Raw genomic sequence first — 142,114 nt, 5'->3', positions numbered from 1 at the left:
ATGTGGGAAAGAAGAGGAGAGGGTGGGCCATCTGAGAGCAGCGCTGTGCTAATCTCTGCACTGTGTGCGCCCAGTGCTGGCCTCTAGGAGTGCATGTGGGTGAGGCTGGAGAGCTGGGAGAGAGGACAAGGACAGCTGAGAGGTGAGCATGGGCGTCAGGGGCAGGAGAGAGTCAATGCTGGAGAGAGGCCTGTCTGGGAGTCAGAGGGCCAGGTATTCAGCCCCACCTTGGCCATGACTGTCCAGGTGGACAAGGTAAAATCACTTCCTTTTTTGGGGTTTCCAGTTCCTCATCTCTAAGATGGGAATACCATTTATAAAAGCATCACCTGTGTGACATTCAACATCACTTTTCAGTCCATCTCATTTTACATCCCTTTATCTGTGTGTGTGTGTGTGTGTGTGTGTGTGTGTGTGTGTGCTTTAATAAATTTTTATTGATTTCAAAGAGGAAGGGAGAGGGACAGGGAGATGGAAAGGAAACATCGATGACAGAGAATCACTGATTGTCTGCCTCATGCACACCCCCTACTGGGGATCATGCCCTGACCAGGGATCGAACAATTATCTCCTGGTTCATAGGTCAATGCTAAACCACTGGGCCACGCTGGCCGGGCTCATTTTCCATCCCTTTGACTTCTGGGTCTGTGCATAGAAGTCTTCAGGGCTCCTGAGAGGGCTGTGCTCCAGCTCAAAAGGGCTGGTGAGGAGCCCAGGCTGCACCCAGATTCACTGTGACCCTTCCACAAGGGTTCAGGGGGCAGACACTCCACAGGCTCAGGTGGGCACCCAGAGCGCCCTGGACAGGAGTTCATCTGCCGTTCACTACATGCACCCGGGTGGGTCTGTGTGTGCATACATGAATATGGCCACGTGTCCATGTGAAGGTACATGGGAGCACTGGAGGTCCACCTGTGTGTGTGTGAATATGCGTGTGTGCTTGTGGGTGTAGATGTCATGAGGTGAGTGATGGCATGCATGTAATACACACATATGTGGCAGGTCATCATGAATTCTCTTTTGCATCAGTGTGTATGTAAGGGAGTGAACACATGTGCATGTTTGTGGAGAGAGGGAACATACTAAATGATTGAAACCTCACCCTTGGTACGTGGGTACTCAGTGGCCTTAGGTAGGTAGGAGCCAACCCTATGTCTCACCCCTGTGTACTCTCCTCCTTCAGAAATTCCTCTTTGGATCAATGAGATTTGCTGAATGATTTGAGCTCAAAGCTGACATGGGGAAAGCGGGGAGGAGGGGGGGAATTAGGGACTGAGGTGGAGATGCCCACAGGCACAGCCACTGGGCTGCGCTCCTGGAGCCTCTGACTCCTCAGCACCCAGGTTAGGGGAGAGTCTCCACCATGAACACCCAGGGAGGAGGGGAGAGCCCAGCACTGGCAGAGCCCAGAGGCAGCCTGCCCCCTGCCGGACCCAGGATCTGTCTCAGGTGAGTCTCTCAATGGCCACATGCCAAGGTCAGACCCTCACAGCCTTGAATGCAAGCACAGCATCCCAGCCCCAACTCTCAGGACAGTGTCAGGAGTCACTGCTGCTGTGACCTGGGCAGCAACATCTTAAGGGGTTTGGACACCTAGCCCCATAGAGATAAGAAATGCATCCTGGGTAGCGGGGTGTCCAGGGACCAGCACAGGTTAGCAGTAGGGAAGGTCTGAACTGCACTGGGCTTGGGGCATTGATCTGGGTCGGGTCACAGGTGGCTGTGATATTGGGGGCTGGAGCCTGGTAGCCTTGACCATGCTACCGCCAGCCCAATGAGCTGGTGTCAGGCCTACTCCCTGCTCCGTGTCCCTGGCATCTGCTTCCAGGTGCTGGACCATGTGGCTGCACTGCTCTGCCCCACCCTATCCTTAGCCCCAGGTCCTGCCCCAGTCCCAGGTCCAGCCCATCGTCCAAACCCACTAGCATCCTAGAGCCCACAGTCCTACAACCAGGCCTGCCTCAGAGTGCCAGGGAACAAACAAACTCACAAACTCCAAACCCAAACACAGACCCCACCTGGGCCTGCCCTTGGCGACTGGCTCAGGTTCAGGTCCAGGTCCAGAACTCACCTTTCTTATACTGAAGGAAGACTCCCTGAAGGTGTCCTACCTGCCCCTGCAAGGCCTCCACCTGCTGCCTCAGAGCAGCATTGTCTGCAGGAGAGAGAGGCTCAGTGAAGACCAGTCCTTCACAGCCAGGGATCGGCTCAGAGTTCGGGTTCCAAGGGAAGAGGGCTCAGTGACAGGCTTTCCTGGGGGAGGGTAAGGAGCTGGTCCCCAGGAAGCCCACAGCCGCTGACACAGCTGGCCCCTGCTGCCCACAAGTCCCTGAGGTTCTGTTGTGAGCACACTGTGCCCTGAGCTGTTCCTGCCTCAGTCCCAGGTCCAGCCCATCGTCCAAACCCACTAGCATCCTAGAGCCCATAGTCCTACAACCAGGTCTGCCTCAGGCCCGGCCAACTCCAAACCCAAACACAGACCCCGCTTGGGGCCTGCCCTTGGCGACTGGCTCAGGTTCAGGTCCAGGTCCAGTACTCACCTTTCTTATACTGAAGGAAGTCTCTCTGAAGGCGTCCTACCTGCCCCTGCAAGGCCTCCACCTGCTGCCTCAGAGCAGCGTTGTCTGCAGGAGAGAGAGGCACAGTGAAGACCAGTACCTCACATCCAGGGATTGGCTCAGAGTCCGTGTCCCAAGGGAAGGGGGACAGGCTTTCCTGGGGGAGGGTAAGGAGCTGGTCCCCAGGAAGCCCACAGCCACTGTCACAGTTGCCCCTGCTGCCTTCTCTGAGGCTCTGTAGTGAGCACACTGTGCCCTGAGCAGGTCCTGGCACCCGACTAATTCTGATCCAGATGACATTTCACAGCAAATTCTGAGAGTCTGGGAGCACATTCCTGAAAGGGGAGTGGATTGCACGTCCCTCAGGTACTCCCCATCCCTGGGTTATTTGGTGCTCACAGCTCTCTCATGAACTGGGAAGAGAGCTGAGCTGTCCCAGTGATCAGATGGGAAGCTGCTCAGGCTGTCCCTTCCCTGAGTACTGAGTCTAAGCCAGAGCCTCATCTTCCTACCTTCAGCCAGACAGCCTTTCCCAGTTTTTCACCCGGCCACCCCTACAATGGGCTGACCACTGAGCAGTGAGCCTCCTCCCTCTGCAATCTAGTGGGGCACCCAGAGCTAAGGAAGTCGACCTTACCTGGAAGCCCACTCTCTCCCTTTGGTCCTCTCTCCCCAGGAGCACCTCTGTCCCCCTTCAGTCCTCGGGAGCCCCTGGCGCTTGGAGGTCCCTGTGGGCCTGAATGTCCTGCAGGCTCAGAGATCAGACAAGAAGAGGAGGGTGAGCTCAGTACACATTTTCCCCCATTTTCCCCCTCCCAGCATATGGACTGTGCTATTGTCCAGCAATACACCCTCCCACGTACAGTCTGTCCCAAAGCCAGCCACACACCCTCTCTGTACAGTACAGTCCCATCACCCAGCACCCAGCCTTCCCAGGATGCAGACTGTCCCTGCTGCTCACACCGCACTCTCCCCAGTTACAAAGCTCAAGCCCAGCGAGGCACCTCCTTGCACAGACACCCCATGACCAGTGTTGCAGCTCTGAGCTGGCGGGGTGATGGGGGAGGGACAGGCATCTGCAGCTTCAGGTGAACACAGGAGGACCAGAGGCCCGCCCCAGCTTTTCCCATCACTCACCTGCTGCCCCTGCAAGCCCAGGGTCTCCACACTCACCAGGGGCACCTTTCTCTCCTTTGGGACCTGGGGGGCCTCTTGTCCCTGCAGAACCCTGCATGCCTGGGGCACCCACTTCTCCTGAGGAAGGAACAGATTGGGACAAAGGCTGCTGAGAGTGTGTGCAGCCTGGATCATTTCCTCGGCTCCACGAGGAGAAGGAAAACTGGGGGGCTGTGCACCCCCCTGTCTGGTCCTCCAGATGTGGGGCTTGGGGGGCAGGGATCACAGCAAGGCCTGCCAGTGGTGATGGCCTGGCTTTCCTGGCACGCTGAGCATCTTTAGGTCACATCATGGGTTGCCACTGTCACTCCTCCCTCTCCCTAGAGCTGAACACCAGTCTCTAAAGACCAACCTCCTACCTTTGGACCCAGGCTCTCCTTTGGGGCCTGGTTCACCTTGGGGTCCCACATTCCCCTGCATTCCTGAGGGACCCTCTGGTCCAGCCGGCCCGGGAACACCTGCAGGTCCCAGAGGTCCTGGGGAAAGGACCAGCCAGTCAGTGCATTGAGTCTTCTCAGAAGGGGGAGAGCATGAGAAGGTGAGAGCAGTCATAGAGGTCAGAGAACAGCACCATCCTACAGACGCCGCCCAGCAGTATTACAGCCTTCCCTGCGTGAACCCAGCACCACCCGCAGGGCACCCTCCTTCCTGGGATGGGTATGTGCATCCTCCAGCATGGCCTAGTGGCAGGCATTGCAGTCCACGCCCACTGCTCACCACGTGGCCCCGAGTCTCCCTTCGGTCCAGGTTCTCCAGCAGAACTCTTGTCCCCTTTGGGGATATCCAGCATCCCCATTTGCCCTGTAGCTCCTGGTGAACCTGTAGCAGGAGAAGAAATGGACATAAACCTGGCCCTGGGCCTAGGAGGAGCAGCACCTGCAGGTCAGCCCTGCATTCCTTCAGGTTCCGCAGGTGTAGACATTCCACCTCCACACTCCTCAGTCCAGTGGTGACCCAGGAGAGGGGTGTGCACATCCCCGTTTCACAGGTGAGGAAACAGGCCTGCCAGAGCTGTTACGGGGACATGAAGCCAAGAACTGTCTTGTTTCCATGCAGTGCACCCTCCATGCCCAGAGGCTGCAGGATTACAGCAGGGGATCTGCTAGCTTTTCTCCTGGATCATGGACTCCTTGCTTTCCCCTTCCAAGGACCAAACTTTATATCAGAAATGATCCCTGACATGAGTCACCAGGGAAATGCAAATTAAACCCACGAGATATCATCTCACCCCTCCTAGAATGGCAACTGTAAGAAACACAAAAGATCTCAAGTGTTGGTGAGGATGAGGAGAAGAAGAACCTTTTGCACTGTTGGTGGGATTGTAAATTGGTGCAGCCACTGTGGAGACCAATATGGAGTTTCCTTAAGACATTAAAAATATAATTTCTTTAAAAAGTATGATCCAGCAATACCACTTCTGGGTTTTATCCAAAGGAAATAAAACACTAATTTGAAAAGATGTCTGTACCCTCAAGTTCATTCCAACATTTTTTACAGTAGCCAACAGATGAAAACAACCGAACAGTGTCCACAATGGATGAATGAATAAAAATGTCTCACACACACACACACTCTGGAATATTATTCAGCCATAAAAAAATCCTACCCTTTGCCACAACATGAATGGATCTTGAAGAAATTATGCTAAGTGCCATAAGTCATACAAATTAGGACAGAGACAGTGTTATCTCACTTATATCTGGATTCTAAGAAACAAAACAAAGAATCTCAACTCATAAATGTGGCTATCAGATTATCGGTGGTTGCGTAAGATGGGAGCTGGGTGGTGGGCAAAATGGGTGAAGGTCAAAAGCTACAAATGTCCAGTTATAAAATATGAGCTCCCTTTCTTCCTCTCTGTAGTGCATTTAGGGAAATCCTTTTGATCAGGCCTGAGTGTAGGGCCACAGGGCCTCATCTTTGCCCACCTCTCATGCAGTAGAATTTAGTTAGATATTAACACACTGCACAGAAATCATTCAACCACAATGAACAATTATAAGTGCCGCAGCTTGGTTCTAGAGGGCCCCGAAGACCAGGCATTTACCCACAATTTGCTCATTCTGGGGTGAGAAGAATCAGAAGATCCTAGGGGAGGAATCCTGACAGCTAGGGAGGGGGAATAACACCTCCGGGTTCAGGGCAGCCTGTCATTTGCCAACTGGTAACAAGGTGTTTTAATGGACTGAATGTCTAGGGGACTTCTTCCCAAGGAGGTGGGCTTCCATTTCCAGGGCTTTCACGGCAGAACATCCAGAGTTGCTGAGTTGGTTACAATTCAAGTGCCCACCCATGCCCACCAGGACAAGCCCACGGTCCCAGCTCTACCTGGATCCCCCTTCTCGCCTCGGGGGCCCTTTTTCCCATCTCGTCCATCATGACCAGGCAGGCCTTTCTCCACAGGGTTACACATCACCAGGGTGCAGTCATCAATCAAAGGTTTCTTGGAAAGGCTCTTCACCTCTGCTCCCCATGACCTTGAAGCCTGTGTGAGCAGGACCAGCATGGAGAGGAGAAGCAGGGCCTTCAGGGGTGGACAGAAAGAGAAAGAACGTGTCTTCGTTCCAGAACATGGACTATTACTTAACCCAGCGCCCAGAAGTCAGAGAGGCACTTTCCTACCACCTCACCCCTTCTGTGGGATCAGGAGCAGCAGGACTCCGAAAGCAATTTAGGACAAGGCGGCCATACAGTCTGGCCTGGGAGGACATGAGTTACCCAGCTGAACTCTGACATGGTTATCAGCAACATCTACCTCTTCTCAGATGCCCCGTTTTGTCCCTTCTAGTGACTTCACTTTCACTGCCATCGGCATGGCTGGGATGTGAACTCCTCACTGAGGCCACCTGTCACATCAGGAAGGACTCATGAAGTGCCTTTGGGCAGGACAGTTCCCCTCTTTGAACCTCCGTCTCCCTGTCTGTGTCAGCAAGGTGGCTGGGCAATCCCATTTCCTGTCACTTGTAGCCTTGGATGGACCAGCACTGGTGGTTTCAGTGCTTGTCTGGAAAGGAGCCAGAATGCTCAGTGACATGTGTCCTAACACAAGATGGGCACATGGCTACATGTTTGCCAGGTGGCCTGCCATTTCTGGACTAGATACTGTCTCCATGAAGAAAGTTCCAGATGGAACCCAGAAAAAGTTCTCAGAATAGCTGGAGAGACCCTGGGACGCATAGAGTGCTGCCCCTCCACCTGGGACGACTTGGGAGAGGGGCCTCGTGGAGGAGGGCATGTGAGGTGAGCTCCATCAGGGAAAGGGTGGCTTTAGGTGGATTAAAAACAGATGTTCAATAGGGTGTCCAGTGACATGTGAGAGGGACTCCGCAGCTAAGTGAGGTCAGGGTGGGTGCAGGGCCTGGTCACTCCCAATGGTGGGCTTCTTTCCTCTTGAGAGAAACCTTAAAGTTAGGAGCCAGGAAAGCGCACACGGGAGATGCAGAGGCTGAGAACAAGCCTGAGGGACAGAGCAAAGGAGAAGGGATGGCCAGGCAGCCTGAGGGGGAGGCAGTGGAGGGCCTTCCTAACCACAGAAGTGCTTTCTTCTCCACCTGCTGGTGGTTCTGGGCTGCGGAGGACCCTGTTGGCACCAGTTCTTTCTCATTCTGAGTTTACCACTTCCTCGGGCATCATGGGAGTCTCTAAACACCAGGCAAGCTCACAGTCCAGCAGCGTGGCACTTGCTGGGCAGAGGCTCGGCCAGGAACACCAAAGGCTCCAGCCAGAGCCAGGGCATTGCCCCCTGGTGTGCAGTTGCCACAATTCAAGGGCCCTGTGCCCACATCTGGGGAAGATTGAAAAGACACAGGCATTCTGCCCAACAGCTCAAGGTGGCACAGAAGGCACCACAGCTCATTGTAGCAGAAAGGGGCCTGGGCAGGAGCCCCCTCACAGGGTTGGAGACCTAGGCCTGGGATGAGGCCTCTTCGCTGGGCCTATAGCGGTATTGGGCAGAGCCACATCCCCTTAAACCACATAGTGTTCCCTTTATGCCTCAATGTCAGACTAAAGTATTATTGAAAAATGACTCCTCTAAAAATTGATTGTAAATCAGTAAACTCGTCCAGTGGGTGTATTTTTAAAACAAACATTTGAAGCTAAGAGAAATCCATGTTTATCCATGTAAAATGGGCAGTTGGCACCAGGATCAACTTTGACCTGAGCCTGGGAATGCCAGGGCTGTTTCTCCTCATCCACCTTCCTTTCTGAAGAAATCAGGGGTGGAGAGAACCAAGCGAGAAGTTGAAATTTCATGCCCACCTGAGGCTTCCTGATAGTAGCATCTGGGGTCCGGGTGGGTGTCATATTCCACTCACCCACCCTCCCCCAGCCCAGAAGGCTAATCTCCCACTGAGTAAAGGAAGCAGAGTGAGGGGCCAAAGAATGGTCCTTCTTCCCCCCACTATGCTGCCCTCTCATACCCACACCCACACCCACACCCACACCCACACCTCCCCGAGCAGAAGAGCTACATAGACCCTGTCTTCCTCAACACCAGTACATTAGAGCACCCCAAATGGACCGGGGGACATTCACTGGACACAGAGAAAACAAAAAGAGAGGCCGGCGCAGACACTCACCATTGCGTCCTCCAGTGCCCAGGCAATGAGCGCTTCCTTGGCTCACAGGCTCGGGCTATTTATGCTGCCCTGCAATCTGAGCCACCTGGTGTTGGTCTTTTAAGAACTTCTTTGGACAATTTTCTTCCTTGTTGACTCACTCACACTCACCCCATCTGGGTTCTGGAAACTTTCCTAACACCACACACATGTCACCTTAGAGTTTACAGAGCACCCTCAGTGGATGACCTCATCTGCATCTCACTGATCCCTGTGAGTTCAGCGGCATCATCAATGTCTGGGTTTTACAGATCTCCACGAATATGAGTTCCTGAGAAAACCAAAGCCAGGAAAGCAGAGTGAGGAGCAGATGAGGAAGCAAGTTCACAATAACCTACAACTATTGTAAAAGCATACGCATTTGTGTATTTCAACAGACAGGGCTTGCTGTACCAACTTCTCTTTGTCCTTCACCTCAACATTACTGCCCAGATAGTGGGAAAGAGCTGGGAGCTTCTTGGCATTTCTGGGCAGGGGTGGAGGAGCTAGAGGGGTTGCAGAGGCTGCAGCATTCTGTGAGGACAGTGGCAGGGGAGCTGCCACCTGCAGGGGTCACTCCTTAGCTTCCTGGTCTAGATGTTGGAGAGCCCTCACTTGCTTTCTATGGGATGGATGTCCTTACATCCTTGCCTTCATCTCTCCACTTCCTTAGCTGGTGTTTCCTCTGTGTATTGCTCTAGGAAGCAGTTTGGACCCCTGAGACCATGATACTCTACTGCTGGCATCCCCCAGGAAACTCTCAGTCCCAGTGGCCATGGAGCAGTTGCCTGCCCTACTGCTGTTGCTGTCATCTCTGCTTCCGTCTAGATCCCTGTGGCTTCACCTCTTGCATCAATCCTTTGCCTAGGTCAGTGATGGCGAACCTATGACACGCGTGTCAGAGGTGACACGCGAACTCATTTTTTTGGTTGATTTTTCTTTGTTAAATGGCTTTTAAATATATAAAATAAATATCAAATATATAAATCTTTGTTTTACTATGGTTGCAAATATCAAAAAAATTTCTATATGTGACACAGCACCAGAGTTAAGTTAGGGTTTTTCAAAATGCTGACACGTGGAGCTCAAAAGGTTCGCCATCCCTGGCCGAGGTCCACACACCAGCTGCCCAATGCCTGCAGTGCTCTCCTTTGGCCACTCCATTGGTGCTGCCAATTGCTCCTGGGTATTGTTGCTGCTGTGGCATCTCCTTGTGTATTGTAGAAGCTATAATGCCAGTTTCCTCAGCTGGTAGGAGAGGATTTTGTTTCCCATAATGCAATTTTCTGAAGGAGGATCTCATAGTAGAGCCACTTGTGCTCCAAATGATAAAATTATTTCATTATTAACATCCTCATTTTAAGATTTTTGTGTGCTTCCCAGAGATCTGGATCAGCCTGCAGGCTGAACTGAACCATTGCTCTCCACTCCCCACAGAGCTTCCTGACAAGTCGTATCCTCATAGCTCGACAAACTCCTATTTACGGTGACTTTTATTTCAGAAGCCCTATATGTTTTCTGTGTTTGCAACTTAGCTTCTATTAACTGCTAGCTCTTAGCCTATTAAGTACTCCATCTCAATGCCCTGGGATCCCGCTGTAACATAAACTATAGAGTTTCCTTTGTCTAACTCCACATTACAACCGACTCTAATTTTATTTATGACCCAACCCAGACACTCCTGTTACAATGATAACCTTTGCCTTCCTCAGTTACACCAACAGAGGTGAGAAGAGTCAGATCTCAAATGATGATGACAATGGCTTTCATGCAGATGACCATGAACCTCCCTGTGTGAAAGATGAGGTCTAGGAAGATCACACGGTTTCTTAGGTTGCTGGGCACTGAGGCTATGCTGCAGCCTCAGCAATACCTGCAGCCCCTCATGGACGTCAGTAGCTGCACTTTTGTCAGAGCTGAGCTGCAGCCTTGATGTTTGGTTTCCCAGGTGCTTGCCCACATCATTGCTGAAACTGCAGCTCAGCAGACCTGTTACCTTTCTTATCAGTGCTAGACTGTAGGGCAGTGGTTCTCAACCTTCTGGCCCATTAAATACAGTTCCTCATGTTGTGACCCAACCATAAAATTATTTTCGTTGCTGCTTCATAACTGTAATGTTGCTACTGTTATGAATCGTAACGTAAATATCTGATATGCAGGATGGTCTTAGGCGACCCCTGTGAAAGGGTCATTCGATTGCCAAATGGGTTGCGACCCACAGTTTGAGAACCGCTGCTGTAAGGCAAGCATGTCAAACTCATGGCCTGCAGGCTGCAGGCCTCTTTTAATAAGTAAACCAGGTATGTAACATGTCAGCCATGAGTTTGACATGCTTGCTATAGGGCAGCAACTGTCAAACAGTGCACTGCAAGAACTTTTAAAACATTCAATACCTTGAGTCAGGGGCGCTGACCTCTTTTCCGTCGGATTATCAAACAAGCAAATGAGAGCAGCTGGGATTCCAGGATAACTGCAGAGTAGCTGGAAGCTGTGTCACTTGCTTCCAGAGTCAGACTGGATTTACAGCTAAATTACAGAGCAATCCACTTGAAAAACAAACTAAACTACAGCTGAGCTGAAATAGTAGAACCAAGGAGCACAGGAAAAGCCAGGTAGAGACTGGTAAGAGGGGTGGAGATGCCGAAACGGAGATCCCCCTCATGCGGGGACAGCTGAGAAGCCTCAGGGACAGCACAGCTGCAAAACTCCCTCCCCCTAGGAATGTGGGGTCTCATCCCCATGCAGGGATCCCAAACCCAGAGCAACAGAGACAGGAGTGGAGCCCATGTACAGCAGGTGGTGGGAATCATGGGGATCCTGTCCACCTGGGAGACGCCGACCGCCCATCCTAGGGAAGGAGCGCTCCCATTGCTGCAGCACCAGCCTGGAGTTTGCTCTGGACTCGGCCATACTTGGGTTTCACACTCAGCAGTGACTTTGAGGGGCCCTCTGTTCTCTGGAAAGGCTTTAAGGAAAGACCCTGTCCGTGATTAAACTCTGTGGGCTGGTGGTGAGGAATGGTCTCTCCCACCTCACGCACAGAGTTGGCACCCCTTCCCCAACCTGTTGAGCTCCTAGGCCTGCCCTGTCCTGTTGGGTGCAGAGGCACAGGGAACTAGCTCAGGACCGGGACTTTTCGGCCCATACTGCTGGTAAGATGGTGCAGGAGAGCTGAAATGTCAGCCTGTCCAGCTGGGTTAGGAGCTGAACGTAGCTGAGAATTTCAGCCCTGCCCTGCTGAGACAGATGCATGGAGAAACCTGAGTGCTGTGCAAAGCTGATTTTCACTCCTCCTTCTTGGCCTGGTGGTGCAAGGGCTCCAGGGAGCTGCACAGAGCTGGGATTTTTGGATTGTCTCCCTAGGAGGCTTCTGTCTAGGAGCCAAATGAGAGCGAGGGCTGGTCTCAGAGGCTGCTTTGCAGGGAAGCAAATCTGAGCTCCGCTAATGACCCAGGACGAAGGAGTGCCTGCCCCGTCTCCTACAGGTTGCCAGCATCATCACCAATGGGAGACTGGATGAGCCCTGCCAAGTCCCAAATATGCCCAATGGATACAATTCTGTGGGGGGAGAGTGGCTCAGAGGGGAGGATATTGAAAGTGTGAGACCCTAGGCTGCTATTGCCTGGGACCAGGAAGAAGTGCTTAGCCCATCCCTGCAGGCTGGGCCAGTATCATCCTCAATGGGAGACTCCTTTGGTCTGTACCCCTAGCCAAGGGTAGTTGAACTTGCTCTTGAAGAGGAGACAGCTGGCTACACCCAACCTGAACCTACAGCAGGCCCTTCTAGGGGGAACTAGTGTTGGAGACTCTGGAAGAAACTGAGGGGTTTGGCTTTGAAACAGGTACTAATTTCCCCTCATTGATGAAAACTCAGGGGTGGGGGTGGAGGGGTCAGAAGAGCTGACTGTTGGAGATAGATCAGTCAGCAGCTCTAAGCTGGGAGAAGCTGAACTTTTTACACAAATCGGCCCCTCCCACACACATGCAGGTCTAGCTCACAAAGACACAAACGGTGACTGATGGCAACCTGCACATGACACCCACCCCAGTGGACCCGGAACCAACACAATCAGGGAAGGCCTTCAGACCTCACTAGAGCTCATCACAACTAGCCACACAAGTGGCTCACCCAAAGGGGGATCCCAGCGGGCACCAGATTCTGCCGGAAACAGCACTGCCTGAGAGGGCAGCCCCTGCAGACCATCTCATACCTGGTGATTGAGCTTCACCCCTATAGTCACCCAGCCTGGAGGCTTAACTCAAATGGGCCAACTTAACCCACACAAGGGACATTCCTAGAGCACCCAACTTGAGAGAACAAAGAGACCAGCACTGGGCCCCACAGACACCTACTTCATAAGGCCACCCCACGAGGATGGGGCGTCACAGCAGCTCTATCTCATGTTAACGAGGATGGGGCGTCACAGCAGCTCTATCTCATGTTAACGTAAAAAACCATTGAAACCTGTAAAGAATTTTTGTGAGTTTATTTGAGCCAAACTGTCGACATATGGCAGGAAACAGAACCTCAATGAATTGAGATAATGCTCCAGAGAATGGGGAGTTCACACCTTGTTTTTCTAAATTTCCATCAAAAGGAAAATGCGTAAGTGGGTTCCATGAAATTCATTGGTGATAGATTAAGGAGGTGGGAGAAAGCAAAGGGAGGAAATCGCTGGGATAGGATAAAAAGAGAAATGATGGACATGTGCTTCTTTTACACAGATGGATACAGGATAGTTTAACGTAGTTAACAGTTGTCGATTAACTTGATAACAATGACAATGAGGGGAAGCCCTGGTGCCATTTGTTGTGCCCTGATGGGTCTGGAAAACAAAAGGGAGGTTACTAGTACAAGTTACCCAGACATTTCACAGATATGTTATCTTAGATGCAAAAAACCAAAGGGCTCAGTAAAGATCTAAGTTGATCTTTGTCAGGCCTAGGACATGACCACCCACTATAACCTATTTTTTAGTTAAAGTTTAATTTCAGAGCATCCTTTGTGGTTACTCTAGGTCTCTGATTTTGCAGGCCTTCCCTGAGCTTCTCAGTTAGGATGTGGCCCCTTTTGTCCACCCTCATACAAGGAAACAAACACAAAGAGACAGCCAAAATGAGGAGACAAGGAAACAGAATCCAAATGAAAAAAAGGAGGAGTCTCCAGAAAAAAAACAGCTAAATGAAATGTATGCAAGCAATTTATCAGATATAGAGTTCAAAGCAATGGTTATAAGGATGCTCAGGAACTTAATAAGAACTACAGCAGCATGAAAAAAAAGACCACAGAACTTAAGAGGGGGGGGCAGTGGAGGTGGGGAAACAGAAATGAAGAACGATATCAAGAATACACTGGAAGGAATGAAAAGTAGATTAGATAAAGCAGAGGATCAAATCAGTGATTTGGAAGACAAGGTAGAAAGAAATACCCCATAAGAGCATCAAAAAGAAAGAAGAATTAAAAAGCATGAGGATAGCTTAAGGTAACTCTGGGACAACCTGAAAGGTAACAACATCCACATCATAGAGCAGTGATGGCGAACCTATGACACATGTGTCAGAGGTGACACGTGAACTCATTTTGGATGACACGCATCGACAGAGACAAAAAATTGCATAATTCAAATATTTGTCTCTCGCGACAGCCAGAGTTGGGCATCACTCGAGTAATATTATTACTCACGTTACTCATGATCAATAATGCAATTCTAAAGCTGGATGTAAACATATACATCAGTGTTGCGTAGCAAAGATACATAGTGAAAACATCCAAGATACATTGTTCCAATATTGACATTAATATACAAAGGTTAAGAATGGCACTATAAAGAGATTAATCTTTACTCATGACATTTTATTTTTATTTTTTTAAATATATTTTTATTGATTTTTTACAGAGAAGAAGGGGGAGGGATAGAGAGTTAGAAACATCGATGAGAGACATTGATCAGCTGCCTCCTGCACACCTGCCACTGGGGATGTGCCCACAACCAAGGTGCATGTCCTTGACTGGAATCGAACCTGGGACCCTTCAGTCCACAGGCCAACGCTCTATCCAGTGAGCCAAACCAGTTAGGGTGACATTTTATTTTTACTCGAGTGACAAAATGCCCAATTCTGGAAACGGCCTCGTTATTGTCAACATGTGCCTCAGGTAAGCTTCCCGTGCGTTTGGGTGCATTCGGCAAATGGACACACTTGATCGCCATGTTCGTTAGGAGACAGGAGTGGGAGGGTTAGAAGAAAAAGATATACAGTGCAACAGTGCTCAATGAGACATTCTGCGTGTCGGATAATTGATTACAGCACCATATATTTGTTGGTTATACATGCTATCTTTGAATTGTTTTGCACCAGGAGTCAGTGCAACAACACTGCAAAAAGTTAATAGGTAAGAAACCTATCAACCTTTTATTAAAAAAATGCTGTGATTTATATTTATTTATTTTTGCAGCCTTGTGATGGAGAATCAAAAAAATAAAAAAGCAAGATTGAATGATAAAGGAAGTGGAAGTAGCAGTAGCTGACCCTTTCAAGACATATGGACCGAGATGTACGGGATTGTCGACAGAAACAACAGATCATTGTGCATACTGTGCAATGAAACTGTAGTAAGCAGAACGTGGGATACAAAGAGACATTTTGAAACTAATCATTGTCAGCTCTTGAAAAAAAGTATCAATGAAAGGAAGGAATACATTTCTAGGCAGCTACACCTCTATAAAAGTCAATCAAAGTCCATCATTAAGTTTGTAAGATGCTCTACAAATTTAACATCAGCAAGTTACTGTATTGCTCACTCCATAGCTCAGCATGGAAAAGCCCTCAGTGATGGAGAATTTATAAAGGAAACATTTCTAAGATGTGCACCAGAAAAAAAAAGATGTGCACCAGCTCTATTTCATGTTATGAAAAATAAAGATGATATTATTAAAAGAATTTCTGAGTTACCACTCAGTAGAAATACTATCAAAGACAGAATAATAGATCTTAACAAAAATGTACGACATCAATTTAAAAAAGACTTAAATAGTTGTAAATATTTTTCGATTTCTCTTGATGAAACTACTGATGTCACATCAAATGCTCGGTTGGCCATTATTGCTAGATATTCTGATGGTCTCACAATGAGAGAAGAGTTGATAAAGTTAGAATCAATGCCAATAAGTACATCAGGAAATGAAATATGTAAGTTTGTATAAAAACATTCAGTGACCTAAACATTGATATCTCTAAAAAATTGTGTCAGTCACGACAGATGGGGCACCAAATATGGTGGGGAAAAATGTGGGATTCCTGAAATTGTTTATGGAAGCTATTAGACATCCACTTGTACCTTTTCGTTGCATTATCCATCAGGAGGTATTGTGTGCCAAATCGGGATTCTCAGAATTGAATGATTTAATATCAGTTGTAACAAAAATTGGGAATTTTATAGCTTCTCGACCCCTTCACAAGTGAGAATTTTCTGCACTTTTACAGGAAGTTGATTCAACCTACAGTGGACTACTGATGTTCAATAATGTGAGATGGCTGAGTCGAGGTAAAGTACTTGAGCGATTTGTGGAGTGCTTTGAAGAAAGTACGATATTTATTGAGAATAAGGATCTGGCAAACTTTCCTCAGATCAATGATCATAAGTGGGTCAGCAATTTGATGTTCTTTACAGATCTCTCTGTTCATATGAATGAACTAAACTTAAAATTACAAGGTTTTGGCAAAAGTATTGACATTATGTTTGGATACATCAAATCTTTTGAAAGTAAACTTAAAATTTTCAAGCGAGATGTTGAAACTAAAACTTATAAGTATTTTCCTCGGATAAAAAAGTATTTTGAGAAGGCCACTACAACGAGTGTAATGGAGTCCATACTTATGTAGTGAACTCCTTATTTGAAGAGTTCAGCGAAAGATTCGACCAATTTAGAAGCCTAGTGTTATGCCCAGATTTCAAGATCCCCGCAGACCAACAGGGAGCCATGTTCGATGCAAAAGCAAAGGATCCTTTATTGAGCTAGCTCGCCTCCCCTTCCTGGCCGATGCAGCAACCGGAAGCAGAGTGAAACCGCCTGGGAAAAACAGGGTTTTAATAGGGGGTGGACTGAGGGGACTGTGGGCCCTGCCAATTGCCAGGCGCAAGCCAGGTCTTGTTACATAGGATGCGGTAATTCTTATGGCATGCACACCCCTCAACCGTCATTGGTTAGTTTAAAGAAATCCCAGGCGTGGTCAGCAGAGGCCTGGGCTTCCAGGAAGAAGGGGGTCTGAGCACATGGCTCCTAACCCAACATGGAGAATACGGGGCAAGATGGAGGGCATAGCCCTCACCCTTTCACCTAGAACAGACCACTAAAATAAATAAGTATCCGGATGTACTTGTTTACAGTTCTTTGGAATTAAAGGATTTCCAATGGATGCAAATTGACGATTTAGAAATGCAACTTGCAGATTTTCAAGGTAGCATTTGGACTCATGTGTTTGTCGGCTTAAGGTCGAAACTTGAAAATCTGGAACGAAATCGTTTGAATAATGAAGAAGAGTGCAACTACGAACAAGAAATTTTGAGTGCTTGGAACAGAGTACCTGACACTTTTAACGACATAAAAACATCTAGCGATGGCTTTGCTAATAATTTTTTCATCAACATATTTTTGTGAGACTTTGTTCTCAGCATTAAATAACATTAAAATGAACAAAAGAAACTGGCTAACAGATGAAGTTAGTGACACTTGCTTGGCCTTGAAGTGCACCAAGTATGAACCTGCAATTGAAGAATTAGAAGACAAACTTCAGCCCCCAAAAAAGTCACTAATTTCTAGTTTTCGTACCATTTGATTATCATTGTTTTTATGATTATTTTTTCCTAAATGTACATTGCTTTTCTGTTTTTGTTCATTTTATACATATTTTTTGGTGGATTTTTCTTTGTTAAATGGCATTTAAATATATAAAATAAATATCAACAATATAAAAATTTTTTTACTATGGTTGCAAATATGAAAAAAAAAATTATGAGTATTTCTATATGTGACACGGCACCAGAATTAAGTTAGGGTTTTTCAAAATTTTGACACGCCGAGCTCAAAAGTTTTGCCATCACTGTCATAGAGGTACCAGCAGGAGAAAGTAAGCAAGGGATAGAGAACCTGCTTGAAAAAATAGTAACAGAAAACTTCCTTAACCTGGTGAAGAAAAAAGACACACAAATTCAGGAAGCCCATAGAGTCCCAATCGAGATGAACCAAAAGAAACCCTGCCACATCATAATTACAATGGCAAAATCTTAAAGGCAGCAAGATGGAGACGGTTGGTTACCTACAAGGGATTTCCCATAAGGCTGTCAGCTGATCCATCAACAAAAACACTTCAGCCCAGAAGTGAATGGCAACAAGTATTCAAAGTAATGAAAAGCAAGAATCTGAAACCAAGACTACTCTATCCAGCAAGGCGATCATTTAAAATTGAAGGTGGGCTCTAGCCGGTTTTGATCAGTGGTTAGGGTGTCAGCCTGCAGACCGAGGGTCTCGGTTTCGATTCCAATCAAGGGCATGTACCTTGGTTGCAGGCTCCTCCCCGGGCTGGGCCCTGGTCAGGGCATGTGCCAGAGGCAACCAATCAATGTGTTCCTCTCACATCAATATTTTCTCTCTGTCTTTTCCTCTCTCTTCCACTCTCTCTAAAAAAATCAATGGAAAAATATCCTTGGGTGAGGATAAAAATAAATGAGTAAATAAATAAATAAAATTGAAGATAAAATAAAGAGCTTCCCAGACCAAAGAAAGAAAAAGCAGTTTTTACCACCAAACCAACATTGGGAGAAACGTTAAAAGGCTGCTTTAAGAAGAAAAAGAAATAGAGAGATAGAGAGAACCATAGGTATAAAGTGGGAAAAAAGCCAAGGGTTTCAAGATGGTGGCAGGGTAGGTGTATTTTTCTTGTACCTCCTCCCAAAATAAATTGGGGGACATTACCCTGAATTACCAACTGAAGACTAGCTGAAGAGAAGACTCTTAAGGAAAGGCACAAACCACCTTAAGACTGGTAGAAAGGGCAGGGTCATGAGAGGAATGGTCCAGTTCCCACAGGTGCCAGGCCAATGGTGTGGAGTGATCTCTTGGCTGTGGGGGTCTCCTCCTGAGAGGAGTGAGGCCTGCACCCAGGTTGGGCTCCCCAGTCCAAAGCACCAGAGCTGGGAACAGCTGCCATGTAGCATCTAGTGGTGAAAAATGGTGAGGCTTATATTCACCAGGAAGAGACGGGGCCTGCTAGAGACAAAACCACTTCTTTTCAAAGGATCAGAGCACAGGATTTTCATTTGTAGTGACTCACCCTGGGCTCCAGCAGAGGGAGGGTGGTGTGGACTAGGCTCACCTTGCCATGACCTGTGTGGCGGGGTTCAGGATCTGAAGGAGGGGCTGACACACAAATGAAAATACTATACAAGAAATATGAATTTAGAAGGCATTGGGGGCCAGGGGAGCCTCTTTCTTGAAGAGACACATGGAGACTGGGTCCCTTTTGCTTTTTATTTACTCTCAAAACACATTTGCCCTTTAGCAATGCATACAGGCAGATCAAAGGTCAGGTTTGGTGATCAAAGGTAAAGTTTGGTGATCAAAAGCAAAGTTTGGTAAACAATGTAAAGATTATCAGGTGGGGAAATTGCCTTGAGCGGCTGCCAGGACACCTGTGCTTGGTTATCTCACCCCCCACTCATATCATAGCAGCCATTTTTCCTGAGAAATGAAAGCCCCTCCCCACAGCAGCAGCCTGCGGAAAGGCAATTACCCCACACTCTAGACCAGCCGTGGGCAAACTACGGCCCGCAGGCCGGATCCAGCCCATTTGAAATGAATAAAACTAAAAAAAAAAAGACCGTACCCTTTTATGTAATGATGTTTACTTTGAATTTATATTAGTTCACACAAACACTCCATCCATGCTTTTGTTCTGGCCCTCCAGTCCAGTTTAAGAACCCATTGTGGCCCTCGAGTCAAAAAGTTTGCCCACCCCTGCTCTAGATAAAACTTGCCCCACCTTCTAGAATCCTGCTCACCCTGTTGTATCATCAATCAGCGAGCTAGACAAGATGAGCCTTAACGAGCCAATTAGATAGGAGTCATCTTTATTGTGTGCAGGTTCAGAGCAGAATACCTCTGTCAAATTCCGAACAAACAAAGGAAGAAGCATTCGTTTTTTATATCCTTCTATGTCAGCGGTTCTCAACCTGCGGGTCGCGAAAAATGAAAATACATCCTGCATATCAGATATTTACATTACGATTCATAACAGTAGCAAAATTACAGTTATGAAGTAGCAACGAAAATAATTTTATGGTTGGGGGTCACCACAACATGAGGAACTGTATTAAAGGGTCGCAGCATTAGGAAGGTTGAGAACCACTGTTCTAGGTCTTTGTGTAAGTTATTTTTGCAAACATCTTGTAACCTTGAGTATATATCATATCTAACAAACACCTGTCATATCTATACAGACAACTTGTAACCTTGAGTACATATCTATACAGGCACCTTGCATGGGAATATTATCAGTATCAGCATATCAGCCCCTTATGTTAGATGGCTAGCTTCCAAGGTCAGACAGTTAAGTTTATCTTTTCTATTATTCAAGCTAAAAAACAAAGTTATTTTTACAGAATAAGAGACAATCTAAAAATAACAGAGTTGACTTATGGAACAAGGGAGTAGCAAGAAATAGCAGAAAACTTCAAAACAGCAGTTTCAAACAGCAGTTTTCCCAAAGGAGGGATCATTACTATGCTTCAACCTCACCCTGTATCTTGACCCTGGCTGAGGAGGCAGCAGCAGAGGCCATGCCTGGGCAGTCTCAAGGAGCATTAGTGACTGGCTTTGGGGTAGGGCCACTTACCCCACTTTCCCTGGACCCTGACTGTCCCTTCCCCCTCACGAGAGAGCTGATAGAAACTCCCACCTTCCAGCAGACCCCACTGCCCTGCCTAAGAGGGCCTCTGCCCTGCCAAGGTCAGGGAAATATTCTAGTACAGACTCAAGCATGTGGCTCTGGGAGGGGGACACAACCAGGATCTACCCTGAAGTCTTAATGGCTCCTCCCTCTCACAGGAGATCCAGTGGTCCCATCATCCTGATTCTGCCAAAAGCCCTTTCAGAAACAGCCTTTTCAGTGACTAAGTTTGACAGCTGCCTGGCAGGCGGGACGGGCAAAGGTGGGAGGAAGAGGGCAGAGGCGGATCCCAAGGTGCCCTGGGATATTTGCTGGCCTTCCTCTGGGCTCTGTGGTGCTAAATAGCCATCCTTGGAGCATGGTGTAGTCTTTCCCATGTGCAGGCAAGCACAATGGAGGCAGCCACAACTGTGCATCATTTGAAGCTTTGAATAAGTTGCCAAGAGTCCCGTGTGGACAGCTTCTGACATTGGCTAGCACCAGGAACTGGCATACAAAACTATCAGTCTTAGACAACATAAGAGCAGGATGCAAAGGGAGATCCAAGCAGGCACTAAACTCTGCCATGTCAAACTCCACTTTTTTTCTCATTATGTTTTTTTATTGTTTTGTTATTATTTTTTCTTTCATTTCTCTTATTTTTCTCTTTTAGTTGCTTACTTTATTTTTTCTTTCACTTCTTTTTTTTCCCTTTCATAATTCTTTTCCTTTTTTCAACCATTTTCCATTTTGTATATTTTATTCTTATTTTTCTCTCCCTTATTTCCATTCATATTATTTTTCTTCCTTATTCTCGTTTTTTTTTAAATTTAATTGTATTTTATTCTTGTTCTCTTTCCTAATTCTGTCTTCTTTGTGATTGATTTAGCTGTTGTTGTTTGATTTCTTTGCATGTCTTTGCTTGGTTTCTTTTTTAAAAACTTTTTGTTTGTTTGTTTCTTACTTTTTTTTTCAAATTAAATCTTTATTGTTCAGATTATTACAGGTGTTCCTCTTTTTTTTTCCCCATAGCTCTCCTCCACCCAGTTCCCACCCCACCCTCTGCCCTTACCCCTCCCACTGTCCTCATCCATAGGTATACAATTTTTGTCCAGTCTCTTCCTGCACCCCCACACCCCTTTCGCCCCAAGAATTGTCAGTCCACTCCCTTTCCATGCCCCTGGTTCTATTATAGTAACCAGTTTACTCTGTTCATCAGATTTTTTATTCACTTGATTTTTAGATTCACTTGTTGATAGATATGTATTTGCTGTTCATAATTTTTATCTTTACCTTTTCTTCTTCCTCTTCTTAAAGAATACCTTTCAGCGTTTCATATAATACTGGTTTGGTGGTGATGAACTCCTTTAGCTTTTTCTTACCTGTGAAGCTCTTTATCTGATCTTCTGTTCTGAATGATAGCTTTGCTGGATAAAGTAATCTTGGTTGTAGGTTCTTGCTATTCATCACTTTGAATATTTCTTGCCACTCTCTTCTGGCCTGCATAGTTTCTGTTGAGAAATCAGCTGACAGTCGTATGGGTACTCCCTTGTAGGTAACTGACTTTCTTTCTCTTGCTGCTTTTAAGATTCTCTCTTTGTCTTTTGCTCTTGGCATTTTAATTATGATGTGTCTTGGTGTGGTCCTCTTTGGATTCCTTTTGTTTGGGGTTCTCTGTGCTTCCTGGACTTGTAAGCCTATTTCTTTCACCAGGTAGGGGAAGTTCTCTGTCATTATTTCTTCAAATAGGTTTTCAATATCTTGCCCTCTCTCTTCTTCTGGCACCCCTATAATTCTGATGTTGGTACGCTTGAAGTTGTCCCAGAGGCTCCTTACACTACCTTCATATTTTTGGATTCTTTTTTCTTTTTGCTTTTCCGGTTGGGTATTTTTTGTTTCTTCATATTTCAAATCTTTGACTTGATTCTTTGGATCCTCTTGTCTGCTGTTGGATCTCTGTATATTATTCTTTATTTCAGTCAGTGTATGCTTAATTTCTAGTTGGTCTTTTTCATATCCTCCAGGGTCTCACTAAATTTATTGGCGGTCTCCATAAAATTCTTGAAAAACCTTAAAAGTGTGGTTTTAAACTCTATATCCAGTCATTTGCTTTCCTCCATTTCTGTCATTTGTGACCTGTTTCTTTGTCTCCACATTTTTTTATGCTTCCCTGTGTTGGTAAAGCGGCTTTGTGTGCTAGGTGTCCTATAGGGCCCAGTGGCTCAGCCTCCCCAATTACCTGAGGTGGACACTCTTGGTGAACCCCCTTGTGGGCTTTGTGCACAGTCTTGTTGTAGTTAAGCCTTGATTGTTGTAGGTATCAATGGTAGGAATTGTCCTCCAGGCCAATTGGCTGTGAGAATCAGCTCTGTCTGCAGTGGGAGAACTTCTGTGCTGAAAACACCCTTATGGGGCAAGACTTGCTTCAGTAGGGCTTTGGTGCTCATTGCGTCTGCCCCCTGAGTGTGTGCCTTATGAATCTGAGGAGTTGTAATCTGGATGGTCCCACTCTGACCACTGGGTACACTGGCTCTTGGTTCTAAGGAGGTGCTAATTTAGCCTCTTTCTAAGGCTACCCAGCAGGAGCTACGAAGAGATCTGCAAATTCCCCTTCCTTTTTGGGGGGGTTTGGAGGTGCCCAGATGAGGCCCAGCTGTGAAGCAATGCAAGCTGCTGTGGGGCCTTGGGCCTTCTCTTGGAAGTTCTGGGTCTGTCTGGCCCAGCTGTAGTTTGTTAGGTACTTTTTAGATTGCAAAGGGCCAGGGCATTCATATGCAAAAGCTTCTGCCGCAGCCTGGGTGGGGCGGGGTCTTGGAATCAACAGGGCAGAGCAAGCAGCTATGGCTGATCCTCAGCCCTGCCCTAAGGGGCCCCGAGTCTCAGCATCCCGGTAATTGCTGTAAGCACCTCTGAGGAAAAGCTGCCTCAAGTTCCGAGTTCTGCCTGCTGCCAGACAGTTCAGTTTATCCCCATATGAGTCCTGAGTTCCCAGAGACCTCCCAGAACTGGAGTTCAGAGCAGTCGGGAGCTAGTGATTCCCTCCCGATTCAAAAAGCCACGTCCTCAGGTGCCCGCCCCTTTCTGAGTGCGCTCGAGCCTCCGTACGTCTGCACTTTACTTCCGCAGCTCCTCTGAGTCTCAGTGTGCTTTTCTCTTTCTCTCTAGTTGTAGAATTTCCACTCAGCCAGCCTTCCTGTAATTCTGGATGATGTCCGTTTTGTCTTTTCGTTGTATTTTTGAAGTTGTTGTCAGAGGCAGCGATTTCCCGTGTTTACCTATGGCGCCATCTTGGTTTCTCTTCTTCTAATAGTTTTTCTGTTTCATACTTTTTTAAAAAAAATCTTTATTGTTTAAAGTATTACATACTGTGTTACATATGTCATATGTCTCCTTTTTCCCCCATTGATCTCTACCCAACTCCCCTCCTCCCCCCAGTTGTTTGGTTTCTTGTTTGGTTTAGTTCTGTCAGTAAACAGCCTGCACAATGTGGTCAGGGTTAAGCCTCACAGTCAGCCAACCCGAGGGAAGATCCCACCAATAAAAGGAAGAACAACAATCAAGACCCAATTACAACCCTGTCCGGTTTGGCTCAGTAGTTAGAGTGTTGGCCCATGAACCAAAGGGTGACTGGCCTGATTCCCAGTCAAGGGCATGTACCTGTGTTACAGGTTTGATCCCCAGCCCCTGCTGGGGCATGTGGAGAGGCAAACAATCAATTGTGTCTCTCTTGCATCAATGTTTCTCTCTCTCCCTCCCTCCCACTCTTTCAAAAAATTAATGCAAAAAATATTCTCAGGTGAGGATTAATAACAACAACAACAAAGACCCAATTATATCAGGACAGCTCAAATAACCCACACAAGAAACATTCCTAGAGCATCCAGCTCAGGAGATCAAAGAGACTGCACCACTGGGTCCCACAGGACACTTACTACATAAAACCATCCCACAAAGACTTGGAGTCATAGCAGTTCCTTCTAATAATAGAAACAAATACAAAGAGACAATTAAAAGGGGGAGGCAAAGAAACAAATCCCAAATTAAAGAAAAGAAGGAATCTCCAGAAAAAGATCCAAATGAAAGGGGGCAAGGCATTTATCAGACATAGAGTTCAAAGTAATAGTTATAAGGATGTTAAAAGGAACTTAGTGAGAATTATAAGGACCTTAATGGCAACTACAAAATACTTAGTGGAAACTACATTCGCATGAAAAATGACACAGAAAATATGAATGAGAACCAGTCAGAAATAAAGATTGCCATAGCTGACATCAAGAATACACTGAAAAAAATTTTGAAGTAGGCTGGATGAAGCAGAGGATAGAATCAGTGATTTAAAAGACAATGTAGGAAAAACACTCAATCAGAGTAACAAAAACTGCCAGGAGCCGGTCCATCCTTGCTGCTTGACACAGTCGCTGCAGGGAAGAAACATCTGCACAGCATATGTTTCAAGGGACCTGGCGTATATGGCATACTGTTCTTAATATGTTTGCTCCCCTTCTTGGCGCTATGTGTTTTAACCAAGGTCACCTCTCCGAGAAAGGTTGTTTACCCAGGTAGGTATTTTTCCCTGAAGTTAGGGAGGGAATAAAACCCCTTCACTAAGTGCCAGGTGGGTAGTTAATCACTTTAAGTAAGAACAATCACCCTTAAGCTACATAATCTTTACTCCATGGAATGGAGATAAGAAACACCCTAACCTTTGGAATAGAAATTGACAGGATTAAAATCAACTGGTATAAATACAGATGTAACAAGACAACAGGAGACAGAATCTAGGCACAGAACCTAGAGACAGAACCTACACAGAACATGGCAGGAGAACCTGGATAGATCCTGGCTAGAGATCCTGGCAAGAGAGCCTCCCAGCAGAACCTGGCTGAAGAACCTAGAGATAGAACCTGGCGACCGAACCTGGCTGGAGAACCTAGCAAGAGAACATGGCTAAAGATTCTGGACAGAAACTGGCTAGAGAACCTGGTGATCGAACCTGGCTGGAGAACCTGGAGAACCTGGCTGGAGAACCTGACCAGAACTTTGCTGGAGGTCCTGACCAGAACTTCGCTGGAGAACCACCAGAACTTCACTAGAGATCCTAACCAGAACTTGGCCAGAACTCCAGCAGAACTTGGCTGGAGATCCTAGAGGGAGAACCTCGCTATGCTGATGAACTGAACCCAGTCTCCATGTCATTCCTTCTTTGCCGACTCTGTCCACACCTTTGGGGACCCCTGGACCTGCTGGGGTTGGACCCCAGCAAAAAACAAAAAAGAATTAAAAAAAAAAAAACAAGGATAGTGTATGGGAACTTTGGGACAACATGAAACGTAACAATACCCACAAATTGGGGTACCAGAGGGAGAAAGAACCTGTTTGAAGAAATAATGAAAGGGAACTTCCTAACCTGGAGAATAAAAATGTCATACAAGCTCAGAAAGTCCCAATAAACATGATGACAAAGAGACCCACATCAAGATACATCATAATTAAAATGGCAAACTTTAAAGACAAAGACAGAATCTTAAGGGCAGAAAAAGAAAGATAGTCAGTTACCTACAAGTGAGCTCCCATAAAGCTGTCAGCTGATTTCTCAACAGAAACACTATAAGCCAGAAGTGAATGGCATGAAGTATTCAAAGTCATGAAAACGAAGGATCTGAATCCAATACTACTCTATCCAGCAAAGCTATCATTCACAATTGAAGGTGAAATAAAAAGCTTCCCAGACACACACACAAAAACACAAAAAGCTAAAGGACTTTATTGCCACCCAACAAGCATTGCAAGAAATGCTGAAGAGACTGTTGTAAGAAGAAAAAGAAAGAAAAGGAAGGGAACATAGGCATAAAGACTACAAATGGCAATAAATACAATAAATAAGTACCTATCTGTATAAATAAAAGCCTAAGCAACTGGCCGACCAGACACTGACCATCAGGGGGCAGACGCTCAATGCAGGAACTGCTGATCAACGGCAACTTTGCACAGTGCCCTCTCACACTCCAGGACCCCTCAGAGATGTCAGAGAGCCGGTTTTGGCCGATCCCTGTAGGCCAGTCTGAGGGACCCCACTGGTGCGTGAATCCATGCACCAGACCTCTAGTCAATTATAACCTTAAATATAAGTGGACTAAGTGCTTCAATCAAAAGACATAGAGTATCTGAATGGATTTAAAAAAAAAAGAAAAAAAAAAAAAAAAGCATGTCCCATATATATGCTGTCTACAACATACCCACCTCAGAACAAAAGACTCACACAGGATGAAACTGAAGGGATGGAAAAAATTCTCCAAGCACATGGAAATGAAAAAATAGCGGGGTAGCAATACTTATATCTGACAAAATAGATTCCAAAACAAAGATTATAACAAGAACCAAAGAAGGTCACTACATACTACTAAAGGGATCATTCCAATAAGAGAATATAAACCTGGCACACATATATCCAGCCAATTTAGAAGCACCAAAATACATTTAAAAAAAAACAACTCTTAGAGGACTTTAAGGGAGAGATTGACATTAATACAGTCTTAGTAGGGGATTTTAATACCCCAATGACATCACTGGAGAGATCTTCCAGACAAAAATTCAACCCAAAATCAGTTGAAGAAAGGAAATAATAAAAATTAGAGCAGAATTGAATAAAATAAAGAGCAAAAAGACTATACAAAAAATTAATACAAAGTGCTGGTTCTTTGAAAAGATGAAGCAAGTTGACAAACCCTGGCTACACTCACTAAGGAAAAAAGAGAAAAGACTCAAATAAACAAAATCAGAAATGAAAGAGAGGGAGTTACCACAGACATCACAGATATACAAAGGATCACACTAGAATACTATGGAAGACTATATGCCACATAATCAAGAATAGATGCATATGCTTCTAGGAATATGTAACCTTCCTAAAGTGAACATGAAGAATTGGAAACTCTAAATACACTGGTAAACAGTGAGGAAATCGAAAGGACCATCAAAAACCATGCAAAAAATGAAAGTACAGCACCAGATGGCTTCACTAGTAAATGCTACCAAATATTCAGATATTTAATGCCTATTCTTCTGAAAATCTTCCAAAAAATTGAAGAAGAAGCAATACTTTCTAACACATTTTATAAGGCCAACCTAAACCTCATACCAAAACCTACCAAGAATAACACAGAAAAAGAAAACTACAGACCAATATCCCTGACAAATGAAGATGCAAAAATCCTAAAAAAAAAACAAAAAAAAACAAAACTAGGAAATGGAATGCAATCATACATTTAAAAATAATACATCATGATTAAGTGGAGTCCATTCTAAGGGCACAAGGATAGCTCAGCATATACAATCAATCAGGGTAACACACCACAGTAACAAAATAGAGGATAAAAAGTCATATGATCTTATCAGTAGATGCAGAAAAAGCATTTGATAAGATACAACATCCAGTTATGATTAAAATACTCAATAAATGAGGGTGGGGATAAGGGGGAGAGATCAACCAAAGGACTTGTATGCATGCATATAAGCCTAACCAATGGACACAGACTACAGGGGGGTGAAGGCATGAGTGGGGGTTATGGGAAGGTAATGGGGGGATAAGGACACATATGTATTACCTTAATTAATAAAGAAATTTTAAAAATATAAATAAATAAATAAATAAATAAATAAATAAATAAAAATAAAAAATAAAATAAAATATTCAATAAAAGGGGTATAGAAGGAAAGTACCTCAACATCATAAAGACCATATATGACAAACTTCCAGCCTATATCATACACAATGGTGTAAAACTGAAAGTTGCAGGATATAAAATCAATGTAAAAATTCCACTGCTTTCCTATATACTAACAATAAAACCTAAAAATAAATGAAAAAAAAAGTCCTTTCGCAATTTCAACCATAAAAATAAAATACCTTGGAATAAACTGAACAACGGATGTGAAAGACCTGTGTACTGAAAACTACAAAGCATGATTAAAAGACATTGAAAAAGACACAATGAAATGAAAAGATAATCCATATTCATGAATTGGAAGAATCAATATAGCTAAAATGGCCATATTACCCAAAATAATATATACATTTAATGTGAGCCTTGTCAAAATCCAAAGTCATTTTTTTAAACAAACAGAACCAAAAACTTCAACTTTGTATAGAACAACAAAGCCCCCCTAATACCCAGAGAAATCCTGAGAAAAAGAATGAAGCCAGAGGTATCACACTACCTGGCTTCAAATTATACTACAGAGCTATCATAATCCAAACAGCACGACATTAGCAGAAAAACGAACACACAGACCAATGCAACACAATTGAGAGCCCAGAAATAAAACCACATGTATATGGGCAAATAATTTTTGACAGAGGAGCCCAAAACACCATAAGGAGAAAAGAAAGTCTCTTCAATAAATGGCACTGGGAAAATTGGAAAGCCAGGTGCAAAAGAATGAAATTAGATTACATTTGTCCCCAGGTACAAAAATTAATACAAAGTGGATCAAAGACCTAAATATAAGATCTCAAACAATAAATTGCATAGAAGAAAACATGGGTCCTAAACATAAGGACCTTGGTTGTAGAGAACATTTTATGAATTTGACCACGAAGGAAAGAAAAGGAAAAAATAAATGACATGAACTATATCAAACTAAAAAGCTCTGTGCAGCAAAAGAAACTGACAACAAAACAAAAAGACAACCAACTGAATGGGAGATGATATTTGAAAACAACAGCTCCAACAAGGGGCTAATATCCAAAATACATAAAGAACTCAGACAACACAGAGCAAACAAACAATCCGATTAAGAAATGGGCAGAAGACCTAAACAAGCAGCTCTCCCAAGAAGACATAGAGTCAACAGAATATGAAAACATGTTAAACTTCACTAGCTACTTGAGAAATGCAAATAAAAACTACAATGTGATACCACATCACACCTGTTAGAATGGCTATTATCAACAAGACAGGTAATAACAAGTGTTAGAGAGGTTGTGAAGAAAAAGGAACACTCGTTCACTGCTGGTGGGAATGTAAACTGGTACAGCCATTATGGAAAACAGTATGGATGATTCTCAAAAAATTAAGAAGAGAGTTATCATAGAATCCAACAGTCCCTCTTCTGAGTGTCTACCCCCAAGCTCAAAAACATTTATTCACAGAGATATATATACCCCTGTGTTCATTGAAGCATTATTCACAGTGGCCAAGAATTGCAGACAACTCAAGTGTCCTTTGATAGAGGACTGGATAAAGATGTGGTGGATACATACTATGCATACTGCTCAGCCATAAGAAAAAATGAAATACCGCCATTTGTGATAACATGAATTGACCTTGAGAATATTATCCTATGCAAAAAATGTCAGTCAGGTCCCGCCGGCATGGCTCAGTGGTTAAGTGTTGACCTATCAACCAGGAGGTCACGATTCAATTCTCAGTCAGGGCACGTGCCCAGGTTGCAGGCTCAATCCTTAGAGTGGGGTGTGTAAGACACAGCCGATCAATGATTCTCTCTCATCATTAATGTTTCTATCTCTTTCTCTTCCTCTCCCTACCTCTCTGAAATCAATAAAAATACATTAAAAAAGAAAAAATGGCCCTAACCGGTTTGGCTCAGTGGTTAGAGCGTCAGCCTGTGGACTGAATGGTCCCAGGTTCGATTCCAGTCAAGGGCATGTACCTTGGTTGCGGGCACATCCCCAGTGGGAGGTGTGCAGGAGGCAGCTGATCAATGTTTCTCTCATCGGTGTTTCTAACTCTCTATCCCTCTCCCTTCCACTCTGTAAAAAATCAATAAAATATATTTTAAAAAAAGAAAAAATGTCAGTCAGAGAAATGTAAGAATAATATGATTTAATTCATATGTGAGATATAAAACTGAAACTGATAGACACAGACAACACTATGGTGGTTACCAGACAAAAGGAGGTCGAGGGTAGTAGAGGGGAAAAAATAAAAGCCAAATGTATTGACAAAGGGTTGTGGGCACACATGCAATGTAAAGATCATGTATCATAGAAATATACATTTGAAACCTACATGATTCTATTAACCAATGTTACCCCAATAAATTTAATACAATAAATAAATAGATAAATTTCAAAAGAAAGAAAAGAATTAAATCATTTCATTCTAGTTGCCAAAATAATAGGGGCATTGAAATCACAAGGGTCTTGGCTCCCTGAGGACACTGAAGCACAGAGATTAACTTGCCTGAGGTCCAACTCTAAGAAGAGGAATATGCCCAGAGGAACACAAAGCAGGTGAAAGTACGATTTTTAATTGGGGAAGTCAATGGCTGAGGTGCAGGCGGAGGGAGTTTCTGACTAGATTCCAGCATAGATCATGCCTCCCCAACCAAAATGAAGGATAAGCACCAGGAACAGACTTGATGGGCAGATGACCTCATGGAGGCCTGTGAGTCCTGCCTGCAGATGGGTCCTGGCTGCTGCTGGGAGTTAGAGGCCCTGAGAGCTCAGCCAGTGCATCTGGGCAGCACTGGGTGTTCTGAGGCAGGAGAGGCGACATGTGCGAAGCTGGAAGTGTTGAAGGAGTTTGGAGACTAAGAGAGCAAACCAAAGTAAGGTTCAGCCTAAACTAATTTATCTGGCTGCTTTTTTCCCTCCCCAATAATCCAGAGTTCACATGAGCTTTTTTTTGGTTTTATTCTTTCTCTCAGTACCTTGAATTCACACCAGGTGGCACCCTTCCCTGTGCCTCCTCTATCAAGCTGCTTCCAAAAAACATTTCCAGCAGACTTTCAATTCCTTGCTTTAATTCTTTTCTCAACTCCAGTCACTAGTGCCTCTGTGCCTACTCCATTATTTCAATCTCATTGGCAAAGGTCAACAAAGGCCCTAAGTTGCCCAGCCTTATGGTTAATCTTCCTCCCTCAGTCATCAAAACTTTTTTTAAAAAAACTCTCTTACTTCAGATTCTTATTTTAAGCTTAGCTTCTTGGCATATCCACCGAGTCCTTTATGCTTTTGGAAATATCCCATAACATATACCAGTGTATGGTATGTGAGCCTCGCACCCTGTGGGACTCTGAGGAAGGCCATCTGGAAGTGGACTGTGGGACCTTGGGAGCCTGGTGAGTGTGTGAGCCCAGACTGCAAACTGCAGGGAAACAGCTGGCATTTTGATCTCACACAGTTTGCACACAGGTACACCCCACCCCTGCCCATACCTGCTTGCTTTGTTTTCTGGACTCTCTATAACCATGAACTGTGAAAGCCTGTGATGCGGAAACCTTCACCAGCAGGCCCCACCGGTGTCCACATAAGTCTAATAAACCCAGGTCCTTCACAGCCAGTCCTCTGGTTTATTTCTTTAAAACCAGCAGGCAAGCCCTAGCCGGTTTGGCTCAGTGGATAGAGCTTAGGTCCCAGGCTCGATTCCCAGTCAGGGCACATGCCCGGGTTGTGGGCTGGATCCCCAGTACGAGGTGTGCAAGACGCAGCCAATCAATAATTCTCTCTCATCATTGATGTTTCTATCTCTCTCCCTTGCTCTCTGAAATCATAAAAAAAATAATTAGCAAGCAACACACTGATGTTTTTCTCAGACCTCAGCTCTTTATAGAACAAGTCGCATAGTCCAGTTGGTGGAGGCAGGATGGGAGGTGGTGTGAATGCAGGGGGAAATCCTAGTTGGCAACCCTGATTGACAATATGAAAAACACCAATAGGTGTGGGGCGCGGTTACGGTGTTTTGGCCAGGTTCAAGCCTCGGACTAATGAAAGGACAGGGTCCTCTCATTGCCATGTGCAAGTCCCAGCTGGAGGTCAGGTCCCTCCCAGCACAATTATAGCCAACGGCTGTGGTTGTAAGCTTGAACCTATAGTCCAAACACGTAGCCCCACGTGCCTTGTGCTATAGTTCAGGTGCATGAAGTTGAGTAGGGTTGGAACTCAGGAGAATGCTGTAAACAATGTGATCACGCCCCTGCTTTGCCTCGTGGCATCTGCTATAAAATAAAGACATGGCTTGTGGGCGCTGTCGTTGTCTCCTCATCAGGGAGGCAGCGTCCCACCGAGACCCAGCTATTACTCTCTTATCTGTCTTTCCTTAATCCTTTCACCTCCCACCCCCCCTACTCAGTTTACCTTTGGCCGCAACATATGGCCTCTGACCAGAGACTGAGTTCTGGGACCAGGGAGCGCCAGAGCAGGCCCTTTGGCCGCAACATATGGCTCTCGACCAGGGGCTGAGTTCCGGGGAGATAAAAAAGGTGGTCAGGTGAAAGGAGGCTCCAAGGCGCACGCAGAGAGTAAGCTTAAAGAAACAAAAATAAGAAAATAAGAAGTTATGCTAAAAGCAGAAAGTTAAGCTAAAAAGCAGAAAGTTAAGCTAAAAGCAGAAAAGTTAAGCTAAAAGCACAAAGAAGCTAACAACTGAAGCCCAGCAAATAGCAGAAAAGCAAGGAGTGGAAGCTACTCCTTCAGCCATGTTTATGGCTATGTTAGCATTAGTTAGCTGTCAGTCCTCTACAAAATCTTGTGCAGCCAAAACCAAAGACTAAGTTTGGTTTTGCTGTGTTCATAGGTTTAAGAAATAAGTTGTAGAAATAGTGAGATAAATACGAAAGTAAGCAGTAGAAAATAAGCCGTAGAAATAGAGAATAGGAAATAAGTTGTAGGAATAGAGAAATAAGCGGGGGGTTGCAACCCAGGAAGGTTTAGGCAGGGGTAGCCAAGCCCACCTATAGTTCATAGTTTAGAGATAGAAATAAGTAGTAGAAATGTAGAAATAAGCGGTAGAAATAAGTAGTAGAAATAAGTAGAAAATAAGCAGTAGAAAATAAGAAGTAATTAGGAAATATAAAATAAGGTAGAAATCGCCTAGGTTTTGTTTAAACCACTGTAAAGCAGAAGATGTCTGTGGTGGTTGATGTTTAAGGAAGTAATTTTTATTTTAGACCTAGATTGTAAGCTCTTGCAGCAGTTGCATTGTTTCTAGGCTTTGGTTATCTTTGCATTTGCGACCTGATAGCTTCCTGGGACTTTGGGTCTGTGTGAAACGCCAGACTCAGAGTTGGAAGTCTCCAGCTCTGTAGGACCGAGGACTGCTCATTTCCATGCAGCAGCGGCTAAAGAAAGAAGCTGAGAAGGGACCAGACTTCCAACTGCATGGACGAGGCTGATTTGACTGGGACTGGTTCGGACTCAGTGTCGAGGTCAACCGTCCAAACAGCGTGATCCAGAGGACTAGTTTTGCATCAACGACATCTTTGCATCAGCGACATCTTACTACGCTAGTGACCAAGGTATCAGCATGGAGTCAGCTGAAGAAGATGGCGACTAAGGCCAAGCAAATGTTAAGAAAGCAAGTGGAAGCTATGCTAGCATTGGTGAACTGTCAGTTTTCTGTGAAATCTTGCAGAGCTAAAATCTAAGGACTTTGAGTAAGATATTTTGCGTTGGTATTGCTTTGTTATTAGCCAGAATTTTGTTCTCATTACTGTTTATGGTTTTGTTAATAACCAGGGGTTTGTTTTGATGTTTTGATTATGTTGAATAATTTATTTAGAGTTTTTTGGATAATGTAGATAGGCGTATTTAAAAACAAAAGTAAAGGGGGAGATGTGGGGCGCGGTTACGGTGTTTTGGCCAGGTTCAAGCCTCGGACTAATGAAAGAACAGGGTCCTCTCATTGCCACGTGCAAGTCCCAGCTGGAGGGCAGGGTCCTCCCAGCACAATTATAGCCAACGGCTGTGGTTGTAAGCTTGAACCTATAGTCCAAACACGTAGCCCCACGTGCCTTGTGCTAGAGTTCAGGTGCATGTAGTTGAGTAGGGTTGGAACTCAGGAGAATGCTGTAAACAATGTGATCACGCCCCTGCTTTGCCTCGTGGCATCTGCTATAAAATAAAGACATGGCTTGTGGGCGCTGTCGTTGTCTCCTCATCAGGGAGGCAGCGTCCCACCGAGACCCAGCTTTCATTCTGTTGTCTGTCTTTTCCTTAATCCTTTCACCCCCCCACCCCCCCACTCAGTTTATCTTTGGCTGCAACAATAGGACTATTTTTGGTCCTGGAATCAGTGGTGTGATTCTGGCAAATGAAAGGAAAATAAAGAAAATGTGTCTCTTGCCTGGCCAGCGTGGCTCAGTTGGTTGAGCATCATCCCATGAACTGAAAGATCACCAGTTCAGTTCCTGATGAGGGCACATGCCTGGGTTGCAGGCTCCATCCCCAGTAGTATTTATCTCCCTTTCCCTTCCACTCTCTCTCTAAAATCAATAAAAACATATTTTAAAAAGTAAATGGGTCTTTTAAGCACCCTAAATTCTTCTGGAGGCCCTGAGAATGCTGTGGTCCCGGGGACAGGGCAGGAATTGGTGCCTCCCCCAAACTGTGTGGGCAGCAGGAGCAGTAGGGGTGACTGCCCCACCCCACTGTGAGAGGCAAAAACTGACACTTTTAAAACTGAAGTGGTGGAAGTTGTCCAAGCCTAATACCCTCCCTCATCTCCAGCATTTTTAAAAGTTGGCAAGGACACTAAAGGAATGCAATAATCACCAAGAATTCAAATGGTGGTTTAAGGTTAGTGAAGGTCTTTCAAAGTTATTAACATAAAATACCTGTTTGTTTTGCCTGAGTTTACAAAACAAAGTTCATGTTATTTATCTCTGTTACAAAATTTGTCAATAAAATGGCTTGGGTAATAATTAACTTTAAAATCTCATACAGTTAATAAGAACAAATAAATTTGAATCTGTGAATTAATATATTTTGTACTTTATTTGAAGTATGTCTCTTGAAAATGTGAATCTATTTGCCAATGAAAAACACTTGTTTCTAGAAGTTATGAAATGTATACATGAATCTGCCCATCTAAAAAATGCTAATTACTTGCTTTTAGATGTCACTACAAGTTAAATTTTCTAAGAATTAAGAATTCTAATTCAGTTGGTAATGGAATGTATAAGTTATGGTAATATATACATATTTTTTTGTCTCAACAAGTGTCACCACCAGCTTTATTTACATAAAGAAAATGTTCAACAATAGCTTCATTCCATACCTCCATGAGTATTTTTAAAACCAAACCCTCAAAGACATTTAGACTTGGTGCCTGATAACTTGATGACCATCAGAGTCCTGGGAAAAGAGCAAATCGGGCAGCAGGTTTAACTGGGAGCCTATCCTGGCACTGAGCCCAAGGGCTGTTAGGAGCCTGCCCTAAACCCTGGTTATGGCTCAGAAAGGAACTCTAGAGTTGTGAGCAATGACCCGCTGGCCCTGAGAATCCTCAGTGAAAAGCAGACTCCCAGAGTCCATGTCTTTCTTTTCACTGGAACAGGAACAGGACAAGACCTTTGTCTCACTGCTTCTGTGTTTTCTGCACTCCAGGACTCCCGGTGTGTGAGAACGAGGACAGGGGCCTGCCTATTCTCTCTGGCAGACACTTTCCCCATGTAGGCTTGTCCCAGGGCTGTTGGCCCTTGCCCCCAGGTGGTTTACTGCATCTCACCATACTCTGTCGTTCTTTCTCTTGATCCATGAAGCCATTCCCTTTTCCAGGAAGAATCCTTCTCCCCCTCCTTTTGGTCCAGCAAGCAAGAACTTTCCAAGTCCTGGGCGAAGGAACAAGCCAGTGAGTCTTGACTCTCTCCAGCACAGACTAAGTTAGTCTCAGGCTGAAACAAAGACAACACGGTCAAGAATGGGGTTCCCAGTCTGTGGTGGCCAGAAGCCTGGAGGGACTGAGGAGAAAGTCCAGCTTCCTGGACGTCTGTAGGGGTTGAAGTGGCTAAGGGGGTGCCACGCAATCATCCCCCAAGCCCCCTGGATCAGATGGTCTAGCTGTGTTGCATCTTTCTTAGACTCTCTGTTGGTCTGACTTGCTGTATATGATGAAACACTCCCCTGATCACCCCCATCTCTCTTTCCTGACTGCAAGGTGAGGAAGGAGGCAATGCTGGCTGCCGAATGCCTGCAGGTGGCGTTCTTTGAGTCAAAGAGATCTTAGCCTTTCTCTCTCCAGGAAAGAGTGTTAGCCTTTTGGTGCTTGACTTGATTAAATGTGTCCTGTAAGGATGCCCTAAACAATCCAATCTCAAAGAACATATGCCCTCCATCCCAAAGAGTCTCTAGTTCTTTGGTATAACGCATTCATGGCCCCATCAAGTTTTCTTTCTGAGTGGTGGAAGGACAAACCGACTTCCTATAATGACTGAGCTCCTACTCTTGTATTACAAGGATCCTCCATGATATCTTCCTACAGAGTGTGATGCTTTTTTTCGGCTGCAAATCATCCCAAATGTGTGATCTTTTCTTATACTCCACAAAGTATCGAAGCAGATTTGGGATCATATACTTCACTCCTGTTATCATTAGAAAATGTTTCATTCTTCCACAGCATTTAAATTCAGTTTAGCCATCATTCGATCTTTTTCTCTTCTGATTATTTACCTGTAGCTTGTCTTCAAGTTCTGCTTTCAAACCAGTTGAATTCCTTTCTCTATGATTCATGTGGCCTTCAGTACAAGTCTAATACACAATTTGATCCAACTTTCTTTTCTATAATAATCACTCTGGTCTTGAATTTATGGACGAAGTCTCACTGTACCTATAAACTAACATAGCTGCACTTTCTGCCTCTTCGAAGCCACATCCATGCCACAGGCCTCCTCCTTGGGATGAGCACCTCATGGCCACTGAGGAGGCCTAGCCACTCTCCTGTGGGGTCGGGCTCCAGCCGCCTCTATGGTAACAGATTTTTAAAGACATAAGAAAAATGGGTTATTGTAAAGTTGGTTATTTCTGAGTGAGTCCAAGAACAGGTCAAGCTGGGAAGGGACATTACACCATCCTCTCTCTCTGATTCTGGTATGTGTAAGTCTTTTGTTATTCCTTTGCTGTATGCTATATAGTTGCTGTAGAAACAGATGCAATGGCTCACCCATTCTCCTTCCTCCCCAGGATATATGCGGAAGATGTAAGGAAGAGATGGTACGGGAGTGAAGAAAGAAGGTACCCGTGTTGGGTGGAGTGAATAGTATGTGAGAACATGGGCCCCTTCCCAAGCTCTGACTCCCCCTCCCAAACTGTGGGAATCTGATGAAGGCCGCCTGTAAGTGAACTGTGAGACCTGGGGAGCCTGGCCAGCTCCTCGGCACATTCAGAAAGAAGCTGTTCTAGATGTGAGGCCAGACTGTAAACAACTACAGAGAAACAGCTAGCGTTTGATCTCACACAGCTTACACACACACATACACCCCAACCACCACCCCCCTCCCCCCCCCCCCCCCCCCGCCACATACACACCCCACCTGTGCCATTGCTTTGTTTTCTGAATTCTATTGAAGCATCGGCACTCCATCTTGTTCCTGTAACCTCAATGTTGTAAAAACTTCTGTTTGACATTTTCCACTAAACATAGTTGGTCCTTTGTTCTCTGAATTAACTCTGCTATTCTTGGCTTCTGTAAACACCCGTGCTCAAATAATAGGGAAAATAAGCTCAATTATCTGGCCTTGTGGGTCTGGTCTGTCCCTGGTTACTCCCATGCCAGGTGTCTTTTAGTTTCCTGAATTATGTTGTGCTCACGGTTACTGAATTGTGCTGTGCTCAAGGCTACAAGCTTCCTGCAAAATATCTCCCAGTACATAGGGCTCTTTGTAAAGCCTACAAAGAAATCGGGAGGGTATAAAGGGAAAACTTCCTCCATGTCGCTTTGCTTAGACTCTGGAGATAACTCCTCTGAGATCGCCGGCGTAATAAAGACTCCAAATTTGGCTTACTGATTGATTAAGGCGTCCTCTGTTTGGCTCGCTGATTTCCAATATAACACTATATAACCCTGACCTCGGAAAGCCTGTGCTGTGGAAAACTTCACCAGCCGGCCGCCACTGGTGGACACATAAGTCATAATAAAACTCTCCTTCATGGCCAGTCCTCTGGCTTGTTTCTTTGGAATCAGCAAGAAAAAGCTGACGTTTTCTTGGACCTTAGCTCTTTGCATAACACCAGATATATATTGAGCCCTGTGAATGCAGTCTCTGCTCTCAGCAAACCAACATTCAGTAAACTTTCACTCCCAATCATCATCAGCAAGGGGAAGTCATAACTCACTACTGTGCCTAAGAGGGAGTTTCAGGACTTGCCCACTACTTCCCTTTCAGCCTCACCTTGGAAACTCTGTGGCATCCTGCTTGTTATGCCCAGATTTCAAGATCCCCAATAGAACACACCAGGGAGCCAGCTGAGTCCGATGCAAAAGCAGAGAGTCTTTTATTCGAGCTAGCTCAGCTCCCTGACCACAATCACCGATGCAGCAGCAAGCCAAGTGGCAGAGAGAGCAAACTCTGTGTGGAGAGAGGTTTTATAGGGGGTTGGAGTAAGGGAAGGAGAAAGGACTGTGGGCCCTGCCGATTGGCCAGGCACAAGTTGGTGTCTTGTTACACAGGATGTGGTCATATCTATGGTGCGCACGTGCCTTGATTGTCATTGGTTAGTTTAAAGAAGTCCTGGGTGTGGCTAGCAGAGGCTTAGGCTTTTGGGAAGAAGCTCCTTGCCGAGCACATGGCTGCCCAAAGATGGAGGACACAGGGTAAGATGGAGGGCGTAGTCCTCGCCATTTCATTCCCCCCTTTGTCTTGGAACTTCCGGCTCAATCATGAGACGGACTGCATTTCTATTTCACCGTTGCTAGAGGCCCGTACTGGGCACACAGAACTATCAACTGAACTATCCCTATATGCTTAACAAATGGTCCTGTGGAAGGGAAAGAAACCATTTTAGCTTTAACAACTTCTATTGAAATAGGATTTTTCTTCTTAAAATTCCTCCATGGCTATCAAAAAGCCAAATCAAGATTAATTTATTTACTGTATTTAATTTGGCCTGATGTTTGCATAAACACACAAGAATGGTAACTGATCACCTTTGCTGGAATCTCATGGTTGAATCTTAATGTGCCCCGTAGGGCCAGGAAGCCAAATCATCCAGCTGCCATCAGGTCTGCCTGCAGTATCTGCTGAGTTAGGTGAATCTCTCACCTATAGCAACTCCACCTGAGCCCACGCTCCAGGCTTTAAGGCCCATCTCAGTAGCCCTCCTACCCATTGCGGTCCAGTGTGTGTGGGGGTTCCGCAGGGATGCAGAGGCATCCTTATTGCTCCCCTTCTACTCTTACCAACCGCCAGTGATGGTACGGCATGGGCCTGACACTCCAGCGCCAGCCATCTTCAGGGCTTCCAAGCAGGATACCAGGCTTTCTTTGTGGCATTCTTACTGGCTTCAAGTCTTTAGAGCTCAGACAGGGCTCTTTAAAACATGATACTCCAGTCAAAGTTTTCCGTTAATAAAACCACTATTAGGAACCAGTCTTATTGAATCTATGCAAAGAAATGTATTGCCATGACTTATTTAGCATTGCCAGATTTCGGAGGAATTACATAAGGAGAAAAACATATTGATCTACTCTAAGATTTTCTGACTTTCCTTGCCAATTCCTTTTCATGGATTTATAACAAAACAGTAACTGTTTTTGTTTTTTTTAAATCTTTATTGTTCAGATTATTACATTTGTTCCTCTTTTTTCCCCCCATAACTCCCCTCCTTCCAGCTCCCACCCCACCCTCCACCCTCACTCCCCACCCACTGTGTTCATCCATAGGTGCATGATTTTTGTCCAGTCACTTCCCGCATCTCCCACACCCCTTTTCCCCCCAAGAATAGTCAGTCCATTCCCTTTCTATGTCCCTGATTCTATTATAATCACCAGTTCATTCTGTACATCAGGTTATTTATTCACTTGATTCTTAGATTCATTTGTTGATAGATGCATATTTGTTGTTCATAATTTGTATCTTTACCTTTTTCTTCTTCTTCCTCTTCTTAAAGGATACCTTTCAGCATTTCATATAATACTGGTTTGGCGGTGGTGAACTCCTTTAGCTTTTCCTTATCTGTGAAGCTCTTTATCTGACCTTCAATTCTGAATGATAGCTTTGCTGGATAAAGTAATCTTGGTTGTAGGTTCTTGCTATTCAGCACTTTGAATATTTCTTGCCATTCCCTTCTGGCCTGCAAAGTTTCTGTTGAGAAATCAGCTGACAGTCGTATGGGTATTCCCTTGTAGGTAATTGAGCCTCTTTCTCTTGCTGCTTTTAAGATTTTCTCTTTGTCTTTTGCTCTTGGCATTTTAATGATGATGTGTCTTGGTGTGGTCCTCTTTGGATTCCTTTTGTTTGGGGTTCTCTGCGCTTCTTGGACCTGTAAGTCCATTTCTTTCTCCAGGTGGGGGAAGTTTTCTGCCATTATTTCTTGAAATAGGTTTTCAATATGTTGCTGTCTCTCATCTTCTGGCACTCCAATAATTCTGATATTAGACCGCTTAAAGCTGTCCCAGAGGCTCCTTACACTATCTTCACACTTTCGGATTCTTTTTTCATTTTGCTTTTCCAATTGGGTGTTTTTTGTCAAATCTTTGGTTTGATTCTTGAGCTCCTCTGGTCTGCTATTGGGTATAATATTCTTTATTTCAGTCCGTGTATGCTTACTTTCTAATTTCTTTATCGTAGCATCGAGGGTCTCATTAGTTTTCGTGAGGCTCTGCACAAATTTATGGCAAGCCCTCAAAATTGCGATTCTTAGCTCCATATCCTCCATTTCTGTCATGTTTTTTTGTCTCCGCATCTTTTATGCTTTCTTGGTGCACCCCCTTGTGGTCTCTGTGCGCAGTCTTGTTCTAGCCAAGCCTTAATTGTTGTAGTTAACACTAGAGGGATTTGACCACCAGGCCGACTGGCTGTAGGAATCAGCTGAGCGGAAAACGTCTGTCTTCTCAAAACAGTAACTGTTGGCATAAAACCTTCTTTCTATGCATAACCATGCCTCAGACCTTCTATTCCAAACAGGCCTTTCCCAGCTTTACTACCCCTGACATGGGCATGGTTACGCAGGCTTGCAAGACAGTATACAGGCTGCCAACCGTTAACTGTCTCTCAACAGAGACCAAAACCTGATGGGCACCCTTCCCTGCCCAGTTGGGCACCTGCCCTCTTGGCAGCTAGACACCCTTTACTTTTGGAGTTCACCCCACACAGTCCCCTTCCAGGACAGCCAGCATACATTCAAACCTGCAAAAGAATCAAAGGTCAATATAACATATCAACACAATGAAACATAATATTGGCATCATGGCTGCTTCAGGCAGCCAAATCTTCTGCTACTAAACATGTGATACTAAAGTCTATTCTTGACCTTCCTATGAATTGTCCTTGTCTCTTTGGAGCCATGTTCATGAAGATGCAGGTGTTATCTAAGTCTATTCAATGTTACCAGCATCAGGCAAGTAGAGCACGCCGTAGCTTGAGCTTGAGCGGGTTGCATTGATCTCGATCGACGCTCCATTTGGTGACAAAGTCTTCCTGGATCATGGATGGGTCCGCTGACTGGACGTGAGTGTGATGGACCCAGGTCATGACGCCGTCTACCTTGAGAGCGGTGGGGTTCGTCAGCACCACAGTGTAGGGACCCTTCCAACATGGCTCGAGAGTCTCCCAGCGGTGCCTTCTGACGTAGACCCAATCTCCTGGTCTGTGCTGATGAGGAGTTGGGGTTGGGCCGGTCTTGTAGATGGCGCGGAGGCGCAGCCAAATGTCCTCATGCGCCCTCTGGAGCCCTCTCAAGGAAAGAGATAGTTCTTGCAGCAAAAAAGTCAGCTTTAAGGTTAGGAATGATAGGGGGTGGCCTGCCAAACATGATAGGAGAGCCACCCAGTCCCCGCCAGTTTCCATGGTTCCTTTCTACCTGCCCTGAACTCTGGGGCCTATAAGCACAATGTAATTTCCAATTTGCCCCAAAAGCCCTGGTTACTACCTGCGTTATTTGTGAAATAAAGGCTGGTCCATTGTTGGATCCTATCATAGCCTCCGGTTCTCCCAACCCAATGAGGTTTTGGCCAGTCTCCGAGTCAGATTCCTCCTCTCTTGGAGAACTTCAAAGTAACCCTGTTTATTAGTTACAGCACTCTGCTTTCTTGCCTTTCTACCAGTTCCCTTTGTGGCAGAGCAGCAACCAGGACTCTTTCAAGGGAGTATGCTAGAATGGGATATCAGCCCCTCCTTTGCTAGCAGCAACAGGTGCCAAACCCTTTCAGTATATTTGACCAGCTTCATTCCCGCCCACCTTTACAGATTCCAAGGCTCATTGTCTTCCTTTAACCAGCAAGCCAAATGACACTGGCCTGTATTATTTAATTCAGCACAGGCAGGGGGGCCCATAAAATCTCTGCCCTGAGGAACTGTGAGCCCCACCCCTAAATGTCCCAATCAGACTAGAAAAGCCACAAATACCTTTTAAATCTACCCCAGAATTCCAAAATCCCAACCCAGCACAGAATATCACATAGCAAATCAAAGTTCCCAGCAAACAAACAGACAGAGATGTTTACTAGTTAGGCTGGCCAATTCCACCTCTGACAGAGAGCAAGCGCCCTTGGGGAAAGCCACTCGGGGCACTTGCTATTGGTCAGAGCACTCAGCCTCAAAGAAATCAAGTGTGTGGTGTGTGTTTTTTCGCAGACTTCCACACTTACATGAACAAATAATTATACCCAAGTAGACATACAAACATCAAATAAACATTTACACTTACACCCTTTCAGTGAACAAGTACTTTTACAGTCTTGGGATCTTGAGCAGATAACAGGAACACTGCCCAGGTCCCCTGATGGGGGCCTGACAGGAACAGATGTGGGGGCCTCCCTTTCCCACATCCCAGGACAGGATTCTTGACCTATATCTCATCCAGATAGAAACAGTACTCATCACAAACAAACAAACAAATCCAAAACCAAAAACCAAGAAAACCAAGGCCAGAAGTACCCTCTGACATTTCAGGGGTACCAAGGAAGGAGAAGTTAAGCCGTGTCCAGCCCTTCTCACAATCCACCACCAGTGACCAGTCCCAGCTCACTGGCCTACCATTCATTCAACATTTTTTTTCCCTCCCATCACACCAAAGCCATGCTTTCCAGTTAGTTAGAACTCTTAGCCTTAATTTTTAGGTGACATGTAAATAATTAACATTCCTCAGATTAGCAATACATTCAAAAAAAATTTTTAAGAGACACAGATACATATTTAAGCAATAAGGACAGATCAATTTACAGAAGCAGAGACAGCATGCAATCTAAACCACAGCTTTGGGTAAACACATTATCTAGAACCTAGGTTAAACTTAGGCATGTCCTGGGTCTCCCGAACACTGAGTTGGCAAGTTAACTGGAGCCCTCCTGACCCTGGGACAGCTGCACTGTCCCTCCCAGGCAAAGGAAAAATGTGCCCTTTAAGATCAGTATGAAACCACAGTTTCTACCTGACTTTAGAAATTGGATTACTGCTATCAGCCCCTTTTAAAGACTTTGACATAACCTTTAATTGTTCTTAGTTTAAGGAAAGCAGGGTTTTCTAGATTTAAGAGATTAGCTTAAAAATAAATCCGAGAGGCAAGCACACTTCCTGCCCCATCCACATTTCTGCAGCAAAACTCCACCTTAAAGCTCCACCCCTGACTAAATCAGAGGGAGGGGCCTTTGCTGTTTCAATATGGCAGCCCCCAGGGTAGCGGCAAGTCATGTGGCTGTATTGTAGATAAACAGAAATCTTATTAACTGTTTATATCTTTTATAATCATTTTAAAGAATATCAATTAAATTTAAACTGGTCCTTGCATCAAAAATCTTCAGTTGAGGTTACAAAATCAATCCTCTCTTCTCAATCAGACCAATAAGCAAAGGCATTTAGTTATAGTCTTGCAAAACAGGTTCTGGCCTACCTGGTCTTTTCAGATGTAAATTGACCACATTCTTCCTTGGGAAGCCAGCCTTAACATTCTTCCTTAGCATTTAAAAACTGTTCTTTATTATGGAAATGCCAATCCTGCTGCTAGAATTTAGCTAGCATCTTTTTTCCCTGGGTAAATGATCAGTCTTGGGCTCGATCCTGCACATGTGTAAGGAGACTCCAGCTCAAAACTCTATCCAAAATCGGATGGTGTGCACATTAGTTTTAAGCCAGCTTTTCTCTCTACACATGCACAGAAATCCCAGATGCATTTACTTGGGGAGGGGGTGACCTGTTTTCACAGATCCTTACTCAGATGCCCACCTGACCGAAGTCCTGGAGCCACACAAAGGAGGGGAGAGGGCAGGCCCCCTCCCTGCACACTCACATACTTTCACCAGACATTCATTCAGAGTTTAAACAATAACAACTTCCCAACTCCTGAGGGAGCTTTAAAGCCTCCCCCAATCTCCTTGAAATGATCAATCACAATACCCAAAGGAGCAATCTGAGTCCGTCATAACATCCGTCCAGCAAGTCCACAAAATAAAACCGAAAAAAAAAAACACCACAAACACAAACAACTAAAGGGCCTGAAAATACAGTCTTCCAACTCCATGGAAGCAAAACCAAAACAGTCTTCCAACTCCATGGAAGCCAAACCCGAAAGCTAGACGATGGCCTTACCCCAAACCAGCGGGAGCAACCCGCCTCATCTCAAATCTGTGAGGGGAAACCACATCCCTCATGAGGGGAATACGCATCCCTCCTGGGGGGCAGAACGTCTTCCAACTCTCCCCCGCCCATGGTCCTTCCACAGTGCATCCACCTAGACCGTTCAGGCAATTACAGATTTCAGAAGTGAGCTCACACAGGACAGATACAGAACAAGTCCCTGAAAACAGAAGCAGTAGAAAACTGCCTAGGAATGCTTCTCTTCTACCTTTTTTAAAAGATAGGCCAGATTCGAACCTTAGTCAGTCCGAGTTTTGACTTCCCTCCGGAAGTCCCAGAGACGGTGAATACCATCTAGAAGCCATTCCTCCAGATACAGGACAAGTCCCTTCGAGATAACATATATCACACAGAACAGAATACACAACACACAGACACTTACCGCGGTCAGTCAGTCAGACTCTCCGGATCGGGGGTCCCTCGAGGGTCTTGGGGATCCCGGCGAGCCCCCAAATGTTATGCCCAGATTTCAAGATCCCCAATAGACCACACCAGGGAGACAGCCGAGTCCGATGCAAAAGCAGAGAGTCTTTTATTCGAGCTAGCTCGGTTCCCCGACCACACTCACCGACGCAGCGGCAAGCCAAGTGGCAGAGAGAGCGAACTCTGTGTGGAGAGAGGTTTTATAGGAGGTTGGAGTAAGGGAAGGAGAAAGGACTGTGGGCCCTGCCGATTGGCCAGGCACAAGTCGATGTCTTGTTACACAGGATGTGGTCATATCTATGGTGTGCACGTGCCTTGATTGTCATTGGTTAGTTTAAAGAAGTCCTGGGTGTGGCTAGCAGAGGCTTAGGCTTTCGGGAAGAAGCTCCTTGCCGAGCACATGGCTGCCCAAAGATGGAGGACACAGGGTAAGATGGAGGGCGTAGTCCTCGCCCTTTCACTGCTAAGGCTCAGCTCTCTAATCAAGCTGGGCTATTTCCAGGTGCTGAGATATTTCCTGGCCTATACATCTGCTTCAGGTGCTACAAAGACCAGTTCCAGGTCACCTTAGAAAAAAAGACTTAAGTCAAAAGCAAGTTGATGAACATGCAATTTGATTAAAATGATCATCTAGTTAAAAAGAAAAAGGCAACAACAGCAACCAGTGACTTTAAGACTTTGGTGTTCCGTAGAGCAGCTTTGTTTTCCTTAAGTGTTTTTCTCCCAGATCTCCTCACTCCAAGAATCTGGAAACACATTCTCCACTTTTTTGGGTCCCAAGAATTTTTAAAATTCATTTTCCACATTGCCGGAGACCAATTCCAGCAAGTCATAATTTCAAGAGTTTCATCAAAAGGTTGTGAGACTTGGGGACTCAACAGGGTTGAGTCACACATGTAGTCACCTGTTGGGAATGGCTAAAGGCATTTCCCCAAACCTGAATAGGAAATTGATTGTGGATGCCAGACAGTTAAAGGGCATCTTAATCTACATGTTATTGCCTCCTACTGGCCAAACACCTGAACAGCTGTAGGCTAATTCCCCCATTCTGACAATGGACTCCTTACCAAGCCCTGACCCTTTGAAGTGTATATCTCTGCCTCGCCTCAGGACAAGTTGTGTTTTGAAAAAAGCTTGGGGTCCTGGAGACAAGGAGAACCTAAGACCTTAGACCAGTGGTTCTCAACCTTCCTAATGCCGCGATCCTTTAATACAGTTCCTCATGTTGTGGTGCCCCCCAATTTCATTGTTACAAATTGAACATAATTAAAGCATAGTGATTAATCACAAAAACAATATGTAATTATATATGTGTTTTCTGATGGTCTTAGGCAACCCCTGTGAAAGGGTTGTTCGACCCCCAAAGGGGTCACGACCCACAGGTTGAGAACCGCTGCCTTAGACTTAAGATCTTGGATCTTAGCTCCTTTAGCTAAGCTCTCTGACCCCCAGTGCCTTTCAAAATTATATTTTGTGTCCAGATTCTTTATTAGTCTCTGGATTCCTATTAAATCTATGCACAGCCCATTCTCCAGATTCCTGAACCCTTCTTGATGCTGGGACAAGAACTCTGGCACCGCATTATTTTTGTGATGTTAAAAATTAAACTTAGCCCTAACCGGTTTGGCTCAGTGGATAGGGCGTCGGCCTGCGGACTCAAGGGTTGCAGGTTCGATTCCGGTCAAGGGCATGTACCTTGGTTGTGGGCACATCCCCAGTGGGGAGTGTGCAGGAAGCAGCTGATTAATGTTTCTAACTCTCTATCCCTCTCCCTTTCTCTCTATAAAAAATCAATAAAATATATCTTTTAAAAAAATTAAACTTAAATGACCAAAACTCTGGTTAGTCCCTCAAGTTTGTCTAATTAAAAAAATGTAACATTTTCCTTCTATATATGTAGATATTTGAAACAGTATTTCATCCATTCATTTATTCAATAAATATTTCTGAGCTTCTACTGTGTTCCACAATTGCTGTATGCACATCCCAAATTGCCCTACAGTTGAACACCTTTTCGTGTTTGTCATACCCAAATTTGGGTCATTTTGTCTTTGTTTTTTATTTTTTTATTTTTACAAAGATGTTACATTTGCCTCCAGGTGATACTCTTTTCTCTCTTCATATATGTGTTCAAAGGGAAATTATTAAGCATTTTCACTTCCTTCCACTCCTACCCTATCTTGAAATACTGTTTATTCATGAGAAGTTGAGCTCTGTCAAATTGCAAGCAATGTGCAGCAATATTCCACAAGAAAGAGTAACATTATTAACCAGGAGTGAGGATGCCGGGTAGTAGTAAACTGGGAACAGGCCGAAGGGCCCTGTGGGAGTCCCAGTACTGGAAGTCAACATCTGGATTTGTGGAAGAAAAAATAAGGGCTTACTTTCTCACAGCCATATCTACTTCTAACTAATACAATATACCACCTGAGAAAATGCCTAAAAAAAACCCCACACCTTTAAATATTCTAAAGGTCAGTAAAACAAGAAATGACATGTTAAAGGATTCACAAAATATTCCTATAAACAGAAAGTTGCTCCATGACCAAGAGTAAACATGTCTGACAAAGCTATTTAACATCCCTATTAAAGTATTAGAGCCACACTCCATAAATCTGATGAATTTCGAAAACTGACAATTCAGCAAATTGGCTTTGAGCACATCGAGTTTGGTTGAGATGATTTTGTGTAAATTGCCTGTTCATTGAATTGTATTTTCTCAGAGTGAATTTTAGCCATTTGCTTGCCTCATCCTCCCTTATCACTGCACTTATTTCATTAAAGTGTAACAGTAGTAAAAAGAATAGCTAACATTTATTAAAATTGTACTTTATGCCTCCTCCAAACTAACCACTTCAAAGGGCGTATTTTTAAAAAATCAGTGTTCCATAGGCCAACATCCTGCATAAAACCTAATCACCACCATCACCATCATCATCAATCATCATTATTTGAATTTGAACATTTTAGGCAAGCACACACTAGTTTTACCACACACACTACCAGATTACCTCTGCCCCTTCATTCATGTGTCGATTTAATGCCCTGAGGATATTTTTCTCTGTAACCGCTAAATGCAAGATCTCATACTTGAAGGTCAAAGTGGTCAATGTATTAAAACATTGTTATGCTGCCTCTAGTAAATCCCTATTGGTTTGCTTGTCATCAGACCTACACTGTATCCACCCTGACACCTAGACTGCATTGGTCTCATTCATTTCATCTTGTTTATCTCTACAGCCTAGCAGCAAGCCTGACCCTAAACAGATCCTTGGGAATATTTTTTGAATATCTGAATGAATAACGTAACCTTTTCTCCACTCCCATAATTTTACTTTATCAGCCCTTCATCTTCCTTGCTTCCAATTTTACTTCCATCCAATGAACACCAAACATTTTCACTCCACTGATGTAAAACAAAACCAAAACCAAAAAATACTGGTCACTGACTCACCTTGGCTAAGGGATCAAATCAAAACTCCTTAGTTTGACAACGAATGCCATTAATGACCAGGACCCTACCACCTGCCTTTTCAGCCTCCCCTCAAATGCACATTTTCCCTCTTGCAACAATAAATTGCTAATTCTCTGGACACACACTGCTATCCATATTTCCGTAAGTTTGCTTAGATCGCTCTCGCCTTCCATGATCCTGGGACAATGTGGGTGTTTTTTTTTTCTGTATCGGCACATGCTCATCCCACTCTACATCAGAACTTCCCTAGAGGGACTATTATCTCTGTACCTCATGTGACTGCATTATTTGCATTTCTCTGTTGGGTTGAGGGTAGAGTCTTAAATATTTTTCCCAAATAGATAACCAATCATCCAAAAATAGTTTAATGAATAATCATTCTTTCATCCTTTATTTGAAATGTCAGCTTTATCCTAAAATAAATGTCAGATCTATCTCTGGAGTATCATTTTCCACTGACTTGTGTGTCAAATACCAGATGCTTTTTACTATAGTTCTTTGTAGTGTGTCTTGATACCTTGTAGGCCAGTCCTATTGGGGAGGGGGAGAGTAGATGGTATCTTATTTTTGCTTTGTTTTGCACATCCCAAATTGCCCTACAGTTGAGCACCTTTTCGTGTTTCTTGGCCATTCGTGTTTTCTCTGTTAAGGAGGTCCCATTCATATCCTTCACTCATCTGTCTAGTAGTATATATATTGAAGAATTCCTTCTCCCAGGTCTTTCAACTTGATGGTGCCTTTCATAAGAATGAAGTTTTAAAATTTAGATGCCATTACATTTTCAATCTTTCCCCCTACGGCTTTTAATTTTAACAACTTGCTCAAAAGTTGTAAAACTGTTCTCCATATTTCCCGCACTATTTTCAATGTTTAGGTCATTGATCCATCCAGAGGGGAGAGAGCTAAATGATCACGGGGCGAGAGATGAGAGTTATGATGGGGATGGCGACACAGGATCCTGGAGGATGAAATCCTAGCCACGCCTATCACCTGTGGAGAGGGCGAGTTAGAAGTTAAATGGAGGCACAGAAGGGTTAGTCTAAGCTTCCGCAAAAAGTCAGTGGCAGAGCCGCGGCTTAAACCCAGTAGTATATATATACTCCACAGCCTGCTCATAGCTGCTGTGCCCTGAGGTTTCAGACATCGAACGACAAGGAAGAGCATTGCTTCCCACAGGGCACGGCCAAGCTGAAGTTCCAATATGAGGCTCCTGGTTAGTATTCTACGTAAAGCACCACCTAGTTCCACACTTTATCTTAAACGCGGGAACGTGACTCTGAGAGAGGGGTCTACCCTGCAGGTGAGGGCCAGCCACCGGGCCAGACTCCAGCAACAATCGCCCTTGGCGTTTCCGAACCCGCAGAATCTGCTCCCGAGAGGGAGGAGGGAGGGGCGCTGGCCGAGGCCCCGCCCCCGGCCCCGCCCCCGGCCCGCCTCCGAGCGAGCGGGGCCCTGCGCGCTCCCGGGGGCGAGCTGCCGCGATGGGGAAGGCGGCCGGCGACGAGGCGTACTTCCAGAGGGGCAACCTGTTCTGGTTCGCGGTCATCACCCTCTCCTTTGGCTATTACACGGTAAAGGCAGCGAGGGGAGCGAACGAGCGCCCCATTGAACGCGGGGCCCGCGCCTGCGGGAGGGGCAGGCGGTCGCGCAGGCGCAATTGGGCTCCGCTGCTCTCGGAGCCGCGGGAGAGACTAGCCCGGAAGGAGACGCAGGCGCACTGGTCGGCCCGCGCCCCTCGCCGGCGCTCCCGGCCCTGAGACCGGCTACGCAGGCTTTCCCGGTATGGGGCTGGGGCGGGGGCGGGGCGGCTCTCCACACCACGGCTCAGTGTCAAGATGGTGGTGGCGAAGTCGGAGGGCGGCAGGGCGGCCACCGCCTACTTCCGCGCAGCCAGACCCTTGCCCTCGCTGGCCACAGCCCTGGCGCTGGGATATTTCGCGGTGAGGCGTGGAGGGGCGGGGCACCTGCTTCCGCCCGGCGGGCTCTCCTAGGGCGAGGGGCTCCTAGGGAGCGCGGTTCTGCGCCTGCGCTCCGGGCGGTTGCCTAGGTTACTGGAGTAAGCGGAAGTTATTGGGTCACAGGCCTGTTTCTACTCAGGAGGGTTCCTGCCGTGGCGTTCCCTCCGCTCCAAGGTTACTGCGATTTACCGGAGTCTCAGAACTCACCCAGGAAGCCCGATTACGGCCTACCAAGTCAGAGTAGGGCTTCCGAAGCAGAATGTTGGGGCAGTTAAAATTGCTTAGAAAACGGAGATAAAGCTAAAGGATGGGTGAGACTTAATTGGTAAGAAGGGATAGAGAGGATGTAAATGTTATGGTGTAGATGTGGAACCAAGGCAGATGATCTCTGATGAGAAGAGGGGCGATTTTTGTTTTGACAGTTCGTTTATAAAAGATAACGGGGAAAACTTCTGGAAAAATAAGTTGGGGACTGAATTGGTATAATTTTGAATGGAGGCAAGACTATTTGGATATTGCCCGGTAGATCCTGGAGATTGGAGATTAAAAGTGCGTCTGTTGTGTCCACAGTGTGTGTTGTGAAACCGGACCACCTTTATCCTGATTTCCCCATATGAACTGAAAAATTTCAAAGGCGCATTTCTGTCCTATGATTCTGCATCTCTGATTAGTTAGAATATTGATGGAGGAAAGCTTTGATGGCCTCAAATTGGGTTATTGTGGATAGGTACTGCCCCTCCCATTCCCCTTGGTTTGGGAGAATGGAGTGCTGTTTTATGCTTTATTTAAATTTTAGGTGTGTAACAACATAACTGGAGAGGTAGTACTGCTCTTGGCTGAATATGAATGGGACAATAAATTTGGACCTATTGGGACTTAATTATTCTCAAAAGCTTAAGGTGACAGAGGTTATAACACAGAGACTGAGGGAAAATGGTTACGATTACAAAAACCTTATGTGATTAAGTGGTTGCTATTAGCACATCACGAACCTGATCTCACTTATTTTCCAATTCTGTGCAGTGGATCAGTCCCAGTTTTAGATATAGGAAAAGTGAAAGGAGGCCATGGGATTATAAATTAAATGGAGATCTGCCTCAAGCCATAGTTTCTGCGGCAAAGAAAAGAAACTAGTCAGGGCACATAAACTCTTAAAATTCGTTAATAACCTGTGTAAAATCATGTTTTAATGGAATTCATTAAGAATAGAAGCCACCCACCCTGAGCACTGAGTCTGATAACCACATAGTTTCCTCGGAATAAATCTCCCACTAGAACAGTGTTTAGAAAATAGAAGTCCAAGAGTGGCACCTCAGATGTCTTAGTGCACAGTTACTTTGGTCTGTTCTTACTGTAGAATCAGGATTATTTCCTAGCTTCTCTCAAGAATAAACATTTGCTGGTTTCAGTGACCTAACAGGTATTCTGTGCCTCTGGTTCTCTTTCAGTGGGTTGTCTTCTGGCCTCAGAGTATTCCTTACCAGAGCCTCGGGCCCCTGGGCCCCTTCACTCAGTATTTGGTGGACCATCATCACGCCCTCCTGCGCAATGGGTAAGGAGGGCTGCGGAAGTGGGACGCGGACACTGCAATTCTAGTCCCACTGTAGACTGGGAGGCCTGCAGTGGCCTTTAGCTATCTGAGTGGTGCTAGTTCACAGTAAAGCACTTTTTTTTATGAAGGTTTCTGGGTTAGATTTCATCAGCAGATAACCATCACCTTAAACCTGGCTAACTTTTGTTCCAGATACTGGCTTGCCTGGCTGATTCACGTGGGAGAGTCCTTGTATGCCATGGTATTGTGCAAGTAAGTGTTTGTAGTAGGTATTTGTTGCTTTGCTCTTGGTATCTAATTTGAGAGGAGCCACATTTAAATAATTCATGGACTTGTAGACTGAGAGCATTCTCCGGGTAGAGTTGAATCCCCACACCTAATACTGGGCCTCGCCCAGAGGGAGTACTCAATAAATATTTAATGAATGAATTTATTTCATTTGTGATAGCTAATCAGTTATTTAGTTACTTAATTTAGATGATTTTTCTTATTTTTTATAGAAATGTCTGTATGATCCCCTGAAAAAAGAGCTTAGTCCCTGACCAGGGCTGATGATTCTCAGTCCTAGTTTTACAACTGAGTCACCTGAGGAGCTTTTTCAAAATACACAAGCCTGGTTTCCAGACCCACAAGATCCTGGTTTGCTCAGCCTTGCTTCAGACATGGGAATGTTATTTTTACAAGCCCCACAAATAATTCTGGGGTGCAATGCAAGCTAAAAGCCCCTGGATTAAACGTCACTCAGTGTATGCCAGTGTAGGCTACTACTGTGTGAAAGTACTAGAAAAGATTCTCTTTACATTTGTACTTCATGTAGCATATACAGAAAGGATGCTGTAATGAAAGAGGTGGTTATAGTGATGCCAAATTGCTTTGCAGTTGATTTTCTTTCTAGTCAAGATTAACAGTCACCTCTATTATTGCTGTATTATTTCTAAAAGTGGAAAATGTAGTACTTTATTACTACTGTGTTTTAATAATAAAAATAATATTTCTTGGGTACACACTTGCTCTGAAGCCATCGCAGTGCTATTTAACCCATCCACTCATCAAAATCATGTGAGAAACAGTTTTGTGATACAGCTCTAGGCAGTAGCCAGGCTGCTTCTCAGGGAAGAGTGTACCGTCCTCACTGCACAAGGAAAATGAAAATAAATGAACTAACCATTCGAGGTAAGAAGCTGGAAGAAAGGGCAAGATAAACCCAATGAAAGTAGATAGAAGAGTACGTTTTTTAAAAATAGAAGAGAATAACTATGAAACCATAATATTAAAATTGTTTCTTCTTCTTTTAAGGTCTAAAGGCATCACGAATGGTCGGGCTCAACTGCTCTGGTTCCTGCAGACATTCCTCTTTGGGATAGCCTCCCTCTCCATCTTGATCGCTTATAGACCAAAACGCCAAAAGCAAACTTAAAGGACATCTCCAACCCTTTCCCTGCACTGACATCCAGCCTCACTCTTGTCTGAGGATGGCGTGTTTACTCCACCTTTCTGTTTTCTGGAAAGTTACGACCCTCTAGTCAGTCATTATCTCATATTCTCTGGTTGGACTTGAGTAGATAATAGGAAAAGGTTTTATCTTTCCAATTCTGAAGACTAACCTATTTGGCAGAGTATTTCCAGCTACCTCTCTCTCTGCCACCTGGTTTAAGCCACGCACTAAATTTGCTTGTTGGTATACCTGTGCTCCCACCTTTTGACTAAAACACCTTATCCAACCAACCTCCATCTTAGCTGATGAGGGGTTGCTTTTTGGTAAGGTAAAATATTTCAGAGTTAATGGATGGAAATCCAACTCAGATTCTGTAAAAGCATGGTCCTCTCCAAGGGAAATAATGACAGTAGTATTAAGGGTGCCGGGAACAATATGGTGCATTATTGAATGAAATGGATTAAGGAATAAAATGCTGTGAATTATCTCTCCATTCAAATGCTGTATTTATATGTCAGTTTTGATATGTTGTCACACATTTCATCCTACCTTTTCTCAAATAGACTCTATTATAGAACTGTCCGGCCAGTTCAGATAGCAGGGGCATTTTTCCCACTGAGAAAGAAATGCAGAAAGCCCTGGTTGTGGTTCGCATGCTCCTCATTATGCTTAGAGAGCTGCCCACAGCCCACTTATAACTTCTCCACACACACTGAGCCACAGGCTGGCATGAGAGTCTCCTTTTATTGCAGGATTATTCTCTAGTTTCCATTAACACTTAATTTAGCTTATGATACAATCTACACAGCAAGTGAGAGGAGTATTCTGACTTCCTTTTTTTATTGTTGACAGTATTGCAGATGTCTCCCATTTTCTCCCTTTTTGCCCCCCTTCAACCAGCCCCCACCCTATACTATTGCCTGTGTCCATAGATTATGCATATATGTTCTTTGGTTAATCTCTTCCTGTCCCCTTCCACTGCCCCCACCCCTGAGATCTGATATTCTGTTCCATTCATCCAAACCTCTGACTTTTCTGGTTTTTTAAATGCCAAAAGTCTAAAATCCTGTAATCTTATTTGGGGCATTATCATGGTTTGTAGCACAAAAGGATCTTAGTGGACAAATGGTGCCGGTCATTCATTTTACAGACCCATAGATGCATCCCACCCAGGTGAGGTAACCATCGCGCACAGAGGCCGGGCTCTCACTGGGCCTTGTGTTTCTCCCCTCCCCACAGCACAGGTGCTTAGAAGTAAGTCTGTGAAGCAAAAAATAAACAAACATGGAGACATCTTGGCTTTGAATGGCAGTCATAGTGGTGATACAGAGAAACATCTTTATGATGAGTTTGGATGAGAAAAGGCTAGAGGCATTTTGGTGAAAGTGGCAGGATAGTAAGAAGCCAGGCAAATTTCTTGACAAGTGGAATAAAGGAACAGATGAAATAATTAAACAAGGCCAGACAATTTGAGCAATTTACAGCCAGCTAATGAGTCACAAGGTTTTATCTCCCCTAACCAAAGACACTTAGAAGCAAATGGTTTACACATTCCAGACCATCCTGGTCCTGATTCCTCTTTAATAACCTTCTTTAAAAATAAAGCTAATCAGTCCAGCTGGTATGGCTCAATGGTTGAGCATGGACCTATGAACCGGAGGTCACGGTTTGATTCCTGGTTGGTTTGGGGCTCAATCCCCGGTGTGGGGCATGCAGGAGGCAGCCGATCAATGATTCACCGTTGATGTTTCTAACTCTTTCCCTTCCTCTCTGAAATGAATAAAAATATATTAAAAACCTCAAGCAGCTATTTTAATATATTAAAAATAAAAACCTCAAGCCTGGTATCTCCCCCGCCTCTTCAGCCTTGTAAAAGGCATCAAGGACAGTAGGCAATGAAATAGCTCACTTTTGAGCCCACTAAAGAAATGCAGTAATCACTAAGAATCCAAATAGATCATTTAAGTTAATATCTTTTAAAGTTATTAGCATAAAACATGTTTGTTTTGACTGGGTTTACCGAAAAAGTTCATGTTATCTCTCATACCTCTTAAAAATAAGTATTTTCCAATGCAAAAAACAAAAACAAATCCTGTTTCTAAGAGTTATGAAATGTATTCATAAATTTGCCAATCTAAAAATACTAATTACTTTTTGTTGTCACTAAAAATTAAGGTATCTAAGAATTAAGAATTCTGATTAAGTTAGAAAAAAACTATATGGCTTTGATAATTAAAGGTGTAGGTTATGGCAATATATTTGTAAGGAAATAGAAAAAAGATAGTTATTTCTAACTCCAACTAAAAGGAACTAGGAAAGTCGCAGAAGGATTGTGTACATCACAGAACCATTCCAGACCATCCCAGGCCAGACAGGCCTTGGTTTTAGTCCCTGTTTAATGACATTCTTGATTTTTTTTTTTTTAAGAGGAAAGGGAAGGAAAGAGAGACATCGAAGTAAGAGAGAAACATAGATTGCCTCCCATACACTCCCCCTAGTGGGGATCAAACACACAACCTGGATATGAACCCTGACTGAGAATCAAACCCTCCACCTTTTGGTGTGCAGGACAATGCTCCAACCAGCTGAGCCACACTGGGCAGGGCATGACATTCTTTAAAAATAAAACTAACCAGCCTAGTCAGTTTGGCTCAGTGGATGGAGCATCAGCCTGTGGACTGAAGGGTCCAGGATTCAATTCCAGTCAAGGGCACATGCTAGGTTGCCAGCTTGATCCCTAGTGGGGGGCGTGCAGGAGGCAGCCAGTCAATGATTCTCTCTCATCATCGATGTTTCAATCTCTACCTCTCCCTTCCTCTCTGAAATCAATAAAAATATTTTTTTAAAGTTAATAAAACTAACCAGAAAATAACCCTGACCTCTCTCTGCACACATTTTGATAAATTAGCATATTAAAGGACACGCCTAAAAAGCTAATTATTCTGTTAAGACCTTCCCCTGAGTTCTCCCCTAGGATTTCCACCAGCCAAAGAAAGAAAAAAAGCCCTCAAGACAAAGGACCCACAGCAGGCTCTCACTAGAGCACACCCATGCCTTGTATCTGCTGTATTTCTCCTCAACTCTGTGGGTCCCCATGAGACTTACAACCAGGGGATTAGTGGGCAGCAGCAGCGAATTCTGGGCCTACCTCCTGAACCTGTCTCCAAGGCTGCCGTGTTCTCTGACTCCTGTTGCTTCTTCTAAAACCTTTCCTTTGTTGCACTCTAATAAACGTACTCTCAAGATCACCTGGACTCGTTTTGTGAAATCTTTCCTACATGAAGTCAAGAACCCACACACTACCAGTGGGCCCAAGGCAGACCCTCTCCGGCCCCAGACCTTGTCTGGAAACAGAAGCAGCCATGGAGGCCAAACTAAACCGTTTTCTTACCCACTTCCTCCTCCCACCCCAAAATAATTGTCAAGAGCTTGTAGAGTTTGGAAGAACAAGAAAGGATCAATAGAAAAAAACACTCAAAAAGCCAATGACCTCACAACTTAAACAGCAACAGGCCAGATTAGTAAACTAACACTATTTCCTACATTCACAAAGTTTATTATTCGGCAATCCAAATCTAAATGTGTTTTATAAATCATGGTTTTAAAATGAGTCTTGGTTTTTTTAAGAGGTTATGTTTCTATTTTAAAGGTTATATATTTTGCTAAAGAGGTCTTTAGCAAAACACCTTACCATCTGAGATCCTGTATGTATTTACATGGAGAGTCTGAAAACACAGATATTAGATAACTCGCCATTGAGGTCAGAGTACAGAGAGCAATCATATTTTTATCTTTGACCCAGCCCTTCCTGGAGCCTCCTTAATTATTTATTTAGATGCTCAAATTTGGCCAGTGGGAACCCCTTCAAGGTGGTTCCGTGTCCTTTTGAAATGCCCTCATCAGTTTTTTTAGTATTTTCAACAAGTTGTCATTTTCCTACCCTAGTCCTAGAATTAGCCATTTTTCCAAGCAGTTTGGCTTCCTTTTATTGGAGAAAAGTATTTTAAAACAACATCTGTTGTGTACGAAATTCGTGCCTGGGTGGAGTTCCTAGGCCTGGCTGGTGATTAGGGCCAATCAGGGCCTTCCGGCTGCCGGCCAGGGCCTTCCTTCATTCTGTGCTGCCCCCTGGTGGTCAGTGCACATCATAGTGAGAGATCAAACTCCAGGTCTCCCGGTCAAACTCTCAAGGGGACAATTTGCAAATTAGGCTTTTATATATATAGATACTGACACCTTGTAATTCCAATTCTTCCCACAAGAGAGCATTCTTCCTCTCCTGTGTCTCCTCCCACAGGGAGAACTGTAGTTGGAACAATGTCAGTGTATTTATTTAATCACTCAATCCTACAGCAAGCACAGAATAGTTTCCAAATATCTCAGTTTGCTAGCCAATAATACTATGAACAGCAAACTTTCTTTGAAGTTTTTTCCATTTTTACAATATATGTCATAGGAGTTATAGTTTTTTTCTTTTTGTGAATATGCTGTTAACTGGTATTAGGTTTTAGATTCATTTGCTAATTTGTATTCAATTTTAGGGTTTTCTTTTCCCTCCATCCTTGATAATTTTCTCTTATATCCTTTAACATGGTTCTTACATCCATCAAGAAGGTTCAAAAGGCAACACTATATAAAAAGACATCAGAGAAGTCTATTCCCTCCTCTGTCCTGTCAGCTCATTCACACCCACCACCTACAGATAACTGTATTTTAAAATCTCCTGCTAACCCAGAAAATCCTCTCCGCAAATGTAATAAAGAAAGAACAGTTTTATTATTGAATAAGCATTAAACCAGACTGTAATATGTGTCACAGGCAATCAGTCTGCTAATGAGATTGCAATGACAGAAAGAAATATCACCCTCTATATGGCCAAGCAAATACCAACCATTACATACATGTTCTCAAGACAAATGGTAGAGCCCTGGCTGGTGTGGCTCCATTGACTGAATGTTGCCCTGTGCACCAAGAGGTCACTAGTTCAATTCCCAGTCAGGGCACATGCCTGGTTGTGGGCTTGATCTCCAGTAGGGAATGTGCAGGAGGCAGTTGATCAATGTTTCTCTCTTATTAATGTCTCGCTCTCCCTTTCTCTCTCTAAAAGCAATAAACATATATTCTCTTTTAAAAAAATAAAAAAGATAAATGGTAGCTAGTCCTCCTGTGGAGTACTTGGTAGCATCATTTTCTGTACATTCTTTCGTAATTGCTCCTAAAGTCCCCTGGTAATTGGGTGTCATCTGTATTAATTGCCTCCATCTTCTTGTAGTTACAGCTTCAAGCAAGGCTAAACTTTCACCATGGCAGGGCGATTAGAGAGCTATCTTCCTTGGTATTTACATTTCAAGGAAAACATTCCTGGGTGGCAATGCTGTTAAGAGACTTATTTAGCTTTTACATGTTTTATATGCATGTTAAAGGGATAGGGAAATGACTTATAAATATGGTTTATTCATAAATACAATTATATTGTTTAATATGTTCTATTAGTTATATATTTTAATATGTTATTAATATATCTTGTTGTATATAATGTTTATTATATTATATTAACTAGAGGCCCAGTGCATAAATTCGTGCACAAGTGGGGTCCCTTGGCCTGGCCAGCGATCAGGGCCAATTGGGGAGGGGGAGCGGGGTGGCTGGCCTGGGGGAAGGGCCACGGGAGGTTGGCTGTGAGAGTGCACTGACCACCAGGGGGCAGCTACATTGAGTGTCTGCCCCCTGGTGGTCAGTGCGTGTCATAGCAACCAGTCGACCGGTCATCAGTCATTCAATCGCTTAGGCTTTTATATATATAGATAGATTATAGACTCATAAATATAATTTCTCAAGGAAATGCTCTAAAAAAAGAGAAGGGGGAAAAGATCTTTCCCTTTTAGCAATAGGGAAAATTCAATCCTATTTTCATTTACCTTACATAACAAATATCATTCATTTCTACTTTATTTTTCCTGTGTGAAATTTTGCAAAGCAAACACATATGAATGTTCTTATTTTGCCTTTTTCCTAGGTGTCAATTCCTGTACTAGATGCCACCATAGTGTAGATTCCCCAGACAAACATAGGCAGAGGCTGTTTCACCAAACACCTGCCATGGTATTTTGAGTATTCATCCCTGGGAGAATGGTATACCAGATTAAGAAATAAATTTTGAAAAACTTTCCACTTTCTAACCCTCTAGAGTCCTCATGTTCTCAAAATAAATGGTAGAGCCCTGGCCAGGTGACTCAGTTGGTGGGAGCATTATCCCATACACCAAAAGGTTGCAGGTTTGATTCCTGATTTGGGCACATACGTAGGCTGCAGGTTTGAAAACCGGTGGGGCATGTGTGGGAGACAACTGATCAATGTTTTTCTCTCATATCAATGTTTCTCTCTCTTCTCTTTTTCTCTCTAAAATCAATTTTTAAAAAAGTCCTAGTGGTACATACAAAAAAAAAGGAGAAAGAAATAAAGAAAAAGACAGCAGAATATAATGGAATAGGGTCCTTGGCTTTTGAATGACAGCTCCATTCAAATTGTTACCCACTATTCACTAGCTACATCATCTTGGGTAAATTTTATCCTCTTTTTGAGTCTCAGAATCTACTTCCCTCTTGATTTATTTCCTTTTATCATCATTTTCCTCCTGCCCTCACTCCCAGGCAATGATTCCAATGTGTTTGCTGTGCATGTATTCTTGCAAAATGTACACTGTTGTTTTGTGAGCATGTGTTTTTAATTAACAGTGTTTTAAATAAACAGTGTTGTGATAAGACCCAATCATGTTGTCATCCAGAGTGGGGCAATAGTAGGTTTACCATTGTTCCTTTGGAAAATAATACAATAATTATAAAGTTATACAAGAATAAACGAAGTGTTTCCCATATTCACAATTGTAAACCTGCTTTTGCCCCACCCTGAATGTCAACTGCTGCTGAACTCTGACATCTTGAGAACTCTGAGGACAGTGTGAGTTTGGTTACTTCATCTGATTTTCATTTAATTCTTGACAAGTTGCCAACAAGAGCTGAGTTGCCCACATTCCATGTTGCTCCCTTGGCGGAGGGAAAAAAATCTGTCTCCAAAACAGTGTGAGAGCCAAGTGGGACCCACGAGGTTTGAGAACAAGACAGATAACAACAGAAAAAGAAAACCCAGGCTGGCCGAGTAGCACAGCTCATCCTGGATGCCTCCGGAAATCTATCTTCATTTTGCTCGGCTTCACCAGAATCGTATTAAACTACACAGGATGTGAGATAAAACCACACTATGGCCACTTGTAATCAGGATGCTGGAAGGGACTGCAGCAAACTTCAGCTAGACCCCCTCACTCGACACGGGGAGAAACCGAGGGCCTAGGAAGCAAGGTAACCAACCAATGTCACACAGCCAATTTGGCGGCAGGCCTCGGTCCCTGACTCCTCAATATTTCACCAAGCTGCCTGTCAGCAGTGTTGGATGAAACATCCAAAGATATTTTCTCAACAGCATGCCTCACCTCCCAAATATTTTACAAATATTATCCAAGAATGACCCATTAAGAGTGAGAATACTTTCCATCGTTGTTAGCTGCCCTAAACCCCTACATCCTGTTCATGTTCCTGGCGCCTGCCTCTGATACTGTATCCATAGCAATGGACAAATACCATAAACACTCTGCAGAGCCAGAGGTTTCTTAAGGTGCAGCAATAACACGTTGCACATGCACACAGAATAGAGGTATCTGTAGCATTGATGAAGCTGTGATATCTGCACAGCTACAGAGCTTGCTGGGTTTTCAGAGGATTACAGAGTATTTCCTAGGAAACTCAAAATAAATATATTAAAAAATTTCAATTTCAATGTGTCACTAATATTGTCCTGGCAGCCTGGCGTGCCGGTTGCAAAACACACTGTTGGCCAGAGGCAGGAATTCCTTATGTACTCTCATCATATCCTTTGAAGCTGCAGGAATCCCACAGAATGTCCTCTTTACTAACAGTAAAAAGAACAAACACTAACAGAACACGCACTGTGTGCCAAGCATTATGCTTGGCCATTTTCCAGTTAGAAAGTTGAGGCCTAATGAAACTGAGTAGCTTGTTAGCAATCAGAGCTAGCGCGTGGCCGAAGCAGGGTCAAATCTAGATCCCTGTGTCTCCGAAGGCTATGTTTGTAACATCTGTGTGCTCATGGGCTATCGGTTGTAAATTACAGGTATAGCCATAGCATCTAAAATCACTCCCTGGCAACCATATTTTTACAGTGAAACATGCGGCTCTGTGAAATACGTATTTAAAATGGACTCCACCATCTAATTTCTTATGTAGAAATTATTTCATTTCTATTTCAAGCAGGGGATCCAGTTGAAATGTCTATTTGAAAGGGTATCTAGTAGGAAAAGACGTTTCCATCGGAACCTGAGTCTGAGCAAGGATTGGCTAGAGCTGCCTGCTGGGGCCATTGGGAAACAGTGCCAAAGAAGCCCAGGCCCTGTAAAAGATGGCAGTGGCGCTTCCTGATTTCTCACCACAAGGAGTTAATTCAAGCGAAGGAGGAGGGGCCACTCAGGAGCACAGAGCCAGCCATGAAGCATGATCCAAGGGCATGTCAGTGACACTGAGGGCTGCTGGGATAGGTGTGGCCAGGCCCCAGTTCTGAGCAGGTACCAAGCCTTTCTTCCATGATCACCGAGGGGGAGAGATCCCCAAGCAGGTCAGCGATACCCGCTGTATCTGGACTAATGGAGGGGTAGGTAAATGAACATTAGCCTCCAGGGCCTCAGAGACCAGGCAGCTTCAAGCAGAGTCAAGGTCAAGATTAAGGTCAAGGTGGGACTAGTGGGGGCTAGGCACTCAAAATGTTACATCCAGGAACAGAGAGGAGCTGAATCAACCCTGTGACCCTGAGATAGGCTGGGAGAGGATTGTCCTGCAGAATGTAGAAAGAAGAACCTGGACTTCATTGTCCAGCAGTTCTGAAATAGAGGCTCTTATCCTGGGTCCATGGGTGGGTGAGTGAACTTTTGATATTGTCTAGATTAGAATCCAAATAGGCCCAGCAAACAGATAGTTCCTCTTCCTTTTCTCTTTTGGATCTTTTCCCCGTGGTTGTGTTTTTCTAAATCAACTTTAAAATCAGCATATCCTATCTAATAAAAGACAAAAAGGGTAATTAACCGTACCTTCTCTACACTTCCCATTGGCTAATCAGGGCGATATGCAAATTAACTGCCAACAAAGATGGCGGCAGGCAGCCACGCAGCTGAAGCGAACAGGAGGCTTGCTTGCTCCAGTGATGGAGGAAACCAAGGTTCCCCGTGCAGCCCAGCTCTGAGCTCCGGAAGCAACAATGTTTCAATTATAGAAGCTAAACAAACCCCAGATACCTTCTTTCAGCAGGCCAGGGCCCCAGAGCTGGGAGCACCAGTGACAGCAACAATGTTTCAATTATAGAAGGTAAATAAATCCCAGAATAAAAAAGAAAAGAAAAAAAGGAGAGGCTGGGAGCTTCAGTTGCACGCCAGCCTGAAAACGGCCCTCAGCCCCTCACCCAGACTGGCCAGGCACTCCAGTGGAGACCCCCACCCTAAAGGGGGTGTGGCTAACCTGAAAACAGCCATCAGCCTATCATCCAGGCTGGCCAGGCACCCCAGTGGGGACCCCCACCCTGAAGGGGGTGTGACCAGCTGCAAACAGCCATCAGCCCCTCACCCAGGCTGGCCAGGCACCCTAGCGGGACCCCCACCCTGATCTGGGACACCCTTCAAGGCAAACCAGCCGGCCCCCACCCATGCACCAGCCTCTATCCTATATAGTAAAAGGGTAATATGCAAACTGACCCTAACAGCAGAAAGACTGGGAATGACTGGTCACTATGACACACACTGACCACCAGGGGGCAGACGCTCAATGCAGGAGCTGCCCTCTGGTGGTCAGTGCGCTCTCACATGGGGGAGCTCTGCTCAGCCACAAGCCAGGCTGATGGCTGCCAGTACAGCGGTGGTGGTGGGAGCCTCTCCTGCCTCCTCAGCAGTGCTAAAGATGTCTGACTGCAGCTTAGTTCTGCTCCCCACTGGCAAGTGGACATCTCCTGAGGGCTGCCAGGCTGCCAGAGGGATGTCTGATTGCCATCTTAGGCCCAATCCCCCGGGGAGCAGGCCTAAGCCAGCAAGTGGTCATCTCCCGAGGGGTCCCAGACTGCGAGAGGGCACAGGCTGGGCTGAGGGATTCCACCCCCCCCCCCCAGCCCCAGTGCACAAATTTTTGTGCACCAGGCCTCTAGTATGATAATAAAAGGATTCCATTTATATTTCATGCTGGGGTCCAACCCCAGCGGGTCCAGGGGTCCCCAAAGGTGTGGAAGGAGTTGGCGAAGAAGGAATGACACGAAGACAGCCTTTAGTTGATCAGCAGCCTAGTCGGGACCTCTAGCCAGGATCTCCAGCCAAAGTTCTGGTCGGAGTTCTGGTTAGGAGCTGATGAGGATCTGATGAGGATCTGATGTTTATTGTCTTGTTACATCCGTATTTATACCAGCCGATTTTAATCCTGTCAATTTCTATTACAAAAGTTAGGGCATTTCTTATCTCCATTCCAGGGAGTAAAGATTATGTAGCTTAACTACCCGCCTGGCACTTAATTAAGGGGTTGTATCCCCTCCCTAACCTCAGGGAAAGATCCCCACCTGGGGAAACAACCTTTCTCGGAGAGGTGACCTTGGTTAAAACACATGGCGCTAAAGGGAGCAAACATATTAAGAACAGTATGCTATATATGCCAGGTCCCTTGAAACATATGCTGTGCAGATGTTTCTTTCCTGCAGCAACTGTGTCAAGCAGCAAGGATGGACTGGCTTCCGGCAATTTCATTTGTGGCTTATTCACATTATAGAATGACTTAGGGGAAATTGACATCTCCATGATCATGATTCTTCCTATCCAAGAACATGGTACATCTTTTCATTCGTTCTAGTCTTTTTTTGTATCTGCCATTAGCATTTCCAAGTTTTCGTCATGGAGATTGTATCAGTTAGGTCTTGTTTTTATAATAAATCATCCCCAAATTTGATAATTTTAAACAATAGCCATTATTTAGCTCATGAGTCTGCACATTATCAATTCGGGCTGGGCTCAGCTGGGTGGTTTTTCTGCTGATCTTCGCTGATCTCAGATGGACTCACTTGAAAACCTGTTTGGGAGGACTAGAACGACTTAGGATTCTACATGGTATCTCATCCTCTAGAAGGTTAGTTTGGGCTTGTACTCGATGTCTCATGCACTGAGATTGTTCAGGAGGTCTTTGAAATTATACGCAAAGGTGCTGTGCTTATGTGTGAGTGTAGGTACTCAGGGCACAAGTCCTCTGCTTTTATTAAATCCTAAAAGGGATCCGTGTTCCAAAAGAGATTAAGAAGCAAAGGCTGTGATCCTCCTGCACCTACTTCAGGAAGCAGAGTCAGCTGCTGGCTTTTAACTTGGCCAGTAGCTGACTTTTCTGACTCCTTGGAAACCTTGAACTTCTTCCAAGGGCCTCCAGAGGCCTGTTAGGCACTCCTCACACCCTTTCTACCCTCAGGAAACTCCCAACCTGCGAATAAATAAGGTAAGGAAACAGCGATGCTCAGGAAAGCTGGAAAAGCAGGTCAGAGGCAAGCCAGGGAATTCACATTTTCCACTGGGACGTAGTTGTTATTGTCATACCTCTTTGCTGGTGAGGAGATTGAAGCTCAGAGGAGGGAGATGACCTGCCTACAGCTACCCAGCAGTAAGGACAGAGTCAGGGTTTAAAGCCTCCCCTTCCTGAGGGATTCTAGTGGAAATGCTTTGAGTAGTCAGGAGGCAAACCAAGTTCTCAGACAGTTGACATTTTACCCAACTCCACCCTAAAGGGGCAAAATGAGATGCTCCTAGAGAGCCCTGCAAACAAGGCATAATGAATGCCTAGGGGACATGCCACCCATCTCCCTAACCCCCAAGCACACAGAGGATCCTGGAATTGTGGATTAACTGAATTGCCATGAGCAATGTGAATCTGTGCAAAAATATCTCCAAGCCAAGAAGGTACAACCCCATTACACCATCTTTAAATGTGGATTCATCACTTCAAAGCACACTGTTGGGAAACTGCTATTGCCAAACTCTGGAGTTACCACAGAACCCACCTCGTACAGTGAGTAGTCCCAAATTAACCGAGAAATGAAGCACATGGTGCTTTGACCAGGGCTTGACACACACTCAGAATCGATGAACGTGGGCTGTTAGGCCTGTGACTACTGATATTATAATCATTAAGAATACACCTCTCCCCTCCTTCCTCACTTCACTTCTGCCTGGACCCAGCAGATTTTCCCTACCTGTGAGGAGTCAGGCCTACACACACACACACACACACACACACACACACACACACTTCTTAAATCTCAACATGTCAAGCCCCCCTTCTTTTTATTCCCCCAATAGAGACATTCATACCCACACCCCACTGGTTCTACTTCGACCATGATGTGTGTGGCCCTGGGCCCCGGCATCTATGTGGGGAGGCAGAGGCCTGGCCCACAGGGCTGAGGGTCTCCTGGCCCCAGTCTTGCCTGAGCCAAGACGGGAGACAAGGAGGCTTTGTGCAGCTCCCACCTCCCGGCACCAAGGCCCTTTCACTCGGCTGTCCCTCACCCGCCTCCACCCTGACAGGAATGGCCAGCCCCTATTTCCTGTCTCCCTGGCCCCCTGCCAGACTCCCCACATTGGTGCCCTCAGCACTGCCAGGCTGGGAGGCCCGTGGGCATCCTGTGCCATTGCCTCTGAAGGCATAGGTGCCCTGGGAATGCACCCTCACATTTCTACATGGGCACCTCCCAACTTCTCCAACCTCACACTGTGCTCACTGTGGACCCTGACGCTGCCTGCCAGGGTGACAGGAGCCTATGGCACTTCCTTTATGCAGGAGGCTGTGGGTGGGCTCCCCCTAACTGCTAAGAACTTGCTACTCTGAGCCCACAAAGGCCCCATTTGCCCTCTTCTCCTTTCCACATCTCTCCGATTCCCTCACTACCTGGCTACTCCCCTGGGGCCCGACAGTGAGCAGGCCTGATAATGCTTAAGAGCATGGGTTTTAGAATCAGATCTACCTGCTTGCAATCTTGGATCTGCCACCCTCTGACCTTCATCAAATAGATCATATTTGAAAAATGGAGATAAGGATACCTACCTTATAGGTTTAATGGTGCGAGGATTACATGAGCTAACACAAGTACAGCCTAGCACAATACCAGGTTCAAAGAAGTTTAGCAAATAACAGAATAGTGATACATAATGATACTTATTGCCATTAATCCCAGCTGGCCATCAACTTGCTTTGAGGCCTGGCATATGGGTGGCATATTTCCCAAGTTGCTGGCACTGATGCCAGTTTCCATTGGTCATTTCTAGAGAATGTTGGAAGGAGGACATCAGCAAACTGAGTCCTTACTGTCATCTTGCCCAGAAGTGTTCCTTCATGGGTTTAGGCTGCTTTCCGTTGGCGTGAGGAAATAAATGATTTCCCAACATTATCTCAGTTCTTTTAGTTCTACTGAATTTTCTAAAAAGCAACAGAATCTTCCACTATCACCAATATTTTGTGTCCTTTGGAATTCCTCTTCTTTTAGTTTGTGCTTCATTGGTCAGACCACGGCTAATTAATAGTGGTGATGGTGGCATTTTTACCTTGTGCCTGGCTTAATAAGAATGCCTTCTCTCCTTCCTCCTTGCATGTACATGTAAACTCTTTGTTTAAGATAAAATAGCTATCTTGTTAAGGAAATGCCCCTTTATTTCCGTTATTTCTGCCTCTTAGAGTTTGTTGTTGTTTTTAAGTCTGGGTGGCTGTTTAATTTCATCAAATAATAGTTTCAGTATTTATTAAAATGATAAGCTTTTACTTTAGCTTCCTTGACCTCATGATAGACATGATGGCTAGAGATGTTCTGGAACTCCACTTAGGGATGAACAGCTAACCAACAATTTATTTTATATTTAAATTAGTGGCTAAAGGATGAACTATGCAATAAAGAGCATTAGGATTTTAAATGTCCATTCAGGAAAAAAATTAAGTTTGAATCTTTTTTTACAACCAATACAAATTCTAAATGGACTAGAGATTATGCCTTTAAAAAAAAAACACACACACAAAAAAACCCTTTTAAACTATTTGAAGGAAATATTGGAAAATATTTTTATAGTCTTGGTATAAGGAATCATAAACAAGTTGTAAGACCTAGAAGCCATAAAAGGAAATAGAGAGATAGGACTACCTAAATATAGAAATCTTCTGTATGATGAAAGACACCACAAAGAAAGTTAAAGACAATGGGAGGATGGAAAGAACATTGCCAACATACACAACAGACACTGATTTAATACTCAGAATATGTGAAAGAAAGGCGGGGGGAGTACTTGAATTGGCAAATAAAGCTCAACTTCACTCATAATAAATAGCATATAAATAAACTTTTTTCATCATCAAATTGCCTATATTTTAAAACCTATATATCCAGTGTTGGAGTATGTACAAGGCTACTAGATCTACAACTTTAGGTCTCCCCACTACAGAATTCTTTTATGTAAATAGCGCCCCCTGCAGCACAACTCCCACACAGAACAAGATTAATTGGGGACCCTGGAGAGTAGCTCTCAGTGCCAGTCCCTTGCAATGGGCTTGGTGAGAATTTTTGGCATATCCAGCAAAATATAAAAGGCCCTCTGACTCAATGATTCCTCTTCCAGGGACCTAGCCTTTCAGAAATACATGAGTACATGACATGTACATAAAGGTATACACAAAAGTATGTTCCCTGGAGCACAGGGGGGAAGAGAAACAAACCACATGTCCATCAGTAGAGGACTGTCTGGACAAATAATGGTGCATACATTCATGAGATATTCTGCAAGTCTTCAAAGGAATGAAGTGGATTTGTGTGAACTAACATAGAATGATCTTCAAGATTTGATGCTATGAGTGAGATAAACATGAATGTGAAAGCAAGTTCCAAACATATCTATTTTTCAATCCCAGGCACATGCTTGTGTGTGTGTGAATATACATTAGGTAGATAGGGCGTGCACACACAGGAATGGGAAGAGTCCGCCACGCCGAGGGGATGGACTAGAATCACTGTGTAGGGGCGCTAGTGCCAGGGAGGAGTTTCACATTGTCCTCTGCCTGCTGTTCTACTCTGTGACTCACCACAAGAAAGCATTGCATGTGTGTCAGTTTCATTGCAAATTCAAATATTAGGTAGGTAACCCACTGATTCTGGGCCATTCTTTTGACAATTTCTCACCTGACTAACCTACCCAGGAAAGTCCTACTAACAAGTGTGAGGCTTTCTTGGCATTCTTGAAAGAAACCCCTCTGAGCAGCTCATCTGGTTATCCTAATCCCCATGAGAGCATCTTAAAAACTAGATCCACGTCTCTGTCCAAGACCTGCTGCTTCAGAACTGGAATTTCTGTGCCTAAGGCTATTATCTGGGGGAGGAAGTGAGCAGTGAGGGCTGCTGGGTAGTGTGGTGACTGAATTGGAGACCTGCACGGCCACAATTGGGAATGAGAAGACAGAGACCTGCCTTGTCTGCAAGGACTCCCATTAACCCTGACGGGGCCCTGGCTGGAGATACAGTTTCCTGAGCTTGGTGATGAAGGCGCTCCACTGACACCAGGCTGTGCGCGCCAGGCTCTGCAGCGCAGATGTCAGGGCTGCTGCAGCTTTGGCTTTTGTTTTCACTAAAACTTGGGTTATTTTGCACTTGTTGTGGGGTCGGGGGGGGGGGGGGGGGGGCTGTCCCATGAATGAGGCTTTGACTGTTGTGTTCTAACCTGGAGGAAGGTGGATTTGAAGTTCACTGGAAAAGCCACCCAGCTCCTGCTCTGGCTTGCTTACATGAAGAAAGACAACTTAGTTCTCAGGAATGCTGTGAATATTATTATCTAAGGCAGTGATTTTCAACCCGTGTGCCATGACACACTGGTGTGCCACATTTTAAAACATGCAACACCTGACTATTCAGACAGGGGCACTGACCTGTTTTCCTTTAGATCAGTGGTTCTCAACCTGTGGGTCGCGACCCCTTTGGGGGTCGAACGACCCTTTCACAGGGGTCGCCTAAGACCATTGGAAAACACATATATAATTACATATTGTTTTTGTGATTAATCACTATGCTTTAATTATGTTCAATTTGTAACAATGAAAATATATCCTGCATATCAAATATTTACATTATGATTCATAACAGTAGCAAAATTACAGTTATGAAGTAACAACGAAAATAATTTTATGGTTGGGGGTCACCACAACATGAGGAACTGTATTAAAGGGTCACGGCATTAGGAAGGTTGAGAACCACTGCTTTAGATTGTCAAATAAAAATGTCAACAGCCAACACAACAATAGCCATCCAATATGAATGAGTAAAAAATATACCTATTTTATTTTTATTTGGTATACCTATTTATTTATTATCAGATCGGCAAAAAAAGAGATAATTTTTGATGTGCCACAGAATTTCAGTAGTTTACTTGTGCTATGAGATGAAAAGGTTGAAAATCGCTAGTCTAAAGGCTGGCCTGCAGAGACAGCAGGACTGGATTCAAACCCTGAATCCAGCCGGGTGATGTCGGCAAGGAGATATCAGGCGGGCAACTATGGGCAAGGTGATACCAGCTGGGTGACTGGGCAAGGAGATACCAGCCGGGCCACTGTCGGCAGGGAGATACCAGCCGGGTGACTGTCGGCATGGAGATACCAGCCGGGCTCCTGTAGGGAGATACCAGCCGGGCGACTGTCGGCAAGGTTCTTAACATTTCTGGGTCTCAGTTTCCTGGGTTGAAGAATGGACGTAATGATGGGGTTGCAGTGAAGAGCAGAGAGAGGGTGTATGGAGAGGTTAGTCGATCAAAGCTCAGCTACTGTTTATTAATATTATGGTGGTTACTAGGCCGTTAGCTCCTGGAGGACAGACATACGTGAACGAGAAGTCTTTCATCCAAGTCTACCTACCACTGAATCAGAATCAGTGCTCAAAAACAGAGCTGAACACCAATTCTGATTCTAGTAGGGCTCCGGGCCTTTCATTCCTTTAAGCTGTTTAACGAGTCTGTAAGTCATAGATAGGAATGCAAAGTAATGTTTGCCCAAATGTATGTAAACTATTCCTGTGATGGGCTCAGTTAATTCTCCCCAGGGTGTGGACGAAGCCAGTTTTATCTATTTGCACATTCATATCCATATTCCAGATCTGTGTCTGTCCTTTGGCTGGTTGTCACCTCTTACTGAGTCCCTCATTCATGAGTTAAATAAAATCTTCAGCACATGCTCGTTTTTCACCTGTCATGATTTTACGTTTTTTTGAAAATTATCTTCTATTACTATGACTCCTTTAGCAGAACAGCACTTTTCTATAGAAGGCAGATACCCTCAGGGCCATGTAATGAGAGCGAATGACTTGTTCGTATGGGGCAGAGAGCAGCTCCCACACTCCGTGCAGATCCTGCGCCAGGGCTGCGGGTGACTCGGAGGATGAAGGCACTGCTCTCCGCTTCGGTTGGCCGACCAGGCTGTATAACCGACTCATAACGAATGCGGGGTCGGGAGCGGGCCCTCACCCTGACCCCCTCGCCATTCTCCCTCTCCTCTGCGCCCGGGCCCCCGGAGGCGCGGGGATGGAGGGCAGCCCCTCCCCGGGCAGGCGCCCAGGCTGGCACGTCCGCCCTCCGCCCTCGGGGTCTCTGGGCTCCGCGCGGCCCGCGGGTGCAGAGGGGCCTCTGGAGGGGGCGGGTTCGCTCGAGCCAGAAAGCCCGGAGCCGCCCAGGAATCTTGGCTGGGACTGCGAGCATTTCCTCCCGAGCGAGCGAGCAAGCGGGCGGGCGGCGCGATCCCGGGGAGGCGGCGGGCAGTCGGCACCATGCGGCCCCTGCTGTGCGCTCTGGCTGCGCTCGCCCTGCTCCGCGCCGCGGGCGCCGACCGTGAGTGGGGCCCGGACGGGCGGGGACCCGGAGAGACGCACTGGGCGCGACAGATGGAGGAGGGAGGGACAAGGAAACAGCCAGATGGAGAGAGAGAGATGGAGAGAGAGGGGGAGATGGTGAGAGAAAACGGAGAGAGAACGATAGGAAAGGGCAGGGAAATAAAGGCAGACGGTTAGAGAGAGGACAGCGGGAAGAAGAGAGAGAGAAAGGTAGGGACTGAGACAGGGACTACGGAGATAACGGGTGGGTGTGAACTGTGAGCTATGAACCACGATGGAAAGAAAAAGGAGTTTGAGAGGCAAATGGAACAAGAGGGAAAGAAATAGAGGAGCTAACATGGCAAGAGAAGTGGGTGGGGGAGAATCTAGAGGAAAAGAGGAAGATTTGAGACCAAAGGGAAGAGAGATTGTGGGGAAACCCCAGGTCTGAAGGAGAGAGCGGAGGCGACAGGGGTCACAGGGTGGGAGGCCAGCCTGCAGGTGGGGCAGCCCCCCTCATCCCTCCGCCCCAGGGTCAACAGAGGCTCCTGGCCTGGCTCAACACGCCCATGACCCAGCCGGGCAGGGGGACAGGGCGGGGCAGGCCGGCCCAGGAGGAAGGCCCCTGCTTCACCTGTCAGGTGGCCTGAGGGGGCTGGTAGCTGGGGTGAGGCAGCCAGTCCCCAGGCTGCAGGAGAGGTCCCTGAGAGCCTGGGGAGGGTGTGGGAGGGAGAAGCCTGTGGGTGCTCTGCTGGCTGGTGCTTTGTCTTGCTCTGTCCCCTCTGCCCTTCTCAGGTGAGGCTCAGGTCAGGTGGCTGCAAGTGCATTTATTTTTGTACACACAGACACTCTGCCTATTGTACTGTATGTTGCAGTTTACAAGCCACATTCCCATTTTCCGACGTCTCATGAAGGCCTCGGCCAGGGCAGCTGGTGCCCATCCCAGTTGTCCAGGTGAGGGGAAGGCTCAGGTCTCACCAAGGTGCCAAGGCAGAGCCCTCACGAAGCACCCAGCCTCCTGCCCCAGGCCAGGCTGCTCCCTCATCAACCTGGAGTCAGTGGGTGTTGAGTCACCCAGACCAAGTGCTCTGCACCAGGATGGAAGGCCCAGCCCCAGGCCCCCTCGGGGTACAGCGAGCTGTGGGGGTACACACCAGGGGAAGAATCGGGCCAGTCCTGAACCTGGGCAGCCCTGGCTGAGTAGCCCTGGGTAAGTCACTCCACCCCTCTGAGGCTGTAGGGGAGAAAGGTACCCACCCCATAGAGTTGACTGCGGGGATTGGAGGAAAGAGGAAGTGCCAGATGTATCAGCACACATTGGCTCCTCCCGTCCCCTCAGCAGCCCCACTGCTCCCTCTGAGCCTCAGTTTCTTCACCTGTTAGGAGGACCTCACAGGCTGTGTAAGGAGTGGCTCAGCACAGTCCTTCTGCCCCCGCTCCCCACAGCCCCCTCCTCCTGGAGCTGAGGAGACAAAGAGGGTCTGTGTCCCCAGAAAGAGGAGTTGGCCACCTGCCCACTAATGGCTGACGTACGGTGGCCCCTTTAGCCACAACTGGTATAGAGCCTTTAACGTAAAACCACTTCAAAAACATTATTTTCTTCCTGGTTATGCATGCTCATTGCTACAGATTAAGTAAGAAAAAGGATAGTAATGAAAAAAAATAAAATAAAGAAAAAATATTAAAATTTAAAAATAGAAAGGAGGAAAGTATAAGTGCAATTTCACACTGAGTTCACACATTTTTGTGTATAACCTTTCAAACTTCAGACAATGTACCATTGTTTTTCTTAACTTTTAATTGTGGAATCATTGGGTATAAAGGCATACCTCAGAGAGATTGTGGGCTCGGTTCCAGACCACCACAATACAGTGACTATTGTAAAAGAGTGAGTCACATAATTTTTTTTGGTTTCCCAATATATATAAAAATTATATTTATACTATGTCTTAGTTTATTAAATGTACAATAGCATTATGTCTAAAACCCCAATAATTTAAAAATATTTTATTGCTAAAAAAAATGCTAACCATTATCCAAGCTGTCACTGAGTCATAATCTTTTTGCTGGTGGGGGCTCTTGCCTTCAACCTGTAAGAAACGCAATATCTTCAAAGTGAAATAAATCAAGGTATGCCTGTAAAACAGAATAGTACAATTAACCCCATGTACCTATCACCCAGCTTGAAGAAAATTCCAGATATCATATATATATATGATATATATGAAATCAATATATATATATTGATTTCATAGAGGAAGGGAGAGGGAGACAGAAACATCAATGATGAGAATCATTGATTGGCTGCCTCCTGCACCCCCCTCAGCCCGCAACCGGGCTTGTACCCTGACAGGGAATCAAACTGTGACCTCCTGGTTCATTGATCCAAACTCAACCACTGAGCCACACTGGCCAGGTTATTTTTATTTCTAAAGATTTTCTGATGTATCTCTAAAAGATAAGTAACCTTTTAATAAACATAAGTATGATACCATTATCATAACATAAAAATGGACAAAAATCCCTTATTATCATCAAATATTCAATCAGGGTTCAAATGTCCCTGATTATGTCATGTTTTTCTATTTGGTTTGTTTGGTCCAAATAAGGTCATACATTGCTTTTGGTTGAGATGTCTGATGAGTTTCTTTAAATATGTAAGTTCTCTTCTCCTATTTGGTTGTTGTTGTTTTTTCTTAAAATTTATTCATTGAAGAAACTGGGTTGTTTGTCCAGTAGCTTTCCACATACAGATTTTAGCTGGTTGCATCCCCCAGGTGTCATTTAAATGTTCTTTTCACCCCTGTATTGTCTTTAAACTAGTAGTTAGATCTAGAAACTTGATCTAATTCCAGTTAGAATTTTCCCCCCAAGAATACTTTAAGACAGTCATATATATATACTAGAGGCCCGGTGCACAAAAATTTGTGCACTCGGGGGGGGAAGGGGGGTCCCTCAGCCCGTCCTGTGCCCTTTCGCAGTCTGGGACCCCTCGGGAGATAACGACCTGCTGGCTTAGGCCTGCCCCCGGGTGGCAGAGGGCAGGCCCAATCCCTAGGTGCAGCCCCTGGTCACGCTCAGGATAGGGCCGATTGGGAGTTGGGGCACCACCCCCTGTCACACTCAAGGCAGGGTTGATGGGGAGGTTGCGGTGCCACCCACTGTCACGCACAGAGCAGGGCCCATCAGGGGGGTTGGGGCTCCGTACCCTGTCACGCACAGAGCAGGGCCCATCAGGGGGTTGGGGAGCTCCCCCCTGTCATGCACAGAGCAGGGCCCATTAGGAGGTTGGGGAGCTCCCCCCTGTCACGCACAGAGTAGGGCCGATAGGGGAGTTAGGGCACTGCCCTCTGTCACACACAGAGCAGGGCGGATCAGGGGGTTGGGGCGCCACACCCTGTCACACACAGAGCAGGGCGGATCAGGGGGTTGGGGCGCCACCCCCTGTCACACACAGAGCAGGGCGGATCAGGGGGTTGGGGCGCCGCCACTGTCACACACAGAGCCGCAGGGCGATCAGGGGGTTTGGGCACTGCCCCCTGTCACGCTGATCCGGTGCCAGGAGGCCTCCCAGCTCCGCTGATCCCGGTGCTGGGAGGCATATTACCCTTTTACTATGTAGGATAGAGGCCTGGTGCATGGGTGGGGGCTGGCTGGTTTGCCCTGAAGGGTGTCCTGGATCAGGGTGGGGGTCCCCACTGGGGTGCCTGGCCAGTCTGGGTGAGGGGCTGAGGGCTGCCTTCAGGCTGGTGATTGACCGAATCTCCCAACCGCTCCTTTTTTTCTTTTTTTTTATTCTGGGCCAGCTTTAGCTCTGGCTCTAGCTCTGAGGCCTCCGCTGCTGGTTTGTTTGCTGTTCTATAAACGAAACAATGTATAACTTCAGCTCTGAGATCCCAGCCGGCTATATTTGTTACAAAGTTTCAAACTGTCGGCTGAGAGTTGGAGTCTGCAGTCCCTGCAGCAAGCAAGCCTCATGTTCACTTCCAGCTGCCTGGCTGCCGGCCGCCATCTTGGCTGACAGTTAATTTGCATAAGGATATGCTGATTAGCCAATGGGAAGGGTAGCGGTCGTACGCCAATTACCATGTTTCTCTTTTATTAGTGTAGATATACATATATATATATATATATATGTGTGTGTGTGTTTATTTTATTTCAGAGAGTAAGGAAGAGGGAGAGAGAGATACAAACATCAGTGATGAGAGAATCATCAATCAGCTGCCTCCTGCATGCCCCACACTGGGGATCAAGCCCGCAACCCAGGATAGGATGACGGTCAACCACTGAACCACACTGGCCGGGCTAAGACAGTTTTTACTGCTTTCATTTGCATTTCTTTGATTAACTACCAAGATTGGACTTTTTCCTCAAATACATATCGGGCATTTCTACTAAATCATTTTTTACCTTTTCAGTCATGGTGTTGGGATAGTTCATATTGGTCTGTGAAAGCTCTTTATGTATTGAGTGAGGCAAACTGTTTTGTGTCACTTGTAGAGAATTTTTTTAGGTTCAGGCTTGGCTGAGTTCCTCTCCTGTTTTGCTCTCAGAGGGATCTGCAGTCCCAGAGGCTGGTCCTTTTGGCCAGCATCCCCCTTGTCACCCGTGCCTCGGGGCCCATCAGGGAAGCTCCCACTCTCCACCACCGGCCACTCCAGGTCCCTGTGGGCATCTGCCTTCCCTGGGAGCCTGCTTTTTGCTGTGGGTGGAAGAGGAAGGTACCGAAGGGCTGTGGTGAGGATCCCAGCATTTCTTCTTACAAAAATAGATGTTGTGGGGAGGGAAGCACTCAAGACAGTGGGGTCCAAAGCACCAACACATGTGGGCTCTTTTGGGGCTTAAGACAGCTGCAAAGGTGTCAGGTGTATAGGCCCCCACACCCGCCCAGCCCTTCATTTTATAGAAGAGACACCTGAGGCCCCAAGTGGGAGGCCTTTGACTTACACAAGGTCACACCACTGTCAAGGCACAGTATAGACAGTGTCAGACAGGTTGAATCCAAATCCTGTCCTCACCACTTACTGGCTGTGTAATCTGGGCATCAACATCTTTGATCTTGGTTTTCTAAACTGTAAAAAAGAGATGTAAGAGTTCTGAGCTCACCGCTAGAATTAAATGAGATAATGCATTTAAGAAATCACCTAACCTTGGCACATAGTAAGTGATCACAAGTCAGGAGTAGCTTCGAGGAGCCCATCAGTGTGGCTCAGTGGTTGAGCATCGACCTTTTAGTCAGGTGGTCACGGCTCAATTCCCAGTCAGGGCACATAACCGGGTTGCAGGCTCAGTCCCCAGTAGGGGGAGTGCAGGAGGCAGCTGATCAATGATTCTCTCTCATCATTGATGTTTCTATCTCTCTCTCCCTCTCCCTTCCTCTCTGAAATGAAATATATATATATTTAAAAGAGTAGCTTTGAGGAGGTCAAAGGGGGGAGGAATGGGGGGGCATCTATAATAGTGTCAACAGAAAAAAAAAAGAGTAGCTTTGAATAGAGAGTATGCTTATGTCCATTCTAAAGGTGAAGAAACCAAAGATCCAACAATGGGATTGGCTTAAAGGAGCCCAGGGAGCTGGGTCAGCCCTGAGCCCTTGGGTGCTTGTTGGAGAAGCCCCTCCCAAACATCCTTTGGGCCCCTGCTTGGGTTTAGGTCTCGGGCAGATGCCGCCCCACCATGAGGAGAGCTGGTTGGAGTGATCTAACCAAGAGCACTGACCCAGGCAGAGGGGCAGCCATGGGGGCTCTCACCGACCCGCTCACTCTTCAGCTCACCTGGGCAATGCCCTGCGTGGCATCTGTACATCACTTGGCAGTTCCGAGGCACCTTCAAGTACAGGATCCCCTGTGACCCACACAGTCATCCCACAATGTGGAAGAGCAGGACAGTTCCCTTGCAGACAAGGAAGACAGTGAGAGGCAGGGCACAGTCAGTGAGCAGGGGAGGGGCACTGCGTCTCCAACCCCCAGCCTTGCATGCTTTCCACAGCACGCGGAGAGAGGTTAGATATCCAGGACAGCTTCTTAGACCTGCTCCACATTACAGGGGTTTGGGAATGTTCTAGCACATTACAACCAGGTGGATTAAGAAGCGCAGTATTCCCAGGTAGAAGAAATCTTGGGTTCTGTATGGCCTCAGGGAGCAGAGCCGCCTGCCAGCCTTGACCACAAGTCAGTCTACCTCTGAACTGATACATGAGAAAGACATTAACTCGTGTGTAAATGAGGGGGGCTCTTTGTTACAGCAGCCTAGCTTGAATCCTCAGCAAAATACTAACTTAACCAGGTAGTGAAGGTATTGGAATGGCATTGCTAAGCTCTCAGAGTGGTTGGCAAAGCTCCAGCCACATCTGGAAAGTGACCAGAGACCAAGGGAGCAGCGCATGTCTCGCCCAAATGAAAACAAAACTAAACTAAACAAGAATGTTCCTCAGAATCTGACCTCGCTCTCTCCGGGGACCTTTGGGTCCCTCTCCTGTTTCAGCCAGAGCAGTTCCACAGATTGGAGTTCTTCACATAACTATTTGGAAATAATGTTCTTCTGGCTTTAAAAAATCAAAAACCACTGATGGCTTTAAATGGATCACACATTTTAATACAAATATCAAATGTGACAAGATGTATTATTCTATTATATTTAATGTGGTCAAATAGAATTAACCCACAGTGACAAGAGCTGCTGGTCAAGCAGAGTGTCTCTGATGACTCAGGAGGCTCCCCAGCACCTGCCAGTGTCACCCCCTGGCACGGCAGAAATCATTTGTGTCCTGGGCACTTCCTTAGCGTTTGGGACCCACATAACAAAGGTCTCCTCTGTTTGCAAGTGGAGGGGCCATACTTCCTGCCCCGAGGGGGACCCAGTGGCCAGGCCCCTTTAACGGAGCAGTTAGCCCTGCGCCTCCGCCTGGGCTTCTGGCCTCTACTGCAGCGTGTTCTCACCAGCGCGCGACATTCCACCCCTGGCCACCGTCCAGGGTCCAGGGCCCACAGAGGCCCGAGCAGGAGCCAGGCCAGGGAAAACAGCCCGGCGTCCAAGAAGGTCCGTTTCCCAACTGGCCGCGCAGGGCGGGCGGGCAGAGGAAGGAAGGGAAGACGGAACCCCAGCCTTGGCTCCTCAGGGTCCATCATGGCAATCCTTCCGCCTCCCCCACGCCTTCCCTTTCTGGAAGCCCCGTGAACCAGGCCTGATGGTGAGCCCCTTTCCACTGATGAGGTACCCGAGGCTCCGAGGTGTGTGTGTGTGTGTGTGTGTGTGTGTGTGTGTATGTACAAGCTAAAAAAAAAGAAGAAAAGAAGGCACCCAGGTCTTGCCTTGCTGGAGGGTCTGGTCCAGGAAGCCACTTGGCCTTGACTCCTCTGGGCAGGCTCTGGAAGACCCACCAGGGCAAGGATGAGCTGTATCTGGGCGGCAGTGCCTCGAGGGGCCACCCCACCCGTGTTGCAGGGGCAGCTGCAGAGGCTCAGGGAGGAGGGAAGTTTCCCACAGGCCCACAGCAGCGCATGGCCAAGCTCGGCCAAGAACGCGGGGTCCGGGGTGTTTTCTGCCGTCATGCGTTGAGCTCAGTGCCGTGGGACCCCGCTACGATGAACCGGTCGGGAGGCCTGGCTGAGCTCATGGGCAGTTGGGCGGTGGAGCCCGGACGAAGCTCTGTCCAGATGTGAGAGATTAGCGTTGTGCGCCGTGGAGAGCAGCTCGGGCCAGCCTTCTCCCCGGACGGATTTGGAGCCAAGTGAGATCTCATCACAGACACGTAAAGAACAGTGGGTTTTAGGCCAAGGGGAGGAGCATGTCCGTGCTGTTCGTGACTTACAGGGCTGGCAGGGCCCCATGGCCCCCAGGGTCACAGTGCTTCCTCTTGGCCTGAGCTGGGGGAGGGGAGGGGGAGAGGAGGGGAGGGCCTGGGAGAGGGCAGGCGAGGCTCAGGGGGGAAATTTGGCCAAAGGGCCCTGGACAGACCTGCACAGGGTGGGTGTGGACACAGACCCACGCTGAGTCAGCCACCTCTTCCCCAACAGCCCTCGCTGTGGGAGGAACAGCTCCTCCCGCCCCTCCAAGCCTTTCCTCTCCAGGCTGAGCAGCCCCATTCCTCCAGCTGAGATAAATGAATCCAAATGTGGGTCCCTGCATCCTGGCACAGCTAGGCCTCCCTAGGGCGCGGCTAGGCCACCCTAGGGCGTGCGGCCCAGATGGGGTCTCAGACCACCCCTCTCTCATCAGGAACATTTCACACCAATGCATGCCGCCCACCGTGGCTTCTGTGCTTTGCTAAAAACCTATCAGACAACTGGCTTTTCTTATGGAAAATTTCAAACCATACACACACACACACACACACACACACACACACACAAAAGTAGAGAGAAGAGTGCGGTGAACTCCCATGTTCCCATCACCCAATTTCAACAATTACTAATCTTGTTTGCTCTATACTCCCGCCCATGCCTCCTCCACTCCCAGGCCTGGGTTATTTTGAAATAAATCCAAGACATCATAGCATTTCATCTGTAAATATTTTAGTGTAGATCTTGAAAAGCGTCCCTTTAAAGAAGTAACCAAAGCTCCATTATAACACACACACCCCCAAAGGCAACAAGAAGCCCATTGTCTTATGAAGAGGCTTTTGTGGGTTCCATGGAGGGAAACAGTGGAGTGGAGAATGTAAGACACAAATTGTTCGCCACAAAAGATGCTCAGAGTGGAAGGAAGTTTTGTCCCTGCTGGTGGTCCTGGCCCCCGAGGGGAAGAGCTGGGGTCCAGACGGAGTTGGGACCAGAGAGTCTCAGGGGGGGCGCTCTGGCAGAGCTCCCAAAGGCCAGCCTGCTGAGGGGGGTCAGGAGAAGGCCGGTGCTTGGGGTCCAGTCATTTGCTGACTGTGTGACCTCGAGCCAGTCACTCAACCTCTCACGGTGGCATTCATCACCAGCAAAATGACTTAGCAGCCCCATTCTTAACTCAAGACCTGCCGACTTCTGGGCAATTAAATGTCCCCTTGGACAACCCAACCCACACCGAGGCCTCGCAGTCCCAGGAGCTCTGCACCTGCAGAGACCAGTGCGGTATCCCGTACCCCCTGCTTCAGGGTCCCATCCATGGCCACGCCCGCATATTGTCACTGCTCCGCCCATACCGCCTGCTCCTGTCTCTCCATCATCACATCAAGGCCTCCAGTCCCTTCGCCCCTCCATCTCCCAGTTGCTGTGCTTGTTGGCCTCTTTTCTTCCCTGTCCAAGCCAGACTCCAGAGCTCATTCCCTCCGCCCCTTGCTGGTCAAACCCTCACTTCCTTTGCTCTCTTGCCTTCGTTCTCTGCTCTCGCCACACGCATCCTGCAGACTCCCAGGTTCAGCTCCATCCAGCCACCCATCTTTGCTGCTCTGCACCAGCCTGCGGGCCGCTGGGGGAGGGCTGGTGCTTCCAGAGTTGCTCCCTGAGGTCGGGCCAACCTGCAGGCCTCCTGCGCTGCCTCCAGGTTTCCTCCTCTCCTTCGGGACCCCCCCCTTCATGCGAGCCCTCTACCCAATGGCACGTGGTCAGTGCTCTCATGGGGCTTCTATTTTAGTGGCTGTTTAACAACCCACTCACAGAATTCCTGAACAGTCACCACTGCCTCTCCCCTTCTCTAACCCCACCCGAGTTTCAGCAAATGATTCTCCTCTTACTTTACAAAGCGAGCAGAGGCCATCAGGTGGGAAGTCACTCAACTTTCTAGCCCGCTAAGTAGAACTTTTTCACCCATTTTTGCTGCATCCCCTCTCTCTTCCCTCATGGGTTGCCACTACCTGTCAGCCGCCCCCCCCCTCCCCCACCACTTTCTGGATTCCATGACCTCTCTCAAATGGGTTCCTTCAGTTCTCCTTTCTTCTTGTTCCTCGGGCTCTAAGCCTGGTGTGTTTCTCCAGTGCGTAAAAAAGTGGAAGGGACAACAATACACTTTCTCTAGACCTGTGATCTGCTCTTTTTCCTTCAGCCACACTTCCTGAAAACAGTTCCCAGGATCTAGGTCCCCCTCTGACCTCTCCTTCCCTTCTCATCCCACCGCAGCCTAAACCCTGCTCGGCCTCAGCCAGCACCAGGAAGGGCAGGGGTGGGATCTAGCAGTGACTGCTCTGTTTTTCTCCCTGTTCTTGCTCGGCCTCTGGCTGCTTTAGGTCTCACTGGCCGCTTCCCCTCCCTAAAGCTCTTTGCTTCTCTTAGTTTCTGGAACGGTATCCTCCCTCGTGAAGGCCGGGTTCTTCCAGGTTCCAGCCACTCCGATGGGCCCAGGCATCTCAGAGCCACCAGCTCTGACACCTGAGCTAGGACCAGGGTCTGAGACCTCCATACGAGGGTTGGTGGTGCCAAGAGGAACCAAGGAGGAATCAACATTGGGGAGAAAAATGACGAATCAGGGGTTGAACGGGTTGAACCTCAAATCTTCCACTTACCAGCGGTGTGACCTCGGACAGATCATGTCACCCGTCTGTGCACACATTTCCTGTGTGTATGTTAAGGACAATAACAGGTTGTTGTGGGATTGACTGAGTTACTACATTTGTTTAGCACTGTGTGTGCATGTAAGCACTCCTGGGTGCCAACTGCTCACCAATGTCAATGCTACTACTCAAATATCTCCACTCATTTTCTTTTTAAAAATATATATTTTATTTATTTCAGAGAGGAAGGGAGACAGAGAGAGAGATAGAAACATCAATGATGAGAGAGAATCTGTGTTTGGCTGCCTCCTACACACCCCACACTGGGGATCGAACCCACAACCTGGGCATGTGCCATGACCGAAATTGACCATGATCTCCTGGTTCATAGGTCGATGCTCAACCATTGAGCCACGCTGGTCGGGCTCTCCACTCATTTTCTTCCTTTCAGTTCCTACTACTACTGCCCCTTGCCTCACCTCTTACCCTGATTACTGCAAAGACAAATCCCTCCAATCCCGTCTCTGTATTTTAAAAATTCATCTGTGGCTATGTGACCCTTGTGTTAAACCCCCAAGCAAGCACCGTGACTGGGTTGTTAGGGCCTCTGGCTTGGTTTCTCTGACCCACCTCTCCAGCCTCCTCTCCCAGCCACCCTCTACTCCGCTCTAACTGCCAGGGCTTGTGCGCTGAGCCATGCTATGCACGCTTCCCTGTCTTTGCACACGCCATTCTCCCTGGTGGACGCCCACCCTCCCTTCCTTGTTCAGGCAGCGCCTCGAGGAAGCCTGCCTGGACTGTAGGTGAGCCTCTAGAGACAAGTGAGTGATGGGGGCAGCCCCTCTCTTGCCCTGACCCCACTGAGGCTGCCTTCGCTTCTCTCTGTGACTGTGTTCAGGGCCCACCCCACTGAACCCAGGGCTTTACAGGGAAACGGGGACCCGTAGTGACAGGACCTGTCTTCCACAGCCGCTGACCCCTCCATCCCCTCCAGAGGAGACCCAGCTCGGAGCACAGGGTGTGACACACATGTGGCTGTCCTCGGCCGCTTGGACGTCATAGAGGAGGTAATAAGGGTGACCTGGGAGGACATGCACCTTCGGGACCACCTGTGGGGCTGCTGGCTTTATGGGGCTCGGCCAACCTTGCTTTGGAAAATTAGGGAAATCCAGGCCAGTCCTGCTCCCTTGCCCTACCTGGGCTATCAGGCTGACCAGCTCCTTGCCCTACCCGGGCTGTTGGGCTGACCAGCCCCCTGCCCTATCTGGGCTGTCAGGCTGACCAGCTGCAGGGCACTCTGCCGCCCCTGGGGCTCAGCCAGAAATCTCCACAGAATCACCAGGTGAAAAGATAGAAATTTGATCACTGTGTTTTGTTATACAGCCAGTTTGTAACCTGGGTATACTTTATTTTCAAAAACCTTAGCATTCACATTTATTATAAACTAGAGGCCTGGTGCATGAAATTCGTGCACTGGGGGGGGGGGGGGGTCCCTCAGCCTGGCCTGTGACCTCTCGAAGTCCTAGAGCCCTCAGGGAATGCCCGAATGCCGGCTTAGGCAGGGAGTGGGCCTAAGCCATCAGTTGGACAACTTTAGTGCTGCTGCGGAGGTGAGAGAGGCTCCTACCACCGATGCTGCACTCTCCAGCCATGAGCCTGACTTAATGAAGCATCTGCCCCCTGGTGGTCAGTGTGCATCATAGCGACTGGTCATTCTGCTGTCGAGCCAAAACTGGCTCTCTGACATCCCCCGAGGGGTCCTGGATTGCGAGAAGGCGCAGGCCAGGCTGAGGGACCCCACCGGTGCACAATCAGGGCTGGGAGGGGAGGGATATGGGAGGTTGGCCAGCTGTGGAGGGACTGCAGGAGGGCTCCAGGGCGTGTCCAGCCTGTCTTGCTCAGCCCTGATTGGCTGGACCCCAACAGCAAGCTAACCTACCAGTCGGAGCGTCTGTCCCCTGATGGTCAGTGCAGGACATAGCGAGTGGTTGAATGGCCTTAGTATATCATTAGCATTTTACGCTTTGATTCGTTGAATGGCTGACCAGACAACTGGACACTTAGCATATTAGGCTTTTATTATATAGGATACAATAAACCATAGTAGTATTATCAGTATAAATAGCACTGTGATTTTTGTCATCAATAGAAATCAGGTATTTTCATCCCCTTACAATTGTTTCAAACATCTCAACATATCACTCAGTTTAATCCATATTTCAAAATTGCAGTAGTTATTAGACTTTATGGTGGATCATGTTGTTTAGTGAGGTAATAAAAACAAATTTTTACATCAAAAATTTAATTTTGAATACTTGAATGACATGTTAATGAAATTGGGGTCCTTGGAAATACTATATGTTTTATTATTTTTTCAATTAGATCATTTTTCTAAGATGGAGTCTGTAAGTTTCACCAGACTGTTAATGGGATTCATTCATGAAAAAAGTTAACACTGAATAAAGAAAATTTCAAAATCCCAAACTTGTCATTTGGCAGAGTTGCCACCAGGGGGCGAGGCAACCAAAGGAATGTGAGCTTCTGTGATGAAGTCCTTGAACGAAGTGGAATCTTGGTCACTCCAAACATATGACAGAGAAAAACCCATGCCAGGAGCAGCCCCAGAGAGGGGACCCCTAAGATTTTGTCATCTAGGGAACCCGGAGGCGGGCAGGGCAGAGACTGAACAAGAAGGGCCCAGATCCCCTGGCAGCCAGTTCTCTCCCCGCTGCACACCAGGTGCTCCTGACGAAGCAGGACTGCGCACCACTCGTGTCCTCTGCTCCTCTGCCCCACCCCACCCTGTTCCCATCTCTCTTGCTTAGACGGTGGAGAAGACGGTGGAGCACCTGGAGGCCGAAGTGAAAGGCCTGCTGAGCCAGCTGGAGGGGCTGGCCTGGAACCTGCCCCCGGGGCCCTTCAGCCCAACCCCCGACCTCCTGGGAGATGGTAAGCGCCTCAGGTGGCAGAGATGACAGCCCTGGGGCTGGGCAAGCAGGGTAGGATGGTGCTCTGGTGTAGCCTGGACAGGAGGCCTCCAGCTCCTCCGGACAGAAGTGGGCAGGCATTTCCCCAGCTCACTCCAAGTGTTCTCAGCCCCCACCCCGGGTGGCTGCAGGCCAACGTCCAGTCAGGGCTCCTGGGACACACTCCTCCGATCCTCTCATCTCCCTTCCAAGGACCACCCCTGTGCCACCAGGAACCCTTTCAAGAAAGACTGGCGTCCCTCTGACTGGGCAGTGGAGGGATTGCACCTGCTCCCTCCTTTCCTTGAGCCCTGTGATCCCCGGCACAGTTCCCGGGACCCAGGGGTGGGGCAGGGTGCCTTCAGCACCCCTCACTCTGAGCCACCCTTTCTTCCAGATCGTTAGTGAGTCGGGAGATGGAGTCGCCCAGCAGCTGGAAGTAATACACCTGCCCGACAGCTCTCCTCTGAGCCTTGCACCTGGCCTTCCTCCCTCTGCTTTGTGCAAATAAAGCCACTCCTCTGACCCCGCTGACAGAGTGGACCCTACAGCGGCTGCCCTTCTCCACCTACCCGCATGCCCTGAGGCCCACTTCCCAGCTGTGCTTCAGCCCTCCTTACAAGGCGGGCAGGGCAGGGTTGGCTCACAGAGGTGAGGCACCTGAAGCTGAGAATCGTAAGATGACTCAGTGGAAGGGCCTTTGGGGAGCCTGGCTACTCAAAGTATGGGCTCACCTGGGAGTTTGTCAGAAATGCAGAATTTGGGGCCCCAATCACACCTCCTGAATCAGAATTTACATTTTAATGAGATCCACCAGGGGATTTGTGTGCCCATTAAGGTTTTAAAATAGATTTCTATTGAGGTAAAATTCACTTAGTACAAAATTCAAAATTGTAACCATTTTAAACTGCACTAGTTCAGTGGCTTCACAACATTGTGTAGTCAGCGCCACTCACTGATTCCAGGACATTTTGATCAGCCCAAAAGGACGCCCTGCCCCTACGAAGCATCACTTCCCGTTTCCCCTCCCACCGTCCCTTGGAAAGCACTGACATTCTGTCTCTATGGACTTGCCTGTTCTGGACATTTCCTATAAACGGAATCATACAATATGTGATCTTTTGTGTCTTTCTTCCTCCCACTTATCATGTTTTCAAGGTTCATCCATGTTGTAACATGTGTCAGTCCTTCACTCTCTTTCATGTGGACGTATGCTTTCATTTCTATTGGGTCTATACTAGGGATGGAATTGCTGATTCAAATAGTAACTCTGTCTAAAGTTTTGAAGAATCACCAAGCGTTTTCGCATCGCAGCTGGACCAATTCACCTTCCCGCCAGCAATGTTTGTGTAAGAGTTTCAACCCTTCTGTATCCTCGCCACGTCTTTTTTGTTACAGCCACCATGCTAGGTGTGCAGTGGTATTTCGTGGTTTTAGGTTGCATTAACCTAATGACTAGTGATGCTGAGCATCTTTTCATGTGTTTGTTGACTATTTTTATGTGTTTTTGTGTTCTTGTTGTTTTTGTTTTTTTCATTTTTTGCAGCAAAAAGCTTTATTGTTTCATTTGGCCCAATTCATGGGAGAGGGTTTCAGGGTGGTTAAAAGAATGGCTAGTAGTTCCGGGAAGAGGCTCAGGCAAAAGCCAGACTCCAGGGGGTTGCAGAGGGGCCCTCAAAGGCCTCTGGGCTCCAAAGGCTCCTAGTCCTGCTTGAGGGTGAGCCTTTCGAAGAGATACTCGCCCAGCCCAGCCTGGGGGCCGCCAGCCTGCGGAGGTGAGTCAGGTACCGCCCATCTTCTAGATGAGTTTCACCTGCTCACCCAGGCAGTAGTTCTCCAGGAAGTCACAGAGCTGAGGTCTGTGCGGGTAGAACCCGGGCCTGCAGCTCCAAAGGGCCTGGTTCAGGTTCTTCTCCAAGGCCACGGCGGCTTCCATGGCGTCCTGAGTGTTACCCACTCATCTGTGGAAGGCCCTGCACGTCCTGGAGGAGAATGCGGCCACCGCGCAGGTTTTGCATCTTTAAGAGACGCTCAGCACCCTCGAGCTTCTGTACCAACCAGGGAAGAAGTGCCCATGCCCTCCAGAGCCACATGTCGTGGTCAAAGTAGAAGCCCAGAGAGAGGTAGGTGGGGAGGCCCGCAGGTGCAGGCCAGCTGTCCAGCTGTTGACCACAGCCCGCACCTCCGTGGAATAATTCTGATGAATTTGAGAGCTCATGGTTGCTCGGCAATGAGTTAAGGTAGAAAAAAAGAAAAAGCGGTATGTTGGCTGGTCTCGGAGGTGGTTCTGAAGGTGGTGACTGGATAAGACGCAGGAGAGTGGCCGGAGGCTGGAAGAAGGGGTGTCCCTGGGTCTGTTCCATCCAAACACTGTTGAAGCAAGAGACAGATCAGGGACGCCGAGGGCACTGCCTTTATGTGTGTGATTTTAAATGGCTATTCAAGTATTTGCCCATTTTAAAAATTGGATTGCCTTTTGTTAGAATTCTCTATGTGTTGTGGATACTAGGCTTTTATCAGATATGTAATTTGCAAGTATTTCCTCCTATTCTGTGGGCGGTCTTTTTACTTTGATAGTGTTCTTTATCAAAAGTTTTAATTTTGATAAAATCCAATTTGCTGTTGTTGCTTGTGCTTTGGGTGTCATGTTTAAGAATCCAGTGCCAAATCCAAGGTCACGGATATTGTTTTCTTCTAAGATTTTTATAGTTTTAGGTCTTACATTTAGTTCTTTGATCTATTTTGAATTAATTTTTGTTTATGATGTGAGGTAGGGATTCAACTTCATTCCTTTGCTTGGGATACCTAGTTGTCCCAGCACTGTTTGCTGAAGGTAATATTCTTTCCCCAATGAATGGTTCTGGGACCCTTATCAAAATCAATTGAGCAGAGATGTTTAGGTTGATTTTTCAATTCTATCTCATTGACTTTGTGCCTATCTTTATGCCACTATCATACTATATAAATTACTGTAGATTTGCATTAAGTTTTGAAATTAAGATGTATGGGTTCCCTGACTTTGTTGTTCTTTTCCAATACGGTTCTGGCTATTTGGGGACCAGTCCTTTGCAATTCCATAGGAATTTTAGGATCAGCTTATCCATTCCTGCAAAAAGGCAATTGGAATTTGATAGGGATTGGACTGAATCTGTAGATCAACTTGCAGAGTACTGCCATGTCAACAATACTGTCTTCCAACCAATGAGCACAGGATGTTTTATGTTTTTGTATTTTTCAGTGTACAAACCTTACACCACATTGGTTAAATTTACCCTTAAATATTTTATTCTTTTTGATATTACTGTAAATGGGATTGTTTTCATTTCATTTTCAGATTGTTCATTGCTAATGTTTAGAAATACAAGGGATTTTTGTATGTTCATCATGTATCTTACCCTGCAACTTTGTTGAATCCCTTTATTAACTCTAGTAGTTTTAGTGTGGATATTTTAGGATTTTCTATATATACAATCATGTCATCTGTTACTTTCCAATTTAGATGCCTGTTATTTCTTTTTCTTGCCTAATTACCCTGCTGGCTAAAACTTCATTCTTTCATCATGAAGTACATCAACTGTTTTTTCACAGATGCCCTTTATTTCAGTTTGATAAATATCCCTTCTATTCTTAGTTTCTTGGGTTTTTTAATCATTAAATGTTGTTGGGTTTTCTCAAATGCTTTTTCTGCATGGCGATGATCGTGTAGTTATTTCCTGTTAATAATAATGTATTACATTGATTGATTTTTGAATATTGAATGATTTTTGTATTCCTTTGATTTATCCCACTTGGTCATAGTAAATCTTTTAACCTGCTGCTAGATGCAGTTTGCTAGTATTTCATTGAGGATTTTGGCACTTTTCTTGTGATGTCTTTGTCTGGCTTTGGTATCTGCTAACACTGGTCTCAGACTGAATTAGGAAGTGTTACTTCTATATTTTGAAATAGTTTGAGAAAGATTGATGTTACATCTTTAAACATTTGATAGAATGCATCAGTCGACTTTTTCTTTATTGGGAGTTTTTTAAATTACGGATTCAATCTCATTATAGGTCTATTCAGATTTTTTATTTCTTCTTGAGTCAGATTTGAGAATTTGTATGTTCCTAAGAATCTTCTAGTATTTCCTCTAGGTTACCTAATATGTTGACATACAATTGTTAACAGTATTTTCTTGTAATCCTTTATTTGTATAGAGTTATTAGTAATATCCCTTTCATTTCTGATTTTAGTAATTGAATCATCTCTCCTCCATCTAACTAAAGGTTTGTCAATTTTGTTTCATTGATTCTATTGTTTTTTCTTCTACTCTCTATTTTATCTGCACTCTAATATTTATTTCCTTCCTTTTGGTTGCTTTGGGTTTAGTTTGCTCTTCTTTTTCTAATTCCTTAAGATGGAAAATTAGGTTATTGGTTTGAGATCTTTTTCCTTTTTTTAAGGTAGGCATTTACAGCTGTTTCCCTCTGAGCACTGCTTCCACTGCATCCCACCTTTTGGTATATTGTTTTCATTTTCATTAATCTCAAAGCATTTCCTAATTTCTCTTGTAATTTATTCTTTAACTCGTTTGGGTTATTTTTTTAAGAGTATGTTACTCAGCCCTGGCCAGTTTGGCTCAGTGGGTAGAGCGTCGGCCTGTGGACTGAAGGGTCCCGGGTTCGATTCCGGCAAGGGCACATGCCCGGTTGCGGGCTCGATCCCCAGTGTGGGGCGTGCAGGAGGCAGCCAATCAATGATTCTCCTCATCATTGATGTTTCTATCTCTCTCTCCCTCTCCCTTCCTCTCTGAAATCAATAAAAATATATATTTTTTAAAAAGAGTATGTTACTCAGTTTCCATATATTTCTAAAATTTCCAGATCTCCTCCTGGGTATTTCCCATGTGCATTTGAGAATGTATATTCTATTGTTGGGTACGCCGTTCTATATGTCTGTTAGGTCTCGGTAGTTTGTAGGGTTCAAGTATAGTTTCCCTTTTTCCTTGCCTAATTGTTCTAATAGAGAAAGTGGGATGTTGAAGTCTCCAACTCTAATTGTTGAACTATTATTTCCTGTCAGTTGTCTTTCAAACTTTCCTGGGGCTCTTCATTTTCCAAAGGGGCAAGAGGCCCAAAGAGGGGAAGTGACCTTTCCAGGATCACACAGCAAATCGGTGGCTCAGCTGAGATCAGAACAGGGATGCTGATTCCCGGGCCAGCGCTTTCTACTTCAGGACTAGCTCAGCTCTGGTTGTTGGGAAGGAACCAGGTTCAGGGTGGACCCCAGGATTAGGCAAAGGAGAGCTTTCCAAGGAGCCAGGGCTGAGGGTAAGAGCCCCTCGCAGAGTTGGGGGCCTGACTGATTGGATCCTTTGCTGAGAGGGAGCCCTGTATGTGGCCAGGTGGAGGACTGGTAATGACCCGTCTCTCAGAGGAGCACAGGTGGTAGGTGTGGTGGGTGAAAATGTAAGCTATCTTCCTGGGGAGATGGTTTAGGTTGATTTCTGTTTCTAGGTCTGACGCCACGTCATATCAGCCAGGGTAAGAAGCTGACAGTAGAAATAGGGTCAAATCGCAGGCTAGGATTAAAACTCCCCATCAAAGTAAGAGAATGGGCATGGTGTGGCCATCCAGCTGTTGCTTGGACCAGGGGTATCTGCAAAAGTTCACCTCTCAGATCCTTCTTCCCAAAGCTGGGAGCGGACATGTTCCATCTCCCATTACCTAACTGGATTCCAAACACCCTGCCACCTGTACAAATACCCTCTGTGTGAACACATCGTTCTCAGAAGTTCTCTGTCTCAGTGCTTAGATGGGCATTAGAATCTCAAGGCAAACAGGTAACAGATGCAGGTCCTGGGCCCCATGCCGGCTCTGAATCTGAGGGTGGGGCCCAGGACCTGCATCTTTAATAAGCTCCTCAGATGATCCTGATGCACACTCAGGTATTTACTATCTTTATCTGATTCAGTGACACAGAAACACGTATCAGACAGATCAGTGTTTAAAAGGCTCACATCTGATAGATAATTCCACACCTCCCTTTGTCTCCGTTGCAGGGACATTGTTTCTGCAGCTTCCTCATACATGAAAGCACTGTCAAAATTATTGTGGTTAAGCCGTGACTCGGTTTGGCACCGTCCCCTGCACCAAAAGGTTGCCGGTTTGCGATGCAGTCAGGGCACAACGTGTCCAGGTTGCAGGCTTGATCCCTGGTGGGGGCAGGAGGTGGCTGATAGATATACCCCTCTCAATCAATGTTTCTCTCTCTTCCTCTCTAAAAATCAATCAATATATATATATATATTTAAATTTGTGGTTAGCCCAGCTGGCATGACCCAGTGGTTGAGCATCAACCTATGAACTAGGAGGTCAGGGGTTAATTCCTGGTCAGGGCATATGCCCAGGTTGCAGGCTCAATTCCCCATGGGGTGTGCAGGAGGCAGCCAATCAATGATTCTCTCTCCCGCTTCCTCTGAAATCAATAAAAATATATTAAAAAGAAAAAAAAGACTGTAATTAAGAAGGTGGTGAATATAGAGCTGGAGTTTTACCTCCCCTTTTGCTTCATTTTTCATTCTATTTTCAAATCTGAAGTGCTCAGAACCAACCTTGGTACAGGCCTCCACTTGGACAATTACAGCTCGATGGAAATATTGAATGGGCTTTGGTGGAGACAGAAGTATTCTCAAAGTATTATCCATGGAGTTGATGGTGTTTAACAGTGGAGGCTACCTGCTGGGTCTCTCCCGCCCCCTGCCCCCCCCCCGCCCCCCCACTTCTATTGTCTGGGCTACCCAGTTCAAGCCTCAGTTCATTGGGTCCCATTACAGCATATTGAGTCCCTGACTCTGCAATAGAACTGCTTTTTCTTTTTTTAAAATGTTCCTAGTTCCTTTCCTCGGTATTTTATGTCACACTAAGGTTTAAGAACAACCACGTCAGGGCCATTTCCCCAGAAATACAAAGTGTGCATTCCAAGGTTCCTTCCCTAAATGTTACAGCCGAGAAGAGTGACTCACTTGCCGCACCCTAGTCCCAGTGCTACCCTTAGCACAGTGTTCCTTCCGGGGCCCCACCGCTGTTGAAAACTTACTAAGGGCTCAATTCACCTGGAGCCACATCCTCTATTCTGGAAGTGACATTAGACGTGAACCATGGACTGGCCTTGACCAACAACCCAACAGGCTGCAGAAAACCCTGTGTAGTCCTCTCCCAAAATGATGATCTGTAAGGTCAAATGCCTCCCTCCCCATCTTTTTTTGTTCTGAGAATAATCACTGTTAACAACCTCCCACTGACCTTAAAAGCCAGGTACCTTGGCCCCTGGAGAGATCTATGAGTTCACAGCCCTCCAGCCCAAACTTACTATGGATTGGGTCCCCTGGACATGAGCAAGAAGGCAGCCAGAGGGACAGGAAGGCAAGGGGAACCAGGACCAGGATGAGCACAGGTGTCCCAAGTGCAAAAACTAGGGTCTCAAATTCAAAGGCCTGCAGGGGCCAAATAGGTAACATGTGATGGTGGAGCACATTAGGGAGTGGTGGGTCCTATAGCGAAATGAAGAGTATATGCCTAAAGGGGGCAACAGCAATTTGGCTCCAGCAGCATCTGCTGTGCAGGAATGCTAGGCCAATACTGCCAGAATTTTTGGTTTTTCAAGAGAAGCCAGGAATGCCCTGGCCGGTGTGGTTGTTGGTTGAGCTTCCTCCCGTATTCCCGTCAGGGCACATACCCAGGTTTAGGGTTTGATCCCTGGTCAGGGCGTGTGTGGAAGGCAGCAGATCGATTTTTCTGTCTCTCCCTCTCCCTTCCTCTCTCTCAAATCAATTTTTTTAAAAAGAAAGAAAACAGCATCAATTTTCTTCCTTTATTTTAAAAAGTCTAAACTTGTGTAAACATGAAATCTTTCAGTACTTAAATGTTGGTAACAAGTTCAAATATCTAAAAACTCATTGGAGACCAAAGTCAATGCATGTGCAGTTAGACAGCGCCTGCTGGGCACCAGGCTGGAACCCTGGTGTAGACAACCGGGCAGGCATGTCACAGACATCAGCAGTCAATCGGAGCAGACCGAACCCAGGCACCCAGCTCTGAGGCGGCTGGGTCAGCCTGAGTTCACGGCAACTTGGGCAATGCCAAGCGGTCCATCCCGCCAGGCAGGGCACACCTCCACCCAAGGGCAGGGGCCTGCCCTAGGGAAGGAACACCTCAGCCAAGCATACTGGGTCTTGGGCAAGAGGCTCCAGCACGGAAACTGAGGCAGAGCTGGCGTGACAGGAGGGCCTGCCACCGGTGCCAGTGCCCACACCAGTCTCCTCTGGCTGGGGAAGGCAGGTCTAGGTAGACCAGGCTCCTGTCCTGCTATGGCTGCTCCATGCCCCTTGGGCGATCCCCTCCTCTCACCATGTCCAAGGGGCAGTGAGGAGGTCTCCCCAAGCCTTCACAGTCTCGGGATTCTCTCCTTTCTACACTCTCCACATAGGAGGTCAGAAAGGGAGTGAATGGAGACCAGCAAGCTCTGGGTTCTGGACAGGACAGTGACTTCTGGACACTCTGCCCCTTCTGGACTTGCCCTATCCTCACACCATCAACCAGGGGGCAAGGAGCCTGCCAGGGCCACAGCCAGGACCACCCGCTCAGAGGGTCCTCAGGGAACCTGGCAGTAAGGCCTGCCCAGGAGGCACGCAGAGGCTCCTTCCCGTGTGCCTCCTTCGGACCTGAGCAGCCCCCCCGCCCCCCCGGCTCTCATGTGACCCAAATCTCTGCGCCTTCGCAGTGCCTGGGCCCCGCATGGATTTCAGAAGCATCCTTACAACCTGGGTCCCTGTGAACTGCTCATGCCCAGGTCCCTGAGCACAAGCTTCTGTGTAAAGCCACATACATTTCACTGGCTAATAATGTTGGAACCCCTGGGGACAGGGCAGAATCACGAAGCAGAAGAAAAGAGGCTGGCACCAGGGGACCGTTTCCAGAATGTTCCAGAGCTGGCTGGCTTTAATTTAGAAACAGCTTTGGCCATCAGCATCCAGGTGTAAGGCACATTCTCCATTACAAAGAGCCCTGTAACAGGGGGTTGGCTCTGTTCCCTGCTTTTACATGAAGAAGGAACAGATGACTTTCTGGCATTTTTTTTTTGTTTTTTCTTCTCTAAAAAGCAGTGAGTTTGGCAATAACAAAGCTCATGACATATCCTCACCAGATTCAAAAATTGCCCTGAAAGGTCCTCCCTTTTCCTCCTCAGTGAGGACATGGCACTGCCCCCCGACCGCTCGCACCCGAAATGTGTGGCAGCGGAGTAGACGCACCTGCCTGGCAATGACTATAAAAATGCCTCCAAAAAACATTAAAAATCATGTGACTAAAATGAAGCCGAGTGTCTCAGCTACAAGCAAAGTGGAATGGCTGCATGAGTCAGAGATAAAACATCTACTTTAGCAGCAAGAGGCTGTGAGGGAGGTGGAGGGAAGGAGACGGTGTCCTGAGCAACCAGGCCAACCAGGCCCATGGGCATGACCAGGAGGGGCAGGTGGGCACGGTCAGGAGGGGCAGGTGGGCACGGTCAGGAGGGGCGGGTGGGCACGGTCAGGAGGGGCAGGTGGGCATGACCAGGAGGGGCGGGTGGGCATGGTCAGGAGGGGCAGGTGGGCACGGTCAGGAGGGGCAGGTGGGCATGACCAGGAGGGGCGGGTGGGCATGGTCAGGAGGGGCAGGTGGGCACGGTCAGGAGGGGCAGGTGGGGGACAGGGCCAAGGCTCCACGGGTTGTTGGCTCTGGGGTTGGGGGCTATTTTGTGGGTTTGGTAGAAATAGACATTCTTTTGGCCTTTTCCTAGCATCACTGCTGCTGGCAGGTGGACAGAGTGGGCCACTGGTCACCGCTCAGTCGTTGCCACCACAGATCTTCAGCAGAATCTTCCGGTAATCCCCCGAGGTGTCCCCCTGTCAGAGAAATGGGTGCATCAGTCGAGGGAGACGTAGCCAGTCTGGGCCTCCTGGCTCCTCATTTTCTTCTGCCCCAAGTGCCCTTACAGAGCGGCAGGCCCATCCCAGGGAAGTGCCCCGCCACGCAGGTGCCAGAGTGGCCAAGACTCCCCCACTCGGCAGCTAGGGCCTTGGCCATGCCGTTGGCCTCCCCCAGCCCCCTTAAAAAAACAGAAAGCTACAATCACCCCAATGTCAAAGTCAGAATCTGAGAAATAAACCCACACAAATTTTAAATGGTCAGACACACCACCCAGGGCTAACTAATGGCGCCACTTTCCCGCGCATTTTTGTTGCGCCCGATGGGGTTTATACTGTAACAGTGGTGTGTCCCACTCAGGAAATGTGCCAGACTGACAGTGGGAGGCGCTGTATTAACTGGGCACCCAGTTCACACTGCTGTCTCCTCCCCCCGAGCCCACGGGACTGACCTCAAAGTGCAGCCTCGCTTAGCTAATGTGTAATCAGTTCCTTCCTTAAAGGCAAGGCCTGTGGGGCCTTGCAGATGCCCACAGCCGCTGGCACAGAAAATGATACTTTGTGGCTAATTACTAATTCTCTTCTACAGAGAGCATCATCGTTATAGCCAGGGCAATGGAGTTAGCTTCTCCCAGCGACACTCCCAATAGTACATGCTAATGGTTTGAAATCGGGACTTGGTCATGGTGACTGCAAGGCTCACACGAGTTCGGAATTTAACTGTCAGGCCACGCAGACAGTACGCCTGTCACACAGCTCCGCACACGGTGACTGTCAGACCCGTACGCGTGTCACTCGATATGCTTTATAGGGGCCTCGTTCAAGTTCACCACTCCCAGGGGAGCACAGCCCCTTGCCTTTCGATGGGGGGTGGGTTTTGAGGGTTAAGGTAGCTGCTCAATCACACAGATCTCCAGCGCCAGGGCTGGGCTCCGCGCTGCAGGACTGACCCGAGCCCTCTGCACCGTCCTCCCTACTGCTGAGGACGCGGGGTGGGGTGGCAGCAGGGAGGACCTGTTTGGGGCAACTGGATGCAGAAGTAAAAGCTGAGAGAGAAAGTACAAGGTCCACAAACAAGACCCGGCAGAGGCCGAGGCCGAGCCGTGGGAGCTGAGGGAGGTAAAGGAGGCAGTGAGGGGGCAGGGTGCCTGCAGGCCAGCGGGCGGCCCAGCTACCCTGAGGCCCGTACCGTGATGTCGTGGTACAGCGACTTGCCGTACAGCCGCTTGTACTCCGTTCTGATGTCCAGGAGGTCAATCTCGCTGCGAGACACCATGATGCGAATCAGGGTCCGGTCCTTTGTTCCTGCTCCCTAGAGAGTCCACCGAGGGTGTGAGCAACGGGCCTCACCACCCCACCTTCCCGGGTCCTTGGTGCCCTCCTGCCTGGGGCCCTCGTCCTCTTGGCTGAGGGGTAGCTCTCCCCATGCCTTCTACCAGGAGCATTGGTCCCAGCCAGAGGTGAGGCTGACCCGCCACCCCCCGCCCCTCCAGGGGAAGTTGCATACCCTCATGGCCTTGTTGAGCCTTTCAGCAAAGAAGGCAGGGGTGTTCTTGAGACATTTCACTGGAAGAGAGAAACACAGCATAACTCGCTCTGCAGGGAACAGTCCAGGGGGCCACCTCCTCCCCCTTCTCCTCCAGGTTCAGTCAATCAGCCACGGTCTCAGCTGCAGTTCTTTGGAAACATGCAGGGCCTGGACAGCACCCCGGCCTCTTTCCTGGCACCAGCAGGGCGAGGAGCCGAGTAGGGAAGACACGGGAGGAGCGGTGTAGGGCGACCCCCGAGGTGCTGCTCAGGTGGGAGGGGCAAACTGGAGAAGCCGAGAGAACCTCGTGGAGAAAGGATGGCCGAGGGGGATGTCTCCCCAGAGTTCTCAGGCCACGAGGCCTACCGTAGGGGACACACAGAAAAGCAGGAGGGTTCGTCACCTCTCCCATCAGAAGCTCCAAGAAAAGCCAAGCAGAAGATGGACAAACCATGAGTTTCCCGAGTGGGTTTAAAGAGGGGCCAGCCCTGAGGGGCGGGACCTGGAACACTGGCTTCAGAGGGCAGGGGGCGGGCCTGCCAGGCGCACACCGTCGCCCGGGCGCTGGGCCAGCTCTCCTCCAGCGAGGCTGGTGTTGCTGTTGCAACCACGTGTTTCCATCACAAACATCTGACAACTGCCTGCAGGGATGTATTTTTAGAGGAAACTTGGCAGGACGTGAGTCATCTCTCCCAGCAGGGCAGCTGGTTGCTCTCCCCCTAATGCCCACACTGCACGCCCTTCCCAGAGCTGCGCTTGAAATAGAAACAAGACACCTCCAGGCGGCTGGGGCGCAACCACACGGTGACGGGGGAGCAGGGCGACCTCCCACATGTAGCCACTGGACTTGGCAATCTTGGGTCCTGTGGTTCTTTCACTGCTCTGCCTGCCCTCGATAGAGGATGGTGAGCACCCTGAGAGCTTACAGTGCATGCCAGTCCTGGCGGACACGCAGGCCCAGGACACCTACCCACGGCCAGCATGCCCTGCTCCAGGTCCCCGGACATCTCCCGGCAGATGCTCTTCTCAATGTCTCGGCCTGTCATTCGCTGATACTCGTTGAAAACTAGTGAGAAGAGAGAAGGAACACGTTGTGGGGTGAATTCTGTCCTCCCTAAATTCCTATGAAGTGCTAGCCCCCAGTATCTCAGAATGCGGCTGTAGTTGGAGAGACCAAGGTACCTTTAAAGGAGTAATTAAGTTTGCCCTGGCCGGGTGGCTCAGTTGGGTGGCTCACATACACCACCTTGGGGAAGTTGCGTACCCTCATGGCCTTGTTGAGCCTTTCAGCAAACAAGGCTGGGACCAGGGCTCTGGGTAGAAGGCATGGGGAGTCACACCTCCTGAGTGGACCTCTTGCCATCCCAGAACCTCAAACACTTCTTTTTTAAAAAAAAAAAAAATGTTTTTTATTGACTTCAGAGGACCCCGGCCCGAAATAACTACAAAGCTGAGCCTTGTGGGTTATGGTACTGTCTCCTTGTCTATCTTTTTTTTTTTTAAAAAAAAAATACATCTTTATTGATTTCAGAAAGGAAGGGAGAGGAAGAGATAAAAACATTAATGATGAGGAAGAACCATTGATTGACTGCCTCCTACACATCCCCTACTGGGGATTGAGCCCAGAACCCTGGCATGTGCCCTGACCAGAAATCAATCGCTCAACCACTGAGCCACACCCGCTGAGCCCATTGGCTGATTCTTGCATGTGCCCTAACTAGGGATCGAACCTGCAAGCTTGGGGCATTGGGACAATGCTCCAACCAACTGAACTATCCAGCCAGGGCCAAATCTCTTTTTCAGTTGGAGATCACCTGGCCATAGTCACATAGATCCAGACAGGATGTAGGAAGAGATTTGTAATCCACTTTAAAGGTGAAGTGAAATGTTTTGCTCATTGTTTGCCCGAAATCTTGGCTTACCTTAATATTGCATTGTGTGCCCACCACCCAAAGTCAAATCATCTCCGTCACCATATACTTGGCCCCCTTTACCCGTCACTACGAGGAGGCGAAAGCCCCATGCAGAGGAGCTGCTGTTGTACCTTGTCTGCCCTGGTTACCTGGCCCCGGGAGGTCTGGGACTGCCTTACCTGCCACCAGGTGGGCCCGGCTCCGGGCGCACAGGATTGCATTGAACTTGGACTCATCTGTTCCCAGGCGGTTCTCCCCAGCTGCGTACAGATCCTGGACAGACAGAGGGGAAGATGGGCATGCCATGCAGGCTCAACCAGACACCAGGCCCAGGTCACCTACCGGAGCTGGGCAGAGACTCCGGGCCCCACAGGCCCAGAGGGGAAGGGAACAGGGCCAGTGACCCTGCTGTGCTCCATTCACTGTGCAGAACCAGACACCATCCGCACCTCCCTTCCCTGGCAACATCTCGGATCCTGAAGCTGGGGAACACAGACCCAGGAGAACCAAGGCCGACGGGAGCCAGGATGGGGCAGGAACTGCTTTAACCCAACCAAGGGCGCAGCAGCACCCAGGATAAAAGAACGAGGGGCCTGGGCCCGAGTCCTCGCTCACAGCCAACTTGCCGCGAGGCTCTAGGCAGGCCACTGGCCCTCTCAGAGGCTCGTTTCCTCATCTCTACAATGTGAACGTTGGATTAGGTTTGGGGTCACAAACCCAAAAGCCCAAAGGGCCAGCTAGGTCACCTGAGGATACAGGGCCAGAGAGAGGTGGGGACCAAGGCTAACCACAGAGGGCGGCTACTTCTCAGCACCAGCCAAGTCCAGCGACCGAGCAATGCAGGCTCACTCTGCCAGGCTCACTCTGCCAGGCCCACTGCACACGAGCAGCCAGATGCTGATTTCTAAGTGAAGTTCCCAGTTTTTCAGAGGAACATGTGAGATAAGTATGACAACAACTGTTAAGTCAGTGACAGATGTGGGATTCATATGCGAGGCACTTCCCTGTGGTTGCATTGCCATTATGTTTGCAAATGGGCAGAATTTGCATTTGCCTGTTAAGCTTTTGAAAGTGCAAGTCCAAAATATTTGCCAATTTGCAACCCCTGCAACAGATGGCTCAAAATCATGGATAATAAAGACCATTACAAACTTTTGAACAATAATAGATACAGAGGCAGAGCTGCCTCAAACTGATTGTCAAACTGCAGTGGGAAGGCCAGAGAGAGTTGGGGGGCAGGAGGGAGGGGAGTAAGAGATCAACCGAAGGACTTGTATGCATGCATATAAGCATAACTAATGGACATAAGACACTGGGGGGTAAGGGAGGGTAGTGGTTTGTCAAGGGCGGGGGGGGAGGGGGAAAGGATACTTATGTAATACCCTTTGTAATACTTTAAGAGGAAAATAAAAAAAAAACAAACAAAAAAAAAAAAACACAAAATATTTGCCAATTTGCAACCCCTGCAACAGATGGCTCAAAAGTGCCTTCCAGACTCAGGTAACAGCTTTTAGATCTAGAGGCACCAACATGCAGGGGAGAGGGTGGCCATCAGGGGCTCCAAGACCCCAGCTCAAGGGAAGGCAGGAGCAGGTCCAGGCCATGAAGGCAGAGCAGCAGGCACAGACCTTGAGACTGAGGCCACTCCCGCATCAGCTGGGAAACAGTTCACACAGGAAACAGGAAAAAGGAATATTCCCACCGAGACCAGAACCAGAGCCCGGAGCTTTGAAACTGTCCGAGTCTAGAAATGGGGATGGGTGTCCCCAGCAGGGGGATGTTACGGCAGACCCTCAGGAGGGCATCTGGGACCAGGGGTCAGTGCTCCCTGCAGAAACAGAGCCAGGAGCTGGGCCCTTGTCCAGGCTCTGCCTCCACGTTTCTCTAGGCACAATGTCAACCTTTCTTAGTCTCAGAAAGCAAAATGGACCAGACTGTAAGAGTGGCTCTCTTCCGACCCTAACAAGAGGGCACTCCACAGAGGTGCTCTTCAACCTGACCGCTGGGGGAGACGGGAGACCACGGCAGTGCCGGGGATGCTTGCCGAGGTGGCAGGGGCAGTGACGAGGGAGAGGGATGGCCGCTCCGTCCACCAGGGAGCTGGGCTCTCTCCAGACTGGATGCTCTGAATTCGTTCGTGGGCAACCCAAACTCCTGCAGAGGGGCACTCAGATGCCTGGACCAAGAGAGAAATGGGGACTTGCCCCCTCTGTTCTGCAGTTCACACCAGACTGGGGACAGGACAGAATTCTAAGGCTGCACAAATAACGTGACAGCTAGTTTCCAGGCTCAAACCTTCAAAAGCTTCACAAGCAAGTGTGGACTCTGCCCATTTGCAAACATCATGCATATGCAACCAACAGAAGAGCCAGCTCACACGAAGTCCCAGCTTCGTAACCGTGACCTACCAACTGCTCTGACGGTCCCCGCGGTAGCTCCCTCTACAGGCAGGGAAACAAGCCCCGGTGGGGACCTGCTCAAGGCCGCACCGCTGATGAGCAGCAGGGCCTCTGAAAGCCACAGCATCGGGACCCACTCCTGTCGGTTCTCGTTCCATCCCAGACCCCCTCCCTCAGGAAGCAAGGAAGTGGCCCCCCACCAGCTCAGGAAGCCCAGGCAGGTGCCTGATTGGCCACCACACTCACCTGGACATCTCTCTGGACGAGCGACATGTCCACATTTGTGCTTTCATCCCTGTTTCCCTGAAAAGAAACAGGCTGTGTGGTCCAGGCCACTCCCTGGAGTTGCCCCTCGCTCCCCATCCTTTCCCTCCCTGCCCAGGGAGGCCCCTCTCTGCTGCGTGGGAAAGGTACCTGAGAGAGAGAGATGAGGAGCCGCTGGAAGTGTCCTGACGTGTCGCTTCGAATGGCCTCCTCCAGGGTCTTTCTGAATTCTGGGGGACACACAAAGGCCCACCTTGTAGCCCGGTGGACAGAGCTGCCCACTGCAGACAGTCAACAGTGGGCACTGGCAAGAGAAGAGCCGGGAGTCCTGGGCTCGAGGAGGCAGGTGGCCCACGTGGCTCTCCAGGGACACACATTGGGAAATCCTGGGGGGCTGTGAACGCCAGGCTGACCTGGCCTCTCTCCAGGCTTGGCCCAAACCATGCCCAAGAGGTTTCTCAGCCCTCGCTTCCTTTAGTCACCTGTCCTGTGTGCAAACAGCAGGCAGGGTTGGGTCTTGGACCAAAGCCCCATGTGCTGGTTGTGGCTGGGGAGTGAGGTGATGAGAATCCAGGAAGGAACAGAGGCCCTGGGAGAGGGTGTGGCCAGGCCTGGATCACACCGGGATCTGCGGAGGGCATGGGGCCTGGGGCCTGGGGCAGCCTACCTGCTTGGTAGGCTCTGCTCAGTTCCCGGATGTGGTCATTGTTGCGGGAGGCGAGGATCTCGATCAGACAGGCTTCGTCTGTGCCAGCCCCCTGCAGAAGGCACAGCAAACCGCAGGTTTGTTACGCTCCCTCACTGGCACCCAGGAAAGAGCAGGCGCCGTGCCACTGCCCTGCTCCCCAGGGTACAAATCCCAGCAACAGAAGTCACAGAGCCCCTGGTGCTGCTGACCCTCTGAGAGCAGCCATGCCATCCTCCGCAGCCCCAGGGCGGCACCAGGTGACAGCGACGTGATGATGAGGGGACCACACGGAGGATCGTCCCCCTTTTACCCACCGGGAACCTGAGAATCAGAGGGGTAGTGACTTGTCCTAGGCAAAGTGGGTTGAGATGGGGACTCAGAATGTGTTATCCCAAGTTCAGCGCGTGAATGAGATGAGAAACAACTGAGAGTGGGCATGTGGGAAAACGAGCCTCAGAATGGACCGTGGGCATCGGCAGACGTCCAGGGAAAGGCAGCAACAGTGAGGCGGGAAGACGGCAGGGACAGTGAGGGCGAAGGACAGGGCACCAGCCTGGCTTCTGTCGGTCTGAGTCCCAGCCCTACTGCTGACTAGCTGTGTAACTGTACACACGCCACTCAGACCCTCTGGGCCTCAGCTCACCGGTCCATACAATGGGCAGCCACAGTTCCATTTCACACATGGTCAAGGACACACAGCTAGTCAGTGACAGCTGACCCCACACCTGGTTGTTTCCAGCACCCCAAACCACCACCACCTCATGAATGGCTGGAGCGGGGGCTGGGCAGGGGTCTAGGGGGCTACTCCCAGGTGCCCTCCCCAATGCCTCCTGACCCCTCAGTAGAAGAAAGCACACGGAGTGTTTCAGGGGAGGCCTCTCCCTTCCAGCTCCACACCGAGTGCTCTCCCTCTCCTCCTGGGGGCAGGCAAGGTCACTGCGCCTCCCCGCCTCGCCTCTCCGCCACGGAGGAAATGTTAGATTCCTCCCAAAGCACCCCTCTGTGGGCTGCCCTGCCATCCACAGGGATCCCCACTGTGGGTCTGGGATCCCCTGGGGTGTACAGTATGCAGAGGATTCTCCGCTTGGTCACAACTGAGAGGCTGGGCAGACACTAAACCAAACCGAGACATTCACAATCTGGACTCAGGAGCCACTGGCTTCTGTGGCTGGATCTCTGCCGGGCAAATGGACAGGGACCCTCGCCGAGCAGACGAGGAGGGAGCAGGAAGCAGATGGAAGCACAGAGTGGACTCAAAAGCAGCGGCGAGAGCTCCCGCCTGGTGCCTGTGTGTGACATCCCTGTCCCATGCCAGGCTGTTCCTCTCTGTGCTCATAACCGATGCCTCTCTGTTCTGCTTTAAGTGCTCCGGTGCTTCTGTCATTTGCTAATGAATGAGGATGAGCCACCTGTGCCTCATGCCCCTCTACAGCCCCAGCTCCCGCCACGCCGTGAAGATGGAGACACTTGGACGTTCCCTGACCATGAATGGCACTCGGCTTTCCTCTTGGGGAGTCCCCGGAAGGTCCCCTTCCAGAGCACTTGGCGTCCAGCCCGAGGGGCTGTCGGAGCCAAAATGACAACAGTAGCTAGTGAGCGGCTAAGACATACCATGTGGTCCAGGCCCCCCCTGGGCTGTGTCCACAGTGTGAACACGCACACACGCACGCTTACACACCTTGATGGCTTCCTTTATCTCGTAAACATCAAAGAGGATTGGGGTCTTCATCAGAGCCAAGATAGTCTTCTCGAAGTTTCCTGACAGTTCAGATTTCAGATCTTTGATCAGATCCTGATTGGATATTCAAACAAACAACAACCCTACTTAGAGACTCCACAGGTGACAAACAGGGACAACTTCACAGATGTGAGGAGGGAGCATTGGCAGAAAAGCCGACTCTCCACCCCAGCCCAGCCCTGAAGAACCGGAGCTGCATCTGAGCCCGTCCCCGGGGGCCGTGGCACACTGATACTAGTCTACTCAATACTTACCCAGGTTTCACCTTCCAAAGATTCAAAGGTCAAAATATGCCCCTTGCATCTGTTCAGTCCTGAAAGCCTTTTCCTTCAAGCCCTTCTACCAGCCAAGCCTCCAGGGTGGCCATGAAGAGGGCAGGACAGCAGCCAGGTTCCCAGGAGGGGACCAGGCCAGGGGGAGGGAATACTTTGCTTAGGGGCTCAGTGATCATGGCAGCGCCGGGGCGAGAACCCCGATCTCTGGCGCCTGTCATCAAATCTCCGTTCCCTGTGGACTCCGGTTTCTCCCTCAGAGCATCGTTCACCCCTAGAAAGTGCCATCAGCCAAGGCCACTGGCTGGATGGGCAGCAGGAACACCCTAATATGCCTCACTGCCCCAGGGAAGAGCAGGGCTGTGCTGGAGGACGCCTCATTTGGGGGACCAGCCTCCCTGGCCCCTCCCCGGCACCCTCACCTTCCCATACGCTGTCTTGAAGGACAGGAGGATCTGCTGCCGCTGCTTGTTGGAGCGACTCCCCAGGCAGTCGATGATGGCCTGCTCGTCAGTCCCTGGAGGAAGAAGAGGTGGGAGTGGGCAGGGCTGGGGTCGTGGGATGCTCTGCAGCTGGTGACTCCCTAGGCCTGGCGCCTCCCCTTCTTCTGGGCACCCCAATGCACCCCCACATTCATCTTTCTCCACTGCCACTAGGGCCAAGCTGCCTTGACCCCGCGACCCCAGCCCACAGAGCCACTGGGTAACTGCTTGGGGTATGGGGGTGAGGGATGGGTATGCATTTGAGCCACTGGGACCACTCACCAAAGCCTTTCATAGCTTTCCGCAGAACCTCGGCATCTCGCAAGGGGTCAAAACCAGGAGCATCGGTGATGGTACCTCGCTTCCCAAACTGCTGGGACAAACAGACTTAGGTAAGAGGCTGCATCCCCAGGTGCGACTGCCCCACCCAACTCTGGGAATGACCTTTTCTCTGAAAGGTGGGGTAGCTGAAGGAGCTCACAATTAAGAGCACAGAGGAACCCACTGAGTGGTCCTATGTGGCCATTATCTGTCCTGCGTCCTGGTACTGACGCTCTGCCTGGCTCCCGTGGCTAGGAGCCCATCTCCAGCTGAGTCCTGATGCTGAAAATCGGCCCTACACCCAGGTCCTGGGGGCTGGCCTGGGCTCCTGCTGAAGGGGAGGCCTCAGGCACAGGAGCACTGGCTTCTCCTCGATGCCTTACCACCAAAGCATCATCTAATGGCTGGTCCATGGAGCACCTCTGTGCAAATTAGAAAAAGGTGACTCCTCTGGGGGGATGCTGGTGCCCACCCTTCACGATGGTTCAGCAGCCTGACTACCTCCTGGACCAGCACCAGCTCCTGGCACCTCTTCTAAACTCTACAACCTGCTGCTGCCGCCTCACTTCTTCCTGACACTGGCAGCCGTGCTCCCAGCACACTTGAATTTCCCTGCCTCAGCCGTCTCATGGTGGGCTATCTTCTGTGGCTAATGCAGACTGATTTTAACAGTTAAGGAGATAAACTCAGAGTTAAAGAGATAAACTCAAGAGAAGAGATGAGGTGGAAGGGAGGAAGGGAGGGAGGGAGGGAGGGAGGGAGAGCAGGGCAGGGGTGGGGGAATGTGAGGGGCAGGGAAGAGAGGGGACCGCCGTCTGAAAATAGTCATCAAGCACATAGCACTAGCATTGCACTTTGCTGGGGTGGCCATGTAACCATGACAATGAACTCTAGGTTCTGCAAACACAAACTGCTCTCCCAGAGGAGCCAAGAGCAACTCTGAAGGAAAGGCCAACCATCTTCCCTACACGGAGGTTTTACAAATCCTCTCAAGTGAGTGGGATGGGAGGTGGGAACCATCCAGGAGCTGAAGACTCAGAGCTGTTGGGCATAAAACCCAGGCAGTAAGTAAACAACACAGAGGAATGAAGAGCACCCCGGACACTCACACCAACTCGCACTCAGAACATCTAACCAAACCGGGAGACAGGGCAGCTCCCTGCTCTTCAGGAATTCAAACCAGGGCTGGGGAGTCTGAGAAAGTGACACTGTTAAAACAAGAAGTAGTTACAGCCCTAGTCGTGTTGGCTCAGTGGATAGAGCGTCAGCCTGGGGACCAAAGGGTCCCGGGTTCGATTCCGGTCAAGGGCACGTTCCTCGGTTGCAGGCTCCTCCCCAGCCCTGGTTGGGGCACGTGCAGAAGGCAACCAATCGATGTGTTGTTTCTCTCACAACGATATTTCTCCGTCTTTTCCTCTCTCTTCCACTCTCTCTAAAATCGATGGAACAATAGCCTCAGGTGAGGATTAAGATAAGACGTTACAGGGGGAGGACTGAGCCTCGCTGGCAGGACACTGGGCCACCCATCTTGGGCCTTTGGAGCCAGGCTGGGACTGAGGGTAGCACAGGGCTGGCACTCACCTGAGATGGGGGCACCGCAGGGGTGACGGTCCCGGACCCTTGATATGCTGGGTAGCTTGGCACCGGCTGCTGGTGCTGCCCAGGAGGCGGCATTGGTGACTGCCCAGGGTAGGTCATTGGCGGCTGCCCAGGGTAGGCTCCTGGGTGCTGCTGTCCGGGAGGTGGCATGGGCTGGCCTGGCACAGGGGCCCCTGGGTATGCCGGGTATGAAGGCATCCCAGAGGGTGGGTTTCCGCCAGGGGGCGGGTACATTCCATACGGAGGAACAGGCTGCTGGGTGGAAGGGGGCTGCCCAAAACCCCCAGGGGGCAGAGGAGGGTAACCGCCCCCAGGGGCCCCAGGGGCGCCAGGGTACGGGTTTGGCACGTTGGCTCCTCCGAACGTCCCGGACATGTTGGCTGCCTGAAAGTCCACAAAGCAGAGAAGAGCCTAAGACTAACGAGGAGGCCAAGCAGGGCCCAGGACAAACCTGCAGACCACACAGAAACACCCAGGGGACAAAGTCCAACCAGCCCCCTGTCTGGGGAGAGGGAGCCCTCCCTCCTCCCTTCCCGCCCTGAGCCTGCAGACCCCCGGCGCTGCCCTCGGAGGCCGAGCACCTGACATCGTCCCACCACACCCCACCTGCACTGCTGACCCCCACCTGCTCTTGTGCCCAAAGCCCCCACACTGGCTCTAGCACCGCATGGTTACCATGGCAACTGCCCATCTATTCCCAGTGGTAATCAGTACTCCAGGGCTAAGGCTGTGGTGTATTTCATCCACATATCCCAGTACCCAGGATGGGCCTGGCACATATTAGACTGCCCACTGGTTACACTATTTACATGGAGCATACATTTGCTTAGATTACAAAGTATACGATTTTAAAAGCAAATCAACAAGGAAAAGTAGCACGTTACCAGGAACCCACTCCCAGGCCCAAGCAGAACAGCCACCCACACATACGTACACACACTCACATTCACACACACACACTCACACATACACACAAAGATGGACATTTGTACACGGCACATACAAATACCCACCCTCCACCTCCCTGCCGGCCCTATTCTGAGCTCATACAAAAGGCTCTCAACACATTTGAAAAGGGCACCACCCTACCCAACCCCGAAGAGCCGGAAAGGACCTAACAGACTGTGCGCCCAGCGCGTTCCCCTCCCTGCTTTTACAGCTGGGCAGATGTAGAGGCAGAGAGGGACGGTGAGCAGGTGAGAGCCCTGACAAAAGCCCCTATGTCCTAAGATACCCCTCAGTATACTCAGCATCACGATAACACACAGCCCCCTTGACACCCTGGAAGCCAGCAGCCTCACGCCCTGGCCATGCAGGAGTGGGCCTAGGCAGCCCAGCAGGAGGGCTGGACTCACCATTCCCGAGAGGTAGTCCTGGTTGAACTGCCCTGCGTAGTTGGCCACGTTATCCAGCCCAATAGGGGGCATGTTGGGCTGCGGGTAGCCAGCACCTCCCCAGGCACCGCCACCTAAAAGCAACACCAAGCCCGTTAGCCCCTGGTCAGCCCCCCAACAGGGAAAGGCAGAGACGGCAAGCTCCCAGGTGGCCCAGGGGCAGGTCAAGCAGGGTCTCGGAGACGGCACTACAGACCACACAGAACCCCCAGGCAAGCAAGTCTAGCCCGGTCCCACTGCCGGAGGAAGGGAAGAGGGGGCCTTCCTCTCCGTCCAGGGAGGGAAGGAGCGGTTCAGCAACACTCCCAAGCCCTCTGTGGGGTCCTGAGGATGCAGGAGGTCAAGGGCAGATCTGCCCCCCACCCCCACCCCAGGCTCCCATCGTAGAGCAAGATTGCAGACACAAGGACAGGTCATTTTAGGACAATGTGCTGAGTCCATGACAGCAGGAGCTCAGGGAGCACCGAGAATCCAGGGAGATGCAAACGCATGGTGGAGGGGGAGGCTGCCACTGTGGCTGTTTGCTATGGCAAGTCTGCAAGAGGCAGGGAGGAGCAGGTTGGAGGAGGAAAGCAGATGGGCCTGAGTCACGTTAAACAGACACCGTCCTTGTGGGGACAATGGGGGACATCAGTGAAAAGCCCAGCTCTGGAACCAGCAGAACCAGGGACTGTGTCCTGGGGCGGGGCACCCACCACCGAAGTTCCGTTTCCTCTGGGGACAAGGGGGGATAATAACTAGTGTTTGCTTCAAGTTGCCGTGCTGAGGCCGTTAATGCCCATGCAGGGCCTAACTGGGTGCCCAGGGCACTATGGTACCGCTGTCACTGACAGGCAGCACGCAGCTCAGCTGGCGTCATCATGCCGGCTGCTGGCCTGTTAGATGCATTTCTGTTCTCAGCAGCAAAAGGGCCCTGGGGCCTCCAGTTTGGCTTTTGCGCTGCAGAGCTCCAGACACTCAGGACAGAGCCTTCCCGAGTCACCTGCCTGCTCTCCTGCTGCTCAGACGATAGGATTCCTACTAGAGAGGGACTCAGGCCAGCGCTGGCAAATCAGGACAAGGGCTTGCTCGGAGCGCAATGGCCCAGCTCCACCGATGAGCCAGAGGCTGAGGCCTGACCTTCACCAGGTGATGAGGGAGTGAGTCCAAATGGCCTGTAGGGCCCTCAGTGCTCAAACTCCAGAGCCTCAGCTCTAGAGAAATGAATGTGCCCAGGGATGAGGGGCATCACAGCTGAGGCCACTGCAGGATGACCAGCCTGGAATGGTCCCTTCTCCCCCCTTGTCCCAGGAGCCCTCATGTTTCCCTCCTACCCTGGGGGCCAGGCCAGAGAAGATGACCTCTAGGTATGCAGAGCAGCACTGTGGCTAGTGCAGTCGCAGGACACCTGTCCCTCAAAGACCGCCTTCACCGCCCCCCCCTCCCCAACCCCGCAGGGGGACCCTGCACTGCAGGACCCTGCGCCCGGAGCGCAGAAGTGACAAGTCACCTGACAGCTCCGAGGACACCATGCCAGATGCTTTAGCTGGCTCTCTTGTTAGCATCTGGGACAGCCCAGTGGGAGAGATCCGTGAAGCCATTTGTAAAGGAGAAGCCTTTGCCCACCGCTATCAGCTAACAAGTCACGAGACCTGGTCCTGGCCTCCCAGAGGCAGCTTCAAACCCAGGCTCTCCTGCCTCAGGTTCCCTGCCCTCCTCCAGCCGCCACCCCACCTGGCTACACTGTGGGGGACAATCTTATTCCTCCCCTCCCCACACACATGCTTACCTGGTGCAACTGGAGGGTAGCCACCTGCGGGCGGGGGGTAGCCTGGGTAGCTCATGGTCAAATCTGAAGGGAAGAAAAAAACCGCTCAGGCTCTGCCGGGAGCTCCCACCAGCCTAACCAGAAACTTGTCGGGAAGCCACAAGCCAGGCCCCTGCAGGAGAAATTGCATCAGTCTGGACTGTGGCAACCAGTTTACCCTCTACCTGCCAGGGCCTCCAGCTCAGGCACAGGCACACCCACACCCACACCCACACCCACACTCACACCCACACTATAGACTCGCCACCCACGAGCCGTGGGCTTCCCTGAAAACCCCTTTCACCTAAGCTTCACTCCCACCTCTCTCTCTGTCTCCATCTTCCAGTGCCCTTATCACCATCCATCCAGCAGGGGGCCAGAGCCCATCTCCCAGTGCCCAACCTGCGAAGCTCTTGTGGCAGCCCACCCCCCCAATCAGCCCCAGGCTACACTCTCATTCTCCAACCTCGGGTTCATCCCTCAAGGGAACCTGGCAGGAACCATTGTTCCAGAAACAAGGAGGGAGCTCAGGAGCTCACCTGATCCAGGAGGGGGAATCAGGCAAGTGAGGCAGCACCATGCGGCTCCTAAGATGAGGCCTGGAGCTCAGCAAGGGTAAGCGACTTGCAGATCAGAAGTAAAAGGAGGACACAGGCCTAGAAGCCAGGCCGCTGTGAATACAGACCCCTCTGCCGTGCCCCGTGCCAATTAAACTGCCCAGGAGCGACACCGATCTGCCGTGATATCAGCCACTCTTGCTAGTCAGTGGCTGCTGCGGTTTGCAGAGAGTGTGACGAAACCTGTAGGCCCCTAACAATCACACCTGCTGGCCCAGTGAGCTGCTCCTTCCATGCTGGGCCCCACTGGCTCCCAAATTGCAGGGCACCAGAACCACCTGGAGGGCTTGTTTAACACAACAGTGGGCTCCACCTACAAAGTCTGCATTTCTCACAAGTTCCCAGGTGATGCTGCCTGCTGGTCCAGGGCCCCACTTTGAGAAACTGCTACCTACCTATGAGATTCTAGTTACTCTTCTTAGCTGTGTTGGAGAGCTGGGAATGCATTTTCATGGGGGCTGCAGGCCTTTCTTACAGTACTACCAGTCCCCACAGGGTGGGCCTGGTTCTTAGCCCGATGGCTGAGGTCATTTGTTTTGGACTATGGGCCCAGCGGTGACCGTAGGCAAAGCAATCTTGAGGCCAGACAATGGCTAAGTGACCTTGGAGAGAGCTAGAACCCGCTACCTGCAGCGTGGACCACAGACCCCCTTCCTTGTATACAGTGGTCTGAATGTCAAGACCCCAATGGGGCTGCCCTAAGGCTGCTTCATCTCCCTGTGGCTGGTGAGTGGTCAACACAAAGCCCTCCAGGTCCTGCCCTCAGCCTGACCCTCTGCCAGGACCTCAGACCTTGCTGGTGTGGAGGTCCCGGGGATCTGAGGGATGGGTGAGCCGGGAACCTTCTGATGGGAGGAAGAGAGAACAGGCGAGCTGCAGCTGTGTCCTGACATCCTTCTCTCTGGAGACCATCACTATGCAGAAGCTTTGGGCGCCAAAGACCCCTGTCCACTTCTCGTCTCCTCCCAGAGCAATGAAGCCAAAGGGCCACAGCCACAGCATGGTGGCAGAAAAAATCCACCACGAAATCAAGAAACTACCGTTCCATACCCCAAATAAAATTCAGCCAGATCAAAGATTTCAATGCAAGAAGTGGCCCCAAACCCCAAAAATATAAAAGTAATGTTCTGCATGATAAGAAACAAATAAGGACAACAACATAAAGACAAGCGAGCCGAGCCAGTGTGGCTCTGTGGCTGGACACCGACCTATGAACCAGGAAAGTCATGGTGAGATCCCAGGTTGCGGGTTTGATCCCCAGTAGGGGGCGTGCAGGAAGTACCCGATCAATGATTCTCTCTCATCATTAATGTTTCTGTTTCTATCCCTCTCTCCCTCCCTCTCTCTGAAATCAAAGAAAAACAGATATCTACATATTTTTAAAAGACAAGAGAAATGACAAACTTAAGAAAAATGTTTTATAATAAAAAGACCACTAGAAAAACTCAAATGATGTGAGCAGGCAATTACAGAAAAGGAACTAAAGATTAAAGATGTTCACTCTCACTATATGCTGAGAATCACCAATGAAAAGTACAGCCATGTCAAATTTTAAAACGACACCCTCTTTGACCCAGAGACTGGACTTCTGGAAGTGCACTTCCCAGGCACATTGACACCGTGGGAGGGGACATCCGCACACGGCAATTGCAGCACTAGTTACAACAAACCCCTACATGTGCCCTAAGTACATCGCAACGGAGTCATCCAATGGATACTCTAGCTACTTTTAGAATCAGCCAGCTCTATATATGGGGATATGAAATGATCACCGTTATTAATCAAGGTATAATACTAATATTTTTTTAAAAGAAAACCTACACATACAAACTTAGTGGTGTGTGTATATATACACACATGCACAGAGGCCATCCCTGGAACAATAAACAAGAAACTGGGTAACACTGGTTGCCTTTGGAGAAAAAAGTGGAGGCAGAAATGAAGCTTACTGTTTATATTTGCATTTTTTACCACGTAAGTATTGCCTATTAAAAACAACTTTAAAAGGGCCCAATTCAGGTGGGGATTTCTGAGCTCACTGGAGGCTGCGGCTGTTCTTGCAAGATTTGTATAACACACAGGGTCCATTCAGTCCAAGACAGCCCCTCTCTGAGCCTGGGGTTAGCATGACTGTATAAATATACCGGACTCGGGCTTGGACCCTGACCGCTGGTGTCCCCTGCCTGGGTGTTCCCGCCTGGGGCAGGGCGGCAGGTCAGCCTCCACCTGCCTCCAGGGTGCTCCTTCCCACGTGGGCTCAGAGTCCCCAGCAAGAGCCAGGATATTCCCTGGCAATGAGCTCTGCCCTAGGTGCCCGCAGGCCAGGTCTAATCCCACGGCCAAGGAGCAGTCCTTCCTCTCGAGGTCTCCCTCTCCCGCCCCCCACCAGACCTCCGGGCTTCCCTCCTGAGAACAGTCATTTCCCCGCCACCTCAGGGCTACTATGCACTCCCTTGTTTTCTCAGAGGCCCCAGGTGTGGTCTGGAGAGTGCAGGGCGGGACCATCCTCTCCTTCCCCCTCCCACCTCCTGTACTGGCAACACTGGGGTGTTCTGGATCGAGACCTGAGGCAGATTCCTGTTAAATTCCTCCCTTACCTTCTGCCCGAGCTCAGCCTACTGAGATCTCCTGGGAGGCTGACAACATCAAACATCTCCGCGCTCACTCAGCTTTATTTCACATCCACCGATACAGAAAGGGCCAAGGACGGACGCTCCCAAACTGTCCCTTCTGACCACCCCCAGCTAGACAACAGCGGGTACCGGTACCCACCAGCCATCGGGCCACCTAACTAACCACAAAACAGCGCACATTGCCCTACGGTGTTCACAACAGCGTAAGGAGGGTCTCCATCAGGTAAGGGTGCTGACACTCTCCCACACCTAGAGCCCTCTAATCTAACCACCAGGAGAAAAGCTGGCCAGCGGAGAGCCTGGGGCGGCCTCGGGGTGCAGCACCCTGGCTCCCAGTGCCCCCTGTTCCCTTCCCAACTATGGCATGTCCCGGGAGGCTGCAGGGATCCTCCTGCTGCTCTAACTCCACATTCACATTCTTCCCCACTTTTTTGAAAATTAAGAAACCTGCTCATCCCCTAGTCTTTGGGTAACTTTGGCCTCTGATTCTTCTCAAAAGAAGCCACCACCGGGGCCTGTTGTCTTGGCAAAGTTGTTCCCGGGACCCTGGGGCTGCCATATCTCAGGCTCAGAAGGGAGCTCAGCAGGGCTTCCAGGCACCCCCTTCCCCGACCCTCCCAATGCCTGTCCAACCTCACTGCCCAGGACAGCCGGGAACACAGTCATTACAACCCAGCAGGCCCACTCTCTCCTTGGCATCCAGGAGCACCCCTTCTGCGCTCCCCAAGGCCTCTCCTATTCCTGTCCTCTCCCAGAGGAGAACGGTGCCTGGGTGGGGATTCCTCCACTGCAGTTCCGACAGGGCACAGCCCGCTTTACGCGGCTCTGGTCACAGACCTCTGACAGGGACTCAGGGCCGGCAGATGGCCTCTCAGGACTTCTCGTTCTTAGAAAGCAGCTTCCAGGGAACCTCAGGCCCCTGGTCCTGCCTCTTGGGGCTGCTGCAGCTGACACTACCCTCCCTTCCTCGAAGGGCCCATCTACCTGCAGCTGCACACGGACTTCATCCAGCTGTGGCCCTCCCCCAGCTGTGGCCCTTCGGCTTCTCAACCTTCAGTCTACAGCACTTCTTACTCCAGATTGCCGGGTCCCTCCCCCGTGTCTGAGTCAGCAGGGCTGGGAGCGGACCCCAAATGCTGCTTGACTATGAAACACACTCTGAGCAGCACTGGTCACCACGCATGAGAATCACCTGGAGAGCTCGCTACAAACTGCAGCCGGCTGGGCCCCGTCACTCTGGGCCTTTCAACCTGGATGGGCCCGGGAATCTGAGACTGAAACAGCCGCCATCACCCCCAGCAATTCTGTGCTCCACACTCTAGGAAACACTCCTTCCAGGTGCTTGCACACTGTCCAGCTTTTATTCGCAGCAGCTGCCTGAGGAAAAGCACCAGAGCCCGGGCGTCCCTGAATCTCATCAGAACCGAGCCTCAGAGGCGAGGGGACGCGGGGACAGGAAAAGGACCTGTTCCCTCAGGCTGTGCGTGGACACACAGGTGCACCATCAAATCCCAAGGCTCCATAAGGCACCAGACAGAGCCTCAGGCACAGGAAATGCTGTGCTCGGGGAAGAGGCAGAACCTCCCAGAACAAGAAGCTCCCTCCCCACCCAACAACTCGAGATGGGGACACAGCAGGACTCTGCACCTCCAGCTTCTTCTGCTGTCGCCTGACTTGCAGGGACGCAGAGGAGGGATGGAAGGTGCACATGTGTGCAGGCAGGGGGCATATGGGAAATCCGAGTTTTCCACTGAAATTTTGCTGTGAACCTAAAACTGCTCTAAAAGTAAATTACATTTAAAATTAGAAAATAAAAGGAACAGCCCTGGCCCAGTTGACTGGAGTGTCATTCTGTACACCAAAAGGTTGTGGGTTCAATTCCCGTTCAGGGAGTGTACAGGAGGCAACAGATCAAGGTTTCCCTCACATTGATGTTTCTCTCCACCTCCCCCCACCCCCTCCTCTCTCTCTAAAAAGCAATGAAAACAGCCCTAGCCGATTTGGCTCAGTGGATAAAGAATAGGCCTGTGGACGGAAGGGTCCCGGATTTGATTCCCATCAAGGGGACATGCCCGGGTGCGGGCTTGATCCCCAGTAGGGGGCGTGCAGGAGGCAGCCAATCAATGGTTCTCTCTCATCGCTGATGTTTCTATCTCTTTCCCTCTCCCTTCCTCTCTGAAATCAATAAAAATAGCCCTGACAGGGGACTTCACTTCTCAGGGCTCTTCCTTCTCTGAGTTTTGGACTCCTGAAGGGGACACCTCTTTAGGTTTTCAGCCCAATCCTAGATTTACAGACTCCAGAACGTCCATACTGGAGGGGATCTTGAAGATGATCTAGTTTCCAGCCACCTCAGTTTTGTAGTTAAAATACGCCAGGGACATGGCTTACTCAAGTCACAAACACACGCTAGGGCTCGGCCTGCTGAGGGCAGAGCTGCCTTCGGTGGGCACAGCTGGTCCTGCAGTGGGTGACCTACTTTAACACCCTCCTCCAAGGGCAGTGGGAAGACACTGCAGTAACTGTGCTTTGGACTGGGGTCAGCCAAGGCCATTCCTCATGGCCAGAAGGTTCCAGAAACCCTCAGGAGCCTCAGCTCACATCACTGCCCTCTCCCCACACCTATGAGGAGGGAAGGGGGAGGCCACATGCAGCCATTCAAAGCCTGTCTCGGGCCTAACCTGCACCCCAACCCCCAACTCAGACTTGCTGAGCATAAACAGGCTGCATGGGGTACTCTGCTCGGTGCTTCCTGAACTGGGTTCTCTGACACCAACTTAACATCTTGCAAGTTGAGAATTTACCTGGTGCCCAGGTAAAAAAAGAGAGATTAGTTGTCCAAAATCTTCAGAAAGCAAAGCCTGCTACATCCCCTTCCAGGAAAATGCTCATTCATAACAGAATAACAAAGGCTCTGACAAGGCCTGTAACAAAGGAGCTTGCTTATTAACTCTATCCCCAAATTTCCCAAACTTATTAGGCAATAATAGCTAACATTTATTGACTATTTCGTATGTACTAGGCACTGTGTTAAGTGTTTTACATGGAATTTAATTTACAAAAACTTTATAAAACAAATACTAAATTTATGATTCCCATATTAGAGATAAGGAAACTGAGAAATTATATAACTTGCATAGGCTATAGCTGGTAAATGACTGAACCAGAATTCAAACCCAGGCAGCCAGGCTCTACTTCCCACGGAGCCCACCCACAGGCTCAGAAATTAGTATTTCAAAGACTGAAATGTTAAACAGTCGTGTGGCTCAATGGTTGAGCATTGACCTGTGAACCAGGTGCTCACGGGTTCGATTCCCACATACCCCACGTGCCTGGGTTGCTGGCTCCACCCCCAGTGGGGGGGGTGGGAGGTCCTACAGGAGGTAGTTGATGGATGATTCTCTATCATCATTGATGTTTCTATCTCTCCCTCTCCCTTCCTCTCTGAAATCAATAAAAAAAATTTTTTTAAAAAAAGAACATGAAATCTGAAGCCAAACTGCCCAGGTTCAAATTCCACTTCTGTCCTCTATTAGGTGTGTGGGCCTCCCTTTTCCATATTTGTAAAATGGGAGTGGTAACAGTTTAATATCAAATGTTCTCATATCACTTAACCTTTCATCATATCAGCTTCCCAGTATAAAACAGCAGTCAGGATTAGAGGGGTCCCAGGGTCTGGCCCATGTGATAATACTCAGGATGAGGAACGTGGGGGCAGGGTGGGGATGGGCTGGGGGAGCAACAGGAGATGTGGGAGTCAGGACAGCGCGAAGGACAGAGGAAGGGAGAAGTGAAGGCTGCAAGTTCCTTCTCCCACACCAGCCCAGCTCTGCTGCAGCAGCCCTGTGAATGGCTGGGCTGCATTTTCCAATCACCCCAAGGAGAAATCACTAACAGGAAACTGGCAATGTTTTCTTTCCATCCTCTGCATGCCTGAGTGCCAGCGCCTGGTCCATGCTGGGGACAGGCAGGAAGCAGAAGTGGAAGGTTGTGGGGGAGGAGAGGCACCTTTGAAAAGGCCTCTAGAAGAGGAAACCGGCCTGGGAAGAGGGACTGGAGGAGGCAGGGCCTTGGCCTGTGGAGGCCCAGCTCTGGGGGGCACCCAGGAGCCTGTTGTCGATGGAGCCCGCCCTCCATATCTGCAGATTCCGCATCCATTCATTCATCCAATTGCTGATCAAAAATATTTGAAAAAAATTGCAGAAAGTGATCCCCAAACAATACAGTATAACAACTCTTTACATAGCATTTACACTGTGTTAGGTATTATAAGTCACCTAGAGATAATTTAAAGTATTTGGGAGGGTATACACAGGTTATATGCAAATACTAACCCATCTATCTATATATATAAAAGCCTAAGTGACCAGTTGGCCAGCCGGTAGGTATGACGCACACTGACCACCAGGGTGCAGACGCTCAACGCAGGAGCTGCCGAGCGACAGCAAGTTTGCAGAGTGCCCTCTCACAGTCCGGGACCTCTCGGGGGATGTCGGATTGCTGGTTTGGGCCTAATCCCCACAGGCCAGGCTGAGGGACCCCACCTGCAGGAGAGACCCCGCTCACTCTGCAGACGTCCTTCGAGCTCCGGCGCCACCCCAGGTGCGTGGGGAGGGACTGCGGGAGGTTGGCTCCAGGGCGTGTCCAGTCTGTCTTGCCCAGTCCCACCCCACCGGCCACCTTCTAATTAATTTCCTTTCAATGTGCATGAATCCGTGCACCAAGCCTCTAGTTTTATATAAGTGACTTTAGCATCCTTGGGTTGTGGTGTCTAATCCCCTGCAAATACCAAGTGACAGCTATACTTCCACTCTGGGCCCCCCGCCTGACAGACATCATGTTCTCTCCTCTCAGCTGCCTTTCCAGACCAGGTCCTTAGAACTGAGAAGGGGGCGGATCAAGGCAGGAAGGACCACTTTCATGTGCACAGAGATTCATCCATGAAGTCTCTCTACCAACCCTCCTCAGCACAGCTCTCTGGCAGACCCAGCCCATCCCCGTTCATGGGGACAGGCCCCTCAGACACCTCCCCACTGAAGGGGCTTCTGGAATAGCCATCACTTAGCCAAATGCCAAGCCCAGTTTGGAATTTCGAAGGAGTGGAAAGCAGACAGCAGAGGAAGGTGAACCCAGATATGGTGTCAATATCTGGCTGAAACCAGGCCAGAATGTCACAGGGCTCAGGTTGTGGTCCTTGTAGACATCAGGTCCTTATGACAGTGGCAGAAATTTAAAAAAAAATTTTTTTTTAAAAGCCCTCACCCAAGTCTAAGTTCAAGGTATGGTCAGGACGAGGAAACACCTCCCCCGTCAAAAAAAGGGGGAAATTGCGGGCTGTGCTTCTAAGCGCAGCTCAGACTGGGGAGGCAGCCCTGTGTCTTTGTTTCACCACTTCCGCCCCGGAGGCTGCTCCCAATTACACCACCTGCCAGTGGGCTCCCCCCAGGACCAGCCTGAGAAACCAGGTAGGAGGGACCAGCAGATGTTACCCCAGCACAAGTCCCCGAGATGTCTAAGCCCCCCTTGCCGCCCCACTTAGCTCTCAAGTCCCTCCATCTCCTGCAAAGTCCAACCCCAGTGCTGTTTCTCCATGATCACCTCGGCCCACAGGGGAGCCACACACACGCCCAGCCCCGCTGCAGTTAATGTAAAACACAGCTGTGCCGGAAGGGAACTTGGGGAGCCCCCTCTCTGAACCCCTCCCTCGTCCGGGTGGGGAAAGGGGAAGCTCAGTGGTTCATCCCAGGTCATGCAGCCAAGCGGCACCAACACTGGGTCTCAGAATGGCCAACTCCAGATGCTCTGCAGTTATTCCACCACCCGTTATTCTCTTCCATCTCTAAGCCAGTTCCCCAACTGCACACAAGCCACACGCCCCCGCAAGAGCCACCAACATCACAGGGCAGTCACAAGACTTCTCGGCTCTGCTGCGTGAGTTTCATCCACAGCCCACAGATCTGATACCATCTCCTAGCTCTGCTGGGGAACCTGAGCGACACAGGAACTTTGGAGCCAATATTCTAGCTCTACCCCCTGCTGGCTGTGACAGGAAGTCGCTTCACCTCTCTCCAGCCTTTCTCCGTACCTGTGAAACTGGGGAAATACCCCATCTTACTCTGGCTGTGAGATGCTGATGCAATGATACACACATAGAAAGCTATCCCCCATGTGCTTATTAGCATAGAGTAGGTACTCAGTTCATTTTTAACTTACCCCCTATAAAAAAAAAAAGTGGTTCTGTGAAAAGTAGCCTCACAGGGTGATCTGATCATAAATTCCTAATGGGGCAGGCCAGGGTGGGTAGTCGCACCCCAGGCATTTAACTTCTTAGTAAAGGGTTTATTTTTGCCTTAAGCAAGTTTGTCTATTGCTTCTGTGCATCTAGGTTAACACACCTTTGAAATAAGCCCCAAGAGAGCACATAATCTTAATTTATCCTGCAACCCCAGTTGCTTCCTCCCACCTTCAGGTAACCTTCCTTAAAAAAGAATCAGCAAATGTTCTGTTAGTCTCAGAAGCATTAACCTCAGTCTGTTGAAATCTGGCTTCCAGGCTCAAATAAATTTCTATTTCAATTCTCTACAGACTTGGACTTTTCTTACCTCAACCTCCTAAGAAGCATTATTAGCCTGGCAGCCAGGGTTTGGGTCCCAACTCCAACACCTGCTAAGTGACTTTCCCTGACAGCCCCTGTGACCGTCCCGAGATGGGCTCCATTGGAGTTACCGAGGACTGAATGAAGCGAGAACAGGGAAGACCTTTGTAAAGTACGGACAGTTCTCACTGTAACCAGCTCACCCAGTGTCGCTCTCTCCCAAGTGGCTAAAGAGGGACAGGCCCGGATGCTCAGTTCACAGGTGTCCGGCTCACACTGTGGGGTCAGGAAAGGGGAGAGGGGAAGACTTTTGAAAGCACAAGTTCAAGGCACCATCAGGTTCCTTGATTAGGTCCTTCAAAACCACCCCCAACTGATAGTCCCCACCCGGATCCCCCGGAACCTGTGACTGGTACCTTACCTTACGTGAGAAAAGCTACTTTGCAGATGTGATTATAGTTACCAACCTTGAGATGGGGAGATGATCCAGGTAGGCCTAATCTAATTACATGAGTCCTTTCCTGGTTGTGTTAAGGATGAAAAGAAAGAATAAGGAGAAATTAAGGATGAAAAGGAAAAGATAAGCGTGAGAGAGACGCCATCTGTGGAGGAACCAGCCGGGGCCACGTGCCTTGAGAGGGAGAAGACAAGGATTCGCCTCTAGAGCCTCCAGAAAAGATGCATCCATGCCTACGAGCACTGAGAGACCTGCGAGACACCTTAGAAATAAAATAAAGTCAGCCCTGGCCGGGTTGGCTCAGTGGACAGAGGGTCGGCCTGCATATTGAAAGGTCCCAGGTTCGATTCCGGTCAAGGGCACATGCCCGGGTTGCAGGATTGATCCCCACCCAGTAGGCAGGAGGCAGCTGATCAATGATTCTCTCTCATCATTGATGTTTCTCTCTCTCCCTTCCTCTCTGAAATCAATAAAAATATATTTAAAAAAGGAAAAAATGTATTTTTTTTTTTAAAAAGTCAGTGGTGGTCCATTTCCAAGGCAAGGCATTTAACCCTGAATGGAAAATTACTGGCAGTCTTCTTGCATAGCAGCCTGCAGACGTGACAAAGTTCACGCACCTGGAGGGGCCCAGGGAGATAGGATGTTGTTGGGGAGGAGCCAAGTGACAAGGGAACTTAACTTGGGAAGGGGAAAGAGAGAATACCCTATAAGGATATAATGAATCTTAGGCGACCTCTGGGAAGATTGTACACCCCATGGTACTCAGCCAATGAGGAACTGGGGGCAGGACCTGTGCACTAGGGAATAAAATGCTGGTGGTAACCACTTTGAGCGTGCCTGCCCACCAGACACCTGATCTTGCAAGATCGACATTAAATGTCTCCCTTCGTGTCTCCATGTCCTTTTTTCTTTTTTAATTTTGGACTGGTGAGTGTTTCTCACAGACAGAACTACAAGACAAAGGCCCTGTGGGGAAATGGTGCTGCGGCAGCAAACAGTAGGGCGGTGCCTCAAAAAATTAAACATTTGACCCAGCAATTCCACTTCTGGGCATTTACCCAAAACAACTGAAAACAGGGACTCAAACATATGTATACACCCATGTTCATAGCAGTATTACTCATGTGGACAAAAAAGGAGCCACATACTAAACTGAGAAGCTCAGGGGAAGCCTGCATGGCAGCCTTACAAACTCCGAGACTGAAAGTAACCCCTAGGATGGTCTGAACACAGAAATCTCTAACTAACAGCGAGTCCTGGCCTGTAGCTTCCTTGACAAATGTCAGTCTTTACTGTGGTAGCAGTTAGACTGATGGGAGCAGAGCAGGAAGACGGCCACGTTCAGGTCACCAGGGTGGAAAGCCCTGGGGCCTACCTATGACAACTGTAGGGTGGGCCTCATCCCCAGAGATAAGATCTAGGCCTCAGTTGTGTTTCAGCTCTAGGCCCCAAAAAGCAGCAAAACCAGACCAGTGACCCCAAGGCTGACTCAGGACCAGCTGCACTGGATAATGACCTCCTGCCCTGGTGATGACCAATCAGTGGAGACTTCACCTGGAGAGCTGCTGAGTATTCTATTGAGATCCTCCCCCGAGACCTCCCCTAAAATGTCCACCCTTAAAACCCTCAGGATGGAGGGTCCAGCTCACTCTCCCCACCTCACACCTGCCTCTTCTTCTCTCCCCCTCATCCTCACCCTGTTCCCTTCCTCCCAGGAGCGCTACCTTTTCCTTCTTCATTCCAAGCTCCACGGGCTCTCCTTTGGCCTCTGTAACTTGTTTCCTGAGCCCATGTCTTCCAGCACTCACTTCCTCCACCTCTGTGATTTTCTAAATAAATGTCCTCTAGTTTGAGTCTTGGCTCTGAATTTGTTCCTAGCCAGAACTCAAGTACCAAGCTTGCTGAACTGAGGTCCAGTCTGACCCCACCAGTCTAACACATGGTGTCATTCCTGCTGCAACCACCGCTAACATTTACCTTTAAATGTTTATATACTGATTTGAGAGAGAGAAACGCTGATTTGTTGTTTCACTTATTTATGCATTCATCAGATTCTTGTATGTTCCCTGACCAAGGAACGAACCCACAACCTTGGAGTATCAGGACAATGCTCTAACCAACAGAATTACCCGGCCAGAGAAAGAACCTTTACCTTTAAGTAAGCCTGTATTTTCATATGTAAGATAACGTATCTTTGGAATGTCAGAGTAATCCCCCTTTTTCTGGACCCCTCACACCACAGTACAAAACCACAGAACCTCTCATTGTTATGTTGTTCCCTAAATACCATCTCTATGTGCTGTATTCATTGTTAACTATCCTATACCTACGAATGTAAAAGAAATATGTGTATAGGAGAAAAAAATAAAAGAAAGAGAAAAGACTAAGGGAAAAAAAAGTTTATTCAATCTCAGAGAATTCTCAGTTTTGCTTTCTCCCGCCTCCCTAATCTATCACCAATGGACTTCATGTAACCTACTTATGTCTCCTCCTTTGATTACCTATACCAGTGGTCGGCAAACTCATTAGTCAACAGAGCCAAATATCAACAGTACGACTGAAATTTCTTTTGAGAGCCAAATTTTTTAAACTTAAACTATATAGGTAGGTACATTGTTATTAAACTTAATTAGGGTACTCCTAAGGCTTGGGAAGAGCCACACTCAAGGGGCCAAAGAGCCGCAGTTTGCCGACCACGGACCTATACTAATAAAAGGGTAATATGCTAATTGGACTGGACATCTTCCGGACGACCTTCCGGATGTCCTTCTGGACAAAGTCATGGTGGTGGGGCCGAGGCAGAGGTGGTTAGGGGAGATCAGGCTGGCAGGGGAGAGCAGTTAGGATGATCAGGCTGGCAGGGGAGAGCAATTAGGGGCAATCAGGCAGGCAGGCAGAGGCGATTAGGTGTGATCAGGCAGGCAGGGGAGCAGTTAGGGGTGATCAGGCAGGCAGGTAAGCAGTTAGGAGCCAGTGGTCCCAGATTGGAGAGGGTGCAGGCCGGGCTGAAGGATGTCCCTCCCACCCCCGTGCACAAATTTCGTGCACCGGGCCTCTAGTCTATAATAATGAAAGCGTAATATGCTAATTAGACCGGATGTCCTTCCGGAAGAAGCTGGTGCCGGCAGCCAGGGGAAGGAAGGCCTACTCTTGCACAAATCTCGTGCATCGGGCCTCTAGTAATGTAGAAAAGAAGCTGAAAAACTGCCACTCTCCAGAGCATTTTCTCAATTCATTGAGATTTGCTTCCTAGCCACTATCATCAGTTTGGTTCAGATAAATTCATCAAAGTTCTCTACAGATTTGGACGTTTCTTACGTTGATATTTATAACAGTCAAAATATGTAAACAACACAAATGTCCATCAATAGATAAACAATAAACAGATAAACAAAATGTGGTATATACATAGAATATTAGTAGCCCTTAAATAGGAAGGAAATTCTGATGCATGCTACAACATGACTGAGCCTTGAAGACAATTATACGAAGTGAAATAAGCCAGTGCTAAAGAAAAAAAAAACACGGGCCCAAAATGGCATCACTCTTGCTAAAAGCCCTTGATACCAAACCTAGACTTACTACCTGATCTAACTGCAGTTTCATCCTTTCCCAGAAACAGAATCTTCATCTACAAGTCTGGGATTTCCTGATCACATACCAGTAAGGTAATCTGTCAGGTAGGCCCTCTCCACCACCCACCCCACAAAAAGAGGCCATCTACACCATCAAAGCCCTTCCATTTACCCTGGCCGGGATGGCTCAGCTGGTTGAGCATCACCCCATGCACCAAGAGGTCACCCATTCTGTCGCAGAGTTAGACAGACATGAGCAGAGCAGGGACAATGGGCCAGTTACGGAAGGTCACCAGGACAATGTCCCGGACACCTGGCAATGGGAAAAAAACTGGTGGAGCAAATATTGGAGATAAGTATTATTATTCAGTAGCTTGCCCCTGAGACCCCCCTCTTCATCCGAGAATGCCCTGGCTCATGCAGGTGGGATTCTCCTGACCCTTCTCCCCTGGCTCATGGTGAAGCCACGTGGTAGACCCTCACCCTCAAAGAACAAGGGGGCTGGAGGAAAGCCCCACCTAACTTCCATACAAGGACAGAAGACGACTGGACAGACCCTGACTGGTCAGTTTGAAGAAGAAAGCCGTTAAACCCCCTCCAGGGGTTAAAAGGAGCCCTAGCCCATGCCCCGGGCAGCTTTGAGTAGCCTGCTCCATTTTCCCTTTGCTTGCCAAATAAATCTTCTCTAGTGAGTTTGCCTTGGCTCTGAATCCTTTTCTTAGCCAGAACTCAAGTACTCAGGATGCTGAACCCAGGTCTGGTCTGACCCCATGAGTCAGACACCTGGTACCACCATTCCCAGGGCCAACAGTTCGAATGCTGAGCAGGGCACATGCCCAGGTTGTGGGCTTGTTCCTCAGTAAGGGGTATGCAAGAGGCAGCCAATCGATGTCTCTCTCTCACCCTCTCTCTAAAATCAATAAAAACATACTTTAAAAAACAACAACAAACCTTCCAGTTTTGCCCTGGCTGATGTGGCTCAGCTACTTAGCGTCGTATACCCTTAGTTCTGGGTTCAATTCCAGATCAGGGGAGGCAATTTGTTTGTTTGTTTGTTTGTTTGTTTTCCTCTCTCTCTCTCTCTCTCTCTCTCTCAATGGGGGGAGGGAGAGAAAAAAAACACTTCCATTTCCATTCTCTCCCTCCAAAGAAAACACATCTTGGAGTGCCCTTCTAGCTGCTAGGTGAGATGCTGGATTTGTGAATTGCATCAAATTTACTGGGTTAACACTGGTCACCAAAAGATAAACAATTCCACTTATGAGTATGAGGTACCAAGAGTAGTCAAATGGCTGGGGAAGGGGAAACGATGAGTTACTGTTTAATGGGGACAGAGTTCCAGTTACAAGATGAAAAGGCTCTGGAGAAGGATGGTGGTGACGGCTGCACAACAATGAGAATGTATTCTATGTCACGGAGCTTCACTCCAACGGTTAAAGTGGTAAATTGTATGTTATGTATATTTTACCGCAAAAAAGTAGTGCTTTTAAGTCACTAAGTCTGTGGTAATTTGTTAAACAGCAGCAGTGGAAAACGAATGCGGACAGTGAGCACTGCTTTCTCCCTCCCTCCAGATCCCTCCGCATGGAAAAGGCCTCTGCTCTCTGTCTAAGAGCCCTATGCGTTCCTCAAGCTTTCTCTGACAAGGGAAGCAATAAACCAAGGCCACACAAAAAGCCATCCCAACAGAGAACAAGGGCCCAAGGAACTCACCTCTCCTGCAGGGCTGGGAATAAGAGTTCAGAAAACCTTTGCTCACTGGTATTGTCAGTTAACAGTCACCATGGCGAGACTCTGAATGGGTTCCCTATGGCCAGAGCAGGCACACCCAGCAGGCAATGCAAATGCTCTAGGGAGGGAAAAGGTCCCAGTGTGATCTAGTGAGCAAGCCAACCTGCCCATGGGCTAGGGCCTGCGACTGCGACACCAGAGGTCACTCAGCCCTGGAGATGACTCAGTTCATTCCTACCCACCCCACCTCCACTCATTACACAAATGGGGAAACTGACAACCAGGGAGGAGGAAGAGACGTGCCAGGTGACGCAGCAAGATCCTAATCGGCTGCCCAGGACCCTCACCTCCTCCCCCCAAGCCAAGAGCTCACTGTCCAAAAGGCAGGAGGCCAGCCAATTGCTGGGAAAGACCAGCATCAGAGCTACAGTAGACTCATACAATTCTTTAAGAACTGATATTCTCTGATAATTAAACAAATCATAAATTTCAGTCTAAAAAAAAGATCTTTTGTGAAAATGTATGATAAAGCAAGTGCTATATAATGCTATATGAGTATTTGACATGTTTACTTCTGTTATTGTAAAAAGTTATTAAAAATAGAGAAGCAAACTTAAAAATATATCTGTAAGTTACTCATTAAAAAAAAAAAATAACAACAGCATCTACCGGGAAGGTCCAGGTTATGTGGGGCTAGGAGCGTGTACAATTTTAGGGACCCTCTTTAAGAAAATGAATACGGAACACTTTTTGGCAAATTTTACAAAAGCACATAATTTTATGAATTCCCTCCCAGGGCGGGGCCCACGGGCAAGTGCTGTGAGAGGGGTCTGAAGCTGGAGCTTAACTTTCCTTCGCTTCACAGTAGACCACCTACGGACTAGACTCCTGGGACAGAGGGGGGAAGCAAAGGCTCAGCCTGCGCCAGGCTCCAGGCTCGGGCTCTTATCTGGGGAGGGAAACACAACAGCAGTTACAGGAAAACCCACAAGGACCTCCGTTTCAGAGCCATTCCCAGGAAGAATGGAGATAAGGCTGACAATCAGGAAATGTGATCTCTGGAGCTGGGGGCGGAGGGGGGGGGGGGGGGGGGAGGGAGTGTCTAGAACACCACTTCTCTGCCACAAACCACGGCTCTGCCGAACACATCACCTATCAAATGAGTGGGCCTGTAGGAATCCGCGTTGTTAGCCCCCGCTGCCCAGAACCTGGGCTCTGTGAAGGTTTTGTAATTCACAAACATTTACTTCTCTGTGGAAGGGGTGCTGCTGCAAAAGAGACTCTCTGACTTAATTTTGTCATTATGGAAAAATCAGAGACCGGGCAGTATTCTGTGGCTGTAGCAGCTGCCCCGTCCCCACCTGGGCTGTGCCTGAAGGCACCGTAATCAATGGGACAGATGTCACCGGGGCCCTGCCAGTTACATGCGTGAGCCATCTCACCTCCATATGACAGTCCTCCCTAGGTCCTCTCTCAGAATGAAATGGGGGATAGGTGGTAGGTCAGGTTACGACTGAAGATCTGAAGGCAGCAGCGTTCCCCGGCCTCTACCAGGGAGGTCCTGACCCGCCCAGGACTCGGGGCCTGTTCAAACAGCTTTGGAAAACAGCAGTCCCTTCACACCCAACCTGGGAGGACCTCTCCACCTCTCAGTGGCTGCGCCACCCTGGCCTTGCCAGCAGCAGCAGGGACACTCTCCTTCAAACAGCACTTGCTGAGGGCTGCTCTCCAAATGGTGACAGGTCCCCAGGCAGCCTGGCCCGGCTGGAAGCTGAACAGAAACTCCCACCGGAGCCAACAGAACACACTAGAGAAGCTTCCTGCGGAGCTCAGGTACGGCTGACCCTGTGTCTGTAGGCGGGATCCTAAGCTCTGCCAAAAGACGCTGGGCCGAGTGACAGCGCGCCATGGCCAGAAAATGGACGGTCCTGGAGATGTATGTGTGACAGAAAGAACCACAGGAAATGTGTGTCCATAGCTCAACCAAGCCGATTCCTCAGCACTTTGCATCTTCAGGACTTCAGCTCAGAATCCCTCGACTTGCTCCATGCTCCCGTCACCTTTCTTAAGCTTGCGTCAATCCTGGTCTTCCTTTAGGCCAGAGAGAGCTCACTTCTTTCAGGAAGCCCACCCTGATAGCCCCTCTCACCATGATCCTTACCAGCACTTGGCCTAAAAGGTTTTCTATGTCCTCTAGTGTTCTAATAACAGTCCTGTTTTCCAGTACCTACCATAGGCACATATATTACTTTATTACACATTCCTCATTAATCTTCACAGTGTTCCTACAAGGCAGGTATTAGCACCTCAAGGGAGCTAAGGTTCAGAGGTGATTCTTGACAAGCAAGGGTCAGACACCCAATTTGTGCCCCGGCGAGAGTTACTTTTTCCTCGGCCTCCCAATGAGATATAATGTCCAGGACAGGCCTTTCCTTCTCCTGCCACTGGCTGGTACAAGGCTGGGCACAGCGAGGCCCGACACATGCCAACGAGACACCAGTGGACCCTGACTCATCTCTTCCACACCCCGGGTAGCACCTGTTCTGAAGGCCTCTCTAGGCGGAGTTTCTGGTACGTCAGCTCCAGGAATTGTGGGGGCAGACGACACATCTAGGACATTTCTCTCTCCCTCCCATGCCAAGGCAGGCCCTCATGGGTGTATGAACATCCCTAACTCTGCTGAGAAGGGAGTAGGTGGCCCTACTCTCTGCGCCCCAGTGCCCTGCCCACGTTGGGCTCTGTCTCACCACTGAGGTGTGGGTCACGGGTGCCATTAAACCACAGAAACAAGCCAGGGAGGGCCCCAGGGCAGCACTCTACCAACCCTGACGGTATTTCCCACGCAGTGAACAAAAAGCCCACAGAGGTGCTGTTAAACATTCAGCTCCCCACCCACACACCAGGAATTAAGAATAGTTGGAGCCTACGTCAATCATTAGCCAGGCAGTGCCTCAGACCTTGCCCTGCAAGGGCTGGCACCTGGGGCTGCCCAGCCGGGAGAAGGCTGGGCAAAGCTAGCTGGGAGAGTGGCAACGGGGCGGTGTCTAGGCTTGACCAAGGGGCTGCACTTGAGCAAGCAGGTTCTGAAAGAGGCCTCTTAGAAATAAAACATCAATCACACAAGAACCCTACAACATCGGAGCTGGAAGGGGCTTCATGAAATCGTTTGGTTCAAATGGCTCATTTTACTGAGGTGGGAGCCCAGGCCCCGAGTGCAGGCCCAAGGTCTCAGGACTGGCTGCGGCAGGACAGACTCCAGAACCACGTTTCTCTACTTCCAGGCAGATGCACTGTGACCCAGGCTGGCTCCCCTCCACTCTGCACACTTCCTGGGCTCCATTCCACGTTCCTGGCTGGAGAATGGCCTTGGGAAATGTAAAGAAAGTGACTCTGCTGCCTCCCAAATCAATCCCACAGAACCGAGCCACACAGGCAGTGTCATCTGCTCCAGGGAAGTCTGTGACATCGTTTCCCCCCAAGTCCACCTCCCTAAGACTTAGCAGCTGCCGACAGCAGGGTTGGCAGCCCCTGGGGTACCAGGAACTGCAGAAACCACGGGCCCCAGCTCAGTTCAGGGTTCAAACGGCCTCTGCCCCCAAGCTCTCCCAGAAACAGTCACCTATGTGTAATACCTGAAGTTGAGGGAGCTCGGGAGGCGGGAGAAGCACAGCAAGATACCCTGCCTCCCAAAGCTGGGCCGTGGAGCCCCCACCCCGTGCTGTGGGGCCTGTAAAAGCGGGAGGTGGCTGCAGGTGGCAGAAGGTGGGGCTGCCAGACCTGACTAGTGGGAATCGGCACATCAGCAGCTGCCGGTTTCTTCACCAGTCGCAGGACTGGAGGCCGCAGGGCTCGCACTGCCTGCCGGCTCACCACTGCCAGGAGACACCCACCATTCCCACTTCCTAAGCTGAAGAATAGTGGCTTAGCCGATGGCAACACTGACAAGCACAGTTGTAGCTTCGAATTAAGGACAGCAGTGGGTGTTGTTCCACAAACTTCTGATTGTCCCTTTAAACCATCTGTCCCCCCTTCCTTCTACACAGAACACTAGCTGCACTGCAGCACATGGCAGCCCCCAATAAGGACTATGTATTGAAGTCTCCCTGGCAGCCAGGCAGGCCTGTCAGGTAGCTGTGAGGGCCAGCTGTCCTGGGCCAGGCAATAAGGGAAGTGCTGCAAATGAGGAAGAGCAGGGCAACCCAACGTGTGGTCTCTAGACTGGCGGCATCAGCACAACTTGGGCACCTGTCAGAAAGGAAATTCTCAGGCCCCACCGCAGACCTCCCACCTCAGACCCTTTGGGAGTGGGGTCCAAGAATCTGTGTTTTAATAAATCTTCCAGGTTGTTCTCAAGTTTGAAAACCATAGCCCTACAGAATGCTGGGAGCAACTTTACATATGGAGTGTGGTGCCTGCACAACCTCACAGAACAGACACTAACCCTCCAACTTCTGAAGAGAGAGAGAGAGATAAGCAACTCTCTTAACTCATAACCAAACCTGAATCCTAATACAGGCAGGTGGGGAAGAATGATGAGGAACTTAACCAAGATAGCAGCAATCAGGAAAGAAATAACATCCAAGTATAATAAATAATAAACAGAAAACAAGACGCAAGGTATAAAATCAAGACTATCAGGTATGTGAACAGTCTGAATTTTCTACCAAAGACACAGGTCACCACATTCAGTTTCTTGTTGTCATCATTGTCTTCTGCATTCCTTTCTCCCTCCCCTGCACCAGTCATGTGCTGGTTACAAGAGAAAACACTCTTTTTTAAAATAACATTCTGCCATCCTTTCTCCCTCCCCATCTGAGTCATGTGCTGATTACAAGAGAAACATTTTATTTGTTATTGAGAAAGAAAGTTTAAAAATTAAGGTTAGCAGAGCCAGCACACCTAGTGGACAGCTTCAGACCACATCGAAGCATCACTACCCAACCACCTCCACAAGCAACACACTCAAGGGACGGACTCAGTGAGCACCAGAGCCCAGCTGTCCGCCACAGTGGTCAGCCAGTCCTGGCAGCTGATCACCCTGGGGGGAAATCCCTCCCAATGACATGCCCACAGCAATCAAGGCTCAACTACAAGAAGAGGGTGTATGTACATAGGCCACACAGGGGGCACACCTCGAGTGCTCAGCTTGAGTGGTTGGGGAGGCTGTGTCATTGGACCCTATAGAACACCGACTACATAAGGCCACTCTACCAAGCCTGTGCTATGTACCAGCTTTACCTAATACATAGGAACAAACACAGGGAGGCTGCCAAAATGAAGAGACAAAAAAGCATATTCCAAATGAAAGAACAGAAGAAAACTCCAGAAAAAGAACTAAACAACATAGAGACAAGCAATGTACTAGATGTAGAGTTCAAAACACTGTTGTAAGGATGTTCAATGAACTTAGGGGAAGAGTAGATGAACTTAGTGAGAACTTCAACAAAGAGATAGGAAACATAAAAAAAAAAAACAGAAATGGAGAATACATTAACTGAAATGAAGAATACATTAAAGGGAATTAACAGTGGAGTAGATGAAGCAGAGGATCAAATCAGAGATTGATAAGATAGGGAAGTAGGAAAAAAACAATCAGAACAACAAAAAGAGAAAAGAATCTACAAAAATGAGGATAGTGTAAGGAGTCTCTGGGACAAGTTCAAGCATGCCAGCACTGGCATCATGGGGGTGTGAAAAAGACAAGAGAAAGAGCAAGAAGTTGAAATCCCATTTGAAAAAATGACAGCAAATTTCCCTAACTCAGTGAAGGAAATAGACATACAAGTCCAGAATATGCAGATTCCCAAACAAGATGGACCCAAAGAGGCCCACACCAAAACACATCATAAAAAAAAAAGAGAGAGAAAAGTTAAAGGTTAAAGACAAAGAGAGAATCTTAAAAGCAGCAAGAGAAATGCAGTTAGTTACCTACAAGGGAGTGCCCCTAAGACTGTCAGCTGATTTCTCAACAGTAACTTGCAAGCCAGAAGAGACTGGCAAAAAATATTCCAAGTGATGAAAATCGAGGACCTACAACCAAGGTTAATCTACCCAGCAAAACTATCATTTAGAATTGAAAACCAGATAAAGAGCATCCCAGACAAGGGAAACCTAAAGGAATTCATCACCACCACCAAACCAGTATTAAATTTTAAAGGGTCTTCTTTAAGAAGAAAAAAAGATAAAAAATGTGACCAACAAAATGGCAATAAATACATATATCAACAATTGACTCTAAAAAAAAAAACAACAACCAGTGAATAAGCAGAACAGAAACAGACTCATAGAAACAGAGAACATTTCGATGGTTGCCAAATGGGAGGGGGGTTGGGAAGATGGGTGAAAAAGGTGAAGGGATTAAGAAGTACAAATTGGTTGTTACAGAATAGTCATGGGGCTGTCAAGTACAGCATAGGGAATACAGTTAGTAATCTATAATAATAAAAGCATAATATGCTAATTAGACCAGACGTCCTTCTGGACAAAGCTGGGGCTGCAAGGGAAGCCCGGGTCCCGGGTGCCAGAGGGAAACTGGTGCTGGCAGCCGGGGGAAGGAAGGACTACTCTTGCATGAATTTCATGCATTGGGCCTCTAGTATTGTAATAACTATGTACGGTGTCAGATGGGTGAGAGATTTATCAGGATGATCACATAGTAAGTTATGTAATGTCTAATCACCAGGGTGTATACCTGAAATTAATATAATAATGTTTGTCAACTATAATTGAAAAATAAAATTGCTTTTAAAAATTTAATTTGAGCCCTAGCTGGTCTGGTTCAGTGGATAGAGTGTCAACTGTGGATCAAAGGGTCCCGGGTTCGATTCCAGTCAAGGGCATGTACCTTGGTTGCAGGCTACTTCCCTGGTCAGGGGTCATGCAGAAGGCAACCAATCGATGTGTTTCTCTCACATCGCTGTTTCTCTCTGTCTTTCCCTCTCCCACTCTCCCTAAAAATCAATGGAAAAATATCCTTGGGTGAGGATTAACCAAAAAAAAACATTAATTTGAATAAGAAAAAATATTAAAGGTTCGGCAAAACCATATTAAACAGAAAAACTAGAAGTGAAAATATTAACATTAAAAATATGTTGAGAACTTTTCAATAATCCTGTCTCAGCAAGCTGAGGGTTTTTCCAGCCATTTGCCTTTATCTTGAAAACCAGAACTTGGAAAACCACTCCCTAGGAGTTCATGGCACAAGGCTTAGCTATTCCAGTCCCTTTAAATAGTGTATGTGACTTAATACACACCACAGAAAAGAACATAAGACTTGGAGGCCTAAGTCTTTACATATGACATTTGGCCCTGGGTTCTTTTTGTGTACTAACTTTTTTGTCTGATTCCTTGGGGGACAGAGAAAGTCCATCTTGCTGCCACAAATGAGGAAGGATACACACAATTGCAATCAGAGCAATTGGACCATCTCCTTGAACCTAAAAAAAAGCAGGTGGAACCACAAGAGAGAAGAGAGGACAAAGGCCTGACCCTGGGGTTTGCCTACAAATCTCATTTCATCCATCCCTCCAAATCTGGTTTTCAATGCAGGAGGGGGAGCTCATGATAATGGAGAGCTGAGAATAAAGTGGGGGGACACCCGATTACTACCTACTCCACAGCCTGAATTGAAACTAAAGGGGCATGGATGACCCCCATCGGCCCCAAGGCTGACACCTGCCTCTAAATTTCTGAGCCTCTCACTGTTTCATAAAATGCACTTATTTATTAACTTTAGGACTATATAAAAAGAGGGGTTCCTCTTTTTATAGAGATCCTTACCAATATATTCTCCTAAGCACAGATAATATGGAATTAATGGCCAAAGGTCAAAAGCATTAAATAAGCAACAAATGACACAGGGCACAATGCACAAAGATAAGCTTGATAAAACTGTACATCAAACATGAAGGCTGAATTCATAAAGCTAGAACAAATACAAGCAGAGCTTGACTTAAAAAAGAGATCACAGTGAGACTTTTTGATATACTTCTCAGAATCAGAGAGATCAATAAGCAAGGATAGAGGACAAGCTCAAGTTAACAGAAAAATCTCAAGTGGTCTCCCACAGAGAATAGTCTTCTCTCATGTCCATGAACCTTTTAATATTAATCATGTAGTTGGCCACAAAGAAAATCTTAGTACAGCCCAACAAAAGAGATTTTGCTGATCCTATTCACTAATCATCATATATAATAAAAGGGTAATATGCAAATTGACCCCAATGGTGAAACGACCAGAACAACTGGCCGACTATGAGGCGCACTGACCACCGCTCGGTCCCTTCCCCCGGCCATCAGGCTCCGATCCCCCGATGGTGAACGGGGAACCAGGGGTAGGTGGCAGTGGGAGACAGGGCCAGCTGCGGGCAACTGGGGACAATGGCCTTGATCGCAGGCCAGGCCTAGGGACCATACCCACGCACGAATTTCAAGTGCTGGGCCTCTAGTAACCCAATAAATGTAGCAGTCAACAATAAAATATGAACATACCCCACCCCCCACAAAACTAGTCAGAAATTCAGAACCCCATCTTATAAATAATCCTTGGATCAAAATTTATCTACACAATGACTAGAAAGCCATGGAAAGGTGAGCATTTCTTGCAAAAGCCCATTACCTAGAGCTGCATTCAAAAGGAAATATGGAGCTTCATAAATTAAAAGACTAAAAATAAATGAAGCAACTTATATAGTAAAAGTAGAGCAACAAAATATGCCAAAAGTAAGAAGGAATGAAGAAAGATAAAGGTTGAACTTAATGACCAAACATAAAATAGAAAGGATACAAAAAATCCCGGGTGCCTGCCGGCAGCCAGAGGGAAGCCCGTGCCAGCAGCCAGGGGAAGGAAGGCCTACTCTTGCACAAATTTTATTCATGGGCCTCTAGTGTGTGTGTGTGTGTGTGTGTGTGTATGTATATATATATATATATATATATATATATATATATATATATATATTTTTAAGTTCTAGCATAGCCAGTTAGAATTCCATTCACACTATCTAGTAAAGACATATTACAAGGTCTGTAATCTATCCTTGACTCGGAAAAGTTAGTATCATAAAAATGTCTACTCTTCCTTATAAATACTAAATACAGCCAATGACATTCCAATTAGCATCCTATAGGTTTTAAAAAGAGCCTCCTTGTATGCATAGATGCACGCAGACAGTGGGGTGGAGAGGGCCTGGGGAGGGGGGCGGGGTGGGCTGGAGGGGGCCAATGGGGGGAAAAGGGGGCATATGTAATACTTTCAACAATAAAGAATTATTTTTTTAAAAAGAGTAATGGTCTCAATACCCATCAATAAGGGAAAAGCTCAGTAAATTATGGTACATCTGAACATCATATACAGACCTGCTACTGGCGTGGAAGAACAGTAACCTGAAGTCACTGGCCATGATAAATTAATCAAAAGCACAAGCTAGAATGCAGAATATACATGAATCCATTTGGTGAAACATGCAGTTTTACAGCTGCCTGTGTCTGTGACAGGGAGAGAGAGGGGATCCTTGACTGCAGGCCATCCACACTAACTTCTCAGGTGAAATGGGGGGAGAATGGGCTGAGGAAACAAAAACAAACACCCCTCAAGGTATCCTCCAGCATCACCCAATCTTTCTCCTCCCCTTCGAAGCCCACATCTTCAAAGCTTGTCTATAGTTAGTAACCCCAGATCATCACCTCGGGCTACTCCCCACCCATTCATTCCCTAAGGCTTCTGCTACTATCATCCCACAAACACAGTCCCAGCTAAAGTGACCAATCTCCTCCACATCACTTCCCACAGTAGCCATGGCCACTGCCGGAGGCTTCTGTGTGGGACACTGTCTGGGTTTTCTTTCCTGCTCTTGAACTGCTCTTTTTCTGGCTCCTTTACAGGCTCATCTTCCTTTACTCAGCTGTTCTAGGTTGAGTTCCTCAATCTCACCATGTCTTTGACATAGGTTACAACCTAGACAAAGTGTCCTTCTAGCCCAGACTCCTCCTGAGCCCCAGACCCATCTGCCTCCTTGGTATCTCAAACACATGTCCAAAACTGAATGCATGATCTTCCCCATTCTCCAGACTAGTTCCCATCCAGTGTCTCCTTATGTCTTATGTCTCAGGGGAATGCAGGGAGCAACCCAGGCTGGGTGGGGCTGGCCTCTGCTTTGGTGCACACAGCACGGGGCTAGGCAAACAGTGGGTACTCATAATAAGGAGTTCCACAGAAACATGCCTTGTCACCCTCTTCCTAAAAATAGCCGTGACCTTTTAGGTGGACACATCAGGCTCACATCTAGGATCACCAGCACCCCCTCCCCCCCAAACACACACACCCTTTTCCCCAGGATGCCACTCCCCCAGGCTTAATCTGCCTTATACTCCCTCCACCTCCCTGTTAACAGCCTCTGAATTTCTCTCTCCCCTCACTCTGATTGCTTTCATCTTGTTAGGGACAAAAATAGAATAGTGGGAACTAGCTATGGTTATGGGAAATAGAATCATGCTCTGTTAACTCTGATTGCCTTGTTCTGGTTAAAGGACATTCTAACCTGGCTGGGGATTGTACGCCCAGGGACTTGGTGTCCACCTTGGACCTGGAAGTCAACCTTGGATTGGGGTCCATTCTCATTCAAGAACTGCCTATTATCATGGAAAGATTCATTACTGTTGCCCAAATAATGGAGTCCTTATTTCCCATTTTGCATACCCATTATTCCTTCTGCCTACTTCCCCATGTAATCTTTGTCCTACCCAATAGAAGCAGTTGGCTTATGGGGGGTGCAGAGCAGATTTTTGTGGATGACCTGCTGCCCTCCCATACTGCCAGCGTTACTGGAATAAACACTCATCTATGATTCAACCCTGTAGTGACCCGCAGCCTTGTCCGCGTTCAATTCCTTCCCTTCTGTTCTGCTAAGGCAGTGGGACCTTCAGGAGCACAAGCACCTGGCAGACCTGAGCGTGCCACTCCCAGCTTCAAGGTCCCTTGCAGTAACACACCCAAGGTATCACCACCCGTAACCGAGCTCAAACCCCTTTTGCAAACATCTCACTGGATTCTGCAAACAACCATTTGAGGCAGGAGTTTTACCATCCAGAACACTGAGAGTCTGTGTGGTTACATGGCTTGTGCCTGGTCATCTAACACGAATAAGCTCAGTCTCCTGACTCTGTGGTTGCCCTCACCCATTAAGTTCTCACATCAGTGTAGCATGGTCAGCTGTGATTCGGGTCACTGTTCTGGCTTTACTATTAAGATCCTCACACCCTGTGACCTTTAATTTCGGGGTTAGGGTCAGTAGACTGAATGTATGGCTTCAGTAGTTACTAGATATGCCACTGCATTTCAGCAACTCCTTTTAAAAATGCAAATTCCCACCAAGGAAACTTCCGTTCCTTCCTTTTACCTAAGAGATGTCCTATGCAGGCAGCATTCAAATTCCTGATGTTCCAGGGAAATGAGATCAGAGGTGTTGAAGAGAAAAATCCAGAGAAACCTGAGTCTGTTTGGCTATGACTGTGACGCACACCCACATACTGATTCTCCCCCAAGTGTCCCTGGGAACCAAGTGCAAGGAACTGCTTCAGGCTTACGGGGAGATGATGGCAGCTAAGAGGGAGGAAGGAGGGAGAGCTCTAGGAAGGCCCAAGGGCCTCTAAAGAGATGTCTTTTCGCCAAACCGGTTTGGCTCAGTAGATAGAGCATCGGCCTGCGGACTCAAGGGTCCCAGGTTCGATTCCGGTCAAGGGCATATACCTTGGTTGCTGGCACATTCCCAGTGGGGGGCGTGCAGGAGGCAGCTGATCGATCTCTCTCATCGATGTTTCTAACTCTCTATCCCTCTCCCTTCTTCTCTGTAAAAAATCAATAAAATATATTTAAAAAAAAAAAAAAAAAAAGAGATGTCTTTTCTACATTCCCCTCCTTCCCACACTGGCTTTCTCTTTCTCTCTCTCTATTCTGCAGTGAATTCTGAAGAAGAACCCATACTAACCTATTCTAGCTGTTTTCCCGCCTTCATCCCGAACTACCCAGCCTCCTCCAAATCACGTGACCAAGGCACACTCCTCAATCTTGGCCTTCTAGGAACAGCAATCCAGGATGGGCCCTGTCTGTCACCGTCACCCTTGCCCTGGCCACATAAAGGAACTCAAAGGCCTTCCTACTTGGCCTCTCAGGCAGCTCCTACCACCACCCCTCAGTCTGGACTCATTTCCATCTCCAGGTCTAATGTTGTAACAACAGGGGAACCCTGCTTCCCTGGCCTGCCTCTTTCACTCAACTGACATCTACTGAGCACCCACATGAGGAAGGCCCGTCCTGGTGCGGTGAGGCTCAGAGATTTGTAAGAAACAGCCCTCAACTCCCAGAGACAGAGGTCAGGGCAGAGGTGAGACACATGGCCATATAAATACTACGAAAGGCCACTATGAGAAGTGGGTCAGTGCCAAAGGAGTGGAGAGCTCTGGGGACTCGCAGCATATCTTGTCCCTTCTCGGTGGGAGCAGGCACCCAGAGGGCTCCCAGGAGGGTGCTGAATAATGGGGCAGGAATGGGGGAAGGAGGGCATAACAGCATGAGCTAAGACAGAGGGCCAGGTCAGAAGAGCAGATCAACTTGGTTGGACCTTCAACTGCATGACGGGAGTGATAGCTATTACTACTGTATTATCACTGACACGGGCAGATGATTACTTATGCGCAAGGCCCTGCTGTAAGCTTTATGTCCAATCTGAGTGACATCCACCTGAGACACACAGGGATGGTATAACAGTCACCACCTATTCAGGTGCCTGAGCTGTATGGTTGGTTAAATATATTAATTCATTTAATCCTCACAATCACCCTGCGAGGTAGGTATTCTTATCACCCCCATTTTAAAGATGAGGAAACCAAGGTCTGAAGACTAGTTAAGAAGACAAGATTAGGGAGGGAGGGATGCAGGAGCCCGAGGGGAGGCACCAATGCCAGGGCAACAAACTACCCTGGCACCTCACCTGACCACTCTAATCGGGGAGCACCTTACAGCACAGAAAGTGCTTGGAGGGAAGGGTACCCGTTAATCCTCCCGGAATTCCCAACAACTGGCTGAAGCAAGAAAGGAATGAAGGAACTTAATGAGAGCCAGTTAGGGGTGAGCTACTCCTGGACTCAGCCTGGCCCTGCCTGCAAGCTTTGGCTCCTGTTGTGTGGGCAGCGCACAGGCTCACCCCTCACAGCGCCCCCCCATGCCCAGGTCAGGGCAGGAGGGGACACAGTGAAGGGCCTGGAGAGAGAGCAGAGTAGCCAGCTACCTCCACACCCAGGCTCGGTCCTCAACAGCCATGTCTACACAAAGCCACTGGTTAGATGGGCGGGCACAGAAATGGCCCAGGCGCACAGCTTCCTGCTTGAGCTGGGACCGCCTGGCTCCCGCCTGCCCTCCCCGTCTCTAGGTGAGGAACTCCATTCCCCACATCAGACGCCGTTTCCACCCTGTGAAGCCTTCAGGGGGCTGAGCTGAGGCCCCGGAGGAGATAGAAGTCCGAGAATCCCTCCCTGACACTGTCGCCGAGGCTGGAGAGGGTGGAAAGGCGGAAGAGGTGAACGCAGGTGAACACAGCACCGGGATGAGCCCCGATCTTCCAAATAAAGTGCCTACAAATGAACTCCAGCAGCAGAAACTCCCCGAAATTCGCGTGCTCCCGGTTCCGGGAGAAAGTTCCTGAAGGCAGCCTCCCCCCCCCCCCGTCCCCCCCCCAGCTCGCCCGGGGCAGCCTTTCCCGGAAGGGCGCACGCACACTCAGAACCAGCTGGGTCAGAGGGGACGGGCCGGCGGCCTCCCCACCCCGGCCCGTCGCCCCGGGTCCAGTATGACCCGGTCCCGCGCCGGCCCAGGCCGTTCAGCCCCGACCCCGGCAGCGCAGCGCCGTCACGAGCCCGGGCCCTGGGGGCCACGGGGAGGAGAGTCCCCGCAGCTGACAGAGCCGAAGCAGCCCGTCCGGGACCAGCCGGACACCGCCCCCACCCCACGCGGTGCAACGAGGGTCCCCGCACGGCCGGCCGAGACCCTTACTCACCTGGCCACCGGCCACGGGGCGCGGAGCCGCGAGGGGTCAGGGGGGCGCGGCAGCAGCGGCGCTCTGGGCGGGCGTCAGGGCGCGGCGCCTGGGTCGGTGTGAGTTCGGGCGTCGGTCCGCTCGGGCTCTCGGGGTTCTCGGCCCGGCGGGCACCGCAGCCGCAGGGAGGGGCGGAGGAGGGGCCAACTGAGCGGAAAACTCCTGGTCGCTGCGGTCCGCGCCCCGAGGCGGGGCCGCTGGTTCAGGGGCGGGGCCAGGCTGAGGGGCGTGGTCTGTGCGAAGCCCCGCCCCCAGGCGTGAGCCATCGGGGCCCCCTGGGGGCGGGGCCTCCTGGCGCGGGAGGCAGGAAGGCGTGGCCTCCGGCTCCCAGGCGAGGAAGGACTCCGCCCGGGCGCGGAGGTCTGGGTGGGGGGCTCCTCTAACTGGCCGAGTCCTGCCTTGCGCCGCCCTCCCGGGGTGGGGATTCCCCAAATCCCGTCCAGGCCAGTGTGCCCTTGTTAGTGACTCTCTAGGTGACTGTCTACTGTGGTGACGGCGCGCAGTGGTGCGGAAATGGAAGGGTGCGGGGAAACCTGACCGGCTACCTCAGCCCGGTGACCGGGTCCACCTAAGAGGGAATGGGGCTTCGCTCCGGCTGCCCCCGGGGAAGGCGAGAGCTAACGCCCAAGTCAGGGCCCTAACTCCCTCCCGCGGGGATCGCAGGGGGCGTTCAGGGGACGGGAGGCGCAGAATCGAGCAAAGCGCTCCTCGGCCGGAGGGGCCTGCGGACGAGGACTGGCTGCGCTCCTGCAGCTCCCGAATGGGCTGCACGGGTTTTCACCTGCAGTTCCTGCACCGGCCGCATCCCCCTAGGTGGGCGGGTAAATGGCTTGAGGTTCTGAAACAAAACTTGCTGGCTACGATAGTTACACACCTTGTGTAAAAGATGATGTGATTGTGGCTCTGAAGAAAGCTAACGGTGATGCCATTGTGAAATGCGAACCCCTTGCTCTCGGGCGCAGCGTCTCCAGTTTCAGGATGCACAGATTGTGCCTTCCGGGCAGCAGGGTCTGGTTTCAGGACTCAGGCAGAACAGTGGGAAAGAGGAAAAAGACTGCCAGAGCACAGATGGCTTAGAAGTCCAATTAAGCCACAGGGAAAGTAGATGGTGACAGAGGAATAGATCTACTTCCTATTAAAGATAGCAAATAGAAAAATGGAGGAAAATAAGGAGAGCATTGAAAGGTTTACAACTGCCTACAACATGCTTCAGAAAGAGAAATTTATATCCCAAAGAGGAAATCAATGAGAAAAATAATTCATATTCTTATTAGGGGCATAAATAGAACATTGGGGACTAGCATAGTTATAAGAAACTAGAGGCCCAGTGCACAAAAATTTGCTCCTGCATTGAGCATCTGCCCCCAGTGGTCAGTGTGTGTCATAGTGACTAGTCATTCCCAGTTGTTCTGCTGTTAGGGTCAATTTGCATATTACCCACTTGCAAACAGCCATCAGCCACTCACCCAGGCTGGCCAGGCACCCCAGCAGGACCCCCCTCCCTGAAGGGGGTGTGGCCAACCTCCATCACCGTGGCAACCAAGCCTCCTGCTTGCTTCAGCTCCTGGCTGCTGGCCCGCCATCTTGGTTGGGTTAATTTGCATATAGTGGCTCTGATTGGCTGGTGGGCGTGGCTTGGGCGTGGCGGAGGTGCAGTCAATTTGCATGTTTCTCCTTTTTCTTTCTTTTCTTTTAAATATATTTTATTGATTTTTTTACAGAGAGGAAGGGAGAGGGATAGAGAGTTAGAAACATCAATCAGCTGCCTCCTGCACACTCCCTACCGGGGGATTGGGCCTAAGCTGGCAGTCAGACATCCCTCTGGCAGCCCGGGAGCCCTGGGGGATGTCCACTTGCCAGCGGGGAGCAGGCCTAAGCTGCAGTTGGACTTCCTTAGCGCTGCTGAGGAGGCGGGAGAGGCTCCCACCACCACCGCTGAACTGGCAGCCATCAGCCTGGCTTGTGGCTGAGCAGAGCTCCCCCTGTGGGAGCACAATGACCACCAGGGAGCAGCTCCTGCATTGAGCGTCTGCCCCCAGTGGTCAGTGTGTGTCATAGTGACCAGTCATTCCCAGTTGTTCTGCTGTTAGGGTCAATTTGCATATTACCCTTTTATTATATAGGATAGAGGCCTGGTGCACGGGTGGGGGCTGGCTGGTTTGCCCTGAAGGGTGTCCCGGATCAGGGTTGGGTCCCCGCTGGAGTGCCTGGCCAGCCTGGGTGAGGGGCTGATGGCTGTTTGCAGGTTGGCCACAGCCCCTTCAGGGAGGGGGGTCCTGCTGGGGTGCCTGGCCAGCCTGGGTGAGTGGCTGATGGCTGTTTGCAGGCTGGCCATGGCCCCCAGCCACCCACGCTCCCAGTGGAGGCTGGCTGGAAGCAGGTATCTAGGATTTATTTATCTTCTATAATTGAAACTTTGTTGCCTTGAGCGGAGGCCACAGCCAGCCAGGGCAGGTGGGAAGCTTGGCTTCCTCCATTGCCGGGGCAACCAAGCCTCCTGCTTGCTCCAGCTCCGTGGCTGCTGGCCGCCATCTTGGTTGGGTTAATTTGCATATAGTGGCTCTGATTGGCTGGTGGGCATGGCTTGGGCGTGGCGGAGGTGCAGTCAATTTGCATGTTTCTCTTTTTTCTTTCTTTTCTTTTAAATATATTTTATTGATTTTTTTACAGAGAGGAAGGGAGAGGGATAGAGAGTTAGAAACATCAATCAGCTGCCTCCTGCACACTCCCTACTGGGGTTGTGCCTGCAACGAAGGTACATGCCCTTGACCGGAATCGAACCTGGGACCCTGGAGTCTGCAGGCTGACGCTCTATCCACTGAGCCAAACCGGTTAGGGCATATAGTGGCTCTGATTGGCTGGTGGACATGGCTTGGGCGTAGCAGAGGTGCGGTCAATTTGCATGTTTCTCTTTTATTAGATTAGATATTAGGCTTTGCAGACACAGCCGCCCCGAAGCTGCTCCTCAGCCATGGTGAACCCCACCGTGTTCTCTGACATCGATGGTGATCCCTTGGGCCGCATCTCCTTCCAGCTGTTTGCAGACAAAGTTCCAAAGACAGCAGAAAACTTCGGTGCTCTGAGCACTGGGGAAAAAGGATTTGGTTATAAAGGTTCCTGCTTTCACACAATTATTCCG

At 48.3% G+C, this 142,114-nt stretch overlaps 4 protein-coding genes and 3 pseudogenes across 5 annotated transcripts in view; 4 read left to right on the top strand and 3 right to left on the bottom strand.

Annotated features, from left to right (window-relative positions):
• LOC139022208 (pulmonary surfactant-associated protein D-like) overlaps positions 1–6,470 on the bottom strand; it is a 7,167-nt gene extending 697 nt beyond the window's left edge. The window contains exons 1-7 of the mRNA XM_070433252.1: positions 6,453–6,470; positions 6,063–6,258; positions 4,452–4,553; positions 4,094–4,210; positions 3,695–3,812; positions 3,196–3,311; positions 2,541–2,624 (exon numbers count right to left, since the gene is read on the bottom strand). Coding sequence (XP_070289353.1) covers positions 2,541–2,624; positions 3,196–3,311; positions 3,695–3,812; positions 4,094–4,210; positions 4,452–4,553; positions 6,063–6,258; positions 6,453–6,470 — 751 coding nt within the window. The remainder of the gene's footprint in view (positions 1–2,540; positions 2,625–3,195; positions 3,312–3,694; positions 3,813–4,093; positions 4,211–4,451; positions 4,554–6,062; positions 6,259–6,452) is intronic.
• Positions 6,471–35,312: 28,842 nt separating this feature from the next.
• Positions 35,313–38,217, bottom strand: LOC139021587 (aurora kinase A- and ninein-interacting protein-like; annotated as a pseudogene).
• Positions 38,218–50,124: 11,907 nt separating this feature from the next.
• TMEM254 (transmembrane protein 254) lies at positions 50,125–54,118 on the top strand. Of its 2 annotated transcripts, none has more exons than XM_070433074.1 (4): positions 50,125–50,251; positions 52,087–52,190; positions 52,383–52,442; positions 53,487–54,118. In XM_070433074.1, the coding sequence occupies exons 1-4, from the start codon at positions 50,162–50,164 to the stop codon at positions 53,605–53,607; spliced, it is 375 nt and encodes a 124-aa protein (XP_070289175.1). In that variant the 5' UTR covers positions 50,125–50,161; the 3' UTR covers positions 53,608–54,118. The 2 variants fall into 2 exon arrangements, with proteins under 2 accessions (XP_070289175.1, XP_070289174.1); XM_070433073.1 differs by lacking the exon at positions 50,125–50,251 and adding an exon at positions 50,480–50,620.
• Positions 54,119–71,423: 17,305 nt separating this feature from the next.
• Positions 71,424–86,063, top strand: PLAC9 (placenta associated 9). Its single transcript, XM_070433072.1, has 4 exons — positions 71,424–71,593; positions 82,955–83,052; positions 84,811–84,934; positions 85,349–86,063. Exons 1-4 carry the CDS (start codon positions 71,533–71,535, stop codon positions 85,354–85,356), a joined length of 291 nt encoding a protein of 96 aa, XP_070289173.1. The 5' UTR covers positions 71,424–71,532; the 3' UTR covers positions 85,357–86,063.
• A 7,832-nt stretch (positions 86,064–93,895) lies between these two features.
• On the bottom strand, positions 93,896–139,113 carry ANXA11 (annexin A11). The gene is made up of 15 exons (XM_070433071.1): positions 138,937–139,113; positions 109,261–109,323; positions 107,454–107,566; positions 106,081–106,482; positions 104,461–104,548; positions 104,119–104,213; positions 103,365–103,478; positions 101,666–101,756; positions 101,149–101,228; positions 100,981–101,037; positions 98,515–98,608; positions 97,393–97,488; positions 96,402–96,460; positions 96,084–96,206; positions 93,896–94,873 (listed from the first exon to the last, which is right to left on the bottom strand). Exons 2-15 carry the CDS (start codon positions 109,313–109,315, stop codon positions 94,814–94,816), a joined length of 1,527 nt encoding a protein of 508 aa, XP_070289172.1. The 5' UTR covers positions 109,316–109,323; positions 138,937–139,113; the 3' UTR covers positions 93,896–94,813.
• On the top strand, positions 138,487–140,295 carry LOC139022206 (tRNA wybutosine-synthesizing protein 3 homolog pseudogene; annotated as a pseudogene).
• A 1,648-nt stretch (positions 140,296–141,943) lies between these two features.
• The window catches only part of LOC139021586 (peptidyl-prolyl cis-trans isomerase A-like), a 787-nt pseudogene continuing 616 nt past the window's right edge, over positions 141,944–142,114 (top strand).

The sequence above is a fragment of the Myotis yumanensis genome, unplaced genomic scaffold (genome assembly GCF_028538775.1).
Source record: "Myotis yumanensis isolate MYYU_CA2020_CCGP unplaced genomic scaffold, mMyoYum1.0.hap1 SCAF_13, whole genome shotgun sequence".
NCBI lineage: Eukaryota > Metazoa > Chordata > Mammalia > Chiroptera > Vespertilionidae > Myotis > Myotis yumanensis.
Note: the sequence above shows the minus strand (reverse complement) of the source record. Positions and strands in the feature narration are given on the sequence as shown.

Excerpts from the sequence above, each read along its gene's own strand:
- TMEM254 (XM_070433073.1), top strand. The coding sequence starts at position 50,516 with ATGGTGGTGGCGAAGTCGGAGGGCGGCAGGGCGGCCACCGCCTACTTC. Across the intron at positions 50,621-52,086 it reads TGGCGCTGGGATATTTCGCG|TGGGTTGTCTTCTGGCCTCA; the intron begins GTGAGGCGTGGA and ends GTTCTCTTTCAG. Across the intron at positions 52,191-52,382 it reads CACGCCCTCCTGCGCAATGG|ATACTGGCTTGCCTGGCTGA; the intron begins GTAAGGAGGGCT and ends CTTTTGTTCCAG.
- PLAC9 (XM_070433072.1), top strand. The coding sequence starts at position 71,533 with ATGCGGCCCCTGCTGTGCGCTCTGGCTGCGCTCGCCCTGCTCCGCGCC. Across the intron at positions 71,594-82,954 it reads CCGCGCCGCGGGCGCCGACC|CCGCTGACCCCTCCATCCCC; the intron begins GTGAGTGGGGCC and ends TGTCTTCCACAG. Across the intron at positions 83,053-84,810 it reads GCTTGGACGTCATAGAGGAG|ACGGTGGAGAAGACGGTGGA; the intron begins GTAATAAGGGTG and ends TCTCTTGCTTAG.
- ANXA11 (XM_070433071.1), bottom strand. The coding sequence starts at position 109,315 with ATGAGCTACCCAGGCTACCCCCCGCCCGCAGGTGGCTACCCTCCAGTT. Across the intron at positions 107,567-109,260 it reads CTACCCTCCAGTTGCACCAG|GTGGCGGTGCCTGGGGAGGT; the intron begins GTAAGCATGTGT and ends TGTTGCTTTTAG. Across the intron at positions 106,483-107,453 it reads AGGACTACCTCTCGGGAATG|GCAGCCAACATGTCCGGGAC; the intron begins GTGAGTCCAGCC and ends GTGGACTTTCAG.